Source organism: Lissotriton helveticus, chromosome 4_1 (assembly GCF_964261635.1).
Source record: "Lissotriton helveticus chromosome 4_1, aLisHel1.1, whole genome shotgun sequence".
Classification (NCBI taxonomy): Eukaryota; Metazoa; Chordata; class Amphibia; order Caudata; family Salamandridae; genus Lissotriton; species Lissotriton helveticus.
Window position 1 is genome coordinate 992,552,338 of NC_136063.1, and position 144,179 is coordinate 992,696,516.

Consider the following 144,179-nt stretch of genomic DNA (forward strand, 5'->3'; position numbering starts at 1 on the left):
TATTAAATCTGGTTTAAATCCAGGTTGCAGTTGAGCCAACACACATTTTGGTGAAGCACAGGGTTGTGGGCCACCTTCCTCAGGGCGCTTGACGATGGGCAAGGAAAATAGAAGTGACCAAACAGGTCAATAGGGGAAGTGGCATGTCCCAAAAAAGAGATATTGTCTAAAAAATATGAAAATAAAGAGTTATAAAAAGTGTTAGATGGAACAGCTTCCTAGGGAAAGGGGAGAGAAAAAGAGAGCATATCCCAACAGCAAATGCAGGGATGGAGTTCTTTGACAAAGTATCCCAAGGTGCATGGAAAAGTGGACGTAAAAGACATTCCCAATTCCACAATCACAGTTTCACCCATATATTATAAAAAAATACCATAATTATACATATCACCATCATTGGTGTAGACCTCATGCAAAGACTTTGTGCCAAAATAGAGAAATACCTTCATCCCAGTGAAAGTGTACATTGTCTAATAATATGGAGCCAACCTACTAATATGCATATGGGGCCTATGCCTCATCGCAGAACTTGGCCAAGTACGGGAGAAAAGTGCACTCCAGTCGGAGTGCACACAGTTATTCATAGATGTATTCAAATCTTCTAATGCATAGGAAGGAAATAACACAGTCAAAAATATATATTCCATAGAGAATAATGCATATGGTGCAAGAGATTTCAAGCTACAATGTTATTCACCAGGAAAGTAACCAGGAGTAGACAATGGAGAGGAAGTGGTGTTGGGAGTCTCCAAAAGGTTCAGATGGGGTGAGGGGCCCACCTCCTTCTACCCGTCCGGATGGCAGAAGCTACAAAAAGCGATAAAACATTAACAGAAAGCATACAAACCCAGTATCTGCTATGGGGATCTCAGGGAGTAGATCTGGAGAGGAATCACAATCATATAGACACAAGTGTAAGATTCCCGCTGAGACGCCTGTGATGTATTCCTATAGGTTCTGAATCGATCCCCCTATTCCTGACCCTATTCTGGTTAAACAAACCAACAAGTTAACTAGCAGTCAGCCCATGAGGCAGAAAACCCCCATGATACAGATACCGTTATCTGACGCAGTCACACTACGGCACAGGAACGTGTTATCTGATTAGGTCATAACGCTTGCGATCTAATTAGACAAGCGATATTCCTCCAGCCCCTGATAAGGCATACGGAGTTCTCATAACAAATCAAACCTATGACAACCTGGGCAAAACCCTGCGGCCATTGTTTTGATTTCACCGAGAACTTCAGCAAAAGAATGTGCTAACGAGCAAGTCGTATGACATCCTTATTGACGTATCTATGTCCATCCTTACGTCAATCTCGGCACCTTAAAGGTATAAATATTACCGATATTGCCCTATGCAAACACACGCGGTGGTGACGAGACGGAGCAGCCATACTTGCCGAAGCCCAGAGCAGAGCAGACCCCGCTGGCGCAGCCCCGCCTTCCTGACGCGCTGAGAACGAGACGCGCTGCTTTCTCCTGCCGAGAAATCCAGCACCGGCGCTTCCGGGTAGCCCTCGCAGGCAGCCTGGAATATCGAGACCAGAGAGAGAGATACCATCCCTCATTCATCCTTAATTCCAGGTACAGAACTGAATAACCCCTCGCAGAGAATTCTTTAGTTATTCACTTGGCAAAAACAAACTTAACTTAAACTGTAACTTTCTATTCCCGCCCACGTATTAGGCTTAGGTCAGGTACACGGGGTAGGCGTATTTAGAAACACCAGTTGAGTACGTTTAGTCAAATGTATATGTGTATATAATATATTTTATTCATTTTAAAACATCTTATGGCTTAGAAACCATATCAATGTTTTTACAGTATTATTTTATGCTTCTGCTTTTAATGTATGCACTTTACTTAACTATAAGTATTGCAATAATATCGATCCATTTCTCTTGTATGAGAAAAGAGGCTGATCAATAAAAAACACCTTTTTATTGAACACGCCCGTCTCTTCCTTTTCTCTACATTCTGATGAGACTAAGAATGCACGTACTGACTGAGTAAAATAAATTGCCTTTTGTTCACACGACTCTCGAGATACACTCTTGAGAGCAAAGTTGTCATGTTCTATGGTTGTCAGAAACTAAATCCCTTCTTGTCTAATCAGGGAAGTTAATTCCTTCCTGAACATTCGAGAAAGTTTCTAGTGAACTCTGAGCTAGCTGGCAAACCCAAAACTTTAAGTCTAATATCGTCAGTAGTAGACCTAGTTAACGTCTGGTCTAGGCCTTTATTATTGAAGGTATTATTCCAATGCGCAGAGCCTATTGGGATAATAGGAACTACACTACATGGCGCCCAACGCGTTTGGAAAGGGCGATAAAACTAACGTAAGACATTTAAAGTAACTCAGTCGTGCTTTCTCACTCAGACCCCTTTCTCCCATAATACTCCAAAGACGTCTGGAGTGGGTAAAAGGTTATATCCGCCAGACCTCGCAGGAGGGAACTCCTATGTATGGTTCTTGGTATAGTCAACGTTGAAGGATACACTGTTCCAAAATATTGTGCATCTAATCTTTGTTTCCATAAGAAACCTGATCTGCAAACAAACAAAATAACCATCCTGTCGGTAAAATGGTAGACAGTGATGAAGAAAGAGAGGCAGTTAGATTAGCAACTGAACTCGCAGCAGCTGATGCTACCATGCAGGAAGCAGACCAGGATATAATACTCATCCCGGTCATTAAAAGGAAATCTATAACCATAAAACGTATAGAAAATGGACTGACACCTAGAGGTGGTACAGTCATATTCGTAATAGAGGCACACGAATATCGGCAGACAGAGGTATACTATTCATGGATAAATTTTCCAGCAGCAAATCCTGTAACAAAGTTCTTCCACTATTACAAAATAGAGGAACCTCCTGAAACGTACACTCCTTTCGAGGAGGTGGAAGTACCACTCAAATTTCAAGAGCATTTGCTCTTATTTGATGGCGCCCTAAAACATAATAATCACATCACCAGGCTCGGTCCTTTAGGTAGACCAGGAGCAACGTGGCCGGTCCTAGCCGGATACACACCACATCCAGACATCGACGGGATGTCTGCAGCTAACCTGTTAACACAGCTAAAACAATTAATAAAAATACATAGACAATTAGTCCAGTATGTGATGCGGACTTCAACAATTCAGCCAGCGATTAAACTCCCACAGCTGACCCCTCACCAGGGGAACACAAATAAAATTACACCACAGAACATCCAATCCTGCCTAGGTAAAGTACCGGCTAAACGGGAACAAATACCATTCTGGCTAGCGCAGAAAATCACCCAAATAGAGGCGGTGTTTCCAGACACCACCCCGCTAGAAAAGCACAGGATTCTGACTATCTGTCTTCCAATGGGAATCGCACCACACATTGAGGACTGTGACACTTGGGGTACAGTCTTTGCTTCCATCTACACAAAAACGCACGGTGTTCCATCCATTTCGGTAATACCAGATGTGCTAAAACAAATTCAAGATGAATACGGTCCAGAACCCGCTTTAACTCTTGGTATGAAATTACTAAAAGACTTCAAGCAGGTCTCGGCTATATTATTAGCCAACATAAAGGGAGAAGCAGCAAACGTGGCGATCCGCCAGAGGTTAAAGGAAACAGATATAGCAGACCAACCAGCTGAAATTGCCAGAATCATAGAAAAATCCTATGAGGAACTAGGTAGAGATAGTTTAGGTGGAATACCAGTAAAACCACAACTAATTGAAAGTCCTGAAAAAATATTTTTTAATAATAATTCAACATCACAGAAAAAGAGCTGGGATGGAAACAAACAATCCAATCCCAAAGAAAAGAAATTCCAGTCCAGAGGAAGGTCTCCTAGGCGAAGAGAGAAATCTCCGAACCAAAGACACAGGTCACCCCAGAGTGACTCCTCTGGGAAAAGATATAACCTTAGAAATAGGGATAATATAAAGAAGCCTGATAGATATCAAGAAATTGATACACGTCCCTCTCAATCTTTTCAGACTTCCTCGCAGAAATCGGAAAGAAGAGGACGATCAGAACAAAGAGAAGAGCACGCCAAGTCCAAAGACAAGGAACCTGCTCAGCTAAAAAAGAAATTACAATTTCCAAAGAAGAAGGTAGCCAGCATTAAAATAGTTAACAATGCCGAGAATTCTGAGGACACAACTGAAAAACGGGGAATGGGCTCAGACAATGCTAGACAGCGCAGCAGAAGTGAGCATAGCTCGCAAAGTCCTTATGAATCATCTGGAGACAGTGGACACGAATGAATATCTTCAAGTGGAAACTGCAGACACCAGAGTTAGCAAACCTCACAAAATATACGAAATAACATTACGTATAGAGGGGAATAAGACTAGAAAAATAAGGGGACTATTTTGGGATAATCTCTCCAAGGGCTATGATATCCTTCTAGCTGAAAAAGACTGGCCACCAGAGTTTGTCAGGGATTGCCCTCATGGCGAAGAAGTAATTATGCCTGCCTTCTCAAATCATATCCCAATTCATAAAAAATACACACTTGCTAGAAAGTGGGCAGTGGCTCTAGCTCCTGCTTTATATAAAAATCACGTGGGATGGGATGAGGACTCTCCTCCTCACAAAATCCAGTTAAAATCACAACCTACTGCACAAAGGCAGTACCCAATTAAGCAAGAAGCTAAAAAACAGGTAAAAGAAATACTAGATCAGCTAGAATACCAGGGGGTGATTGAAACTTGCACCTCACAAATGAACAACCCTTTGTTTCCGGTCTCCAAACCAGACAATTCATATCGTCTAGTTTTGGATTACCGACACCTTAACACATGTTGCAAAACTTTTGCAGTGCAAAATTCGCATAGTGCTGCACTAATGAATAACATAGTGTGCAAAAAATACAAAACAACATTAGACATCTCTAATGGATTCTTTTGTCAAAACATAGCACCAGAGAGCAGATATTTGTCTGCGTTCTCAATAAATGGCACTCAAAAAAAATCTGTCGGTTAGCCCAGGGGTACAAGAACAGCCCGGGAGTATTCTCAGCGAGAGTAACAGAATTACTACAAATATATGATGATGAAGCATTATCTTATGTCGACGACATTTACTTAACAGATGATGACTTGGAGACTCACTTGAAGAGAGTGAACACCATAATACTTGGGTTCGCAGCAGAGGGTTACAAATTCAACTTTAAAAAATCCAGAATTGCCCATCTGACAGTCCTGTTCTTAGGATATGAATTATCAAGTGAAGGCAAAAGCCTGGCTGACAATTTCCTAGAGAAATGTGCCGTAATCCAAGCACCTAGAACACTAAAAAACCTACAGTCGATTCTAGGCTTCCTAAATTTCGGAAGAACATACATTGCAAATTACGCAGAAAGGGTCAAACCCCTTTATGATCTGATAAAACCAGATTTTAAAAGATCCAATTGGACTCAAATACACACAGAAATGTTGAGATCCTTACAAACAGACATGCTAATTAAAACAAAATTAGAAACACGTGATAACACACGCAATCTTGTGATTCGAGTCATCCCAGGGAGATGCGGATTCACATACCTGACCTCTAATGAGGGAGAAAAGGTACCAATTGCATTCAAATCACACTTGTACACTAAGGCTGAAATGAAATTTAGCCCTACGGAAAAAATTCTAACTGCAACACAGACAGCTATAGCAAAAGAACGAGCCCTGGCACAAGGTAAACGAATAATAATCGTGACATCGATACCAGCCCTAGAGGCGGTAACAAAGGCAAGCATTCCAAATGCTAAAGCGCTCCATCCGAGATGGATACAATGGGCTAATTCTCTTGCTGCAACGGACGTGGCATACGAATTTGATCCTAACTTAAAACACAAGAATTTCTCCAATATGAATTTGAATGTCCTCCGCCGACCGAAATTCTGCCTCTAGATCATTACGGCTGTATAATATATACAGACGGATCAGCACAACCCGCAGTCGGGGGTAAACAAGCTTATAGTGCTGCGTGCGCGATTGTTAAAGGTCGATGGCACGAAGGGAAATTTAAACCAACCCTAACTAAAACGCAATCTCTAGGAGATTGCACAGCTCAGCGAGCTGAACTACTGGCATTCAAGATGGCGCTTGAAAATACCGATCGAGAATTCCCCACGCTCATAGTGTGCGATTCGTATTATTGCGTTCAGTCTTATAATGAATACTTGCAGATCTGGCTTCAAAATGGTTTTAAGGATGCAAAAGGAGGCACAATCAAGCATAAAATGCTCTAGGAACAAATAGTTCTTTTACAAAAAGAACTACCAAAGACTCACGTGATACACACACTGAGTCATCAACGTGATGGCGTTCACGTTGCAGGGAATTCATTGGCTGATGAGGCCGCGAAGGCAGCTGTGCAAACGGCTTCCGTAGCTGCCATCACCCGGTCAAAAACAAAAATAGACAGCGAAATATTACAAGCTGTCAGCGCTTCAGAAAAGGATTCGATAGAAACACTCCCGAAAGGCTTTCCAGTAAAATACTCATACATAACTGATGCAAACAATGTTCCTTTTGCTCGAATCCCTGGAGTGGGGGATAGGGCAATTCCAAACATGGAACATAGGTTAGGACTAATAATAGCGGCACACGAAGGGCTTGCTTCTATCCATGCTGGCGTCTCAGGCACAGTATCATTATTAAAACAGAGATACTGGTGGCCACAAATGAGAAGACAAACAAGGAACTATGTTCTAGAATGTGAAATATGTCAAAAAATGAAAGTATCAACGGTGAGACGTCCAGCTCAGACGCCCCTTCTAATCTCGGATAAACCATTAGCCTGTGTTTATCTAGATCACTGCGGTCCCTTACAAAGGGACGGTAACTATAAATATATCTTGGTCGCAGTGGATTCATGCACGAGATTCATATGGATGTGGCCCCAGCGAACGGCTGACGCCAGAACTGTTATAAAAGATTTGCGAGTCTTTATCGGCACATACGCAATTGGCATGCTGCATTCGGACCACGGTCCTGCTTTTAGCTCTAGAGCTTATAAGGAGGCCATGGTCAGCATGGGCGTGGCATTGCGGTACTCTTGTCCATTTCACCCTGAGGGGAACGGAATTGTTGAAAGAAAAAACCATGACATAAAGCAATCTATAACGGCAAAGGTATTAGGTTCGGGAACTGGGTGGGTCAAACATCTAATAAGTGTCCAACGTAGTCTAAATAACTTGCCAAGAAATTCTCTGAAGGGATTCAGTGCGTACGAATTATTATTTGGAACTAGGATGTTGATCTCTGACATTGATAGTCAGACTTCAGTGGTGAAAGAAAAAAGCTTTGACATCAAAGACCGTTTGGCTATTTTGCAGGACTTAAACAAAACAAGAAAAGACCTGAGCAACATAAAGTTGAAACAACAGCCAACAACCACTGAAGAACCACCACCTGTCCCAGCAACACCTGTCTGGATTCCAAAAGTCGGGGATCTAGTCAGGGAAAAGATCGCGGTAAAGAAGGAATTTGGGCCTTCTTACAGAAAAGCAGTTCCTGTCTTGTCTATCAACGGGACAAGATCAGTTGTACTACCGCCACTTGCTGGTAAAAAGGAGAACCGAGTTGTATCCATCGACCTGGTAAAACCACAATCATGTGGCCGATAACAAACAGTAGGCCAAGTGGACTCCCAATAAGTAGCCGAACACCAAGGTTTGCTACCAGTACAGAGGTCCTAACGAAGAGGCTCATCACATTCGAAACGCCTACAGAAGAGCAACAAGGACTATGCAACAATGCAATAGAACTCAGACCTCTGAAAACCCAAATAAAAACTTTTAGCAGAGACACACCAATCTACAATGAAGTACCAAATGATAATGCAAGAAACATTAATCCTGAAGCGATTGGAACAATTGACAGAACTGCATCCGGCTACTTCATAAACTTCGATGATTCCTCTGAAGGCTTCAGTGAATCAAAGACACAGACATCATCAAAAACCTTTAAAGATAAAGCTAAAGAACTTTTGAAACAACTGAAAGAAACATATCTGATTTCTCCATGGATCGAATTTTGGGTGGGTTTTGGTGCATTTATCCTCATACTTTGGCTCATCATGGTACTTACTTTGGGACGCTTCATTGAGGGAAAATATGCTAAAATGGACACAGCAAGTCAGAAAATCAACTTGATCCTCAAACCACACACATCGTCACACGTCGAGAAAAGAGAACTTTCTTCAGTCAACTTCACAGCCAATCCGATACCGGGTGGGGTAGCCTGGGACAACACTGACTATGAAATTTATGGTCCGGTCGAAATTCTGAAATATCCACACCAAATTAAGATCTCATTGAGTGACTTTGCAAAACCAAGCTCATTTGCTGATGATTGGGACTTCGAAAGCATTAATAATATGATGTCTGACTTAGTAATGTCTGCTAAATTTACCAAACATGATTATTTGCAGGGTTCTACAAATTATGATAGTATGTACTGTTATAACCACTATGGTAACCATTTTTTACATAGATCTGCACAACCTAGAAATGTTTTAAATTATAATCAATGGGAACATTGTGCAACCCCTCCAAAAGGAAGCTCAAGAACCTTCTATGACAAATATTCATACTTTTCAGGTTTTAACACAAGTAATGCTGAAGCATTTTATTTCAAATTGTCAAACAAGACAGGAACTAAGACCATGATAACAAACACAAAATTGATATATTCAGACTCATTCTTTGAAAAAATGAATACTTTTGGTTTTGATTATTGGGACAAAAATGTTGAATTGAAAAGTGTTTGGGGTACAAAAGAATGGCAAGTACAGGGTATAGAATCTTTGTTTAGAGCCTGCATGATCCCAGAACAAATGATATTTTTAAATGACACTGTTCAACAAACTACCTGTCTTGGCCTAGCCAAAATTAAAGACTTAAATAAACCGTCTATTCCAAAACCAACAATGTACAGCAATAGCTCTATAGATGAAGAGATAGACGTAAATTATGTATTAAACCAAAACAGAACACATCCAGATTGGAAACAGTGGTTGATCTGGCCCACAGATACTAATAACTGTCAAGACAGATTCCTGAACAAAACACAGGGGTTCAAAATGACCAGGCCAGACCCTAGATATCCTCAAAGACATCACCCAGGGATAATAACCACCTACAGTGTGGGCAAATTATGCCTTCAATGGCTACAAACTTCCACACTGACAGAAATTAAGCAACACCTAACTTTACTTACTGATGGTGCTGACTTGCGTGATTTCATTATGGGACCGCGCAAACAGCGTCAAAAACGTTTCATAGCAGCCTCTGTATACGCAGCATACAATGAGGCCTGGAAGGTTACTCAAATTGAAACAGCAGAGAGAATACGCGAAATTGACCGTATTAATTTGGAAAAATCACTTTCTGTAGTGGACAATGGGTTAATGACTCTGTCCTCCAGAATTTTTTCTTTGAACAGCATTGTGTCTTCAGCAATCGACATATTATCGCAAGACTTACTGTTGCTACAACACGGTCAGTCTCAATTGCGTTCTATTGTACAGCTTGGCTGGACGTTACAAAATCTACGTTCAGGCTATGTGCCTTGGCGTTTAATCAACACAACGTCACTATTCCAAATCTTTAACCTTACTGATAGACAAATCAGTATGGCACAAAAGGGTGCTGATTATACAATCTTGAGCATTGAAAAACTCGAAAGATTACCAGTGACAATGTCAGAACGACCTGTCAGTGAATGGATAATACATGGGATAATAAATATTCCAATCTCAACCTTCAGGTTTCAATACTGCCAAAAATATATACAGGCTGGCATGTACGAGAAATTGGGAAAGGGGTACATCAAAACAACATGGAACCTGCCCTATTCACATGCATGTGTCAGTAATAAAGGACAGAAAGTGTTTCTTAGTGGCAATAATTGTGCGATGTCACTAAGCGGCACGCTTCTGTGTAACGGAATTAGTTTGCATGGAGCCTGTGAAGGGAATTCATACAACCTTTCATGTCACCAGCAAGGCGCACCTGCAACAGAGATAGAACCATTCTTTCAAAGACTCTATAATGGGAGTTACATTCTAATTGTAGATCGCAGATGTTGTAGTCTTATGCCCGGGACACCTTATCTCGTAACTACGACTGCGAAGGTCAAGTGCTGTGGACGCTCATTGTTCCCCAGCTCCTTTCCAGACAGGGAGGCAAGGACATGGCCCAATTTGAAAATTACTTCTATTCGAATAGATACTTTAAGCAGAATGAAAACAGTGCTTCTTCAGACGCCTACAAGGCTCACGTCATCAAAAGAAACGTATGATCTACAAGTCGCAAGGACGACTGCAGAGATACATTCATTGTTATCAACTAATTCCCCCATACATTTCGCAGAAATCCTGAATGAAATCTTAAATATTTCTGATACCAATGGGGTCTCAAAGGTATTTAAGACAGTATTTTCGATGGCATTAACACCATTCAAAGCCATACTGGGTATTTTTCCAGATTTCGTCCATTCGATTTTTGGCGGACTTCCCCTGATCTTGGGACTAATTGCAGGAATCCTATTCTTAGTCCTTATTTTTCGTTATGGCAACCCATGTCACAGACAAAACTCTTGCGACAAGGGAAGAAACAATCCTAGCCATTGGATACCGGGACCGGATATCAAAAATCCTGGGACTCTCCCGGCTTAGAGACCTGAACATGACTTGGTTTCTATCATTTCGACCAATGTGGCAAAGATGTGTTTTACCTGTATTAAGGTGTCTGCTATGCGGAGAAGAATGCGTGTTAGACACCTGTCTGACGCTACAATCGGATGCGCCAATGGATGCAGAAACATTGTTGAGCCCGATCAAGGTTCACGCTTTGTGCTGCCCTCAAAGGCTACCAATCCTGATGACGGCATTCGTGGAAGCTTCACCACTACGATTGAGGGGTAGTGAAGTTCAAGATGAAAGCAGCATCGAACAGGTACGACCTTCTGTCAGCAATGCGAATCAGAATGTCAATGGAGACAATCATGCGCACGAATGCATGGATACACCTTTTTCCGAGTTAGTGGAACTTTCCCAGGAAGCTGTTGACAGTTTTTTCGAAAGCCTAAATGATATGATGTTCTCAACAGAGCAGAAATAGAGACTTTTGAGCAAGCTCGCACACGGCGTTCCCTGAATTCGGCCTTCAACTTTAAAAATAAAGTCACATGAACAATTTTACCTCCAGTTCACGGACAGCAATTTTTCAGCAGCCCCAAAATATTTTTGCATATTTTTCGGGACACTATCTTCTGCTTAAAGTAAGAACTATTCTTAGAGAACTAAGGTTTCTAAATTTTAGATAGCTTATAGACATTAGCTGCCCGCTGATATGTTCATAAATATTTTATTGTGTGATGGAATGGTCTCGAACTTTTTTCTGTATTAAGAGCCATTTCATGTGTAAATTCTCATATACCAAATAGCAATAATGTATACAAATGCGTGATTACTTTGGCATTATTCTACAGCTTGAGTGCATACAATACATATGATTGCAATTCTTCCGTATATTTGAAAAATTTCAAAATGCATTTATGTATTTTGGGGTGGTAAGGTATACACTATACTCTATAGTATGTTTTACTATGCATAGATTAGTAAATATGTCCATAGTTAGCGTGGAGTGGGTGTGATGTATTCCTATAGGTTCTGAATCGATCCCCCTATTCCTGACCCTATTCTGGTTAAACAAACCAACAAGTTAACTAGCAGTCAGCCCATGAGGCAGAAAACACCCATGATACAGATACCGTTATCTGACGCAGTCACACTACGGCACAGGAACGTGTTATCTGATTAGGTCATAACGCTTGCGATCTAATTAGACAAGCGATATTCCTCCAGCCCCTGATAAGGCATACGGAGTTCTCATAACAAATCAAACCTATGACAACCTGGGCAAAACCCTGCGGCCATTGTTTTGATTTCACCGAGAACTTCAGCAAAAGAATGTGCTAACGAGCAAGTCGTATGACATCCTTATTGACGTATCTATGTCCATCCTTACGTCAATCTCGGCACCTTAAAGGTATAAATATTACCGATATTGCCCTATGCAAACACACGCGGTGGTGACGAGACGGAGCAGCCATACTTGCCGAAGCCCAGAGCAGAGCAGACCCCGCTGGCGCAGCCCCGCCTTCCTGACGCGCTGAGAACGAGACGCGCTGCTTTCTCCTGCCGAGAAATCCAGCACCGGCGCTTCCGGGTAGCCCTCGCAGGCAGCCTGGAATATCGAGACCAGAGAGAGAGATACCATCCCTCATTCATCCTTAATTCCAGGTACAGAACTGAATAACCCCTCGCAGAGAATTCTTTAGTTATTCACTTGGCAAAAACAAACTTAACTTAAACTGTAACTTTCTATTCCCGTCCACGTATTAGGTTTAGGTCAGGTACACGGGGTAGGCGTATTTAGAAACACCAGTTGAGTACGTTTAGTCAAATGTATATGTGTATATAATATATTTTATTCATTTTAAAACATCTTATGGCTTAGAAACCATATCAATGTTTTTACAGTATTATTTTATACTTCTGCTTTTAATGTATGCACTTTACTTAACTATAAGTATTGCAATAATATCGATCCATTTCTCTTGTATGAGAAAAGAGACTGATCAATAAATAACACCTTTTTATTGAACACGCCCGTCTCTTCCTTTTCTCTACATTCTGATGAGACTAAGAATGCACGTACTGACTGAGTAAAATAAATTGCCTTTTGTTCACACGACTCTCGAGATACACTCTTGATTAGGGGAGAGCAAAGTTGTCATGTTCTATGGTTGTCAGAAACTAAATCCCTTCTTGTCTAATCAGGGAAGTTAATTCCTTCCTGAACATTCGAGAAAGTTTCTAGTGAACTCTGAGCTAGCTGGCAAACCCAAAACTTTAAGTCTAATATCGTCAGTAGTAGACCTAGTTAACGTCTGGTCTAGGCCTTTATTATTGAAGGTATTATTCCAATGCGCAGAGCCTATTGGGATAATAGGAACTACACTACACGCCCAGAGGCTAGAAAACTAATGCAGACAAGAATGGCAGCAGCTAGGCATTGGGGTGTATCAATGGATGATCAAACAAAAGAGAACAAGTTATAAGTGGCTAGGAATCATGTGTCCCACTGAGTAAACACCAGGACCAATAATAGACTAAAGTGTATGGGGCCCAAGGGTGTAAAACCAATAAGGTGTGCAGGATATCTGACTGGAATAGCGCCAGATTAGGCTAAACTGTGGGCATTAAATCAGGAAACACATAAACACTCCTCTCACTGTCTCATCAGCCTGCCACAAGGGAGGTATTATACTGGAAAACTATTGGGGGCCTTTAGACACTGTTCTGAGACCCAGGGTGGAACGGCAATACAGGCACCATAGAACAAATATTCAAAAGGCGAGGTCTCACGTTGCCATAAATGGGGAAGTGGGGTGGAAAAAATGCCCACCATGGAAAGGACAAAGGGAGACCTAGGGTGTGCGAGGAAGATAAACAATTAAGGGAAAAACAGAGGCCTCAATTGATCCATTTCATGTATGGATGGAAGGTTTAAAATTGATCCTCTCATCAGGCACACTTACCTCTGAACTCTAAAGGGGTGCCGGACTGTTGTCCGTCCCGTAGCTTGGCCAGAAAAAGAAACACAGAAGAATTAATTAGCAGTCGCGTACAGGGGCTTAATAACCTAGGAGAGGCCTAATTGATTCCACATGTGAGCAACGTCTATACCGCTGACTCGGCAGGAACCATATTGGAGAGTGGTCCCTCAAGGTAATCTCCTGCCTCACATCTTGGAAAAGTCAAGACTGAGAAAACAAGGATCTGTAATTCAGGCACAAGGAAGTAGGTCAGCTAGTCAATAGCTAATCAATAAACCAGGTATGTAGGCAAAAATCAAGGAACAAGCCCTGTAAATAGGAGAGGGTCCATCAAAGAAATCTCTGGTGTCACAGTACCTTCTGGGAAGCGCCATCTTGGAAAGGATGAAGAAGAGACACAAAGATTTGTAATTCAGCTACAAGGCAGTAAATCCAACTAGAGACCAATGCCCAAACCAGGTCTCATGCAATAGATGTAAGAGGAAAGAAGCGTATAAGCCTGAAAAAAACAAAGATGAGCCCTGTATCCCCAGGGGGATACTAAAAGATGTATTATGAGCACTTTACAGGGAGCGCCATCTTGGACAGGAGTTAAAGTAAATGGAGCCCAGTCCAGACAGGCATTGCAGAAAACTCTTGGAATACTGAAGGTAGGGACCTACCGGGGTCTAGCGGAATCATGTCTTCCATTATAAGGACAATTCATCATGTGGCCTAAGAGAAGGACAAGGGGACTGGTGGAACAAACTCAGTCCCAACAAATTGGTGCAGAAAGAGGATCTCACACGGGGCAGAAAAACAAGGGAGATGAAGCTCGTAGCCAATTAAAATCACATGAGAATAATGTAATTGATGTCATTTCCCCATGGTATTATTTCATGTAAGCCCTGTTCTTGTGTTCCCAATGAAGATATCCAAAATACTTCTCTTTTTTGCGCTGTTGATTTACATCTGTCCCCTTCATAGTTTTTACTTTTTCCAAGATGATCCAAAAGACCTTCTGTCTCATGGCAAAGGAGCAGTTGACCTTAATATCACGTCACTTATATTGTAAACTAAAATTAACAGGCATTTGCAAGGAAAACTCCTACTACTCACATAACTCTCTGTTTCTCAGCAAAAATATATTTCCCATTTCAGAATACCTCATGTTTGTAATCTTGTGCTTAAATGTATAGCCTTCAAGCGCTGTTATGTGCTATAGGCATCCTAATTTATGAACTTTCTTGGATTTGGCTTTCAAGGATGTTTTTGTAAAACAAGTCCCTGTTTAGTCATTATTTATACACAATGTAACAAATAGCCTCTTCCTGTACCCATTTCTCGTAGCAATATTTAATTGCATTATGTTAATGTTATGTGTTCCTGCAGGTTACTTAATATTTCAACTTTTGCAGAACAAGGCCCAAGGTGCATTTTTCCTTAAATCTGAGGCTTTATCACCATCCATATTTAACAACCATATGGCTCACAGGTACAAATCCTCATGTGTTATGAAAATAGCATCTGTAGGTGTTCTGATGAAACCTAGCTGCAACAATAATCATAAGACGAGACTGGGTACTCATGAAATGGTTTTGGATATGTTCTCACCCATAAGGGAATTTAGATTTGTATATAGTTAATGCTATCATAGGGGTCAAAGTAATTTACAAATAAAATTCAGGAACTGTACAAACAGATGTCATATATTAAAGTACTAGCTATAGGTACAACAGCCAATTGGTCAAATAGATGATTAGTGTGAGTAGGCATGGTCTGGTGCTTAGTTTGGTGAAGAGGAATGGTCATAGAAGTCGTCTGATTGCTTTAAAGATGAAGGTCCTCACCCTGGGCCACATAATCTGGGTTATTGTAAAATTCATGTGGTCTTCTTTCATTAGCCTAGCCCCAGCCCTTAGCCCTCCAGTCGGCAACCTGGAACTTTCAAACCATTCAGTCATGCCCTTCATGCTCAAATGAACATGGCTTCATGAGCAGCTGCATATCACCTTTGAGGTATCTGCCCTGTCTTAAACGTCTAGGTTGAGTAGCTTTTAAATCGTTGCAATTTGTTATATTCTTACTTGAATGCTAGAAGTCATCTATACCAGACTCACCGCTTCAATACTAAACGTTTTGCTGCAGGCCCTCTTCGTCTTTTGCAAAAAGAGGTCTGGCCATTTTCTCCAGGCAATGATATCCCTCCAATGCCTAGTGGATAAATAGTACAAGGACTTTAACCTTGCTTGTGGTCCCCACAATATCCATGGTCTAATGATTGGCTGAGTCATCAGCATAGTCCCTCTTCTAGTCAGTAAGATATTTAAGATCTGCCAGTAGTATATATACTTTGGGTTAAATCCATTCATCATCAAGGCTCCACCCTATGGAATCCTGCACCATTGCACCCGTTCCTTGATCCAGTCCATGTGAATTTCTGAGTCAAGCTCAAGTTCCACTATTGCCGATCAGTATACTGATCATGTACTGCTTCTTTTCCCACGCTGCACTTGTGCTGTTGACTAATTTGGTATTATTTTATCCTCACATTTTCTAAAAATGTAACTGCAACGGTGACAAACAAACAGTGGACATGCATTTTTGTACTAATCAGATGTTTGTAACAAGCAAACGCAGTCTAACTTCATCTTGCCTATTGGCTGCAACATGAATATTACTATCCAGTGCTGAGACTTCTCAGATACTAGCCATGTATCTTGAGGATGCATGGCATATTATCTTTTCAAACCTAACCTCTTGATGGTGGAATAAAACTTCAAATTGCATGCCTAGTATCCGAGAAGCTGCATCACTTGTGTAATTTGAAGAAAGTAGCATTCATACTGCGGTTATTAGCATATTATATACAGGTAGAGTGGGTGCACCTATGTGGTGTGTGCTTTGCGTGTGCACACATTATTGCATGTGTGGTGTATGTGTCTGTTCACGTAGTTGGGTGAACATCTAAAATTCTTTAAATATAACACTAACACCAAGGGCCAGATTTACCACGTACTCACGCAGCACAGCAGCCACAAATGCTGCACCGTGGTGCATGAAAAGGAGAGAGGAGGAGAGCACCATATTTACAGAAATATGGCACTCTCCTTCCCTTTCCCTACCACTGGTGCTGAAATCAGCTGCCATGTAATAGCTTTTATAATGGAAGGGTAGTTTCCAGTACAACATACTATGTATAGACTGACTTGAACCCTTTTCTCTCTTTGTATTTGTGCTGTGAAGTGCAGCACACATACAAAGTCAGAAAAAGGAGAAATGAAAGTGTTTCTCCTTCGTTGTGCCTATTTGAAAAGGGTGCAGTTTTCTGAATTATTTAGTAACTAGGGTTTAGCATCAGAAAACTTGGGTGGTTGCGTGGGAACGCCCATGATCCACCCATGGTACGACCCCTTGGTGCTAAGTAATACAAAGCAGCGCATATGCACTGCTTTCTGTTACTTTCACGTTATTTGAGCTGGAAAGCAAATGGTAAAAAATGATTTTACGCCGATTTGCATCACTTTTGTAATGCAAGCACAGTGTAAAATCTTAGTAAATCTCTGCCTAAATGTGTAAAATTATCATAAAAAAATGTTAAGACTTCGAGAAGGAAGGAGCACCTACAGGATTTATCATAAGATGGTCAAACATTTGTTTTTTTCATAACTTTCTGCCTTTTCTTAAGAAGAAGAATAGAAATAAACATTTATGTGATTGGGCTCCTGGGAAACTAACTTGATATGTGCCATTTTGTGCATATGAAGAATAAAGTTTGGATACGTTTGCTCTAAGTAATTTGTAACAGAATCGTAAATGTAAAAGGTAGATTTAAAAAAAAAATCAGTACCACAGAATGGAGGGCTTCTGTTAACCGGAGGTCAGCGATTACCAGCTGACTCTAATTTGATTTGACTGAAGGAGATAGCTCACTAATATGAAGTCTCTGAACTGAAAGCCTCTGCCTTATATTTCTCACTGATGGGGCCCAGGGGAGGAAACTTTCTTAGCCTTGCTCATGCAATGTTAGCCCATCAGAGGAAAAGATGGCTAAACGGGTGCGTCATTTTGTAATAAAATATCACACAAATTGTTTTTCTGATCAATGGAGAGCGCAGTCTCAAGCTGCTCAGGGTTAACGTGTCCATTGCACTTAAATAGCGCGTATTGACTGCCAGGGACAGACCTGGGAATTTGCAGACACAGCTCAGGTTTCCAATTTCGAGAGCGATATATTGCAACTAAATAGCGGTATTCGGCAAGAGAAGGGAGCAGGCCAGGCCTCTTTAGTCTCCATGCTTCACAGTAAAACAAGGTATTTTGGCAATGATAGGATATTAGGACAAATAAGGGATTCATTTTTCAGAACTGATTCATAGTGAGAAGTGAAATGATCGCATATTTAATTTAACCTTTATTAAAAGCGCTCTTTCCTAGTGGTTAGGTTAACACGTTCCTGGAGTCAGATACTGCATTGTTTTGTTTTGTTGTGTACTGCCGACGTCAGACAGCAGTTCAATGCAAAATCATGGAGGCAGATTTACAATAACTGGCGCATCCCCAGGGATGCGCCAGTTATTGTGCGCCGCAGCTCCGCGGCGCACCATGGGTTAAAAACGGCACAGATGCGTGACGCATCTGTGCCGTAAAGGTGGCGTATTGCTGGAGTTGCGTCGCAAGCGTGAGCCAGCTCCAGCATGGCTCTGGGGGGCCCTATCTGTCCAATGCTGCGTCAAGCCTTACGCCAGCTTCAAGCAGGCGCAGGGTTTTGACGCAGCCTTTACCTATTGGTGCCTGCGTGAAATCTTGTAGATTTCACGCAGGCACTTTTGCGAGGCGCACCTGCCCCGGAATGCCCACCCTGCACCGGAATGCCCACATGTGGCGCTGGGCTTTACAACGTGACGCATCTGCCTAGATGCGTCACGTTGTAAATGGGTCACAGGGATGCGCCACGTTTACGCCGCTGTTGCGTGACGCAACGGCGGCGTAAACGTGGAGCAAGTCCGACATAAATCTTCCCCTTAGTTCCTTGTGGAGGGCTGATAAGCCTAGTCAATTCTGAGAGGAACTAGAATTATTCAGTGGCGTCCAATGCATAAAAACAGTGGTGAGCGGGTAGAGGGAGTGTGGGGGGGAGCGCAGGGGGAGAATAATAAAAAAACAAAAATAAAATGTACATGAAGCTGCCGGTCACCTACCGCTTGGCGCCCTGCTGTTCGTCTTCTTACTCATCTCAGCAGACACTGGGACAGCATCAAAGACTCCCTGTGCAATCCATGCGCTGCTCTCATGCTATAAGAACAACGTAATTGTAATTGTGACTGGAATTTCTAAAGTATCCCTCCGAAGGAGTATCTTGGCGCTGTGCAGAACTAGTTGAGGACAGGTACCAGGTTTTCAGAGTTGCCTTGAGAAGACTGATAGTGTTAAACGAGAGAAAAGCATAGAGAGTCAGAGGCATGGAAAATCCAAGTTTTAAGGATTTTTGAAGGAGGCTTCAGATTCGATGAGACAAAGGTGGCTGGGGATAGTATTCCATGCCTTTGCCCCTAGGATGATTACTGATCTACCTCCTCTAGTTTTAAGTTTGAAAAGTGCAGGTTTTAAGATATTGGCTGATGTAGATCTCAGGGTACGTGTAGTGATATAGGGCAAAAATCTAAATTTTAATTACGCGGGTCGGGTGGCCCTAAAAAGCTACAAAAGTGATGAAGAGTATTTTAAATAGCACCCTTTGTGAATGGGTAGCCTATGCAACACTTTTAAGGCGAGAGGAGCGACGTGGCAGTTTGAGTACGAGGCTGGCTGCTGAGTGCTCAATGGTCTGGAGTTTTGTTTGGGTTGTTTTGTTGGCACCTGCATAGAGGCTATTGCAGTAGTCAAGCCTAGAGGGTATTAGGGTTGCTGTGACAGTTTTCCTTGCAGTGGCTGGAAGAAGGTCAAAGAACTTTTTCAGAGATTTGATCAAATGAAAACACTTCCCGGCCACTGATAGTACTTGTGGGTAGAAAAAATAAGGTAGGATCAAATTTTACCCCCAATATTGTGCACTACCTCCACAGTATTTGGTGGTGGAGGGATATTCAGTGGCCACCAGCGACTGGGGGTTAAAGTGTTGGCTTTGCTTAGGAGCAGGATTTCAGTCTTTTCCGAGTTGCACTTCAAGTGATTCTGCTTCACCATTAGAAGACCTCCGTGAGACTGTATTGAAAGTTTTCTTCAGCATTGATGGATTGTTTATCTAATTTTAGAATCATGTGAGTATCGTCTGCATAGGATGTAGTTTCGATGTTAAACGATTATATCAATTCTAGAGGTGGGGCTATGGAGATGTTAAACAGTACTGGACTCAATCTAGATCCTTTTGGGACACCTATATGCAGCGGTTTCATGGCTGACTGGAAGGGTCCAAGCGTGGTTACTTGCTGACGACCTGTTAGGAATGATTTGAGCCAAGCTCGAGCAAGATGGGAGATGCCACATGTGTGGAGGCCATGTAGCAAGATCTCATGGGAGATGGCATTGTAAGCAGCTGACAGATCGAACCAAATCAGTACTGCATTTTTCCCTTCATCCAGAGTGGATTTAAGGCTCTCCGCAGTATGCAGGAATGCTGATTCTGTGCAGTGTAATGGCCAAAAATCTGATTCAGTCAGAGATAGGGTGTTAGTGGTTTTGAGAAAGGTCGTGAGTTGACTGTTGACTATTCTTTCAGTAATATTACTGTGACAGGGTAGTAAAGAAATAGGCCAGAGGTTGGAAAGGGTGGTAGGATCTGCCAACTGTTTTTTCTGGAGAGGCTTGACTGCTGCGATTCTCCAGTCTTCGTTTACCTCTGCTAGTGAAAGTGATGCATTGATTATACTATTTTATGAGTGGGTTTATAGTGTCAACAATGGCATGAAGGATTTCCAGGGGCCAGGGGTCAAAAGGGGATCCTGATTTGCAGGAGGGAATCATTTGGCAGGATTTTTCCATATCAATCATTTGGAAAGTATGTAGGTAGTGTGCTTTATTCTGGACTTTTGGGGCTGGTTTAATGGTGGGGGAGGGTATGTCCTTAAAAGTGGCATGAATATTTAGAATTTTCTGTTCAAAAAGAAATCTGCTATTTGATTACAGAGAGACTGTGAGGGAGGAATTTCTCATTCGAGTGCTCTAGGATGCGTGAAAGATTTCACTATCTTAAAAATAGCTTTTTGGTCAGAGTCAGCTGATTCAAGTACTTTCGAGTAGTATCCTTTCTTTTCTAGTGTGATTAAATGATGATAGGCCTATAAGGTTAGTTTGAAATGGGAAAGATCTTGTGGTTTATAGTTTCTTCACCATCAGCGCTCAAGCTGCCTACATTGGAGGTGTCTATCAATGAACCAAGTGGAGGAGGTTTTGATGATTGGGTTTTTCCTTTTTAGGTGGACTGGGGGTGCTAGAGTGTCAAGAGTAGGGACATCCAAGAGGTAAAATGTTGTGAGTGCTTTACTGTGTCTCCTGTTACACTGGGTCTGAGGTTTATAGCTATAGTGTTATGGTCCGGGTTGGTTAACATTTTGTTCCATTTTCGGACCATGTTGGGAGGGCCGCTAGTGTGGCTCTGTACAGTATTGGTGGGCTTATGATTTATCTCAAATGGGATAAACCAATGGTCCATCTAGGCCAATGGTAGTGGGGAGTTAATTTTGAGGGCATGGTAATTGGAGCATATTCCATCCAGGGTATGTCCAGCGTTTGAGTGGGGGAGCATGCCAGATGTTCTAGACCAAGGGTGTTCAATGTTTCTAAGAAATGTGTAACTCCTGGTTCATTTTTACATTCTAGGTGTAGGTTAAGGTCCCCAAGAAGTGTAAACTTGGAGTACCTGAGAATTAAGGGGCCAAGGGCGTCACCCTGCAAATCTAAAAATTGGGTGCTTGAACCTGGTGGGCAATAGACTAGGGCTCCAGGGAGGGAAGTAGAGCCATCGATCTGAAGGCAGAAACCTAACATTTCTGCCTGTTTAAGGTCAGTGATCTCAAAGGAGGGGCATTGGAACGTATTGCGGAAGAGAATTCTGAGCCCACCTTCACCTGAATCCAATCTGTCTTGTCTGAGTATGGAGTATCCTTGAGGAAGGGCCAGCACAATGTCTGGACCACACCACTCTCGGAGCCATATTTCTATAACTAACAGAATATCAAGGTTCTGATTCAAGATCAGATCATGAATATTCTGGGAGTGCTGGGGAAGAGATTGGGCATTAAGTAGTCCTCTTAGGAGTGATTTGGGGAGCCTTACTGCTTTATTGGGTTGTTCTGTTTGGGGGTTGAGTGCAAGCTTGCGTGACGATTGGCCTGAGTGGGCTGGTTTGATGCTCTGCTCAGGCACAAAGAGTCTGTGATGTTTCTCCAAACTGGCTGCTTTCTACATCTGGCTTGGAGAAACCTAACTGCGCATTTCTGTTTGGCCAGCCTAAGGCGGCTGGGAAAACTGACATTCGCCCTTAGAAGTGCACATATTACTCCTCCTTGTGACCCCAGCACAGCCCCACCCTACACACATTGGCTCAGACCCAGCAGCTGAAAAATAAAATGATAATGAAATATTGTTTTATTTTGCAGCTGCTGGCCGTGAGCCAGTTGGGGCGACGCTCCTCTGCCATTGCGGAGGAGCCGCCACTGGAATTAATAGCGTTAGTCCTAACATCCTTTTTAAGGTATTACCCTAAACATTTTGCCTTCACCTCTCATGTTTTGCTTAATTTGTTCTTGTTCGCTTTAGGATTCTGTGCAGATTACCACTGCTAATCAATGCTAAAGTTCTTGTGCTCTCCCTCAAACATGGTAAAATTGGTCTACACCTGATTGACACATGTAATTTACTTGTAATTCCCTAGCAAATGGTACTACAAGTACCTGGGCCTGTCAAATAAATGGTACTAGTGAGCCAGCAGCACTTATTGTCCCACCCACTAAATTAGCATTCTAAAACATGTCTCAGTACTTCCACTGCAGCCTGTAGTGCAGTTTTAAACTGTATTTTTGACCTGGCAAAATAAACATTTTGCCAGTACTAACCCCTCCTTTTAAATACTTGTAAGTCGTCACCCCTAAGGGGGGGGGGGCGTAAAGCTCAAAGGGCAGAGTGCATTGTATTTACAAAGTGGGACATATTATTATGTTTTTACATGTCCTGGCAGTGAAAAACTCCAGAAGTTGTTTTACGCCTATCTCTCTCCTCAACTAACACTGGTGTTACCATATTTTATTTAATAGGTGCTAACTGCATTGGGAGCAGATAGAAATATGCTGGTTACACTCAAATTAATTGTGATTTAAAATCCTCTTTAATGATAAAGTTGGATTTTGAGTTACAATTATGAAAATGATACTGTTAGAAAGTTGACATTGGTTATCCCAACAATTTGTGCTTTCTGCCAGTGTCCTGTGTCGCATGACTGTGATTGGCTCTACTGAGACTCAATCGCGGTTGGCCTGAACCTGTGACTGTCCCCCAGACTTGCACAACCAGATGACCTCAAGTGGCACTTTTTGCCTTCATTTTCACTAAAAACTTTAAAACAGAATACCTCCTGTTCTACTGATTGGATTTTTGTAATTCTTGTATGATTTTATTAAAATGTACTCTAGTATTCTAAATTGGTTTGGGATGTTTGGGTGTGTTTTTTTTCTTTATTACTGTTTGTGTGCTGTATAAATAATTTACACATTGCCTCTAAGTTAAGCCCGTCTGCTTTTGGGCCAAGCTACCAGTGTGTTAAGCACAGGTTAATTAACTGACTTTTTGGGTTCATCCTAACAAAGATTTTGGTTGTTACCTGAATGGGGCTTATAACCCCTCTCACCCAATAATACAATTTTGTTTAAATACTATGACCCATTCTCAACTAATAGAAATCCTGTAGTACTCAATTCTCCTTTTCAAAGGGGTCAAAAATAATCAAAGAATTTCAAGAAGAATTTACATTTTACAGTACTTGGTAACACTACAATTGTGGCGTAAAGCACCAAATAGAACACATAAAAATATTACTAATAATGATGATGATGATAATACTAATAATAATGATAATACTGATAATAAATAATAATGATAATTATAATTCTTAAAACAATTAACGTAAAATTCAACAAGAAATGTGTGCCTGGAAAGCAAAGAAAAAGAGGTTAGAGTTTGGAAAGTCAGTTTACCAGAGATGCTGACAAGGCAGTGTCACTGGGAGTCTCACAAGCCAATATTGGAGAAAGTCTCATAAAGTGGAAAGCAGCAAACCTCCTGCCTGTTAGACCTTGCTTGTTCTTATGCCTCAGAGCACACTCATAGGTGGGATCTGCTCACAAGGCAGCATCACAGGGAATCTGAAGAGCCAGTGTTGCAGAAAGTCTCACAAGCTGGAAAGGAACCTAGGGCCAGATGTAGGTAATAATTTCTTTACCACCTCTTAAATACCGTCTCACACCAACTCGGTATTACCGAGTAGGAAAATGAGATGTAGATAAAAAATCCGGGAACAATTACCGACTCGGAATCTGTCGGTAATCGTAACCGGTATTTACCGACTCGGAATATACCTACACGGTAAAATCCGAGACGGAAAAACCCAAACTTATCCACCGGTGCCATGGCCCATAGGAATGAATGGCAACTCCCGACCCGGAAAAATACCGAGTCGGTAAAAACCGACCCGGTATTTACCGTGTCGGTAATATCCGTCGAAGAATTTGAAACTGACAAACATGTGATCCTGTGAACCAATCAGGTACTCCAACCACACCCAAATCCAAAGCCACAGGGGAACTAACCAATCAGATCCAAGTACCACACCCCAGTACCTGGGACAGGCCACGCCCATGCAGGTGCAGAAACCAACAGTCAGGAGAGCAGGAGGACAGAGTGTGGAGCAGCCTTTCCTGAGTCAAACAACACTGCAAGATGGAGAGCCAGGAGGCACAGAGAGATGCTGCAGAGCGCAAAAGGAAGCAGAAGTTCAGCCAGGAAGAACTGCAGGTGCTAATTTCCGAGATTGTGAGACATTATGGCAAAATTTTCGGAAAGCAAACTCTGCATGTTGCAGAATCTATCAAACGCAGCACCTGGTTGGACATACAAGGCAAGGTAAATGCCATTGGTGTCACCCACCGTGACCTTGAAGACCTTAAAAAACGGTGGTATGACTTCCGCATTATCACCAAGAAAAAACTTGCTGCCCACTGCAAGGAAAGTGCTGCAACAGGGGGAGGAAGAAACAGAACCCCCAGACTCACCGACATCGAGGAGATGGTGGCATCCACCCTTGAGAAGGAATGCATTCACGGCATCGGAGACGCTGACAGCTCAGCAAGAGGAGCAAAGAAACCAGGTAAGATGCAAGTACATTATCATTTACCCATTTACCTATTCCCCTCACAGGACAAATCAGACTCCACAACAGGTTTAACTAATGTCCTGCAATGCATCCTGGGAAATGTAGTCATGTGTAGATACCTCAGAGCAGTCAGCGTGCATTGCAGCAAGGGGAGCAACAGACAACTAGCATAGGCAAATGAGAGACAGCCAAAAGTGCAATAGAAGTGTATTTAATCTCATGACACAGGTGAACAACTTCACTGACACAATGTCCATGTCTGTCCACAGAAGAGTCAATGCGCAGCACAGCAGAGGTCAGAGAGAAGAGGAGGGAAGGAGCCGGACCGAGCACATCACACGGAGGGAAGGACCAAGAGCAGGCAGCCCCGATACCTGAGGAGGCAACAGCAGGAAATCCACAATCCCCTCTCCTATTCGGTAGTCAGGACACAGGAGCGGCTGAACAATCACCCACCCCCACAACACCATCCCCAGTGCTGGGAAGAGTAAGGTGCCATGATGTGCCCCCCCGCAGACTACTGCAAACATCATCGGAGGAGGAGGTGGAGGGTGACACACAGGACAGAGGCAACACCGAGCAGCAGCCCAGTCCCAGAGTCACGCGGGCCAGTGTCCGAGGGCGATGGCCACGGGAGGTAGAGGATGTGCGTCAAGTTCAGGGTGTCTTCTGCGGACTGGAGGTCACCATGGTGAAAGTGCAGCGCCTGCAGGCAAAAGCGATGATGGGGGTTCAGAGGCAGGCACGCACAACAAATAAAAAACTGGAAGCAGTAGGCAAGGGCATAGGGGAAATGGCAGAAAGCATGCAATCTATGGCGTCAGGAATATCTGATATTACACAGTGCATGACTGTCCTGTGTGACAAATTGGACAGGGGCCATTTAGAGAGACGCAAGGCCCGTGTGGATGTGCGACAGCAAACCAAGGCCCTGAACAGGTTTGCCACTGCTACCACTGTGCTGTGCAGACGGTCAGTGACGATGCAGGATGCCATAGTGCAGTGCTGCAACAATTTAACAGAAGGTATGGCCAGGATGACCTCTGCTATGGAGCTCGTGCTCGCGCATCAGACTGGCACTGGAGGCGACACTTGTGCTGCCGAAAGCGAGGGGTCCACCAGCAGGAGTGGTGCAAGCACTCCTGTGCAAGACTTACGGAGGAGTGGCAGGCGTCGGGGAAGTGTGTCAGGCCACAGTGAGAACATTGATTCACAGCCACAGCAGCCCCGCCCTGTGGCCCGTGGCCACAAACAATGACTTTGCCCTCCACCCGAGGCTGTAGTCACGGTGGTGTTAACCGTGACAACACACTCATGGAGTGTTTGATATAGTGAGCCCAATGTGAGCTAGCAAAGCTGTGGCGTAGTGATTATTAAACTACTTACACAAAGTTACATTCATGCCTGTGTCTCTTTACTCACTCAGAAATATTGTTGTGTAACCTCTTCCCGTCTCAGTCTCCCATCTGTAGCTGCTGCTGCCACTGTAGCTTGGGGCTCTGCCTCCTCTGGGTCGTCATCGATGTCCTCATGATATGTGAGCTCCACCTCTGTGCCTTGCTTGGTGGCGAGATTGTGTAACATTGCACAGGTGGCTATTATTTTGCAGCAGATGATTGGGGTGTACTGCCGTGCACCTCCACTCTTGTGGAGGCAGCGAAACCTGCTCTTAAGGAGTCCAAATGTGCGCTCAACAACGTTTCGTGTAGATCTGTGAGCCACATTGTATCACCTTTCACTCCTGGTGGATGGGTTGAGGTAGACAGTGAGCACTAAGGACCGCAGGGCATATGCACTGTCGCCTAGGGGGAGAAAGATAGACATTAATTGCAAGTACATGAGACGTAGATCTGATGTGAGTGTCAGGGTGTGTCATTGTGATTTACCTAGCAGGTATCCATTTCCAAATTCTCCGGCAAGTAGGCGTGTGTATATTCCACTATTCTGGAATATATAGGAATCATGGGTACTTCCGGGGAACTTGGCTACGATGTCAGTGATGAGGTTCCCTGCATTACATATGACCTGGACGTTGATGGAGTGCGTCGATTTGCGATTCCTGTAAATGTGCTCTGTGGCTGCAGGTGGACAGAGTGGGACGTGGGTGCCATCGATGCAGCCTATCACGTGAGGGAAGTGTGCCAGTTGATAAAAGTCTGTCTTGGTTTTTGCTAATTCTGCCGGTGTTACAGGGAATGAAATATAATGCCCCATCCTCTGCATCATGGCGTCAAGAAACCTCCTGAAGAAGCGGGACAGGCAGCCCTGGGACACGCCACCCACTACAGCTATCACACTCTGGTAGCTCCCTGAGGCCAGCAGGTGTAAGCTACATAGCACCTGGACATGAGGTGGGATGGCATGGGCCCTGGGTGTTGGGTGGTCCAGGAGTGGGTGTAGGTCCCTGATCAATTGCTTGATGGTGTCTGGGTGTAGCCTGTACCTCTGCAGTATTTCAGGCTCTGTCAGTTGGAACAGTGTTATCCTCTGCCTGTACACTTGTTCCTCCCTTAGCCATTCTCTCTCTCCTGCTGCCTGTAGTCTCTGCCGTCTTGCTATGATGTAAAAAGCCGCCATCATGGGTCCTGAGGTGCATTTTGGGACTTTTTTTATAGACCTCCCTTGGTTACCACCTGCTTTCAATCCATGGTAAATACCGACTAAAAAATACAGTTTTTCTGCAGAATCGGTATTTTTGGGCTTACCTACATCTCCAAGGCCAATTTTTACCGTTTTTTATTTTCCGAGTCGGAAAATACGAACTCGGTATTTATGTATACGGTAGATTCCGACACGATAATTTTACCGGGTCATTATTACCGAGTCGGTATGTTTCCGACTCGGGTTTTCACGAATCGGAAATTAATGGCCTCCTACATCTCATTTCCTGGATTCCGGTCGGTAACGGCCGATTTTACCGGTTTTCGGCTGTTACCGGCCGGTAAACGCCTACCTACATCTGGCCCTTAATCTCTTGCCCATGTAACCTATCTGGTGCAGCTGTCTGAGCACATCCTTGGCGATGGAATAATGTATCTGTTTCACATGCTAGCCAATATTTCAACAATTGACACACTGCAAAACATCCACTTCTTGCATGAGGTAGAATGAAGGAGAAAAAAGCCATCACATCAGGGGTGTATCATTGCCCTTTGCTTTTGATTCCAATTGGCTCTCATTGGCTGTCATCTACCCAAGTAGATATTAGTTGAATCTGTTCTTTGGTTCACAGAAATGTTGTTGTTGCAGTTTGAGTATCAGTAATTGAGTTTGTAAAAGATTCATCTGCATATTGTCAAACAAGTAGATATTTTTGTTATTCTAGTGTGTTGCTACTGACTGTAAACTGTCTGGATCTGGATCAATTGGAGTCAATTATGATTTTAGTGGTCTTATCAATATGTTTCTGAGTGTTTGTACCAAAGTTGTTTCTCACAGGACTGAATTCCTCTCACTAACTGGGCCCTCTTTCTTCTTATGATGCTGTAGTTTATAGTGTGTGTCTACTCTTTGAATCTTGTACATTTTCTGTCATTTATCCCACACATGGTTGATCTTTATCACACATTTTCAATTTCAATTTGTTTTATAAGCGCTTCAGTCCCAATCTATCAAGTGTGGAATCTTGCTTTCATTGTCTCCATCATAACTATGTGGGCATATGCAAGCATTTCTTTCCACAATTGTCTGATCCACTGGATAAGGCGTTTCTCCATCTTACCTGTCTAGAAGCTATCAGCCTGATTCATGTACGGGCCGGTTTGCGTGGCCCTAATAGCGAATCATAGCGACTCGCTATTGAGGACACGCAAAACGGCATTCATGTAGGAATTGCTAAATCAATAGCGATTCCTACATGTTCTCTATTTGCGAGTAGCAATTTGCTACTCGCAAAAAAAGGAATAACTCCCCATTCATTCCTATGGGCCAAAAGGCCCATAGGAATGAATGGGGAGTATCCCTTATTTGCGAGTAGCAATTTGCTACTCGCAAATCAGATAGCGATTTTAAGGGTGCCAGGGGTGTCCAAAGGACACCCTGTAGCACCCCTAAAATGCACATTTGAACAGGTGTTGCGCACACACATGTCCAAAGGACATGTGTGTGTGCAACATGCAACTTAGAAAAATGCTTTTAAAAGCTTTTTTCTATGTTTTTGCTATTTACCGAGAGGTCTGACCTCTCGGTAAATAGCGGCCCAATTTTGCTAAATCGCAATTTTTGCAAGTGTCATGAATAGCATTTAAGGAATCTCTAATAGAGATTCCTTAAATGCTAATCCTCGCATATTTGCTAATTCCTCATTAGCGAATTTTGCATTTGGGATTGTGAATCCCAAATGCCAAAATTGCACTCGCAAAAGGCAAGATTCTGAGAATCTTGCCCTTTGCGAGTGCAATTTTGCTTCATGAATCAGGCTGTATGTTGGATGTCTATGATCATTGGACTGAAAAATAGGCCAAGAACATGTTTCTCCATTACCATAAGGAATCTAACTAATGTCCCAAGCTGAACAACTTGCTTCAAACTGAATAGTGCTGTCTTACGCCACACCAAAGATGACTTTGCACTCCCAGCCCTCTAGATTTGCTGTTCAGCTATGGAGCTTGATGTGAGCTTCTGGATGAGGTAGATGTTTTCAGAGTAACACACCCCTTTGCTGAGTTGGTTCATCTTTCAACCTTGAAAGGCCTGGCAATGAAAAGGGAGTCAGAAGAAACCCTGGCCTGAAGCAGAAAGGTCTGGCTTGGATCTTTAACATGCTAAGGTCAGCAGAAAATATTGTCCCTAACTCTTTCATATTGAGGGCAACCTTTATTTATTAGAGTTTCAAGGCTTGAGAGTTTAGTGATTGTGAATCTAGGAAATATGTGGTTTAAGGAAATAGGAAATGCGCATGGAAGGCTCTGACTGAGCTGCAGAGAAGACTTTGGGATGGTAAGCATACCAGCCCAGCAACAGCTTGTATCGGTTTTTAGCATGGACCCAGAATCTGTCTGGCCATCTCATGGCTTGAAAGGCAGGGACTTGGGTGGATAGGAGCAAAACGGTCCAGCCCCCCTGTTGTCCTGAGTGACCAATATTTAAGGGTCTGCTTTAGAATTTGGCGTATGGTAGGTCAGAGTGGCAAAGGACATTGCATCGGCCACCCTGACAGACTGACAGACTACCATCCCCAGAATCTAGATATCACCATTGGCCCAAACATGATTTCTTCTACTTTAGAGATTCTGCTGTCATATCGCTACCTCAGAAGATACAAGAAGTTTAGTGTACAGCTGCCATCAGTTTGACACCAATCCACCAAACATTTTTTTTTTCAAAAACAGATTCCCAAGGTGGGAGTTTGTTTTTGAAAAACAAATAGGCAGTAAGCCCCCACATGCAGGAAGTATTTCCCCTGGGTACTGGGGTCATTATTTAAATATTTCTATTTGTCACCATCACATTTTCACTCAGTGTAATGGGCAGAAAAAAAAGAGCATCAGACTTTCAGCCATAAATAAGGCTGGCAGACTGTGCGATGTCCTTCCTCTGATGGATGGCACTCCATCAAAGGGTCAGAGTTAGCTATCTGTAGATGGAGCCGACGGGGGAACCACATACAGCAACCTAATGGTTCACTGACTCTAAATAGGGTGGATGGACCGACACATAGGATAATCCCCCCCCCCCACGCCCTAAGCACCTTGGGACCCCTCACAGGTGAGTAGCCAAGCTCTATAAACCCTGATTGATTGTGTGACTGTGCTCTGTCATATCTTTTATGGCTTACCCTTTTTGCCAAACTCTGAATAGGCCATCATTTATCTCCATTTTCTTTTTAAAAAGCAAACTAGTTACACTATTGCTACTTGAGTCCACTGCAAGAGTCTTTTTATTAACTTACATATTTGTTTTCCTTCACATTGCTTGCTGTGTCCTTTGGCATTGTGTGTTGAAGAGATTTTTGTCACCACGGAAGAGCAATTTTATTTTGTGCCCAGCCAGAGTCATTGTTAACAGAAAAGGCCATGTAGCTTTGGGCTCCGCTGCAGTATCAATCAAATGTATGCAAACTCTCTCCTCATCATACACTTTGTGTTTTCATCGCTCCCTCATTGATCCAGATTGTATATACAAAAGAAAATGAATGAAAGGAGAATAATTTGCTTTACTCTTTATAGGAAGACAAGCACTACTTTGAATTCCCTCACTGGAAGATAGGCTGTTGCAAGCTCCTGAACTAATTGTTCCTCAAATGCCCTCCATTGAGACAGTTCCCAAAGGAACAACCAAAAAAAGATATTAGAATAAAAATGATTAAAACAAGGAACCTGCAGCCTCATTTTCTCTGATATGTTTCCAAAATCTGATTTGACAATGTCACTAGGGAGAATTTTCTCCCCTTACATCCCCAGCATCCCACCCTGACTCTAAGGCACAACTGCAGATAATAATGTCTCAATCTAATGCAAGACTGCACAACTCTTTCCATGCTAACATTCATTATCGCTCAAAAGCTTGGTGAGGTGCTTTTAGCTAATTGTATTGTCACCACACCTCTACTTCTGTGCACAAATTCACTGGGGCTGAACTGGGTTCAAATTCAGAGACAACTGCTAATCAGTTTATTCGCAACTGTTGTGATAAACATATTCAACAAAAAAGACTCTCCATGGGCGATCATACTCTTGAAGAGGTTATCAGAGTAGCAAGGAGTATTGAATAATCGACTATATCCATTAAAGAATTACATGCAGAACAGAAATGTGCTGTGTCAGCAATACAATTTAAAGATTAGATTACACTCCTAAAAAGAATTTAAGTCCACAGCTAAAAGTTTATTCAAGCAACGCAGTGTCTGTTTTAGCCAGGGCAACTCACCTCAAATGAAAGGGGGGGTATTAATGTTCTGCTAGAAATGCAATGTGTAGGATTTGTTCCAGGAGGGGCATATTGAAAAGGTTTGCCAAAGTCTTCAAAATAATTCAACAAAAGTGGGAAGTGTTAATGATAATTCAAATGATGTTATGTCAGAGGACCAGCTTGTACATGCATTCCAAGACATGGTGCTAGTGGTTCCAGACAAGGATACTGTCACAAGTGATCTAATTGAAAGTGTTGAACACTATGCTGATACTGCAGTCAATCGGTCAATTCAAGTGCACAAATCACTATGATTACCTCTGAACCTTTTCAATGAGATATGGAGTGATAGGAAATATTTTCCTCTAGATAGATCTCCTATGTCATATGAAGGAATAAGCATTGTTTTATCTGCAATATATGCTATTTTGCAGATATTGAGGATGTTGTGGAATTTAAGGGATGAAGAATTGAAGGAAAGATTATATTGCGGCCAAAGGTCTCAATATACTGGGTAGGTTTCATAAAGGACTGTTTGTGTGGTGCTCAAACCTGTTATCAAAGATCAACTAATGGTGGTTAATGAGCATGTATATTAAGAAAATGTGACTTTAGAATTTCCTTCTGTGTTTGCTAATATGCAGGCACTGCCCCTAAATATCTCCAAGCATTAGTGCGTCTACACGTACCTAACCGTCAATTAAGATCTGAAACTTTGGGAAATTTCAGCATACCTAGGGTTAAGCTTTCCAGGATGGGAGGGAGATCTTTTTCCTATCTAGGCCCTTCCATCTGGAATATGCTCCCTATCTCCATTCGTAAAGAAACCAATTACATATGCTTTCGGAAAAAACCTTAAAAACTGGTTGTTTGATCAATAACTTCTGCTGAAGGTCATGTTCCACTCATAATCTCCGTCCTGGCACCGGGAAACCATTTTTGGGTAGCTGAGCGCCTTGCAAACTTAAAAAAATAAATAGAATAAATATGTTGGGGAAAATGAAAGGGTTCAGACACAAAACCAGGGTGCAGGATGGAGCTATTCTCCTTAAACACAAAGTGCACAGTGTCACGGTTTGAGAGATGATCTAACAAAGGAATTAAAATAGCTGTTTGCAAAGGGGTAATTTAATTTGTTGAATCCTCTTTATGGATATCACCTCTAGAGGTTGCACAGAAAAAAGGAGATTTAAGAGTCAACGTGGACTTATGCAGCCTTAATGAAGAAATTTGTATTGACTTCCATCCCCTTCCTAATATACGCGAGATGTTGGGTAAATTGGGTGGGACTGAATGGTTTACTAAAATTTATTTGGCATTACCCTACGAATAAGTCAAATTAGACAGATTCTTTTATACATTCTACTGCATTTAATTCACCTTTGGGAACATTCCAGTATTGTAGTATGCATCTTAGTTCAGCATCTGTAGCATCTCTCTTCCAAAGGATCATGTTCAATGTGTTGGAAGAAATTGAAGGGGGGGGTAGATTTGCAAGATTATGTTTTGGTATATGCAAAAGGATTTGCAGGAGCATTATAGAGTTCTGCACAAAGTATTAAAGATTTTCACAGAGAGCGGCATTAAGGTCAAGAAACAGAAGTGTGAATTCTGGATGAAACAGTTTGAGTTTTGGGCCATGTGATTTTAAGCATTGGTATACCTGGGTCAGTGAAAGCTGTTGTGATTGTCCTGTTCCCAAATATAAAGATGTGGTGCCTTCATTTATTGGTCTGTGTGAGTTTTATTTGAAGTTTATTTCTGACTCTGCTTCTAAAATGAAGACTCTGACACACATGCTCAAGAAGAGTATTCTGTTTCATTGGGATTTCAAGTGTCAGAAAGATTTGAATGTGTGAAGAGGGCAATGACTAATGCCAAAGATCTTAAAACATATGATGCAAAGCTTCAGTGCATAAGTACTGTAGATGGTAGTAATTATGGCTTGGGTTGAGTATTTACTAAAAAAAAAGTAATTGATGCATTGACTGTGGTAGGTCTTTTTTCAATGTCTGTCACCACAACATTGTTATGCCTTTGTCTTAATGGATTACTATAGAAAATGGCCGCCTGGAATATGGTTTAGGTATTGATATTGTGGTAATTTTTCAATGTCTGTCACCACAACATAGTTATGCCTTTGTCTTAATGGATTAATACTAGAAAATGGCCTGAAATATGGTTTATCATTGATCCCAGGACTAAAAAGGCAGTTGAGTTTTTAAGGGATGTTTTTCTAGTGAGGGGTTCCTAGAATTTGTAGCCTCTGACAATGGGGGTCAATATGTGGAGTCAATCATGTCTAAATTTTTAACAGAATGCAATATTAAACATCTCAGAAGTTTCCTCTATCACCACCATAAAAATGGTCTTGTTGAGTGCATGAACCAGGTGTGGACTGATTGTATCATGTACAAATAAAAAATATGCCATGGTAGACTCTCTAAGATCTATGTTATGGGTCAGCCATACAACGCCTCATTCTCACCATTTGAGTTGTTGAGCGATCATAAGCCCAATGCTATACTTTTCCCTACAGTAATGGTTAAGTGGTTCAAGAAAGAAGTGATGTTAGATGGTATGGATGAAGTTGTTCCTAAGAGAGGAGTTGACACCCAAACAATCAGAAATCTGAATATGATGTCAGGAAGCATGTTATTTACCAAGTAGGGGACATCTCATGTGTCCAGATGCCAGCATTTGTAATAAAAGGAGACAAAAGGTATGGTTGTCCAGTGGTTATTAATATACAATTAGAATTCAAGGGGGTAGTAGTGGAATGTTGAAAAGTTTGTGAATGTTGGCCCCATTGAGACAAATCTGACAGTCATTGATAAAAATGTTACTATTAAAAATTAAAACAGGTTTCAGAATGTCAGTGGTGGGAAATCATTGCGACAATCTTTCCATACTATTCAGGTTTCATGGAGGTGTAGATGTTCATCTTTGACTGCAGACCATTACAGTGTATTTCTTGTAACTCTGTTTGCTTTATACAGTATTTATGGTTACAGTTTCTTTTGATGATGTTCTTGTATGCTATTTTGAAATGTTATGTTGTGTAGTTTTTATTTCTCAAATTTTTTATAGGTAATTTTCATCTGTACATATTTTGAATATTATTTTCAATTTTTTACCATGATGTTCTTTTTCTGGGGGGTCAACTATGGGCATGTGAAAGGCTAAATAAAGGCAAAGAGATAATGTTATAGGCTTGTGGGAATGTTTGTCCTCATTGAAAGTTGCGGGTTGTATGTATTCTAGAATGTTGTGAAGGTGCCTGCGGGTGGAATACTGTCAGTGGAGAGCAGCTGTTGGAGGTGGCACTGTAGAGCAGTGATCTCAGCCTTACAGAAAAATTAGAAATTAAACTGTTTTCAGATCTGCCATCTTAGCATAAGGACCATGGACCACAGCTCTGCACGGTAGTAAAAGGGGTTCCATCATGCAGCAAGAGTGCCACTCAGGGATGGAAATTGACTATTGAGAGAATTGTCTAAATAACTCCCCATTCCTTGCTCAGAGTCTCCCTGTGCACAATGTTGTTAGTGGTACTTCCCACTATATTCATTGCATAGTTTTCAATTGTATATACTATGAAAACTAATTCTGCTCAAATGCTTCTTACCAATTTATTTTATTATATTTTGTCATGCACACGTCTCCTGGTAATCCTTTTGTGGGTAGTACATTATATCGGTATGCTTATTACAAGTGCTGGTACTTAAATACCCCTTGCATTTTGAGAAGGGAAGGTCCTCGTTCAGGGGTTTGGGTTTCATATACTTTAATCTGAAAATAAATCCAAACAAACCATGTTGTAATCAGACTTTTTTCAAATTTGAGAAATAAATATCTAGGGTTGTAGAAATAAACTTTTACAAGTCCAATACTATTAATGTATAATTCTGTTGATATTGTGCAATTATTGCGAAAGGAGTATAGAACTCCTGTGACTCGATATGAATAAGAATGCAAATGGTTGTCTGCCTGCTTGTTTCTGCTTCTTTGAATATTGAGGAAAGTTGCTTATATTTCCACTGAAAACCACCACTGCACATCTCCCAGTATGCCCATTGAAAGGCATGGATAAGGAAATATGTACTAAACCTATGTACCAGTTTATCAGATGATGAATGTTTCATGGTGGTTGGGTTACCTTAGGTTCATCTAAAAATACTTGTGCTTCGGAAAGCCAAATAATTATGTGTCTTGGACAGCAACATACTGAGTAGAGTCCTAATTTTATTATTGCTAAGGAGATGAATATCTGGAACAGTGCACAGTAAGACACCATATTGAACTGGAGTAGCTGGATAAGTGTTGTAATCTTGTCAACATTTTCTGTATATTTAATGGCTCCTCTTTATCTACACAATGTCACGTGTAAAACAAATTCTGTCGAAAATGGTATACCGTGTGGTGCGGATACAGCGTTAAAGTGTGTGATATCCAGATGGAAAGAGTGTTTATGTACAGGCATTTTATCGCGAGGTAAAAAATATAGCATTCCTATTCAAACCAGCCATGAATCCAAATTTGGGTGAGATTCTGTAATAAAATTCAATACATAATATGCTGTACCATACTTTTAACATTGTTAATTGTGTAACATTGTATGCTATTTATACTATTGTGTCATACTTATAAGAGGACCTACCACTAACCTGTCATCCAGTGTTGAGATTCTGGAGAAGTGATGCTGGTCCTATGGCCTTCCTTCTACAGACCTTGCATACCAGTTCACAAACAACAGTCTCCAATGGAAGCAGAATGGTGGAGGGATTTTAACAATGGAGAAAGATATTTGTTCGCAACCTTGGCATTCTGTCATTCCTGCTATTCAGATTTCTTCTCTTGATAAGTAGGCAGTACCTTAAGATGGTCATCCCTATCTGATTCCCTCCGTGCGCAAATCGTAGTAGAAGAACTCCTAAATCCAGAGTAACCAAATAAGTAGTCTGTTTTTTTTTTAATGTATTTATGATTTGCACACTAAAACACAATGCTTTCAACTGTCTTTGGTAGTTTATATTCCTGGGTGCTTTTAATGTTGACTGGTGGTGAGTTCCATAGCTTTCGACTTGTACTGAGGAAGCAGTGCCTCTTTTGGATTTCTTATGGTGAGATAGTAGTATAATAAGTGAAGCACGTCTGGAGCTCAGTGCTATGCTTGGTTTATATAGCTTTATTTTAACTTATAGTTATGGCAGTCATTTTCCTTGTGAGGCTCTGGGGACAATGCAGAGTGCCTTGAACATTGCCCATCTAACTACAGGTGGGCAGGGGAGCGATTGAAGGACTGGAGTCATGTTTTCTTGGGTGAAGGTGGTGAAGAAGCCATGTAGTACCATTTTGGATGACTTGTATTTTGCATATGATGAATGCGGGTGCACCAATGTCTAGGCTGTTGCAATAGTCAAGCTTGGAGATTACGAATGTGAGGATGGCTTTCAGTTTATATCCATTTGCATGGTATGGGAAGATGTGATGTAGTGTTTGCATTGTGTCAAAGTCACTTTTGTGGCATTGGTATCATGTGTTATCAAGGATAGGTCTAAATACATGTTTAAACCTAGGTTTCTAAATTTTCTTGATGTTGTTTGAGGGGCTGCAAGTTCTTTAATCCAAAATTAGGATGAATGGTACTTTTACCATACCATAATCTCTGTCTTTGTGGTATTCATCTTTGGTAGTTGTGCTATTATTCTTTTAATGTTGATATGGTGGTGTTGATTTTGGTACTGTTGGTGGTAGGGCATTATTGGTGGTATTAGATGCACTGGTGATGATGGTATTAGTTGGGGTGTGGTATTGGTTGTAGTGTGGTATTGCTGGAGGTATGTTATTGATTGTTGCAGAATTGGTGGTGGTAGGGATTTGGTGGTGTTGTGATGTTCATCGTGGAGAGATATTGGTGGTATTGATGGTAGTGTGTTGGTGGTGATGTAGGTATTGATGTTGGTATTAGTGGTGATATTGCTGGTGCTCTTAGTTGCATTGATAGTGGTATAGTTGATATTGTCAATGGTTTTGATGGTATTAAGAGTGGTATTGGAGGTGGTGGCATTGGTGGAATTGGTGTTGGGCAGTGTTCTTGGTTGCAGTATAATAGCTGACGGTGGCATTGGTGGTGGTTTTGAATTGCTGGTATTGTTGGTATTAGTGGTGGTATTTTTAGTATTATTGGTGGTATTGGTTGTAGTGAGAGTGGGATATGAGGTGGTGGCATCGAAATTACTGTAGGTGGTGTGGTAGTGGTGGTGGCCCATGTGCTGGAAGATGTTTTGGTGGTGTGTGGTAGAATTAGTGGTGGAAATAGTTGATGCAGCATTAGTGGCAGTGGTAGTATTTGTGATGGTAGGTTTGTTGGTGTTAGTTTTAATTGTGGTGTTGGTAGTAGCATTTGCATTGGTACTGCTGGTTGTTATTTTTGCATTGGAAATGGTTGTTGTTTTAATGGCAGTGGTGCTGTTAGGATTGGTGGCATTGCTGGTTGTATGGGTGGCAGTAGTAGAATGAAGATGAGGAACAGAATGTGACATAAAGTATGATTTTTTTAGTGTAATATTTAAAGGTAAAATGTCCCCTCCTGCATTGTAATGCAAATACTCCATAGGAGGTGGAATGATACACCAAACAGTCAATAGCATGGGCAGAACTGAAGCACTCTGCAGTTATTACCTACTGGCGGTCACCAATTGGTAGTTATAGATAGGACCTTGTTTCTATTCAAAAAGTGTTTTATCTTTTGCCAATATCTTTAGCGCCCTTTGACGAATGTTCGCGAAATTAACAAAACTAATGGTTTACTCAGGTCAGCTCCAGTCTTGAAAGTTTCGGGGGGATTCGTAATGCGGGTGCTGAGAATTAAGGAGGGTCCCAAAACGCCTTTTCCCCATGTTAATTTCCATAGGGACTTTAGACAGGCTACAGCCCGAACTGCTGAAATTAATTACACCAAATTTGGCAAAATGGTAGCTCTTGGTTCAGAAAGCAACCCTTTTTTTAAATGGTGTAAATCCGTTCAGTAGTTCCTGAGAAATTCAAACAATACAAATATCAATATCTGAGGGCCGAGGAGGGTTTGCGGACCCTCCTGAGCATGAGCTTCATTCTTACTGGCTGCCAACTCTCTAAACCTGAGTGTGTTGGCAGCCATTTTGTGACTCAGTTGAACTGAGTCACAAGGAAAAGGGGAAAGAAATGTTATAAATGAAGGAGAGGGGGCAGTGTAGAAACACCCTGAACCCCTAGGCCGGGTCAGGGGGTCCCACAGGGTCTCCCAGGGCCAAAAAAGCTTTAAAAGAAAAACATTTTGGCAGAAGTCGCGCTGGGTGCGTGAATCCTGCAGAGAACATTTTTTTTAAATGAAGCGCAGTCTCCTGTGCTTCGTTTACATGCGCTCCCAGGTGGGCCATGTCCTGGGGTCATTCAGGGCATTAATATTATTTTTTTTTAAAGTGTGGGGGGCTCTTTCCACCATCTCCTAGGGCTTAAATTATATATACAGTGGTGGGGGGGCACGTGGCCCCCCCTGCAGCCCCGTGACTGCCACGTTTCCTGGGCTGTGTCAAAAATATAGTGTGGGGGGTTAAGCCCCCCTCACGCCCCCGGGACCACCACCTTCCCGGGGCACTAATTAACAGGGGGGTCTGATGTGGACCCCCAGCCCAGGACTACCACCTCCCCAGGGCTTTAAACTTGTTGGGAGGGGGGCTGCGCAGCCCCCCTCCTGGATCCCTGGATGGCCCGGCAGACCGCCACCCCCAGGGCCGGCTCCAGCAATGTCCTGGTGTGCCCACCCCAGGACATTGCAGTTTGCAATGACAGGGCGAGAGCTGCAAACATGGAAGCGAGAAGAAACCCTGTTCTTGCTTCCATAAAGTGAAGCAATTTGCTTTTGGACAAGGGGAGCTGCATGTTAGAAGCTCCACTTGTCCAAAAGCAACGCCAGCTCCTGCAGGAGGCGGGGAGCCGGCAGGGACCATAGGGGCATTGGTGCTCCCCCTGCAGTCCCCAACATGAGGCCAGGCCCTAGGGAAAAGGGTCCCCGGGGCCAATGGTGGCCCAGGGAAGGGGGGCCACATTGTCCTCCTCCTGTATTTTTGTAATAAAAAACTGAGGCAAAGACCCGGGTGATTGGGTCCCTAGGGCCAAAAATGGCCTTAGGAGGGGGGCCATGCGGTCTCCCGCTTTATAATTTTTATATCAATTTATTTAAAAATAGATGGCCATGCCCCGGGGGATTGGGGTTCCCGGGGCTGAAAGCGACCAAGGGAAGGGGGGCCAATCTGCCCTTTTTCCATAATATATATATATTTTTTTTTAACAAGGTAATGCCCCGGGGGATGGGATCTCTGGGGTGAATATCAAATAATGGAAGTGGGTGTTTTTTTTTCTTTCAAGGTTGGACCCCAAAGCGGCTTGCAACACGGCCCCCCATGTAAAGTTGCATCAAATTCGCAGATCTTCCTGAAATAAATAATTGTGTTGTATATAATTTAGATGGTAGTGTTGCATTTATGAAGTTTTTTAAAAAGGGAGTGTGATTGAAGTTAATTATGAGATTAAAATTGATAGTTAGTAAAAATATATATAGTTAGGAATTAATAGTTAAAATCGTAAAGTGTATTGTGTTGTAGTACATTGAATTCATGCTTTTTCAAATTCGCAACAGGTCCGCAAATCCACCAAAAATTCAAAAAGAGTATGTATGTGTTAAAAAATATAGATTCACTATTGTGTTATAGGATGACTCTAAAAAGAGTCCTTGTTTTTATTATGAGTTTTTTGTAGCTGCATGTAAATGCATATGCACAGCTTTAGGTTGTCGAGAAAGACTTTTTCCTTGATCTGGGAACTGTACTTCATCACTTCTGTAGATGTGATACATATCAGAACGTATATTGTTGTTATAGATGGAGCTCATCCTATGGTCTCTGAGGTAAGCAGAAACTGCTTTATTGACATTCTTCCTAGCTTTCTCAATCTGTGGACAGAATTGATTTGACCACTTCCATTTCTGTCTTTGGCATATATTAGATTATACAAAGTCAGTTTGAGGCAAAAGCAACATCAATTGTGCAAAGGTGTCCTTCATTAACATTCACAGACCTATTACAGTCAATGTTCTTAGGTCATTACCACCACAGTGCACAATCATGAGGTCAGGGGGTTGGAGATAGCAAAAGGTTTTAACCAAAGGCATCAATTGGTGCCACTTTAATCCTCTCTGTGCAATCCATTCAATATCCACATGTTGTTAAGCTAGGTCTTTGTCACTACATCTGTGTTCAGCATACCTTTTGAACCAGAAATAAGTAGCTGTGGCCAACATTCCATACTTGTAAGCCTCCTGAAGGGATGTCTGGAAGTAATAAAAAGATGTCTGTACTAGCTGAGGTAGTCAGTTGGTAGAATGAGGTATTTAAAATGGTGGACAAGATGCTGTTTTTTTAAACGTAGATTGTCCATTGGCTGTTTCTGAACATTGTACACTCAAAAATAGGGTGCATGTTACTTTCTTTAAAAAGCATGTTTCTCTTTGGTTATTTAAAGCTATTTGAAAAGTACAGTAGATAGGATAAGGTAACATTTTGCAAAAGTCAACCCACCGGCTGTTTGCATTTGTAACCTTGTGCGCTGAACTTGAAAATATGGTGAACTAGTGACCTGCCTTTTCAGTTGAATGTTGCAAAAACTGTTACTGTGGAAACTGAGATTAAGCAGTATGGGGAAAGGGTTGAATATTAACTGTGGTTTTAAAATATGGAATTGTAATATATATATATATATAAGTAATATGTTATTAAATTAAGATTTCCCAAGTCAGAATTGTGGTTAGACGTGATGTGTTCTTAAAAAATAGTGCTATTATTATTAGTAATATATAATTGAACTCCCGTGTGGCTCCATTGCGATGGTAAACGGTGGAGTCGCGACTCTGGAAAATTCCAGAATTTGTTTGGGCACCTTTAGGGTGGGGTGGTTTAAATTCTAGAAAAAAAAGCTTCTTAACCAATAAAATGCTTTCTTTTGAAGTCACATGGGGTTTGCGCACCTGGCGCGCAACCAGCGCACACCCGGCGTGATTCCCGAAAAATATATTTAAAAATAATACATCTTTATTCCAGTTACAAATATTTGATATTTTCAATTATGTTAAATAATCTCTTGGTGTAATATATATAATAAAGTTATATACATATTCTTTTAAAACAAAAAGATTTACGGTGGTTTCGCACACCTGGCACAACCCCCGGAAATACGTATGTGACGTTGCGTGGGCTGAGAACCGCGCACCCTACGCATACCGAATGCGCATCGTACACAACTTAATGAATATGGTGGCAAAATTCTTGGATTTGTGCGGCCACCGTGGCTGGTACACGATCAGCATGCGAATCCACTTTAAAAAAAAAATTTAAATGCATACTTGAGAAAGGAGAAAACATCACATCATTTTTATAAAAGTTTAAACATTTTGAAAAAGCATTTTTTGGACATTATAATGAGAAATTAGCATTTAAAAAACCTTTGAAATTGACTGAAGGAATGCAGGTTTCAGAGATATTATAGTTAGAAACTAGTATTTAAAACCCTTTGAAATTCACTGAAAAAAACATAGGTTTCAGGGACGTTATAATTAGAAATTAGCATTTAAAAAAACCTTTGAGATTCACTGAAACAACTATAGGTTTCCGGGACGTTATAGCTATAAATTAGCATTTAAAAAACCTTTGAAATTCACTGAACAAACCACAGGTTTCAGGATGTTCTAGTTAGTTGGACATTTCACTCGTACAAAACCAGAGAAATTTGGCAGTTATAGTTAGTTGAGTTAACTATACCTGGAGCCCCCTCAATGCACTGCTCTGCTAATGACATCACATATTACATCACTCATGACATGGTCGGGTGACATCACTGATGACATCTCAAATGACATCTCAAATGACATCTCAACTGACATCACTGATGACCTCATCCACGTGATAATCTGATGCAACTCCTGACACCCTGATAAAACCTTTGATACACCCACTCTAAATTACAGACTGCCATTCTCAAACCCATAGACCCACCAACACTAATAACTACATACCCATTCACTGTTTCCTTACACACATATCTACTCACTCATCTGTAGAGTCACTCATACTTATGGTCACTCAGTACAGGACTATCATATGCACTCATACACCTATATAGACACTCAAACATCGCCACTCATCCATAGAGGTACTCACACACCTAGTCAGTCATGCAAATAATTTTAAATTTTTTTATTATTTATTTATCATTTTGTCAAGGAAAGAACAAAACCATCGTACAGCCTGAAGGTGTGCATACATTCCATTCACAGTTTATACAAAAGTCAAATTGTGCATCGCAGGTACAGAGACAGGCAGGAAAAGCATCAGTGTTACAAAACCAGCAATTGAGGGTCGAATCAACAGCACTATAGCATCTAACATACATAGCACAATAGCATCATCAAGTAAAGAGGGCGTTCACATTATGAGCAAGAGAGCCCACATATATTGCTACATCCGTCATCATTCAATTAGTCAGCTTCCGTCCTCGTCAACATATATGCAGTATAAGGTCCCCAAATGTCTCGTGGCCTAGACGCTGCCGGCAGCCCCTCAGAGTAACAGGCAAGTTGGTCACGACAGTATGCCAGGTCCTGCAGCCAGTGCTTCAAGTCAGGCACCCGCCGCCCTCCCCAGCATATGGCAACCCTGCGTTTAGCCAACTGCAACGAGAGCACTACCAATTTACGCACTCCTGCCGGTATTGCAGACACTAGTCCCAACAGACACACCTTGGGATCGCTTTCAATCTGAACGCCCGTCATGTCAGTCAGCACCTCGGTCACTCCCGTCCAAAATGCAAATATTCTAGTACAACCACATGCCAGGTGCACAAAGTCAGCTCCTTACGTTCCACAACGCACACAATAATCAGAGTCTCTCAATCCATATTTATATAGTTGTGCAGGGGTAAGTACATCTGATGGAGATATTTATAATGTATAAGTTTGAAATTGCCATTGACAGCAAAGCTCCTGGTCATTGTACATCTTTCTTCCCATTCTTCGTCCGTTAGTGGTTGCGGAAGTCTGTCATCCCACTTACTTTTAGAGTGTGACACTGCAGCTCCTTCATCCCGCTGCGGCATGTGATATAATCGGGAGACCAGTTTCGTCCTGTCCATGGCCGTGTAGAGAAGCTGTAACGCCTCCAAAGCAACCGGTTCCTTAGGAAATGACGGATATAGACTACGTAGCGCAGCACTGAGCCTAGCATAAATGAAAGTGGACATGACTGCATTTCCCCCTTTCGCCAAAAAGTCTTGTAGTGTGATAAACGTTCCACCAATAAAGACATCTCCGATAACCTGCACCCCAGCAGCTTGTAGAACTTGAAGGGCCCCCGTTTCGCTCGTCACTGATATATCTGCATGATGCATGCACAGCCGCCCTACTCGCTTCCCTAGCTCAGTCCACGCTCTGGCTGTGCATTGCACTGTGTCTACCTCGCCCTTATCATACACTGAATGGGGATTCACTATCATGGCCTTGAGAGGCAGCGGTTGAACTGCCCCAGCTTCAATCGCCACATGCGGTGTGAAGGGCGGTGCCGACTGCCAGTACGAAGCAAAGTGCGCTTGCGCACATAGATAATATAAGTGCATGTCCGGGATCGAGAACCCGCCAAGCTCGTACGGTTTTGTCAGCATGTCCCGTCCTATGCGAGGTTTCTTACCCCTCCACGCCAAAGTGATTAACAAAGTGCGAAGCGTGGTGAAAAAATGTCCCGTAAGAGGTAGGCGGACATTCACAAATAGGTATAAAAACTTCGGCAGCACCGCCATCTTAATCAGTGCAACCTGATCCGCAAAGGACAAGGGTAAACGTGTCCACCGTGACACCTGATCTTCAAGCTTGGACACAGCCACCCCGTAGTTAGCCCTGATAACCTCCTGCGGGTCCCGATGCACCCAGATGCCGAAATAACGGACAGGGTCTGTTGCCCACTTTAAGGGAAAGTTAAGCTCAAACGTTGCAGTACTACTTGTGAGCGGCAATATTATTGATTTTGTCCAATTGATGGCTAAGCGTGAGAGCCATTCAAAATGGACATATTCCCGAATTACCCCCTCCAAATATTGTTCCGGTTCCGTTACGTACAGGACCATGTCGTCGGCATACATGGAAAATGCCAGCGGTCGTTGAAGAAATCGAAGCGCCGAGTTGGCATGCCTCTGCGCAGGACACACGCCAGTGGCTCTAGTACCAGAGCAAATACGTGGACACCCTTGTCTGGTGCCACGCTGAATAGGAAAGACTTCGGAGACATGGCAGTTAATCCGCACCCGTGCTACCGGGTCCGTGTAAAGTAGCTTTATCCAGTCAGTGAAAAATAAAGGCACCCCCATCCGGTGTAACACTGCAAACATATATTTCCATGCAATTGAATCGAACGGTTTGGCAGCATCCAATAGGACTGCCGTCGCTTGCAGATCTGGCTTGAGCAAGTGTAGTACAGCGAACAGAGCTCTTAGATTATGAGCCATGTAGCGCGACAGAATGAATCCTGATTGGTCTGGCAGGACCATAACATTGAGGAGCAGGCGCAACCGCGTCGCCATTACCTTAGCTAGGATTTTTACATCAGTATTCATAAGTGATAACTGTCGATACGACTTGCACTGATTTGGCAGCTTGCCAGGCTTTGGCAATGCAACTATTAGTGCCTCTCTAAGCGTAGCAGGTAGGCTCCGCTGCTCAAACGCGTCCTCATACATGGCCGTGAGGTGAGGCAACAACTGGTCAGCATATTCTTTGTAAAATTCAGAGGGAAGACCGTCAGTGTCCGCATCCTTCCCATTCGGCAGTGCGGCGATTGCGTCTTTAATCTCGTCCGCCGTCAGGTGATGCATTAAAAAGTCCTGCTGCCCCTTTGATAGCCAGACCAAGGCCACGTCGTCGAGGTATTGGGCTATCTCGTCCTCACTTGCCTTTTTCCTATACCCATACATATCTTTGTAGAAGTGGACAAATTGCTCCAAGATGCCAGCAGTGTCCGTCACTGACCTATCACCATCCGTGAGCTCTTGCACACCGCAGTACTTGGCCCAGGGCTCCGTGACTCGTTCAGCCAATCCACGCCCCGGACGGCCCCCTTCACCCTAGGGCTCTGCGTCGTTTCGCTAAATGCCGCACCTCCTGCTCAGCTAACTCGTATTCATCCACATTCAACCGTAAAGCAGCCAGGAGAGACTCCGTCGGAACTTCTTCATACTGACGTTCCAGTCCCGCTAGCTCACGCTCCAGCTTACCCATAGAATCTCGTAATGATTTAAGCACCCCTGCCTGCAAACCTATGCATGCCCCCCTTATGGTCACTTTGAACGCCTCTCAGACGGTGCTCATGTCCTCTACCGACCCGACATTTACTGTAAAGTAATTCTCTATAGCTTCACGTATGCCTTCGCGAAACACTAAATCTAATAGAGCCGTAGGTTGCAGTTTCCATGTGAATGGGGCAGGAGCATATGCCGGTAGAAGCGTGTCTATCAGGACAGGTAAATGGTCTGACAGAGTGCGGGGCAGAAGCATAACTTTCGCTACCCAAGCATTAACATCCCGGGTCACCAGCCAGTAGTCCAAGCGGGACCATGTGTCATGTGCATATGTGTAACAGGTTCCCTCCCTCACACCAGGATGTCGCAAGCGCCACACATCCACCAATCCTAAGTCAATCATTCCATCACGCACTGCCTGCGCCGCTTTCTTGTGATGTGCAGGGTTGCATGTCTTCCTATCTATCCCATGATCCAATACCACATTAAGATCTCCCCCACATATAATGGCCAATACTGGTAATGCATAGACCTTATTCCATAGTGCTGTATAAAACTCCGGATCATCTACATTTGGCCCATACACATTTATCATTGTGATCAAGGTTCCGCACAGTTTCCCTTGTAGTATGATGTATCTACCCTCCATATCGATTTCCTCATACATGCTTTCAAATGGGATATTTTTCTTTATCAATATCATGACCCCCCTAGCATAGGACGAATAAGGGGAGGCGAGGCGAACCCCAGCACATTGTTTGGCCACAGATGTTGCAGTATGCCCCGTAAGATGCGTCTCCTGCAGGAAAGCAACTTGGACATTATGGCGATTCAAATATGCTAGGACTTGCCTGGTCTTCTTTGGGCTGTTCAAGCCCCGTACATTCCACGTAAGGCAAGTGACTTTACCCACTCTATCCATTAAAAATCACAGAGCAGTAACCTGCGACAGATATTCAAATAGCACTCCTTCAGATTACATTGACGAGATTCAGAAGTACTCAGTCCATAGCTGCACACACAGAACATCCCCCCCCCGCAAACTGGAAGGTAACAAACAGGCCCTCTTCCCAATACACAACCCCACCAGCCCACCACCCACTTTAGCACCCCAAACCTGCCAAAGCCATCCCAAATCCTCACCAAACCGCCCTCCCAACCAACATCATCCAAGAGTTGGGGTACACTCATATGAAGGGACGCAGATGCGTTATCCTCCGGAATAACAGGAGGTGACCAAGCATCAATAGTAGATCATCCAATTTCAACAAAAGGAAAAACATGTTCCTACTGGCAGCGTAAAGCAGCCCATTCAGGCCACGTACAGCAGTGTAGTAGACCTCAGCCACCACCCTAGAAAATTGCTGTATATAAAGGAGAACATATCAAGTTGTAACCAAGCAGTCGCAGCAATGAAAAGCACCAGAAGAGCAACATATGTGATTCAGTTTACAATCCTGAAACCTTAGACGAATAGTGTCATTCTGCCCCTCCCCAAACAATAGTGCCAAAATGTAGGTGCAACCGATATCCGGTCAATATAAGCAACAAGTCAGCAGGTAATGTTCGCAAACTGCCTAAGCAAACCACCTAGCTCTCCTCCTCCCCCGGCTCATCATCCTCAGGTGCCCCGGCTGAATCTCGCTTCCTGCGTTTCAGTTTCTTAGCGAAATCCATTGCTGCTTTTGGGGAGGTGAATATCTTATTGTCTGCAGGCGCACTGATGCGAAGCCGGGCCGGGTACAGCATAGCGTAGGGGACCTCCTCCTTACGTAGAAATTGTTTCACAGTGCCAAATTCCCTCCGCGCCGCCTGAACTGTAACTATAAAGTCCGGAAAAAACGCAAGCTTGTTCCCTTGATGCTCAATCGTTCTTATCTCTCTCGCCATGCGTAGAATTGCGTCCCGAACTCTATAGTTCAGGATACGCGCTATGATAGGGCGCGGAGGTGCCCCAGGCACCGGACGGGCAGCCAGAGAGCGATGAGCGCTTTCCACAATGAACATGTTAGATAGTTGCTCAGCTCCGAAAATGTCCATGATAAGACGCTCCATATACACTTCCATATTTCCCACATTCGTGGATTCTGGCAGCCCTGTAACGCGGATGTTATTGCGTTGCGAATGCGCCTCCAAATCCTCATTCTTTGCTTGAATAATGAAGAGGACCCATTCCATATTCAGTGCCTTATCAGATACCGTCGTTAGACCATCCTCTGTAGCGGATACCCTCTGCTCCATCTCCACCATTCGCACACTCTGCTTCTCAAGTTGAGTAGACATATGGTCAAGTCTGTGATGGACAGCTGACATGGCCCCCTTAATGGACTGTAGTGACTTCTGCATGGCCACCAACGTGGCATCCAGTTTAGGCGGGCCCCCCGCCGCCGTTTCAGTCTCCGAGTCCGAAGCAGTCCTTTGCGAGGATTTGGGCGGTTGTCGCGACTCAAAGGTTATCTTTTGTTGACCCTTGTCAAGTCGGCCCATGATGAGGTTTTAAGCGCAGACCTAGAATAGATGAGAAGGAGGTAGCAGGGTGCCCAGATTCAGAAGTAAACCAGGGTTACTACTATCCGCCATGCACAAGTGTGATCTCACTCGGCAACCTCACAACCCCAGCCTCCTCGCTCAAGAATGTAGGGAAGGCCTCCAATGTCTGCGCTGCTCCCCTTGCCACCAAAACCCTCTACTGATATAGCACCTCTCTGCCAATATATTTAAAACAGCATCTCGCAGTTGATTCCGATACGGCCAGCAGGGTCCACACTAGCCAGTCTAAAATCACCACGTCGTCTCCAGAAGAGGGCCACAGACAGCCTACAAGCCAGCTTCCGCAGCCGCGATCATTGGGAGAAGCAGGCAGCCCACAGTACCCGACGACCATCTGCAATTAATTGAGGCCGGGGATCCACGGCCTAGCCCCGAAGCTCGCACATGAATCTCGCCGCCAGAGCCATCAGCTGGATTTGCACCGTCGCATGAGCAGCCCCCTCACTCTGCTCATGACTGCCAGTCAGTGTCACCGTCACCCGCACCCCCCAGTGCCAACCGCAGCTCGCAGGGGGTAGCCCAGTGCTAGGCCCGACACCGCCTCTGCGACCCCGGCCACCACCAGGCCCCAGCCCCACTCACCACCATCAGCACCGGAGAGGTCTCAGGGGCACAGCGACGAACCCCAGCAGCTGTGCAGGGGCAAACAGCAATCTCCGGCGATCGGGCCGCTGTCCCGCCGGCACTCCATCCACCGCACCGCTCCGGCCCAGTCTCCTCGGCAAATGTCCCAGAGTGTAACGTGCAGCCCTCTCTTAAACCCCGGGGGGTTCGCTCTTTACCGCACACCTTCAGTAGTCCCACCGGCTCCGTTTGCAAGGGTGCGATGGAAGCAGACCAGGGTTTACGCCAGCTAGGATGTATTGTGCGGTCAGGCTCTCAGCCCCGGACGGGCCGCCATGTTGAAGGAGCCTCGTGGGCAAGACGGGACTTTCGCCGAAAGTCGGCTCACAGGGTCGATGGACGCCGCAGACAGCCTGGAACTTCGCCGCAAGGCTCAGGAAAACTATCCGCACCAGTAGCCAGTCGAAAAGCTCATGGATGTAGCAAATGTTTGGCGGATAGTGGCTTGGTCAGGCAGAGCCTCAGAGAGGTGCGGCCATTTTGCCGTGCGCCCTCTAGCACCCCCCAGTCATTTTTTTTTGTCTTCACATGCCAAAAGATATTCTCGAAGATCTTTCCCTTGTTACCAACCACTGATACCGAATGTAACCAGGAATGCTCATAACCTCCGAAGATCTTATTGGAAGCACTTTTTGGAGATACCCATCCGAGATGAATCAATTCAGTTCCTCTAACTGACCACCATAGAACTGATCTTAGGGTAATTTAAACTACAAAAAGGCATATTCATTGAACCTTATTCGTAAAGCTTGTCCAACCAAGAGATACATGGAGTCCAAAAATGTTTTTTTCTCTTCCATTTAATGCTATCTAATTTCAGTGTGTACTTAATTGCATTAATCCAACCTAAATAAATTGGTGCAGTATCTTTTACCCCCAGTCCTGCAAGGATGATGTCATCAGTGATGTCATCAGTGATGTCATTTGAGATGTCATCAGTGATGTCATGAGTGATATCACTGACCATGTCATGAGTGATGTAAAATGTGACGTCATCAGCAGTGCATTGCGGGCGCGCGAATTATAGTTAGCTGAACTATCTATAACGGGGGAATTTCAAAGGTTTTCTATGAGTGAAATGTCCAGCTAACTATAACATGTGTGAAACCTATGGTTTTTTTCAATGAATTTGCAAGGTTTTTAAATGCCAATTCCTAACTATAACGTGTGTGAAACCTATGTTTTTTTCAGTGAATTTCAAAGGTTTTGTAAATGATAATTATTAAATGTATTATTTATTATATTTTTCTTTTTATACTAAATTCTTACATTTTTTAATATACATATTTATATATATATTTTATTATATTTCATATTCTTAATGTAAAAAAATAACAAAACTAAATTGAAAAATATGTTTTTATTAATTATTTTTTCCCCAAAATATTACAATTGAATTCTATATAATTCCTTTTCCATTGTTTTTTTTTGTAATCGTACCATACGCGTACGGCAACGGAATTACACCAAAAAGAGGCAGAGTTCAGTTCGCAAATTGTGCTTTTTGTTAAATGGTGTAAATCCGTTCAGTAGTTCCTGAGAAAACCCCTATAGACTATGCATGTAGTGTTCTATGCACCGGGAAACTTGTCTTTTATACCTTCAATTCCCCAATCTGTATCCTTACACTTCCAGTAAACACTATCACACTTCTGTTTCAGTATTGTAGTGACCATACAGCACTATGGGCCAGATGTAGGTAATTTTATTTTACCACCTCTTAAATACCGAATCATACCGATTCGGTATTTAAGAAGTGGTAAAATAGAAGTACTGAGATGTAGGTAAATCCAGATGTGCATTTACCGAATCGGTAATATTCGGTAATTACCGATTCGGTAAATACCGAATCGGTAATGCCCATTCATTCCTATGGGCTTTGAAGCCCATAGGAATGAATGGGCATTACCGATTCGGTATTTACCGAATCGGTATTTACCGAATCGGTAATTACCGAATTTCACAAGGGTGCAGGGGGTGTCACTTTGACACCCTCTAGCACCCCCAAAACAGGTCCGGGTGCCATGTGGCAGGCATACATGCCCTAAGGGCAGGTCTGCCTGTCATATGGCACAGGTGTGCATGCACACATGTGCATGCACACTGGAATCGGTATTTTACAATCAAATTGAATTTGATGGTAAAATACCGATTCGGTAAGGCTTATGGGACTCCCACCTACATATCAAATTTACCAAATCGGTAAAAATACCGATTCGGTATTTTACAGAATCGGTAAATTTACCGATCGGTAAATTTACCGATTCTGTAAAAATATGCCCCCTACATCTCAAATTCCATTTACCGGTTGGTAACGTCCGAATTCGGCCGTTACCGACCGGTAAAAGCCTACCTACATCTGGCCCTATGTGCTTATCTATACACTGTTCAAAATAATCCATTCACTACATCAAAACACTAATCAGCAGATGTACAATAAGTTATACATCCCCTAAGATATGCCAGTTATTGTGTACTGTGATATCACCTCCTTCTGGCGCAGGGCTTTATAATGTGATGCACCTTCCAGATGTGTCACATTGTAAATACTACACACCATGGCACATCTTTAGCACACCAGTGCATCACAAAAGTGACGCAACGGCTGTGTTAAAAGAGGCACAATGGGGTTGTAAATCCACCCGTAACACACACAAATTCATCCAAGCAGTTTCACCACCAGTGCAAATTGAAGCATAGACTTGTAACATATTTATGTGCATATGTTACATTCAAGTACTTCGGCCAAAGGCAGTAAGAAATGTGCGCACTTGCTGCCTTTCTTGGCTGGAGTTATCAATTACTCTTCAATTTCATATTCTGATTCAAAGTCAAGGCCCTTTATCGAGCCTTTTTCATGTAGATACTACCCCGGGAGAAGGCAGTGGAAAATGTGCGCACGTGCTGCCTTTCTTCGCAGGGGTTATCAATTATTGTTCAATTTCATATTCTAATTCAAAGTCATGGCCCTTTATCAAGCCTTTTTGTTGTAGCTACTACCCGGCCAAAGGCAGTGGGTAATTTGCACACTTGCAACCTTTCTTATTTTTTACATTATTCATCTTCCACTCAATCAACACATCATCTACACATACACACACCTACTTGCTGCCTTTCTTGGCTATGGTTATCAACTATTCTTCTATTTCATATCCGTATTCAAAGTTTAGGCCCTTTATCAAGCCTTTTTGTTGTAACAACTGCCCGGCCAAAGGCAGTGAGAAATTTGCACACTTGCTGCCTTTCTTGGCTGGGGTTATCAATTATTCTTGAATTTCATATTCTGGTTCAAAGTCAAGACCCTTTATCGAGCCTTTTTGTTATAGCTACAACCTCAGCCAAACACAACACGACATGGCAGGACTATGAAAAACATCTAAATCTACAGCACTACATGCCAAAATGAAATGCTTACTGTGTAAGTGACATTTTCCATCTGTAAGATATAAGATCTGTCAATAGAAAAGAAACATGTTCTCAGTGAAGTGAAATTAGTTTTTGTGATATATTGAAACTATTTTCACAACTTCTTTACTGTTGTTTGTTGTTACAGTGTTTTTTTGCTCCTCACGTTCAATATTTTAAGCTACACTGCAACTATTTTCACAACTGTATTACTGTAATATCGAGGTTTGTGCTGCTCACATAAAATATTTTGTGATACCTTAAAACTATTTTTAAAACTTGTTTACTATAATATCAGTGTTCCAACTGCTTTCATAAAACATTTTTGGATACATTGCAACTATTCTAAAAAATTATTTACTGTAATATCAGTGTTTGAGGTGATAACAGAAAATGCATGTGATACATTGTGCTGTGTGGCTCACTACAATATTAAAACAGAAGTGTGATAGTTTTTGCTGGAAGTGTAAAGATACAGACTGGGGTATTGAAGGTATAAAACACAAATGTGATGGTGCCTGGAAGAGTGCATACATAGTCTAGAGGGGTTTGAAGCAGTCCATGCCCTAAGGCCCACTTTGCATCATGAGTGCTTCAGTACTAGTTGAATGATTACAATTCTGCAAGAGTGTCTCAAACCATTATTATTATATAATGATAAAAATATTCTTGTAACATCTCACAATTTAATAGAGCTTCTAAAATAATTTCATCATGTATTTCATTTCCCTGATTATCAATTTCAAAAGTCATATGATCATACTCGGTAATCTAATGCTTCCACAAAATCAGCATCTAAGATTTCGTCTAGGAAATCACAACTGATATCTGCAGCCTTCATATCTTTCTCTTCATTCCCGCTATTTGTAAAAAGTATGTTCAGCTCTTCTATGACACTGTTACTAATTTCGAAACCATCTTTAAATTGTTTTGTTGATTTTCCATACTGAATTTCTTATGTTGTAGGTCCTTGTACAAAAACATAAAGACTTCATTTTATCCTTACTGTAATTAAGGATATGTGGTGATTCTCATAAAATAAATTAAATATTTATCTTGGTAATGAAGCAACAATATTTTGTACTTGAGTGTATATTATTTTGAAAACATTCGAAAAATAAATACAATAAATACAGTGTCACTATGCATTGTGTCAAGTGCTTTATTTAGGATATACAGGAATATGTTACCTTTGATTGTAATGACATACAAACCAAAACAAGAGAGAACACTGCAACTAAAGCACATTACATAATGGTACAAAGCATGTCATTGGAATGTTGGGTATTAGGATAACATACACAACTTACATATAAAATGATTTCAGAAACTTGGTACTTTTTCGATTATAAGGATTAGTAATGTCTTTCCAAGAAGATTTGAATATTTAAAAGGGTAAAGAAGGAGGCGAAGAACAGAGGTAAGAGGTTACATCTCAGGATGCAAGAATGGATGAAAAGGGTGGTCCAAGGTCTGCATGTACAATGGCCAGTGGATACGTTTTGAGGGCAGGTACACTCAAGGTATTCTATAATGTGCAATAAGTGCTGACGATACCACCACACAGAATGGGCAAGAACAGATAAAATGATGGATTGTATGTGTTTGGACTATGATGAGAATACACTGTAGGAGGACCACGGTCAAGTGCAAAGATTAAATACTTAAGACATAGCAAACGAGGTGACAACAAGGGCCAGGAGGGTCCAAGAGTGGTGGAGGCTGGGCTTCTTAACCTGTGTCCTACCTACTGTGTTGCAAACTTAAAACAGTGACGACAGGAGTGCCTTACTTTGACTCTCCCCATTACGTTGTCAATTAGGATGGAGGGAGGGAAAGGAAAGGAAAGGAGTAAACTACATGTCTACAGATGCACTGCCATATTCAGGACACTGGATCAAGCACTGAATAAACAAAGTCAGATACAAAACAAGATGCACAAAAGATACACAAAGGAAAGCTACACCAATAAGATGGCGAATCTTGAACACAAACTGGTAAGTCAGCAAAAGAACAAAAAGGCTAAGAACACTGCAACAGACGCTACGCTGTGGAACTCATTGTGATGCGAGGTAGAAAGATACTGTAAATAAAGCGGAATTAAAATAAAGAAAAAGTAAAAAAGATACATGGATGACAAAGTCACTGGGGTAATACTCTGTTCCCCAACACAAAAAAGATTTTGCAAAAACTATATGTACGAATGTTTAAGGAGCTGCAAAGGGACGTCATCCCCCGGGACTCCAAAAATAACATTGGGGACCGTGGAGGGAACCCTAATACCCCCACGGTCCCAGAGGGCTCCCCGCGTCCTTCGAGAGCCGGCATTGCTTTGTCAGAGAGAGCAGCTTATATGCTGCTCTCTCTAACGAACAGCAATCTGCTTTCCTACTTGAAAGAGAGAGCAGATTAACTTGCTCTCTCTTTCAAATAGGAAAGCGGTTTGCTGTGGTAAAGTGGGAACGGCGACGTTCCTGCCCTACCATATTAAACAGCAGTGTCCCGGGGGTAGGCAACCCCGGGACACTGTAGGAGCCGTCCCTGGGAGATGGTGGTCTCCAGGGCCTTCAAGGGCTCCAGGAGGGAGGCCGCCCGACCCCCTCCCAACATTAAAAAGTCCAGAGAGGTGGTGGTCCCCGGGACTGGGGGGTCCATGCCATCACGGACCCCCCTATTTTAAATATTTCTGCCCCAGGAAGGTGGCGGTCCCCGGGGCATGTGGGGGGGGGGCTGAAAACATACTTTAAAATTTATTTTTTTAAAGCCCTGAGGGGGTGGCGGACCCCGGGGCTATGAGGGGGGCCGTGAGCCCCCCCCCCCGCATACACATAGTTAAAGCCCGAGGGATAGCAATCCCGAGAGCAGGGGGACCCCTCTGGGCCCCCCATTATTAAAAAAAATTGCCCCCGATATTTGACCCCTCCGGGGGCTAATTAACAATAAAGCGTTCTTCATTTTTTCCCAAAACGCGTACCATACGAGTACCATGCGATTTTTTATTTAAAAAAAATTGGGCCCTAACGATCCTTGTGGGACCCCCTGAGCAGGTAGAGAGGGTCAGGATTTTTCTACCCTGTCCCCTTTCCTTATTTTTCAACTTTGTTTTACTCTTTTCATGTGACTCGGTTCTACCGAGGCACAAGATGGCTGCAAACACTTCCTGGTTTGGAGTGTTGACAGACAGTTGACATCCAATCAATATGCAGCTCGTGCTCGTAATTGTACGGTTTTCGGTACACTTACTGTACACATAGGGGGGGCGGCTGAAAACATACTTTTTAAAAAATAATAATTTTTTAAAGCCCTGAGAGGGTGGCGGTGCCCGGAGCTGCGGGAGGGGGGGCAGTAAGCCCCCCGCATACTTCAAAATAAAACCGGGGGGGCGTTCCCTGGGGCTCGGGAGACCTTACAAGCCCCCCATTATGGAAAAAAATTACCCCTGGGATTTGCCCCCCCCCCCCCGGAGCTAATTAAGAACAAAACGGACTTCTAGTTTTTTTTCCTTTTGCACCGCATACGAGTACCATACGCATACCCCGGGATTTTTTTTATTTTTTAAAAGGGGGGCCTAAAGATCCATGTGAGACCCCCTGAGCAGGCCTAGAAGGTCAGGAAGTTTCTACCCTGCCCCCTTTCCTTATTTTTCAACTTCGTTTTACTGTTTTCTTTTGACTCGGTTTTACCGAGGCACAAGATGGCTGCCAACACTTCCTGGTTTGGAGTGTTGACAGACAGTTTACATCCTATCAACATGCAGCTCGTGCTCGTAATTGTACGGATTTCCGTACGCGTACAGTACTTTGCCTCTAGATATCACTATGATTTTACTTTTGATTTTCTCAGGAACTACTGAACGGATTTACACCATTTAACAAAAAGCACAATCTGCGAACCGAACTCTACCTCTCTGCCAAATTTGGTGTAATTCCGTTCAGCCATTCGGCTGTAGCCCTGGCTAAAGTTCCCTATGGAAAATTGCATGGGGAAAAAACGTTTTGGGACCCCCCTTTTTTCTCAGCCCCCACTTGACGAGTCACCCCCAACCTTTCAGAGAAGGAGCGGAGCGGAGCAGGCCATTTTCTTGGAGAAATTCAATAAGATTCGTCCACCAGCGCCAAAGTTATTCCAAACAGAATGTTGTGGTTTGGCTGTCAAAGCAGAAATGAAAATGACTGGAGGTAGGCATGATAGCAAAAGAATGCAGGCCTTCTTCACAAGAACAGTGTAGACAATAACAAGATTGGTTGACAAAACAGTGCAATACAACTTTTTTATTTGTTTGGGGACCATTATTATCAATGTCACTTTGTGTTTGAAGATCATCAGCTAAGTGACCTGATAGCTAGGCTTCACCATCTTATGTATTAAAATGTGAATTCTGATTGCCAAACTTTAGGTATACAACATACCATATTCATGGTTGCACACCTTTTGAGGTGTATATAAAAGCTTGCCTCCTGAAGCAAATCTGGGCCTTGAGGCTCAAGGCATATACACAAAAGAATTTTACATTTTGGAAACATTTTCTATTTGCGCACAAATTCATGAACCGATTTCCTTACGAGCAAAATGTACTACATTATTTTTGCCTACAGGCCTCTAGCCTCAAGCAACATTTGCTTTGGATGTATGCAGGTTGCATGGCAAGCAGAGATTCGAGTACTTCACTCATTCACAGAGGGATGCACTGGTACACTTTCACTTGCCCCTTAGGAGACTGCCACGGGTTCACGTCTCCCACAATGTGACAGAAATATCCTGCATCTGCATTACAATCCCTGTACTCCAATGCTACTGGCATGCACGAAGAGTGAATTACAGATTTAATTTCTCACCCCTAACCTGCGAGTGTAAATGTAAGCCTAGTCAAGACTTTAAGGTAAGTATGCTCTTGTGAATAATATGGCCATGTGGGCAGGGGCCTCCAAACACTATGTGGCCCTTGTCACTATGGCCACATAACTCATCGGACTTATGTATCACAGAGCACTTTTCACTTACCAGACCATTACTTGAACAGGTGCACTGACAGAGTGAGCACTGTACCTGCACTCAAGACTGGTCACTCTCTCTGACTGGAAACAGGGTTTAGGATCACACCAAGTGCAGCCAGAAATGTGTGAAGTGCACTTTTCCTACTGAAAATCTTCCAACTTTATTTTTGTGAATCTGGCCCCAGGTTTCAGGTGAACCAGTCTGATGACTCACAAAGAAAAGCAGTACATTTGCACCCATATTAGTACATGTACGAAAAGATGCAGATGTATTACATTAAGTTATTCACAGTCGTTCCCAGGACTGTGTCAGGAAACCTGCACCTTGTGCAGATTTCTAATTTTAGTACCTGGAAGGTAATGAGACATTTTCCCTAGGCCTCCAGTTTCCCCAATATGTAAATGCATATATGCACTGGGTAATGCAGCTCGATGTGCAAATGTGCCTTTTATTTTATTTTATTTCTCTAAAAGGAAAGCATGTATCTCACGGACAAGCCATACCCTGTCGAAGGTTGGAGTTTATTTGTCTGGCATCCCACCCTGGAAGCAAAGCTACTCCCGCGCTTTGCTGAATGAAACATTTCCAGAGCGTGAAACTGTCAGATTGGAGTTTTTGACTAGCCACAAACTCACAAGTTTGTACGTGCTGACAAACGTACACAAGGCAAACAACGCGCCGTAATTCTGTGTAATTCTACGCACTCATACCAGAGAATTATACAGCGGAAAAAACACTTACACCTGTCACGAATCCTTATTTGAATTCCCGACAGACATAAACGAAACCATTTCTTGTCCATAAACCTATATTAACAGACGAAAATGGTTGGTCAATCAGGCCCACTTTGTTTACAGTGAGGCTGTCCTTTACAAACTTGTGAGGAAAGCGATAGTTAAGAGACACGTGGAACTCACATGAGATTGCTTAGCAGAAATTCTTCTGAAAGAGGCAAACCATGATTTGAACTTTCAAAGTGAGGGAAAAGAAAAAAAAACACTGGCGAAAAGGCACTTTTAAACCTTAATTAAAAATAAATTAAAACGTTGCAGACAAAATGAGAAATAAATTATCGCGAGGACGTTAAAAGCGGCCTCGTTTCCTTGTACGTGCGTATGGATTCCGCATGCGGCATGTCCTCCGTCTCACAGTGCAGCCATTGATCCACAGCTTTTATAATGAACTCTAATAACAACTCTATTACTGCCGGCCTCCTGATTGGCGGAGGCGCCTAGCAAAATTAGCTACAAAGGAGCCGGCTTGTCAATATTAATTCTGCCTCAGAGATTACTTGTTACGGGAGAACAAAGGTGTTCTGGCTCGAGCTGAACAACTTAACTCCTTGTCTCATAAAATTTAAGCCGCTATTGATCGCCTTCTTGTATTGTGCAGGCGGATTAAGGAATTGGTTCTCGGTCGCTGTCTTTCTGTCTTAGTCTTTCTCTCTCTCTTTCCTTGGCACATGCACACAGACAAGCAAGCTCACGCATGCGTGGAGAAGGCAGCTCTCAGCATCACTCTAGTGCCTTCTGGACCCCCCCCTCCGCCCCTTCCTCTACTGAGAGTCATTCAGCAACATGAAGCAAATTAAATCATTGCATTCATCCTAACAGATGGGTGCTTTAACAGTCAGTTAGCCTTTAGATAATTGAGGCGTTGACTTTGGAATCATAAAATAGATGGCTCGTTTGTACATTTTACTGAAATAGATCATTGAGGTTAAATAAATGAAATCCCATTTGTCAGGCGGTAATAAATGGCCTCCCCTTCTGCAAACAGCTCTGTTTGGCCTAATAAATACCGGGATGTTACAGTGCCCCTCCCTTGATGGGGTTATGGCTTAATGAAATGGTCTTTCCTCTGCTTGTTTTCGCCTCCTTCTGCGCCGTGTGATAAGTAGCAAACCAACGAAGCTTGTAATTACAATCTTACAGAGAACCGGGCCAATCTGTGTATAAATCTCGCCATCCAATTACAAGATGTAATAATTTTGCAGTCAAGCTGGTAATGAGGTCTAATACTCATGCATGTGATAATCCCCCCTGGATGCTGACTCTATCAGATGTTAGCTTTGTAATTATACTGGCAGAAAATCATTATTTCATGTTCAGCAGAAAAATGAGGTTGGTGGGAAGTTAATTTTCTCTATGCTCTGTGAAGCATAGACAAAATTTTAATGATTTAATCATAATGGTTATCCCTTTTGCAATTGACCCACGTTACTTGTGTAGAAACACGGGCGCGTTTGAAAGTCTCTGTTAGCCGACATCGCTTGCCAGGTATGCAGTTTTTTTTACTGTAGTAATAAGCGTGTACAATTAAACTATTAACCTGCTTCAGAGGCGAAAGAAATCTATAGTTTTTTATGTCTTCATTATTTAGACCTAGGTTTTCGAGGTATTGCCTGTGTGTAGGGCAGACACCGACACATACCTAATTTAATAAAGAAATCCGGAAGTACGATTTAATTATGATGTACACCTCCAATCCATGACAGCAAAAAACAACATTAACCTTGCGATATTGGATTATAATCTTTTATCTTTCATTCATCCCTCGTGGAAAACAAAGTCTACCTGACTGAATGCATTTTCTGTGCACGGGCAATGCATACTTAAATACAAACAAACTACAAATGGGTTTGAAGGCAAAAGTAAACACATATAAAGAATGATTTATCCCATATAACAAAGGCGTCGTGTCCAGTGTACGGTTGAGGTACTTGACCATAGATATTTTTTTCTCTGTGCTTTCTGATACTTGTAGTCCTGCATCTATAAAAAAAAAAATGCAAGTACCAGAATGCAAAGTTCAAACTCGGACTTGGACTTCTCACACGAGGGAAAACGGTAGTGTTTAATAGGTTATTTAAGATGATGTAATAAATTGTAAATGTAATTGCATTTATATAGTGCTTATTACCCCAGACGAGGCGTAAAGAAATTTTTTTGGTGAGTAGCAGGGAAATATGAATTTAATTTGAGCGGTGGACATGTTAGTCTGTTGTTTGGATTGTAAATGATAGTGGAGGGATAGAAGTGGGAAGGGTTTTCATTTATATAGCGTTTGCTACCCCTCATGAGGTGTTGAAGAGCTTTTTGCGGGTAGCAAGCTGCTCCGGAACCCAAACAGGATTAGTAAGGAATTAGAATCGGGGAATATGAAATTAATTTGAGAGGTGGACATGTGAGTTTGTTATTTGTATTGAAAAGGAATAGTGGAGGGATAGAAGCAGGAAGAGTTTGCTTTTATATAGCGCTTGATACCCCTGATGAGGTGTTGAAGCACTTTCGGCGGGTAACACGCTGCTCCGGAACCCTAACAAGATTAGTTGGGAATTAGTACAGGGAAATATGAAATTATTTTGAGCGGTGGACATGTTAGTTTGTTATTTGGATTGAGAGGCTAGTGGAGGGATAGAAGAGGGAAGGGTCTAGAATGTGTTTTATTTTGGACTCATAGCAGTAGGACGAGGTTTGGGATGAATAAAGGGGAGCTGGAGGGAGTAAGAGTCAGAGGGAAGGATTTATAAAGGCTTGTTTGGGAGATCTGAATTGTGAAAGAGGTATGAGATGACGCAAGAAAGGGTAGATGAGTGAAGACTCTAGAAAGGTTATTTTCAGGATCATATTACTAGAGTGGGGTTTGGGATGAATGGGAGAGTGGAGGTAGGGGATATATTGAAAGAGGTATATGGTGAGTAGTGGGGTACTGCATTGGAAAAATTAGTAGAATGAGGTTTGAGATGAGGCAGAGAGTGGAGGTAGGGGATAAATTGAGATAAGATAGTGGGAGAAATACGGTTGTGCATTGGAGAGAGTAGTAGAATGAGGTTTGAGATGAGTCAGTGTGGAGGTAGAGGATATGTTGAGAGAGGTATAGGGTGAGATATAGAGTAGTGCACACATGTGTACTGTATCATGAATTAGTTATTATGAGAAACTAACATTCTTAGCTTACTAAATTTGTCATTGCTAGAATCTCTGGATCATTTTTTTTTGTTCTCATTTGCCTCATAAACGCCATTCCACTTGCACCTTGACCGAGGTGTGTCCGGGCCTTTTTCTGAGAAAGAACCAGAAGATAGGGGGGGTTTCACACAATGCAACCCTCGGATTTTAACGTCTCTTTCTTTAATCACACTTTCTCTATAAGCAGACCAGCTTCTTTAGAATAAAGTGCAAGCCGAGGCGGAGTAGGCTTAATAATTGAACCCCTGATCCAATTCTCTATCATGTTGCTCACACCAACACAGCTAGGGTGACCAGAACTCATGCCTTAAATGTCCCGACATGTCCAAGCTGGCTATATACTTTATAGAACGTAGCCAATCCTTATATCGAGGAGGAGCATGGGCCACCCACTGCTTGCAGATCTCTCTGTGTGTCAATAATATGGCACAGAAAACCAACTTTGCATGGTTCTTGGTAATTCTAAGCTGTGGGTCCAAACATCCAAAAATAATCAGCAAAACGATTACCTTGATTCCGATCTTCAGGATGCTAGACAAGGCCTTACTCACGTCATTCTAGAACATTTGGATCTCTGGGTAGGGCAAAAACCTATGCACGTCATCTTCTCTCATGCTACCACATTTCGAACAGGCCACCTCACCTTCTTTTCCGAATTTCAAAAGTCTCTGCGGGGTCCAGTAGGCCCTGTGGATGATGAAAAGATGATTTTTCCTCAGGTACGTTGGTTTAACTATTTTTGTACATCATGGATACAGATACTTGCCATTGGTACTCCAGCAGAATCTCAGGCAAGCATATTCCCCACAACTCCACTGGCAAGGTGAAAACTCCGTCCTCCAGTTCGATCATCAGCCAGTACAACATAGTTATTTCCTTCTTCGCAACAATCCCTTGTGTAAGTCGATCTTCAAGCTCATTTTGATCTCCTATTATTTTGCCGGGAGCATGATACCAGCTCTGTATCTGGAGGAACTTGAATCTTGAGACCTTCTGGTCTGTCCTTTGTTTACACATTTCCCATGTAATCAAGCGTCCTTCATGTATTATATGCTCCCATTGTGTAATACCAGCCTCATGTAATGCAGTTGCCATCACATCTTTTGTCCATTCTGGAGAGCCCGGAGAATCCCAAATGGCGACAAGTAGGCTCAAGTACGGAAGTTTTGAGACCTTTTTGATCTTGTACAAAGTCTCAGCCAGACACCCTAACATTTTTTGGCTGACCTTTTTTAAAGGACTTGGTATCTGCATATTTATGCATAAAGCCACATTCCCCCCTTTCCTCCTACTTCGACATCACCGCAAATAGTCTCCCAATCTCTGAGTCTGTGGGTCTATTTAACAGCATTTTCCCATTCTTTAGTAAGAATACCCTAGAATAAAACTACTAATCTGACTTTGCATCGTCACACACCATTCCTTCTTAAAGGGTAGGGGAATTGCTTCAAAGAGAAAGGTGAACTTGAGGAAGACTATCCTCTTCACCAAGTTGACTCATCCGATTAAGGTAAGCGTAAGATGAGACCAGTTCTTCAATAAGACTCCCACTTCTTTCCTAACTTTTTCAAAGTTTACTTTGGTTATTTTAGTGATATCTTGGGGGATCTTCACTCCCAGGTATCTAATTTTCCCTCTGCTGGCATCGTCCCCTACCTCCATATTTCAGGCCATGATCTCCATCTTATCTTTGCTGATATCATAGCCTGAGATCTTCCCAAAGTCTGCCATTATAGTCATGACACGGCTCAAAGTATTTTGTAAGTAGGTTGTATAAATAATAATAATAATAATAATACTGGATTTTATACAGCGCGAACAGCTACCTCACAAGGAGGTGTCCCGGCGCTAGTCGAACACAAATGACCTGGGCTAAAGAATAGGGAAGCTAGCGTGGCTGGGTGAATAGCCAGGACTTAAGTAATTTCTTAAAACAGGGTTCAGATGGGGCCTGTTGGATTGCTTGAGGCAGTGAGTTCCACAGAGCGGGGACGTTTGCTGAAAAGGTCCGACCGCCTCGTCGGGCCTTTTTTGCGCGCAGGACGGCCAGCTGGACACGGTCGTTGGACCGTAGTGCGCGACTTTGACGGTATCTTGGGAGGCGATTTTTCAGGTATTGTGGGCAGTTTAGTATATCATCTGCATATACACCTTATTTCTTACTCCAACCATGATATTGAAAAGGTAAGATATCTGGGTCTCTCCTAATGTTCCTGGCTAGGGGTTCTATATACAGATTAAACAAGAGTGGTGACAGGGGGCAACCTTGCCTCGTGCCCCTAGAAATCCATACAGGGTTTATCAGGGAGCAGTTAACCAGCACCCTAGCTTCTGGTACTGCATAAAAACCTGGCAGGGCTCTGCAAAAGTTTGTCCAGAGGTTTAAGAACTTTGCAAAGCTTGTAAATAAACCCAGTTAACCCGGTCAAAGGCCTTGGTGGCGTCTAGTGCCACTACCGCAAGTGGGAGCTCATAGTCAGTGGCCAGATCTATAGAGCCAATCAGTGGGTAAGTCAGCTCCTTCAGCAATCTTCCTCAAATGAACCCTTTTTGATCTTCAAGTACAAGCTCAGCCATTACCACATTGAGTCTATCAGCCATAATTTTCGCTAAGATCTTATAATTGCAGTTTAAAAGCAATAATGGCCTGTAGGAGTCACAATTTTTGGATCATTTGCCTAGTTTCAGAATTAGCGTGATGATGGCATCTTTCCATGATACAGGCATTTCAACTCCTGTCAAAAACAGTTCATTGAAGATTTCAATTAGAATAGGTATTGGTGTATTTGCCAGGGCTTTGTATACTTCTTGAGGCAGGCCATCCGGTCCAGGTACTTTCTCCTTCTTGCCTTGTCCTATAGCCTTTTCTACTTCCCTCATATTGATCTCTCCATTTAGCTGTCTACTCTTACCAGGTGTAAGGGGTTCAGCCCAGTCCTGCCTTAGCCAAGTCATCACCTCTTCTTCTGTAATTTCAAGCTCTTCCTGATAAACTTTGCTAAAGTAACCATAGAAGGCTTGCTCAATCCCTTTATTATCTCCAAGTAGGGCCCTGTCTGTTCACATTTGACATGTTTTAGCCTATTCCTCACCTGCTCATTTTTAGATTTCCATGCCAGCAGGTTGCTGCATCCCTCGCCCTTTTGAAAATGGGCCCACCGACTAACCTCCCATTCTTTTTGACCCTATCTTGTAAAACTGCAGTTAGTTTGGATTTTACTTCTGCTATTCCCCGTAGCAATCCTCCCCGAACTCCCTCATCTACTCCATGGTTGATCAATTCCCTTTGCATTGATCGGACCTGCTCTTCTAATGTTGAGACTTCTTTGTAAAACAACCGCCTTTTTGCCGCTGCTAATGCACCCAGTCTGCTTCTTAAAAAGGCTTTATATGCATCCCAGATCATACCAGTTGATGGGGAACCCCTGTTGATTTCAAAGAACTCTTTTGTCTCTCTATTTAATGCCTCTATAACTTCCTCCTCTAGTAAGATCGTAAGATCCATGGTCCATCTAGTTTGGCCAGCCCCCTTGCCTAAATTCAAGCGGAGCATCACTGCTGAGTGGTCTGACAAATGGACCCCCACATGGTTAATTTCTTGTACCCAATCCTTCATGCTGCTATCTATTAGAAAGTAATCAATCCTTAACTGGTGTCTATACTTTTTGCTGTAAAATGTGTACCCTTTCTGCGACGCTGCCCTCTTATGCCAGATGACGCACAGGCCCAACTACTCCATCATTTGTTTGATAAGCCCTGACATTTTGTGATTTACCATGGCCCTGCTGTACGTGGATCTGTCTAGAGTATAATCCAAGACAGCATTAAAATCCCTGCCATGATAATCGGGTTGAAAACATTGGGTAGTTCAGTGAATAATTCCTCAAAGGGGGTAGTGTCATCCTGATTCGGACAGTAATATCCCACCATGGTGAAGCCATGACCCAGGATCTTCAGTTTTGCCACAAGCCATCTTCCCACTTTATCTGAGACGCAGACTTCTATTCAGATGTTTGCCCCTTGCTTCACCAGGACCGCCACCCTCTTTGTTATGGCTGATTGCCCTGTACATACTGTTTGGCTGATCCATTTTTTGGCCTTAAAATACTCCAGATCCCCATTCTCTGTCAAATGTGTTTCCTGCACAATGATAATCTGAGCAGGGCAATCTTTTAAATATTGCAGTATCCTCTCTTGTCTTCCCCGTACCCTAAGGCCATTCACATTCCACGATAGAATTCTTATTGCATTTTCGCGCTTCTCATCCATCCCCTCTAAAGTCTAAAACTAGGTGCCAGTTCAGTGTTAATGAAGCGTCTGAGGATATTCTTTTTCTTTTTACTCCCACATGCTCCCCACCCTGTGCTCCCCAGGCCTCCCCCTCCCATTTTAAACCCAACCCTGACTCTTCATGGCTTTGAGCCCTATGGATGTCCCACAAGAGTTTCAATATTTTTAGATATTTTATTTTTTAAATTACATTACACATTTTTAATATAAATTGAAAACAAATGTTTTTAAAAATATTTAAATTGTAATATACTTTTTTTTATTTAATATTTTTTCATTTATTATATATTTTATATAGCATGCAATGATATCCTATGGAAGGAAATTCAAGTTACTGGTAAGTACAGTTAAATTTACTTTTCAGGAATAGTAGTGAGCTAGATTGGGGAATTAATTCCTCTTCAATCCTGAGGTCCCCTGTGAGCCAACTAGCCCACCAGGTACCTCCAGTATGCACCAGGCAGCAGTGTTGCAGAGAGTCGTTCAAAGGGCACGCCCCCTTTTAACAACACTCTGCAACACAGCTCCGTGGCGCTTACTGGAGATACCTGTTGGACTAGTTGCCCCCTAGGGGACCTCTGGATTGAACATGAATTAATTCCCCAACCTAAAACGTGCCCCAGGGCATGATTTGCGCTCACATCACCTCAAGCCCCGCCCCCTACCTTCACCACTGTGCTAACGCGCCCTGTAGAGTGTTCTAAGTTGGGGGATTAAGTCCCCTTGCATACTGGGGGTCCCTGGGGCCAACTAGCCCACCGGGAACCTCCAGTATGCGCCAGGAGGCTGCGTTGCAGAGACGTGTAATGAGGCCACGCCCCTTTTTACACCTCTCTGCAACGCAGCCCCCAGGCGCGTTTGCAGAGGGGGAACTAATTCCCCTTGCATACTGGGGGTCCATGGGGGCCAACTAGCCCACCAGGAACTTCCAGTATGCGCCAGGGGGCTGCATTGCAGAGAGGTGTAATGAGGCCACCCTCCTTTTTACACCTCTCTGCAACGCAGCCCCCTGGCGCGTTTGCAGAGGGGGAACCAATTCCCCTTGCATACTGTGGGTCCATGGGGGCCAACTAGCCCATCTGGAACCTACAGTATGCGCCAGGGGGCTGTGTTGCTTTGCCCGGGGCGGTGGTCCCCGGAGCAGTGTGGGGGGGATTAGGGCCCCCCACACTTCTTTTTCACTATGCCCCCGGGATTTGGTCCCCCTGGGGGGTAATTTGAAAAAAAGCAGACCAGGTTTTTAAAAAAAACATGTGGGGCCTTGGGGGTCCTTGTGGGACCACCTGAGCAGGCCTAGGGGGTCAAGCTGTTTCCATCCTGCCCCCTTTTTGTGTTCTACATGTTTGTTTTTCTGCTTTCTTGTGCCTCGGTCTACCGAGCACAAGATGTCTGCCAACACTTACTGGTTTGGAGTGTTCACAGCCAATGAGCATGCAGCTCGTACTCGGAAAGGTACGTGTAAGGTACTCGTATGGTACTCGTACCCCGTGATTTTTGTCAAAAAAAATAAATTGGGGGGCCTTGGGGGTCCTTGTGGGACCCCCTGAGCAGGCCTAAGGGGTCAAGCTGTTTCTATCCTGCTCCCTTTTTGCGTTCTACACGTTTGTTTTTCTGCTTTCTTGTGCCTCGGTCTACCGAGCACAAGATGTCAGCCAACACTTACTGGTTTGGAGTGTTCACAGCCAGTGAGCATGCAGCTCGTACTCGGAAAGGTACACATACGGTACTCGTATGGTACTCGTACCCCGTAATTTTTGTCAAAAAAAATAAATTGGGGGGCCTTGGGGGTCCTTGTGGGACCCCCTGAGCAGGCCTGGGGGTCAGGGTGTTTCTACCCTGCCCCCTTTTTGCGTTCTACACTTTTGTTTTTCTGCTTTCTTGTGCCTCGGTCTACCGAGCACAAGATGGCTGCCAACCCTCTCTGGTTTGGAGTGTTGACAGACAGTTGATAGCCAATTAGCATTCAACTCGTGCTCGGGAAGGTACAGAGTACAATAAGCTTACAGTAAGCTTACCGTACTTGTATCCTGCAATTTCTGTCAAAATAAAATTTAGGGGGGCCTTGGGGGTCCTTGTGGGACCCCCTGAGTAGGCCTAGGGGGTCAGGGTGTTTCTACCCTGCCCCCTTTTTGCGTTCTACACATTTGTTGTTATGCTTTCTTGTGCCTCGGTCTACCGATGCACAAGATGGCTGCCAACACTTTCTGGTTTAGAGTGTTGACAGACAGTTGACAGCCAATTAGCATTCAGCTCGTGCTCGGGAAGGTACAGAATACAGTAAGCTTACAGTAAACTTACCGTATGCACCTCTAGATATACTTATGATTTTACATTTGATTTTCTCAGGAACTACAGAACGGATTTACACCATTTAACAAAAAGGCCCATCTGCGAACAGAACTCTACCTTTTTGCCAAGTTTGGTGTGATTCCTTTCAGCCGTTCGGGCTGTAGCCCCGGCTAAAGGTCCTATGGGAAATTGCATGGGGAAAATATGTTTTGGGACCCCCCTTTTTTCCCGGCCCCCGCTTCACAAATCACCACCAAACTTTCAGGGAAGGAGCGGAGCAGACGAGGCCATCTACTTGGAGAAATTGGCAAAGATTCGTCCACCGGCGCCAAAGTTATTCCAAATAGAATGTTGCAGATTTCCTATGGAAACTAGGTTTTAACTATAACTACCTACTGGCGACCGCCAGTAGGTAATATATATATATATATATACTTTTTTTACCTACCTACTGGCAGTGAGGACCTGGCTTCCATAGGTAAATCGTTTTTTGATTTGAGAATAACTTTGATAATAACGTTGATCCGCCCTTACAAGGCCTCCATAAGCCTACACTCGGATGAGATGTACCTCGCAGTGGTACCAAGGATAAGGAAGGCCAGAAGTGGAGGCCGTCGCTTTTCATACAATGCCTCCAAGCTGTGGAACAGCCTTCCATTGCAGCTGCAAAGACAACCCAATCACGTAGCTTTTCGGAAACAGCTCAAAACCTGGCTCTTTCCTTAGAAGACAGTCCCTACTCTAGTGACCATACAGTGCTGGGATGCCTCCGGGTAGCCATCAGCTGTATAAAAATCCCTTCTATTCTATTCTACTCTACTCTATTCTATTCTATTCTATTCTATTCTATTCTATTCTACAATAATATTATTAGTTGCCTCACAAGACCACTGCACACTATGAGCTATCTATATGATAGAGGCAGAATGAGGTCATCTGGATCAAGGACCTGGCTCCGGATTTGCGGTCATTTGACCGTCCTGATTTCCTCGGAGGCGGTCGCTCCTCACGCTGCTCCCTGCCCTGCGAGACTGAGTGGTATCGTAGCGCCCACAGCCAGACTGCTGCCTGCATTGTTTAATTATTGCATACCCTTGTTGTGCTAGATCGCCACATAACGCTATTATTACCTGATCTATTGTGCTGCGCTGCCTTGCCGAATTCACTAGGCGCTAATTTGCATAATATCGTGGCGCTAGTCTGCCAAAGCGCGCTGCAACGCTCTGCTTAATTGTGCTACCTGTATCTTGTTTTTTTTTGCCTGATTGTGCCTTGTGCCGGTTCCACTGCCATTCACATCGCGTTTTTCTCTTCATAGTGTGCCCCAACCCGGTTTCGCTTTTGGGCTGACTGCCATTTTGTGTTTTGTTGTTGTTTGTGCCTCCCTGCCCGGCTCTCCACCCTGCTCACGCCCCCCAGCTGCTCCTCCCTCGCCCCTCCCTCTCCACTATCCACTTATGACAGATGCTTTTGCGCGCAGCGTTAACGCACAGCGGTCGCGCCCTATGCTCGCCGAAGGTGTGCCAAAGGTAAGCCCGTCTACGCCCGTCCACGCCTGGACCGCGCCCAGCGCCAGACTCCCTGGTCCACGCAAACACCACTCCACCCGCATAACGTACGACGCCGATACCCTCTCTGCCCTTAATCCCGGACGCACACCACAATGCTGCAAAGCTGCCCCAGGATACACCCATGGACCCTTCGCCTGTCACTCCTGCAAGTTCACCTGCATCAAGACCTACACCAAATCCACTAATTCCAAACACAGTTCCGACTCTAACAACCTGAAGTGCATTCTGCTGAACACCCGCTCGGTCCACAGACACGCCACTGAACTTTGGGACCTACTCGACACGGCATCTCCGGACGTCGCCTTCCTTACAGAAACCTGGATGAACACCTCATCAGCGCCCGACATCGCCATAGCCATCCCGGACGCTTACAAGATCATCCGAAAAGACCGCACCAACCAAACAGGAGGAGGCATCGCCATCGTCCATAAGAACACCATCCGAATCACGACCAGCTCCGACGATAACCTCGCTACCGCCGAACACCTCCACTTCCAAATACACACCGACCCCAGGACCACACTCAGAGGCACCCTCATCTATAGACCACCAGGAACCCGCTCTCAATTCAACGAAGACATCACTGACTTCATCAGCCCACATGCCCTCAACTCCAAAAACTACATCCTACTGGGTGACCTCAACTTCCACCTGGAAAAGAAAAACGACAGCAACACCACCACCCTTCTGGACAACCTGGCCAACCTCGGACTCAAACAACTTGTTGACACCCCCACCCACCTGGCCGGACACACACTCGACCCCATCTTCACCTCCAGCAAGCACATCTCCTTCGACCACACCACAACTCTCCATTGGACGGACCACAGCTGCGTTCACTTCAGCTACAAAAAGACCTTGACCCTCAACCCCCCACAACCTGTTCCTCGAAGAAACTGGAACTGAATCACCGCCGAACAACTCTTCACATCGCTTAACCAAAACCCTCCTGCCATATCATCGAATCCAAACCAAGCGGCCTCCAAATTCACACAATGGATCACCCACAGCGCTGACGAACTAGCACCCTTGAAAAAACACCAAATCAAACTAGGTAGCAAAAAGGCCCCCTGGTTCAACGATGACCTTAAGAAATCCAAGAAGTTATGTCGTACTCTCGAGAAAACCTGGAGAAAAAACCCAACCACTAACAACCTGACCACCCTCAAGGCCGCCACCCGCAAACACCACCAACTGATCCGATCCACCAAGAAATCAGCATTCAAGGACCGACTCGACAAAAACTCCCCCAACAGCAAGGAACTATTCAATATCGTCAAAGAATTTACCAACCCCACCGCCGGCACGAATGACATCACTCCCTCCCAAGACCTCTGCTACTCCTTATCCTCTTTCTTCCACAACAAAATCGCCGACATACATAACAGCTTTGAAAACCAGTCCGAGGAACAGTCCTCTCCACCCACCCCCGAACCAAAACAGAACTCACACAACCTTCGCACCTGGAACCCAATCACTACTGAAGACACCATCTGCCTGATGAACTCCATCCACTCAGGATCGCCAACCGACCCATGCCCCCACTACATTTTCAACAAAGCAGACTCCATCATCGCACCCCATCTCCGCGATGTCATCAACTGCTCCTTCAACTCCGCTACCTTCCCAGAAAGCTGGAAACATGCCGAACTATGCGCCCTACTGAAGAAACCAACAGTAGACCCCTCTGAACTTAAGAACTACCGCCCCATCTCACTCCTCCCATTCCCTGCCAAAGTCATTGAGAAAGCCGTCAACAGTCAGCTCGCCGCCTTCCTGGAATCCAACAATTCCCTCGACACCTCACAGTCTGGCTTCAGAGCCAAACACAGCACTGAAACCGCACTCATCGCAGCTACAGACGACATCCGAACGCTACTGGACAACGGAGAAACAGTTGCCCTCATCCTTCTTGACCGCTCCGCCACATTCGACACAGTCTGTCACAGCACTCTCATTCAACGCCTCAGCAACACCGGAATACATGGTAAAGCATTGGACTGGATCATCTCGTTCCTCGACGGGAGAACCCAGAGAGTCCGCCTCCCCCATTCAAATCAGAGGCCACCGAAGTCATCTGCGGAGTACCACAAGGATCATCACTCAGTCCCACCCTCTTCAAAGTTTACATGAGTCCCCTCGCATCCATCGCGCGACAACACAATCTCAACATCATCTCCTACGCAGACGACACCCAGCTGATCCTCTCCCTCACCAAAGACCGAAACACCGCCAAAACCAATCTACACGAAGGAATGAAAGAAGTAGCCGAATGGATGAAGAACAGCCGCTTAAAACTAAACTCGGACAAAACGGAAGTCCTCATCTTAGGATCATCCCCCTCTGCCTGGGACGACTCGTGGTGGCCACTGGCCCTAGGTACAGCACCCATACCTACAGACCATGCACGTAACCTGGGATTCATCCTAGATTCCTCCCTCTCGATGACCAAACAAGTCAATGCCGTCTCATCCTCATGCTTCAACGTACTTCGCATGCTCAAAAAAATCTTCCGTTGGATCCCCACCGAAACAAGAAAGACAGTCACCCACGCTCTGGTCACTAGTCGACCGACTGGACTACGGAAATACCCTCTACGCCGGAACCACAGCCAAACTACAGAAAAAACTCCAACGCATCCAAAACGCCTCAGCCAGACTCATACTAGACATCCCTCGTCAAGCTCACATTTCCGGCCACCTGAAAGACCTCCACTGGCTCCCCGTCAACAAGAGAATAACGTTCTGTCTCCTCACCCACGCACACAAGGCCATCTACGACCTAGGACCCGAATGCCTCAACACACGTCTGTCCTTCTACACACCCACCCGCCAACTACGATCATCCAATCAAGCCCTCGCCACAATTCCGCGCATCCACAGATCCACCATGGGAGGAAGATCCTTCTCCTATTTAGTGGCCAAAACCTGGAATTCTCTCCCCACACACCTCCGCCTTACACAGAACCACCTTTCCTTCAGAAAACAGCTTAAATCCTGGCTATTCGATCAGTAATGCACAACCCTCCCCCAAGCGCCTTGAGACCCTCTGGGTGAGTAGTGCGCTATACAAATACTTGAACTTGAACTTGAACTTGGATCATCTGCAAATTTATAGTGGCCAAGAGAGGCCCAGAGCATAATTCTACCTTAAACATAAAGCCTAATCATATCTTCATCTTGGTGTATCTTTATAAAAGAGAATGTCATTCCAAAATACAACTATGCTAATTTGCATACCTGCTACAGTTAGTTCTGTGGACATCCCACTTTGCAGACAACCCACAGGCAGGATTCAGTAAAGAGGGAAAGAATGTGCATGGAAATTCATGAGCTGCATAACATACCTAGTAGAAGGGCCTCTTGGTGCTAAATAACAGATGATTATTCTTATCCAACTCAATGGTACTCCTTTTATTGAATTGAATGATGAAAGGCCGAGTGGAACACACGAATTTGAACCTGTGACCAGGAGGTCAAACACAGGCTCCTGCACATGATTCTTGTTGGCACAAAGATATTGTTCTATTGTCTTTGAGTTACTGTAATCTGATGGCATAGTTTAAACACATAAGGATAATAATAAAGAACAGGTAAAAAATGGAAAAAAAGACACATTGGCAAAGTAAAGTATTGGCCCATCAGCTCTGGCAGTGAAGTGCACTTCTTTTTAAGTATATGTGCACATATGGGCAGAATAAATGCCATTGCTCATAGAGCTAGGGAGCTAATGGCTGAAATGAACTAAGCCATTGCCTTATGACGAATATCGTAGTGGCTGTAAACAAAATGTAAATGATAGTTTCACAGGCCAGTTGATGAAGAGGTCAGACCCGAGGCTGTCATCTGTATATATTGTAGCATACATTTTATGTAGTCTGTTTTGTACTGTGTCTGCGAGCATTGTTGAAAGCGGTGTTCTTTGCCACTGAGGATGGGTCTTTTGATGGGGTTGATGCAGGCAGTGCTTTTTCAGCAATTAAGGCCCGGATTTCCACATCACTTTCATCCAACCAGTCTTTATGCCTGCGTGTGAAGGGCCCAGACACCTTTGATGCAGCACTGTGGACAGTGTGGTGGAATCGCTCCCAGTCTTTCTCAGTGTCATCCTTAAGACGAAAATCAACGAGCTCATTCCCTAGGTTTTTTCCTAGATTTTCGGTGATGCGATTGTTCTTCTGCTTTGACACATTGATCCTTTTAAAAGCCTTACAGCCTTGTGGTCATCTCTTTGGCATGATACAGAGCTTCATTTTGGTTACTGTGAGCCTGTGATCCTTCCAACAGTCAGGGCCGCACATAGTCTTAGGCAGCCTGGCATCTTGTCTGTACCTTCTCCTGATTACAACATAGTCCATCAGATGCCAGTGCTTGGAGGGCAGATGCATCCAGGAAGGCCTGTTGCAAGTAGGGAGACAGATGATTGTGTGGTGATCAAAAGGTTATGTGCTGCACATTTTTTCAGGAGTAGCAGGCCATTGCTTTTAACCTTTCTCACCCCATTTCTCCCGTTGACTCTTTCCCAGGCAGCATCACATCCGAGTCTTGTGTTAAACTCACCAAGTAGAATCAGCTTCTCTGTGGTGTGCACTGATGCTAGCAGGGCTTCTATTTTTTTTGCAGAATTTCTCCTTCACATCCTCAGGGTTGGTCCTTGTGAGAGCACATGCACTGATCATAGCTTGTCATCCATTTTAAAGAAGGAGATGCATTGTCATGAGTCAGTCAGTCCCTTGGGGAGGCTGACAAGTATCTAAACAAGATGATTTTGATGGCACAGTCAAAACCAGATTTGAGTCACTTGTTGCTTGCTCAGACTTATGAATAGCCACTGCCTGATTCCGACAGTTGTCCTTAATTAGTAAGGCAAGTTTAGCTGAAGGCTGCAATGTCAATTTTATAGCATGCAAGGTCTCTGTTGACAAGCGCTGATCTTCTCTCCGATCTGTCTGCCATGATGTTGTCCAGTAGCGTGCACCCATTCAATGTGCCAATGGTAATCGGTGCCACCCTAAGTTTTGGTTTTGTTCGACTACCTATGTGGGACCCCTACCAGCAACAGTATGATGGGCAAACTAAGGTAAAGCGGGTAATATTTGGGGCACCTATTCTAGTCCCCTCCTCATTCTACGGAGGTGAAAAGTAAGTGTGGGCTGAAAATCCGTTCCACTCGCGGATTTTGCGAATTTTTGGCAATTTCACTGTCCGCCGATTGCATGAAATTGTCAAAAAATTTGCAACTCGCAAGCTGGTCACGCTTCAAAAATACAATCTCGCGCGCGGCGTTGACTTACCGTAATTCTGAGTTCGCAGAGTTGTTTTTCCTTCCGGTTTGCGTGCGCTGCGCCATTTTGGATCTAGCTGCGTGATCGCGTGAGACTTTTTGACTGCGAGTACGTCATAGCGGCCCGCCATCTCGCACTGCGAGAGTTTGAGAACACGACTACGCCATAAGGGCCCACGATCACACATCGCGGGAGTAAACAATTGCAAACACTTAGATGCGACGCGCAGCTGACTTCCGGCGGGAGATTTGAACAGCTCGCTTTTTCCGAACTTGCAAAAATTGCAAATCTGCTCAAGAAATCTACCGCAGGCAGAATAAACCTTCTGAAAATGATGATTTGGATCAGAATAACTCCTCAGATTGACATTTGGCTGCACTTATTTGTGCAAGGAGTCCATTTTTTGGGGGGGTGGGAGAAAGGAAGTGCCCCAGAGTCTCCAACTTCCTGTTCCTGTCCAGCAGGCTCCCCCCAGTGCTTTGTCCATGTCCTGGTCACTTTTCATTTGGATCTGGACCTGGAAGGATTACTTTTTGTGGCTGCTGCTGGATATTTGTGTTTGAGGACTTTTTGTTTGGATTACTTTTGGATTTGAGATTCTACAAGTAAGTTGGTGTTGTTTCTTTGGGGCATTGCAGTTGCTGCAACTACAATTTTTAAAAATGTTCACAACTTAAAAAAATATATATTGTGGGTAGCCACAGTATCCAGTAGGCCCAGGGTTAGTCATGGGTGCATGATACAACTGTTTCTGTGAGTTTTGTTGAACTTAAATATCATGTATGTCATGGAATTGAATAGCTCACTGTTATATGTGGATTATTTTTTTGTAATTTTGGGGCGCGTGTAAAGCCACACTAGCCAGTAGGCCCAGGGATAGTCAGTGGTGCATGGATCAAGTCTTTCTGTCGGGTGTCTTGAATTTAAACATAATTTAGGGCATGGATGGCATTAGATTGTGGTGATTTTTGATTTTTTGGAGTGATGTTGGTGGCTGGCCATGTGGGTGGGGGCCATTTTGAGGCCTGGTCCAGGCAGGGCCTGGCCATTTGGCTGGGGTTCAAGGGGCCATTTTGAAGCAAGTCAGTGTGCTTTGTGCCATAGGCCTGCACCCAGTCTGCCTTTCTTTCATCCATTATGCCCAGGGGTAGTCAGTGGTGCATGGACCAAGGCTTTCTGTGGGGTGTCTTGAATTTAAACATCATTTAGGGCATGGATGGCATTGGATTGTGGTGATTTTTGTGTGTTTTTCGCTTTTTTGGGGTGTTGTTGGGGCCTGGCCATGTGGGTGGGGGCCATTTTGAGGCCTGGTCCAGGCAGGGCCTGGCCATGTGGGTGGGGGTCAAGGGGCCATTTTGAAGCCAGGCAGTGTGCTTTGTACCATAGGCCTGAACCCAGTCTACCTTGCATTCAACCATTATGCCCAGGGGTACTCAGTGGTGCATGGACCAAGTCTTTCTGTGGGGTGTCTTGAATTTAAACATAATTTAGGGCATGGATGGCATTGGATTATGGTGAATTTTGTGTGTTTTTTGCTTTTTTGGGGTGTTGTTGGGGCCTAGCCATGTGGGTGGGGGCCATATTTAGGCCTGGTCCAGGCAGGGCCTGGCCATGTGGCTGGGGGTCAAGGGGCCATTGTGAAGCTAGACAGTGTGCTTTGTGCCATAGGCCTGCACCCAGTGTGCCTTGCTTTCATCTATTATGCCAAGGGGTACTCAGTGGTGAATGGACCAAGGCTTTCTGTGGGGTGTCTTGAATTTAAACATCATTTAGGGCATGGGTGGCATTAGATTGTGGTGATTTTTGTGTGTTTTTTGATTTTTTGGAGTGATGTTGGTGCCTGGCCATGTGGGTGGGGGCCATTTTGAGGCCTGGTCCAGGCAGGGCCTGGCCATTTGGCTGGGGTTTAAGGGGCCATCTTGAAGCAAGGCAGTGTGCTTTGTGCCATAGGCCTGCACCCAGTCTGCCTTTCTTTCATCCATTAAGCCCAGGGGTAGTCAGTGGTGCATGGACCAAGGCTTTCTGTGGGGTGTCTTGAATTAAACATCATTTAGGGCATGGATGGCATTGGATTGTGGTGATTTTTGTGTGTTTTTCGCTTTTTTTGGGGTGTTGTTGGGGCCTGGCCATGTGGGTGGGGGCCATTTTGAGGCCTGGTCCAGGCAGGACCTGGCCATGTGGGTGGGGGTCAAGGGGCCATTTTGAAGCCAGGCAGTGTGCTTTGTGCCATAGGCCTGCACCCAGTCTGCCTCCTTTCATCCATATGCCCAGCGGTACTCAGTGGTGCATGAAACAACTCTCTCTGTGTGGTCTCTCTTCTATTAATGTAAACATCAATTTTTGATTAGAAATAATTAAAAAATTTATTTTTGGTCTTTCCATTTTTGGGTGTGTTGTAATAATAATAAATGCCTAGTTGCAAATATTAATTGAAGCACGACATATGCAACATTTATTTAACTGATGTTGCTCTGGCTTCCTTTGCTTTTAGGTGCACAAAGAGAACCACGAATCATCCTCATCATTCATCATCAGTGCTAGGAAGAAGTCCTGCTGCTGTGTGTGCACAACGTCACGTGACGTCACGTGTGGCCACAGACAACTCTGCAGCGCGTACAACTGTGGCCTGCTGTTCTGACATCTGAAGAAGATGGGCCCAAAGAAAGGTGGCAGTAGCTCCTCTACCAAGAAAGTTGCCAGTGCCACTGCCAGTAAGAAGGAGCAGAAGGAGCAAGTGGCGCCACTTACCAAGGAGACTGGTGTGCCCACAGACACTTTTTTGGGAAAAAAAAGTATGCCTGCAGCAGCGGTGTCCGCCGGTAACCAAGCTGGGAGCAGCACCTCAACTTCATTGGTCTCAGAGCCACCACGCCAAGTTAGGCCCAAGGCCATGAGTGCTGCAGAGGCAGCCACTTTAATTGCTCAATCACCATCGACCAGTGATGTTGGCATTGACTCATCGCAAGAAAGTAGCATCCAATCAACGCAGGGTGTAACTCATCTGACGAGTGTTCAACCACAGCCGCAACGACAACCACAGGTGCAACAAGGAAAGGCGCAAGGAGAGGCGCAAGGAGTGGCGCAAGGAGAGGCGCAAGGAGTGGCACAAGGAGTGGCGCTGGTGCAAGGAGTGGTGCAAGTAGAGGCGCAAGGAGTGGAGCAAGGAGTGCGCAAGTAGAGGCGCAAGTAGAGGCGTATGGAGAGGCACATGGAGAGGCGCATGGCGAGGCACAACTGCCCACAATGCTTGTTCCTCCAGAAGTAGGGGCACATCAGGAAATCGAGATTCAAGCGGAGGTATCATCCGAGCAAGCCACTCCTCCTGATGATCCATTGTCTTCCAGATCCCCAGCAATAAAAAGGACAAGGAGGGCTAGTACAAGTTCTTCTTCAAGCCCCCTTCCTTCTGATGATCTAGATCTTGATTGGAACCCACCAATGCAGTCTGAGAGGGAGGCAGGCCATGAGCCGACAAAGGTAGCTAAGCCTAAAAGGAAGGTTCCAGCAAGGCTTTCACTTATGGGTGATGACAATAAACAAGAAGTAGAATTGGTGTATTCTGCTGCTGATGAACAGTCTGACTCCTGCCCTAGCGGGCATGCAGCAGACAGACATTTGTACCCTATCCCGAATTGCTGTTGAGCGGGGTGTGGGCGGTGTGGCACTGGTACCACCACCCACACAGGTAACTACTACACCAACACGACCTACAGCTGCCATATTTTCTCTTCAGAAGGGCCGGCAGGGACCTCCATCCAGATCGACCTCCGTTATCTCAAGAGTCAAATTCGGCCACGCCCATCCTCTACTTCATCTGGCATTGAAAGTAGCACCTCCACCACCACCAGAAATCTCAACTCCCCAGTTTGGGACTTCTTTAGTATTAGCAAAAAGGTAGAAAACCTAGTTATTTGTTCGATTTGTAAAACTGTAGTAAGTCGGGGTAAGCTTGGTACCAACTATGGTACTGGAGGTCAGAGAGGTCATCTCCAAAGACACCACACTATCCAGTGGGAGGCGCACCTAACAAAGATCCGGGCAGCCAAAAGTACAACAAATCCAAATGTATCCATTGATAATGCATCTGAAGATGATGAGGGGCTGATCGTGCAGAGGGGGAGGTGAAGAAGCGACAGACATTTTTCTGGTACACACAGTACCCCTGGCAGCAGCACTGCAGTGGTAGCGCCCACACCCTCTACCCCAGCAACATCTATGAGGCACACTAAGAGTCTGGGAGAGACACCAATGCGAAAAAAGTACATAAATGAGCCTAACTGGGTTGAAGAGGTCTGGATCCTCCTCATAACATATAAAAACGGTCCAGACCACCATTAAAAGCATGTTTTGGTCGGAGGCGCCATTTGAACGCAACCACCCAACGGCACGTCTTTATAATGCAATGCTGGCTAAAATGTTAGCGCTGGACCTTCTCCCTTTTTCTTTCGTGGAAGGGGTGGGTTTTCGAGAATTTGTGGCAACAGTCTGCCCTAAATGGAAGGTTCCTAGCTGGTCCTATTTTGCCAGAGTTGCGGTTCCATCACTACATCAAGACGTGCTGGATTTGATTGGGGCAGCTTTGCAGAAGAGTGCTGTTCACACTATCTACCTGACAACAGACATGTGTACCAGTTGCCAAATCCTTGACTACATGTGCATCACTGCACACTGGGTCTCTTTTGCAGGGGTTAGAGACAAGATGTCTGCAGGTGTTGACACTGCCACAGTTTTTCAAGCTAGTCGGAAACATGCAACAGTAGCCATGTTTGCCGTGGAGAAATCTTATGCTGCAGTAAACATTTTGGAGGAATTTAACAGTAAGGTCTTTAAATTGCTGCATCCAAGAAAGTGCATGATTGTTTATGTTTCCACGGATAATGGCAGTAATGTTTCAAAGTACAAACATTGGCTAGCTCTGTCAGCCACTCGGTTCGAAAAAGAGTGGCAGGAAATTGAAGGAACCGGCAGAAGTACTACGGAATCAGCAGGCCATCCGGTGTCAAGGTCCACTTCTGTGGCCGTTGGCAGTCACTTTCCCTCAGAGCCATTACCGACAGCAGCAACCGTATCATCATCATCCTTACCTGCACCAGACCCAGCCATAATATTGTCAGAAGCGGATTGGATAACTCATCAAGGGTTTGCTTGTTCCAGTGCTGATGCAAAGGCCACAGATAGTACGCAAAGTGGAGCAGCCCTGGATGACCTTGAGTGGATGGTGCAGGCCTATCTGGATGACCCAACAGAGGTCTACATTGATCACAACCCATTGATTTAATTGGTATGAGAAAAGGGGTCAATGGCCACTGATCACCAAGCTGGTTCTAAATTATTTGTCTTGCCCACTCGCAAGCGTGTCTTCTGAACGTGTTTTCAGTGCTGTTGGTGCCATTGTAACTTCAAAAAGGACCCGCCTCTCACCCAAAAATGTGGAGAGGTTAACAATGATCAAGGTGAATCAGCACTTCATACCACCAGATTACAAAATACGTGAATCCACACAGGAAGAAGAGGAGGACACCGACTTAGGTGATGGAAGTTCTTCTCTGTTACCTGACCTACTCCCATTGCAAGTCACAGAGTTTGAGGACGAGCTCTATTTCCCTGACACCGACATAGGTCTAAAATACTGACTTACTTTTTTCCCGTCCTTATTTACTTTTATTCCTGTGTGTCTTTCTTTGTTTTGCAACTTTTACCACAAGAAAACTCTAATCACAACAACTCCATCACCTGCACTGTCTTCGTCTTATTTCCTTATTGAAGGTGCCACTGTCTGCATTTCTGAAGTTCACAATTTCACAACTCAGTCATGTTCCTCTATCCTCCTCCTCCAGACTCCCCTATCCATTTCCCTCAAGGCAGATGGCTGGATTACGCAGAATCAAGAAACTGTTGCTTCGTAGACGAGTCCCCTCAAAAGAAGTGGGACTGGAATTACTGACTATATGCTGATTGCTGATGCTGACTGTTACTTCAGAAATTGACAGGAGAGGCTGCCCTGTGGGCCTTAACTTTAAGAACAAGATGCAGACAAAAAGTGGAACAGGTAATGAATAATGAGATGGCATGCAGTGGACAACACTGGCTGTCTGGCTCTGTTGAAAGCAATTGTTGTTTGTTTGTGGTGCATGAAATGAATCATATGTGTTCTGTTATTATTTCATCTTTTACACACTAAATCTAACTCAAGTCTACTCTGTTTTTACCTTGTTTAATTCCAATTGTACTTCTACTGCAGGGGCCACTACGTTGCATTCTTTAATATGGAAAATGTCATTGGACTCACTGTGTGTAGACTGTGACTGCATGAACAACATTGAGTTTGCCAATATACCATGATGATGATGAGTCTTGATGATCAAAGTTACCTAATATCTTTATTCTTTACAGTCACTCACTGGGATGGATGCTGGATCATCGTTGTCGGTTTACGGAAGAACTATGGCCATTTCGTGAGTGGCAAACAGGTAAACAAGTCAACAACAACCACAGCAGAACTACATGTCTGTCTAGTTGTGGTATGGAGTGGTCGAGCCAGTGTAGTGTTGTTATGCAGCAGTGTTTATACAGCAGTTCATGTAAAATTGCGGCTATGTGGGTTGCTGCATACAATTAGATATGCTTTGTCTGTCAGTGTCAAAGAGGTATGCTACATCAGGTTGGTTCACTCAGTGGTGCCTGCCTTGAACGTCTGCATGTACAAAAGGGGGTGGTGATGGACGGAGCATCTGAATCAATCAAACACTCACACCCAGTCAAAAGATCTGGGTTTAATCCATCACCGTTCTTTAGCCCACTCTGCCACCCCAGTTCAGACATGGCTATATGCAAATCAGTCTGACCCTGTGCCTCATGGGAACAGTCCAGCCCGAACTGCCAAGCCATGTCTTCTCTGGACCGGAAACAAGCTTCCGAGGACCGGTGTCTGGCATTTCAGCCGTCTTCAGCCCGGCTTGCTTGAATCCAGTGGCAAAGTGAGCAAGGGACTCACGTCTGAGCATACCCTGCCACACGTATGGCGGCCAAAAGCGGTACAAAAGGGGGTGGTGATGGACAGAGCATCTGAATCAATCAAACACTCACACCCAGTTAAAAGACCAGGGTTTAATCCATCACCGTTCTTTAGCCCACTCTGCCACCCCAGTTCAGACATGGCTATATGCAAATCAGTCTGACCCTGTGCCTCATGGGAACAGTCCAGCCCGAACTGCCAAGCCATGTCTTCTCTGGACCGGAAACAAGCTTCCGAGGACCGGTTTCTGGCATTCCAGCAACTTCAGCCCGGCTTGCTTGAATCCAGTGGCAAAGTGAGCAAGGGACTCACGTCTGAGCATACCCTGCCACACTTATGGTGGCCAAAAGCAGTACAAAAGGGGGTGGTGATGGACGGAGCATCTGAATCAATCAAACACTCAAACCCTGTCAAAAGATCTGGGTTTAATCCATCACCGTTCTTTAGCCCACTCTGCCACCCCAGTTCAGATATGGCTATATGCAAATCAGTCTGACCCTGTGCCTCATGGGAACAGTCCAGCCCGAACTGCCAAGCCATGTCTTCTCTGGACCGGAAACAAGCTTCCAAGGACCGGTTTCTGGCATTCCAGCCGTCTTCAGCCCGGCTTGCTTGAATCCAGTGGCAAAGTGAGCAAGGGACTCACGTCTGAGCATACCCTGCCACACTTATGGCGGCCAAAAGCGGTACAAAAGGGGGTGGTGATGGACGGAGCATCTGAATCAATCAAACACTCACACCCAGTTAAAAGACCAGGGTTTAATCCATCACCGTTCTTTAGCCCACTCTGCCACCCCAGTTCAGACATGGCTATATGCAAATCAGTCTGACCCTGTGCCTCATGGGAACAGTCCAGCCCGAACTGCCAAGCCATGTCTTCTCTGGACCGGAAACAAGCTTCCGAGGACCGGTTTCTGGCATTCCAGCCGTCTTCAGCCCGGCTTGCTTGAATCCAGTGGCAAAGTGAGCAAGGGACTCACGTCTGAGCATACCCTGCCACACGTATGGCGGCCAAAAGCGGTACAAAAGGGGGTGGTGATGGACGGAGCATCTGAATCAATCAAACACTCACACCCAGTCAAAAGATCTGGGTTTAATCCATCACCGTACTTTAGCCCACTCTGCCACCCCAGTTCAGACATGGCTATATGCAAATCAGTCTGACCCTGTGCCTCATGGGAACAGTCCAGCCCGAACTGCCAAGCCATGTCTTCTCTGGACCGGAAACAAGCTTCCGAGGACCGGTTTCTGGCATTCCAGCCGTCTTCAGCCCGGCTTGCTTGAATCCAGTGGCAAAGTGAGCAAGGGACTCACGTCTGAGCATACCCTGCCACACTTATGGCAGCCAAAAGCGGTACAAAAGGGGGTGGTGATGGACGGAGCATCTGAATCAATCAAACACTCACACCCAGTCAAAAGATCTGGGTTTAATCCATCACCGTTCTTTAGCCCACTCTGCCACCCCAGTTCAGATATGGCTATAATCAAAAAACCTTCGATTATCTGGGCATCAGGTTGGTGGATTCCATGAAATGGGACCAGCATCTGCTTAAAATGTTGTTAAACCTAAAAAGAATAACCGGGACCCTGCTAAAAGAGCAGAGAGCAGCCTCAACTAAACCCATAGCTGCAGTATTGGACATCTACGCGGCCAGAGGAGTAAGTGCTGCCTTGTATGGGGCGGAATTATGGGGAATGTCGAACTTGAAAGACCTTACTCGAGCTGAGAATTCCTTCTTGAGAAGCCTGATGTCCCTCGGCCCGTCTGTCCCCATCTTGCCTCTGCAATTGGACATGGGCTGTCGGGCCATAGAAGACCTAGCGAAGTTACGCCCTTTGCTTCTGTGGGCTCGCATCTGGAGAGTTCCTGAACTCTCAAGTTATGCGGATGGTCTACGGGAGATACTAAGATCGACAGGGTGGGCGAAAATAAAGTGGCTAACGGACATTAAAGCCTTACTTACCAATTTGGGGCTGGAAGAAGCATGGCATCAACAGTCAGCCCCTCCCAAATCCACAATTAAACAACTTTATTGGAATTGGGTAACAAACAGAAGGAATTTCTCCACCTCGATATGCAAGTCGACTAGAAACTTCATGGAGTCCAAAGATACCCCCTATAGAGAACTGTATCTGGACACCATCTCAGCCCCTTGGGAAAGGTCCTTGTATTTTAAATTTAGAACTGGTCTTCTCCCTGTAATGGAATTTACTTGTCATTGGAAAATCCCATACCAGACTGCTCCGTGGTGTCCCTTCTGCCCACAGCGCAGAGAATCTGTCCCTCACTTTTTATTTGAGTGTCCTGCATACATAGTTCCACGGTCAAAATGGCTTAAGCCTATGTGTCGTACTCTGGGCACTAGGCATTGCAACGTGGCCTTAAGGATTCTCTATTCGGACACCCGCACTTTTTACGCATGTGCCACCTCGAAGTACCTTGGGTGGGCATGGCGAATCCGGTCAAAAAGACTTAGGCAAATTGTTTAATTACACTTTTTACCATGGTCTGTTTTAAACTAAATGCTTATTTTAAAACCTACAGAACCATTTTCTGATAGCAGAAAGTTACGGTTTATTTTAATTGTACTGAAAAGTATTTTTTCTTACTGTATGTATGCTTTTTAAGATATTGTTATATGTCGAAATAAAGCCTTTTTGACTTTGACTTTGACTTTGATATGGCTATATGCAAATCAGTCTGACCCTGTGCCTCATGGGAACAGTCCAGCCCGAACTGCCAAGCCATGTCTTCTCTGGACCGGAAACAAGCTTCCAAGGACCGGTTTCTGGCATTCCAGCCGTCTTCAGCCCGGCTTGCTTGAATCCAGTGGCAAAGTGAGCAAGGGACTCACGTCTGAGCATACCCTGCCACACTTATGGTGGCCAAAAGCGGTACAAAAGGGGGTGGTGATGGACGGAGCATCTGAATCAATCAAACACTCACACCCAGTCAAAAGATCTGGAGTAGTGTGGCTCACTAGTTAGAGGCGGCAGGCCCGAGAGCAGAAGTCAGCCTGGAACCAGGGTTCAATTCCCGACGCGGCAGGGTCGTGGAACTTGGTCAGCGGACTCGATAATTCTCGCTTCGGTGCTTACTCTAATCAGGGGTTCCACTCGGCAACTCGGGGCATTAGCTTGCCTAATCTCCACAACGGCCCCACCAATTCCGGGGATGCCTGGCTCCACCTTGGGGACTCCCAGCAAGGGACCATCCCACAGGGAAAGCCAGGACGGGTTCCCCAGACTTATACAGCACCGGGACGCCCCGTTGCTGGGGCAGCTGTGCGCTTTACAAGTATACTACATTTACATTTACATTTACATTTACATTTAATCCATCACTGTTCTTTAGCCCACTCTGCCACCCCAGTTCAGACATGGCATTATGCAAATCAGTCTGACCCTGTGCCTCATGGGAACAGTCCAGCCCGAACTGCCAAGCCATGTCTTCTCTGGACCGGAAACAAGCTTCCGAGGACCGGTTTCTGGCATTCCAGCCGTCTTCAGCCCGGCTTGCTTGAATCCAGTGGCAAAGTGAGCAAGGGACTCACGTCTGAGCATACCCTGCCACACTTATGGCGGCCAAAAGCGGTACAAAAGGGGGGTGGTGATGGACGGAGCATCTGAATCAATCAAACACTCACACCCAGTCAAAAGATCTGGGTTTAATCCATCACCGTTCTTTAGCCCACTCTGCCACCTCAGTTCAGACATGGCTATATGCAAATCAGTCTGACCCTGTGCCTCATGGGAACAGTCCAGCCCGAACTGCCAAGCCATGTCTTCTCTGGACCGGAAACAAGCTTCCGAGGACCGGTTTCTGGCATTCCAGCCGTCTTCAGCCCAGCTTGCTTGAATCCAGTGGCAAAGTGAGCAAGGGCGGCTGAGTGAGTGAACTAAAGAAAGGTGATGGATTAAACCCAGATCAGTTGACTGGGGGTGAGTGTTTGATTTGTTCAAACGCTCCGTCCATCATCCCCTTTTGTATCGCTTTGAACGTCTGCATGGCCCTGGCCTGCTGTGTGTTAATTACTATCCTTGAAAAGTTGACTCAGAGTACGCACTTTGTTGTATGTAATACTGTTGCCTCTGAAACTGAAAGTGTTATTTTTGCACTACACACCGTACCTTATATTTTTTCTCTGTGGTGTTTTAACATCACTTCCTGTTTTTCCCTCAACAATTACAGGCCGGCTTTTACCCTGTTGCGATGGTAAAAACATTAACTCAGGCTTACCATTAGCAATCCGCAATTCCGCATCCACCAGGCAGGCAGTGGACAGTGTTTCTGATCACCAAGATTGATCAACGGAGCATCAGATGGAATGGAGGAGTAACGCGAATAAGAGGAATGACTGGATGCATGCAACTTCCCAAATTGAACAGGACAACTACAACATACAGTTACAGTATCCTCTTCACTTCTCCTTATCTTTTAAAGAATGTTATTGTTGTGAACTTCTATGAGTGTGACTCTGTGCGTTTGCTCTCTGCTCCAAATTCATCCCTACAGCTATTTGATACGTTTCTTTGCTATTTTTAAAACTAATTTAATGTACTAATAAGTGTTTATTCTCTCTGAGGGTAGATAGGCAAGTGAAATTGCGTAATTAGTGCAGCCCTGTACTGTCAAATTGTTTATTCATAGTTAGTAAGTTGTAGTAAGTACTACTTTTCAGTAACCTAACCATCCATTTAGCAAACAACTTCATCATGCATGCAGTGCACTTTCTTTATGTCCCTTGAAAGATTTAATGGATATCTTCGTATCCAAACATTTGTTTTTCTTCATTTGTTGTTTGTCCATGCTGTGTTTTTTTCCTCTCTCCACAAAACTTTCCCAAAAACCCCCATCCCCATCCAATTTTCAAACCCTAACTCTCTCCCCGGGGGCTCTGTGGTTTTCATTGGCGTGTGACTAAATGACAACAATAATTCCACACACTTGCTCGGGAGGATAAGGTCAAAGCAACAGAAAATCAATTTCAAGGCTGGTGAAGGAATCCGAGGATATATTCTTATACTTATTCTGCTTGACACACACCCATGAGTATTTGCAAATCAAATCAGAATTTCATGTGCGCCATCAAGTAGATTGATCATCAACAACATCCTCCTCCTAGATGTCACGAATGCTTATGCTGCTGTGTCCTTCACCTTCAGGACTATCTCTTGTAGTACCCATACTCCACGCAACATGTAGTTATATTTTGAATACTTTAGCATTGCTTAGGCTACAATTTATGGCACTGTTCTTGTGTACTGTACTATCTATCGTACTCTTGTAATGATCTGCTCAGGTCACTCAATGTTTCTTTTCCTTTTTTTCGTATGCTGCTACTGCCAGTGTGTACCACTACTACTACCACCACAACGATGACATTTCATCCGTTCAGGATTCCATAGCCAACCTTAATCGCCATTTGCCATGCAGCCAGCCCTGTGCCTAGCCCTATTCTCAAACACGAATCACAGGTAAGATAAGCATTGTGGGGGAGGAAGAATAATGGAGTAGGAGGAGAGGAGAGACTGACGGTAGTACTACTAAAGTAGTAGGCCAATTGAATTCACTAACTCTGTCAGTGGCATTTTTGTACAAATTTGGGCGATTAGACAATTTGAACCAACCAGCCAGTTAAGTTTCAGTAACACAAATGTACAGTTAACCCCCCTGCCTCCCCCACAATCCAGTAAAAAAACCATGTATGCAATGTTTAAGTAGAAATAAATAATTATCGGAGCCCTAACAAAATTAAACTATCCCACAAGAAGACCGACCCACCCCCTCCCTAACCTCAACGAATGTCGATGAAATCAAAGTCCCCAAAGTCCAAAAACCCCAACGCCCAATTCCCACCCCCCCAAAAGTCTTTAAAAAAGGGGCAAGGGACAGTCTCTCCTCTACTTCTGCCGGCGGTATCCTGTAACCAGGTAGTCACGCATCTCTCTCCGGAGGTCCTTGAGCAGGGCTTTCTGCCTCGCCACCTCCTGCTCAAGGTTGGACACTTTGAGGGTCAAGCGGTGCACACAAGGCTTGCACCTGCATGTACTGTGGGGGGCAGCTGATTTTTTGCTGCTCGGCGGTGGTGGGTGGCTGCCGGACCACGGCTCCGAACCCGATAAAGGCTTGCGCTGACCCTATGACCCAGGGGCAGCGGAGGAGGATGCAGCTGTCGTGGATGTTGTTGACTGCGACTGCATGTCCTCCTCCTCCTGGGCCACCAGCCGCCGATATTCTGTGACAATTGCCTCCAGCTTCCGTTGCCGAGCCCGTCTAGCCAACTACTTCCTTGTTAGTTTGGAAGAAGCATCTATATGAAGAAAGAAAAACATACTGTAACCAATGCTCTTTAAGATTAAAACAAAATAATTCAGCAGAAAGTTGGTTCACAGTAGCACTAGCAACTTGCAAGCACAGCACATAACATTTGTGGCATGTATCTATTTAACCTCCCACTACGTCGGCCTCTGCTCTAACATTAGTGGGAGTTTCAGGAATTCTACTAGCACTATATGGACTCACTACATTAGACTCAGACAGTACACCAGTCTTCTTCTTCTCTCTTGTTTATCGAAATTGGTACGTAAACTTGTGGAAGCCGGCATAATGCCAGCGCAATCAACTTGCACCCGAGAAACACAGATGCATGCCATGATGACACAGACTTGCGTTACTGTTACCATTCCAGTACATGCAGGTGGTGAAGCTCTTACTTTTCTATTACATGTTGCACTGGCCATACTCTGTTACAAGGGCTACTGCTCAATTAATTTAACTTTCACCCTGGCCTGCCCCTGACTACTGCAAAAGGAAAATGAAGAAGATAATATGATCATCTATCCCTTCACAGGATATTTGCTTACATATGGGATGACTTTAGGTGCTTTGTTTTTGATTGACTGAACACTGATAAGCCTCACATCAATGTCAATGACAGAGTTGTAAAACAATTATTAAGAGAGGTAGTGAGTGGTCCCCGACTCCCCGTAATCGCCGGATATATGATGTGCTTGAAAACTACTGTTACTAGTCATGATAGTATTCTGAAAAATTACAACTTCTTTCCTCGGCTTTGCTACTCTGGCACAGAGGTGCGGTGTTACATGCTCTTCAAAGTAACACTCTTCATCCAGTGGCCGTCTACTCTGTCTACATACACCTAAGCTATCTATGAGGAAGATACCATCCTGGCATCCATCCATTCAAAGTAAATGTCAATCACTCTTCATAATGTCTCAACTGGACAAACCTTACTTTTTCTCACCGAAAAACAACCTTTTTATTTTAATTTGTAAACCACCAGCCATGCATCCTTGCTTGACTTGCATTTGAATTTGAACCAAAGGATATATTGCGCACACATACAGTTTCTGTTTCACCCACCCAGGCAGTCCTCTTTTCTTTCTCCTTCCACCCATCCTTGCTTCAGCCTTCAACCGTCCATGCATCAGATTCCCAGCCACCTCGGGCAGCATTCAAAAACACGTATCATTCTTTGCCAGTCATTAATTTTAACTCGCTCGTTCTCCCTTACACCCTTCTTTCCCTTTTCGTTCATCCCATCCATCAAGGTCATGTGTGATCTGACTTGGCTTCACGATAAAACTTTCACAGCTGAGTTGAAGTCAAATTTAGAGGAGGCCATTGGTTACTGGTCAACTGCCGCCGCTAATGCTATTGCTAATAAGAAGTCAAGGGTGACTGTCATATACCTGGTTGACAAAAACTTAGTTCTAAATTTGTAAGTCTTCTTAACAGTAAAGTGTACTTGTACTGTACAACATATACACCCCTGCAGAGAGCCCACTCTGCAATCTCAATAAGTAAGGAATATAATAGCTTACCACTGCCCGCCACAACCGTGGCATCCCCCACAGCAGTTCCTGCTGGCTGTGGCACCGCGTCCGCCCCTGGAGTGCCCACCTCCGCGCTGGCCCCGGCACTGGTGGATGGCTCTGCCGATGGTGTTACGCCTAGAAAATACATTTAATATTTTTAGATGCCATATACACCACTCCCTATTTTGTCTAGGAATAAAAAATGTTTACTAGTACTACATAAACAAATTTAATAACTTGTGACTCTCTAGTCTAAACTAAAAATGTCCCTTTCTTCAGGGAAGGGTGTTTTAAGTTATGCTTAGCCATAACATGTGATGCAACACTTTTTGACACAACTGATGAATGCTTGCTTTGGAAACACGCACCATTTTTCTCATAACAGACAGAAGCTTTCCTTCTACGAACAAGAGCAAGATCATCATCATATGTTAGGCGGAGTCGTCAACGATTCATCCCCACCAAGACTTTAAGTTCCAACCTGGTGAGGGCTCTCCCACAATTAATGTGTGAAATCAGCCACTTTTCAGTCGTTCACCGTTTGTTATATGACATTGATTTTAATAGATGTTTTTATATAATGCACAATTTTAATTTTTACAGAGTTCACTCAGAGCTAGTTGTTTTACTTTTAATAAAGCTTTAAAACATACATAGACTCTGTGGTTTTTGGTCATGAGCGAATGAGCGAAAGGGTTTGAAATTTGCAAGCATGAGTCCGTGACTCTGAGAAGTCGGGACTCTGACTCCATAGTCTTATGTTCTGGGTTGTATAATCATTGGGGATCATCGCTGCATTCAGGAGCTAAATAATGACTCTGACACACTAGCTAGTCAGTAAGGACATTGGGGGTTCAACTTCTGTTATGACTGAGGCATGTGGAAAGTCTAACTGCGCCTATTATCACCAATGCCCTATTTCTTGTCCATAGTTCTGTATGTGCAGATTAGTCCCTGCAACAGTAGTAGTATGTCCTCCTATCCAATCAAAAAGTACACTAGTATCTTATTCTTGGTGGCCAATGACATTTTATTGTTGGGAATTGTCAAAGCATAAACATTTAGAAGACTTCAATAGACATTATGGACAACCCAGACGACTGCACTCAGTGCCTAGAGCTATTGCTGAATAGGAGTTTTGTTTAACAGTACACCTTTTGCCAACTGTGCAAGCTTAGCTAGCGACACAGACAGACTAATAGTAATCTAGTAGTAGCACAGAGAGTCATACTAGAGGCAGGATAAGAATTTAGAAACAGTCTACAAGAAGATCAAAGACGATTTAGGAAAAAATAGAATTATGAGGAACGTTTGGAATAAATAGGTGCTGTAAAAGATAGGGAAGTATAATTAATATTATTAACAGGAAAACTTACTGGGGCCAGCAGAGAAGACTTCGGCGGACCTATCCTGGCCTTCCTGTTGTTCCTGCTCCAACGGCGCCGCTACCTCCTCCTCTGTCCTCTTGCCCCTGGGGGAGCTGATGTACAACATGAAAGAAAGACACAAACATGGATGATTTTTGTCAACCAAATCAAACATTTCAAAAAAACAATAACAAAATATTTGGGGAAATGGTATAGACCTCAATTGCACTAAATTTATTGACCTATCTGATGTGGTCTACTAGTATATTGGCATTGCTGGATTCACAGACCGTCTACTTGGAAAGATATGTAACTCACTAAACCAACTACAAAAAGGTTCTTCTAGGACTGGCAGGCAGCACTCCGCAGCACGTGAAGTGACAGACACAGTCCTTCATGAATGATTGCAGACCACTAAAAAGTTTCCTACTATATACCCAGTCATAATATACTCAAACTATCAATCCACCACCACTATCTCTTCTTAGTGGCAGGAGTACAAAGGAAGGACTGGACTTGAGTCTCTAGTGTCTAGCATTATGCAGTTCTGTAGAGAACACTCATACATAATCACCAAGGCCAAATGAGCACAAAATTGAAAACAAGTTAGCATAGTAGCACCGCCAGTGAGCAGGCGAGCACCTGCAATCACAGAAGCTTTTGAAACATAATTTACCTGCAATGTAATCGGCAGCATTCTTGCTCTTCGGAAAAAACAAATATTTGCAATATCATAGTAACACAGAGCAGGAGAAAACAAAGTAGTCATTAAATAGCTACTACTACTCACCAAGCCCAGGGATCTCCATGCCAAGCAGGTCAAGCAGGTCTTGCTCCCGGTCCAGGAAGTCGGACCACCGGTGCGTCGCCTGGTTGTAGGTGCGCCGGACCCCAGACTCCCGATACATGGCCCGGCACACCTTCCCCCATAGCTGGCGACGCTCCCGGAGCCCGTACCCAGTACCGGGCCTGCCGCCTGCCACGACGGTCTTGGGGAGGTGGCGCTGGACAAAGAAAACCAGTGCGGCCACCTCCACCTCGCTAAAGATCTCCCGGGCAGTTACTTCCTCCACCTTAAGCGCCCGCAAGGGAGCCGGCTGCGGGGTGCGGGACCTTTCCCCTTAGACTTGCCGTAGTAAATAAAAGAAAAGAGAGAGCTAAACAAAAAAAGTAGTTATTAAAGTAACAAAAAGTTGAAAAAAACACAAAATATAGATGTAGAAAAATAGAGGGATAGATAATGAGTAAAAAAGATCCAAAAAAAGTTCAAACAAACAAAGGATTGCAAAGATTAAAGCAGGATAGAAAAAGCATGCCCAGAACCATAGCAATGAATGAAAAACAAGATGGCCGCACCCATTGCGACCACTAGGGTAAGTTCGCGCAATATTTTCTCCGTGAGCACGCAAAAACAGACGCGATCACGTAATTGGCAAATTTCGCCCATACTTAGTGAAACGTGCAATCCTGGAGAGAGCTGCTGAATCATTCTGGAAGACACTGAGCTCCACTGCTGTATCGGTCAGTGAGAAACAACCATTAAGCCTGAGCTGCCTGTGTGCAGGTCCATGGCTACAGCTTTCAGTATATCCACACCTGCTGTTTTGCTGCTCACCCATCACTCAGGACTTGATAAGGTGCTGATACTTGCGCGCGAATTGGATTAAAGTGAGGGAGAAATGCGCTATGTCAGACTCACTCTCTCTTCCCTGTTCCCATCTGTATCAAGTGGCATGACAGAAGTAGAGATGGCTGGAGATAGGCCAGGGCGAGTGGATGACCAGAATGCCTTATATGTCTTGTTATGCTCATTCCACAACTCTTGCTGTCATGACCTCTCTGACTGTTGCATCAATGAGGTTTCCTCCACTCAGTCATCCGTATCCAGTCTCTGCATGCCTGGGTAGACAGGTCCTAACTCTCCGAGGGTCTGAGATCCATCGGCTACCCTCTCCTGGTTTAGCCCGCCAGTCGAGGTGGTTCTAGGGTGTGGCTACAGGTGCATGCTAACAGCTGCGTGGAGTCACAGATTAGAGTTGAATTTCAGGTGGAGGCCAACGCAGATAAGCTACTCCATGGAGTGTGACTGCTCCCTTGTCAGAGGTACTTCCCCTGTCTGACAGCCCATCCACCCCTATATCTCTGAGGTGAGGCGCATTGCTGAGGCTCCAAGAATGGGTGAGATGCGCTATTCCAGAGTTGCCTGCACCTTACCGACAGTGTCATCACATGTCTGCCAGATGTGAGACAGGAACTTCCACCCCCCAATCGGACTAATCAGTCATTTTTTAATGCACAGAGCCCTGTCAACAAATCAAAGAGATGTTGAGGTATTCATCAACAACGATGGACGAACATGATCAAGTATACATGTATATTTTTTTTATTTTAGATTTTTTTTTATTACATGGGCCTGGCAAGACAGCTAAAACTATGCTTTAGCAAGACCTAAAATAATTTTTTTTGATAATGTGTCTGACTACCCAGTCAAAAGATAGAAGACATTTTTACTTAAAATTGTTTCCCCTTCAGCCCAATCTGCCATCACAGTATCTTGCTGTGCTATCAGATATTGGTACTTTATGTCATGAAGAGTGTCCTTTATTATATAAAAAAGATACAGGTCACAATATCATTGGAACAATATAAGTTAATTCATTAAAAGCATGTTTCTGATTTAGAGTATACAGCTTTATTTCTTCACTTACAATTAAGGGCCTGATTATGAGTTTGGCGGCCCATGGGAATGTCAAACTTGTGGTGAAGGTGTTGGGGTAGTCAGGAACAGCCATAGTACAAGGACAGTGGTCGGACCTCCAGAGAACTGTTGCAACCACCAGAGATCCGCATACCCTGGCAGCGGTGCGCTGGTCTGCTGCCACTATATGCTTAGTGGTGCCGCTGAGTGACAAAGCTCAATGACCAGTAATAAGCCCAGGGGTGGTCCACCATCAGAACCAACATTAACATAAAACCCAGTATTGTGGTGTTAAATTCTTGAGCTTAATAACAGTTTTCATGACATCTGATTTATCAGATAAATAGATAATCCCATCATGCAAAGTGTTTGTAGGGAAGCATAAACCACACTTTTTGTCCAGCTGACACTTGTGCACAAAGCAATGCTGGGCTTCATACCCGACCCTCTACATCTATGAGCTCAGTTTATGTTAAACAATTGCAAGCCATCCTGATCATAAACAACTTTCCTAATACGAAAGGATTTATTAATGTATTCTCTTAGTAAAGTGGTAGGTGATATTCCTTGTTGATGAAAGAATCAAGAATACAAGCCACAGCCTTTTTATTTCATAGAAATGAATTGTTTCTATTTATGAATTGTTCAGAAATCATTCTGTGAAATATTTGTGCAGCATGTCATGCTTTTTAAAAAATATATATTTTTGAAAGAATAAAAAATAAGCATGCAAGTTAAAACCATTCAAATTCATACAGTATATAAAAGGGGAAAAGCAGTTGTATCATTCCATCCATTGTTAATTGCATAAGAAGGTAAGTGCAGGTGCAATAAACAGAATAACAGACTTATGGTTGCCCTAGCTGTCTTTGCCTGCTGATCCCTTACTACCATTCCCTGAAGATTCTATAAAGACTACATGTACCAACTTCGGTGCGGTCAACTAATATTGATTTACCCATAGTGCAATAGGGGCCCAGATTCTCTGCCCCAACTCTCTTTTCCTTTGTCCGCTTGACTTATTTATTTATTTATTTATTTATCAAAGATTCTATATTGTAAATAGCCAGCATCCTCTCCCGTCAGCTGGAAAAAGTTGGGGGGGTCACTGCTTATCCATTGGGAGGTGATACGCCAGCGGGCACCGGCCATTGCATTGAATAAAAACCCTATCTCTGATCTTGTCCTCTTATTTGTCTCTGTGTTATTCAATAATCCCAGGATTAAAAGAGCTGGTGTAATTGATACAGAGACCCCTAAAACTGTAAATAGGAAGTCCTTGATATCCTTCAAGAAGACATCCATTCTATGGCAAGAAAAAACATATGTATAGTATTGGCCGCCTGTAGGCCACATCTGTTGCATTTCCCTCCCCTCGTTCCCCCATTACGCTATCTTTGCTGTGGTGTAGTAAAGGTCAAAAACAGACATAAATGTTGGCTTCTTATACTCCCAGTTAGCAGCATCTGATTCACCAATTCCAGTGAATCCTCAATATTAATTGCTGCTTCTACAAGCCTATTCTCCCATTTTGCGTTCTGAGCATTAATATCATCTGAGGAAGCTTCAAGCAGATTATGATGAATCTTCCCAATCGAGGACTTCCTCCGAATTATCTCCACCAAGGAATTTTTTCTAACTTCAGAGCTGGCCTGTTAACATTTGCTCCTAAGGAGCTCCTTATCAACAAATACTTAAAACAATTCTCTTACCCGCCCCAAAGTCCTTCTGCAGATTTGTGAATGATAAAAATTGACCATCCCTATATAAATCACCCAGAAGATTAATTCCATTTCCCCCCCATCTGAAGGTGATTTGATCCTGGAAGATCAGAGGGAGAGCGCCTGGAGCATAGAGTGGTTTATACACATTCAGATTTGGAATCTTCAGTTTCCGCTGCACCTGTCTCCAAACCTTATAAGCAGCTTTTATTATTTTAAATGTCGTCTTTTTTATAATAACTGGATTCCAGTATCCTGACCAGACATCCCTTAACTTAATTCCCCAACCCTAGTTCATATATGGTTGGTCTGGCCTCCACCTGAATTTCAGCCTTATCCCCCACCAACAGAATACCAATATGTTGTGAAATAGATGCCCAGTACTAAAGGAGAAAGCTGGGCATAGCCCATCTCCCCTCTGTCTTGAGAGGGTCACTCATTTAGCTGCTCTTTTTGGTTTGTGATACTCCCATAGAAATCTACAACATATCCTCTCTATCCTTGCTAAACAGGATGAGGCAAATTCTAAAGGGATAGTTCTAGAAATATATAAAAATTTAGGAAGGACCGACATTTTGATCACATTGCTTCATCCATATAGAGAGAGGTACAGATGGTCTAGCCTCTCCAAATTTATATGAACATTTTCTATTATTGGGACAATATTAAACTCAGGAATTTTGTGTACCACAGCTGTGATTTTAACCCCCAAATACAGTCCTACGGGGTGAATATTCCCTGAACAGAGACTCTTAGTTTTCTCCATATTAAGTTTATAACCTGAAAGGGTGCTGAACTGCTCAGCTAAATCCTTCACCTCTAAAAGTGCAGAAGCAACGCCAGAAGTGAGTATTGCGATGTCATCCGTGTATACCAATGCTCTGAAATCGACATAATTGACCCTCACTGGCTTGGTGTTGACATTCAGCTCTAGTTTTTTAAGAAAAGGGCCAATATAAAGAGAAAAGAGTACCCCTGCCTAGTGCCCCTGCTGATATCAAATGGATTTGAGTCCAGCTCTGAAATGCGGATTACACCCTCCCGTGATAGGTACAATACCTTGACAGCCTGAATAAATTCCCCACATATCCCCTTCCGTTGTAAGACAGACCACAGAAACTGCCAGGAGACCCTGTTGAAAGCTGTCTTGGTGTCTAACAGGCCAACCCCCAGTGGTGAGTATGTGGCCTGAGCCCAGTCAAGAAAGGCTATGACACGGTGTGCATGATCTGTCGTATCCCTTCCGGGGAAAAACCGTGTTGGCGGATTGAGACTAAAGGAGTGATAACCTTACCCAGCCTGGTTGCAAGTGCTTTTGAGCATATTTTATTATCACAATTTATAAGTGATAGAGGCCTATATGACTCTGAGATTAGCTCTGGTTTCCCCATCTTTTTGTAATATAATTATAGTTGTCAACTGCCATGAATTGGGGATCTATCCCTTTGGGCTAGCTGAAATAATTGCATCATATCTTGCTGCAAAGGCTGCAAGAATGCCCTATTAAACTCCAGGGGAACGCCATCAGGACCCATGGCTTTGCCCAGGGCTAGAGAGATTACGGTGGTTTCCAATTCTTCCCATGTTATTGGGGCTGCAAGAATTTCATTTTGGTACTTTGTGACTTCAACTTTCTCTAATTCTTCAAAAAACTCTTCCGAAGTTTGTACCATTAGCGGGGCCCCTCCCTCGATGTAAAGCTGTTTATAGTAGTCTTTAAATACCTTTAGTACTCTTACCAGGGTATACTGAACCTGATCTAAATTGTCTTTAATTTGATAAATTCAATTGGTCACTTCCCGCTGTTCCAGCCATTTTGCCAAGACCCATCCAGCATTTTCTCTAAGTTCGTATAGCTGAGATCTATGCTGCAAATATTTGGCTGCCACCTTCGCTCCAAAATATTGATGGATTCTAGATTTGGTGATTGCAATTAACTATTGGCAGTCCTCTATATTCTGCCCCCCCTCTCTTTTCTCATAAGCTCAAACTCGGATACCCTTAACTGCTCAACCCATTTGTGTATTTCCTCCTGTAACGCTTTCTGTCGGGATAAAGAAAAGCTCACGGTCTTGCCTCGGACTCCTGCTTTGAAAGCATCCCAGACAGTAACTTCAGAGGCTGTGTTTCTATTGATATCGAAGAATTCCACAATCCACTTGGCCATAAACTCACAATATGATTGATCGTGCAAAAGCCTTCTTTCAAAGATCTAGGGTCTTCGAGCTCTGGTCAATGGGGTTTCAGTTACTAGAGGATCGTGATCTGAGATAATCCTCGGGAAGTTCTCAATTTTGACTATTTCAGCCAATTGGCTAGAGAGAAAAAGAAAATAGTCCAGTCAAACTAAATTGTTATGAGGGGCCACATAAAAGGTAAATCCTGAATCAACTGCTCTGTGCTTACTCCAGATATCATCCAGCCCTACTTCCCTCACCAATCATTGAAGAGCCTTAAAAACTCTGACTTTCCTTCCCTGGTATAGCAGATCAGCATTCAGATTGAAATTACTATTTAAGTGAATAATAAAATCCCCACAAAGTATCGGAGGATGTGGCCATAAGGCCAATTCTACACTTAGGTAATTTAATCTATCAGTCTCATCTAAATTAGATCCATAAACAGAACAGATTGAAATAGGGGCATTATGTATTACTAAGTTACATTCTGCAATGACACAGCAGTCCAGATTATCTTCTTTGACTTGTTTACAGGTAACCAAGCCATGTTTTGCTATAATAACCACCCCTCTAGTTGTTGTCCCTTGCCCAGCACAAGATATCACATCAAAGCCCAAATCCCTCATCCACCATTGTTTACTCCAGGGTATGTGGAAAGGGATAGTGACCCAAATATTCTGCCGCCCATACAGAAAAGCATTGTAAAGTAGTTGATCTGTGAACCACACATTTGGGCTCAACACTACTTATTTGGTTTTAACCTCGTAATGGTACTGCTGTATAATAGCAAAAATAAGACTATGTACATTGTAGAAGTGACACTATTTGGCACATATTTTTGAAGTGAAAAATCTACGTGACATATTAAATGCTCAATTATTTACTTCCCAGAACACCAACTATATTCTTATTAAGAAATATGTCCAATGATGTTGAACAAATATAACCACAAGATAGCGACTAGCAACTGTGTAGAAATGGAAGTACTGTCTCTAGCAGTTTATGGGCTCTGCTCAGTTCATGTGGTGTTTTAGGGAAGTCTCACCATATATTGAATGGGGGCATGACATTTTGCTTCATTCTATCTCTCCTAGATTCCCAATTGTATACGATGCCTATTTGAAAACACTATGACGTATATAGATGTTAACATATTACCAGATTTGTGCAATTCTAAACTTAAATATGATCTTATTATGATAGCCCCCAACTTCCCAGATACATCTCTCATCGTCTTACCCACCACCTTCCATCCTGCGATATCTGTCCTAAACCTTCCAGGGTAGGATTTATCACTTAAGCATATTTAAAATGATTACGGAAATGAAGGCACACATGAAAACATAGATAAGTGCCCAAATTCTCTGTACCATTCATGTATCATGGATACATAGGAATCCTAATGTGGCTTCAAGTTTAAGTTTGCAAGAAAAGTGCTTTATTTTAAATTTAAAAACTGTTAAAAAGTTGTCATTTGAATATATTAGAGAGAGACAGCAGGCGAGAAAAGGTAAAATAAGGGATGCGTTACTTTGTCAAAAATAATGTATATTCAAAAATACTCCTGTTGGACAGAAAGCTTTTTGAAGTACTGGCACAGAAAAAGTTATCCACTCATAAAAACACATCTGTCAATCGTGAGGCCCCTGAAATGTATCAAACATCTTTCATCTTTCTTCAAGTGACATCTTTCATCTTTCTTCCAATGACATCTAAAGTTCTTGAAGCTTTTGTAGCTCCTCGGTTTCACAACTACCAAGGATTACTTCTATTGTTCACGGTGAAGTATCAGTTCTCTTGGACATGGTGGATCACTTGAAACTGATTTTTGATGCCGTTGGAATCAGTGTTTTATGCTGATTGGACTGGTCAATCATGTTTGACACTATCCACCACACCATATTGTAGGATTGTCTTCGTGAGACTGAATTGGGGGGGGATTTATTTGACCCTTTACTAAGTGATAGGAGAAAGTTGCGATGTTCCCTTTAAATCTCCAATCAAGCAAAACCCTGTAGGTTACTTCAAGGTTGGTCACCATCACCCAGGCTTTTTATTACATATCTGGATAGGTTCATATCATTTTGTCTCAAAGATTCAACTTTTACATGTAGTTTGATGATGCCCAGGTCTTATCTATGAGAGGGCTGGGTGTCAACTGTGTCTACACTCTGCAATTTATGTCAGGTTCTTTTGGGGGGAATTGAGTAGTTTGATAAATGTAGCAGGAACATTTTACACCATTGAGAGTGCCCTTCTAAATGCATATAATTAAAAATTAATTTAAACAAGGGCTACAACTGATATTACTGCCCAGATCTCAATTTAGTAGAAACTTCAGAGTGCTTAAGCAAGTAGAGAGAAAAGTGTGTTTAGACGAAATAATGAAGGTAAGGGAGACGTAGTGTGGGTTTTAGTATGGAAAAAAGAGCCTCATTTTGGCACCAATGGACTGATGGTGTGGAGAAGAGTTGTAAATATCCTCTCTATAAACCAAACAAAAACCATAGTTCAATGATCATGGAAGCCTGAAAGTTTGGATCTAAAGCTGCAGCAAGGCTTGAGACACTCCCCAAAATAGCTTGCCAGTTTCCTACCCCCATTTTAGATTTTATATTTGCTATTTATGAGGATTAAATAGCCATTGAAATTACTCCAAACATTCCTAAATGTTTTATGGCAACCAAATCTCAAATGCATATTTCTTCCCACGAGCAATGCCCATTTTCACTCCCATTCACCTGCTAGAAATGCGCAGTACATTCTGTGGCATCCTTTTGTAAATCGAGCTTATAACTAATGGTAATTATGAACAATTATAGGAATTTCCTGCCTAAATCTCCCAAATTAGAAGAAAAGCCTAGGACAATCAGCCCTTTCTTTTTTAGCGTTCTTTCGATTGTTGGAAATTTGGCATGTAATCTACGATTGAACTACTATTGGCCTTTGTCACTTGGCTTGTTGGCTTCAGTTTTTAATAGGTGGCATGAGAATAATTCTTAAATACCAGTACCAACATCTTAAAAAGTGCATTATGCCCCTTGGTAGTTTCCCTTTGGCAACATATATGGTGCAAGCTGAATGAAATTCTCAACTCAAATCATACCTTTGATATTGTTCATATTTTTCTAGGTGGTTCCTCTCCTATTTGGGGTGTTTCACGGAATGTTTGCAATTTTATAGATTTGTTTATAGCTATTTCTTTACAGATTATCACATCTAACTGGTAAGACACATCAAAGATCTCTTCTACTGCCTGGTGGAATTTATTATGTCATCATCATAGACTTAATCGTGCATATGCTACAACCACCTCCCTTTTAATCAAAAGAGATCTGTTATGGTTACCCTTAACTAACTTTCTTTCCAGACGCCTACCCTAATATGCCTCTTCTCCTTTTTCTACTTTTCCTCCCTTCCTTCTATCCTCCCACTTCCTTTCCCCTTTTTCTTCTTGCCTTTCTTTCACCCCTTTTTTCCTTTTCTCTCTTTTTCCCCCTTCTCTTTCCTCTTCTATCTCCATAAAATTTTAAAATTTAAAAAAATGCTTTTTCCCTTAGTATATTGTTTTCTTTCCCCCTTTGGGGTTTTTGATCCTTTTATATTTCACTTTCTTATTATATAATGCCCTTTTCTACATTGATTGTGATTCTGTAATGATGTTTTACTTGGTTTATCTTGCTCAATAAAGCTTTCTAAACTTTAAAAAAAAAAGTACATTGGCGGAAATTCATATTAAACCTATAATCGACTCTCCCTAATGTTCACCATTCGATTTAGTCATACCTCAATACACATAGATATTGTGCGATTTGACCCACTAAAATAGTTGTATTTTATTTGTATAAACATTGGTAACACACGCACTCCGTCAAGGTAGGCCGGAGAGGCAAGCGTGCCACTCGCTGCTCTTTTAGCAGATTAGTTCTACATTTTTTCAACATATAGCACCAAAGCAAAACAAGTCTGCATGAGAATTCCAAAAAGGCTGGATAGTCTTTTTTTCGAAAGTAGCAATATTTAGTGGATACATGCTTACTCTGATAAACTAGATTACAGCATTCTAGATGAATGCCGTTGCTTTCTTCTGTTTGACCATTTCATTCATATAATTTTTTTTTGGTTCAAATGATTTTCATACCATCGCACTGATTTTGTCAATAAAAATTCGATTTTACACTGGTTAGTGAAAATCCAATTTTGCACGAATCCATGAGTGAAGTTTTCAGCGCCGCAAAAGGGCACTAGAACAGTCTCATGTAATCTCTCACCCCACCCCGGTGCATTTTAGATCATCTATTAAAAATTCTGAAATGCAATATAAGCACTGCAAAGTATTAACAGTGAGGAGAGGGAATGGGGTGCCCAAACAGCTGCGAGGAGGAATTGCAGTAATCTGTGCACCAAACGTGTCACATATCTGCATAATAATAGGAAAACACCCAATAAAATTCTCGGTACACAAAGAAAAAAAAGGCAGGCACTCAGATCGACATAGGAAGCGAGCGTGAAAAAACGCATTTTGAATTGTACAAGTTCCCATTAACCGTCATTTAAATGTTGTCAATCAAAGCTGTTTGCATCTGGCACTGATGCCATGTGAAATTTATTTATTGAAACTTCAAGTCACACATGGAAAGTTTTGCAGATGGTGCCGCTTCTTAATTTATGTATTTTATATTTCGATCCGGTTTTTTTCCCTACCGCATCACTTAATATTATTATTTTTTTGGCCCTCAATTCACCCCAATTCGGAGTGCTATTTTTAAAAGCAGATCCAATCAGCTGCTTGTTAAACACGGGGTGATCTTTTATATGCTCGGTGTTAGGACAAGCAGAGCGCCGCTGTAGATCACCAGAGTAAACAACTCGGGCTGATTCAATTACACTGGACTGGCCAGGCTCGTGTCTGCAGGTGACATCATTTCAATCAAAATGTAAAATAATACAATCCAAGAGATGCGCGAGGGAAAGATAGGACACAGCCTGCTGCACTTAGTCATTTAATCAAAAAAAGTAAAAGAGGCGCTTCCTGTGACAGCCTGCTAGCACTCCCATTTCCAAAACTCTATTACCTCGTGTAATAGTATTCAAAAGAATTGAATGCAGGAAATTGTCTATTACTTTTTATTAGAAGACCCTCTTATGTTGGATATAGTCTGGTGCATCTCTGCTTTGTTCGTTTAATTAACAAAGGCATGAAATTCTTCTACTGGCAAACACCCCAGGCTTCTGCTGTGGATATCCTTTGCTTTTCACGATGGGAAAGGCACCTGGAAGTGTTCATGTATTTCGTCTTCCTCAAATACCCTTTTTAGCATTGATAAAGAGAGTGGTGCAATACAATGCCAGCAATAATTCACCAAGCAAGGCAATGGAAGGTGAGGCAGCGATAATTGAATGAGCTATTTTTATCATTGGAATTTTTCACTGTACTAATCAATTGGTTTTGCATGAACATCAGAGAAAGTACAAAAAAAAGAAACTTTATAATTGAATTTGGTGCCCCAGTTGTCTGTTTATGGACTTTGTCAGAACATAATCAAGAGATTGTTGCTTAATCCGAAGGGCAGGGAAATGGCTATACGCCTAATGACCGGAATATCTAAAGACCTGAGCCCCCATAGAGCAGTTTTGAAAACTGCATATACCGAGAAGTAACCGGGTCATCAGAAGAACAAATGGGGTCGAGGCCTTCGCGATTACATCACTGCAGTGGCATGAGGACGTGAACAGTGGCAGCTCCACTAAGGCAGAGGAGCGTCCCCCCACTGAGCAGGTCAAAGAGGAAGAAAGAAATTGATAATAACTCATTGTTATTATCATTTTATGTTTCCCCTTGCTCAGTTGGGTTGGGGCAGGGCTGCTCTGCTCACAGAGCAGGGCAGGGAGGATTGGTTTGCCCACTCCAAGCAGGGCCGCACTGGCCATAGCGGGCACCGGGCAATCCCCCGATGCGCCGCACCGGTGGGGGCCGGTTTTGGGCCCCTGGGGGCCGTTTTTGTTACAGGGCCGTTTTTGCAGCTAAACTACAAAATCTTTCCAGTAACAAAATCGTCCGAAAACCGGCCCTGGCAAAGAGCTCGGCGACACCCCCCCCCCCGAGTGGGGAGGGGGGCCGGCAGAGTACTTTGCCAGGGCCGGTTGTGGTTCCCAGTCCGGCTCTGACTCCAAGTGTGCAGGACCCTTTGGCCAGCCCTTTCTGGCCGGTCAAACCGTCATGCACACTTTGCATGTTCTCCATGCAGGCTGCATTACAGCCTGCTTGCAGAACATGCCCAGCCTCCCGTTCTCTGGCTGAGTGCCGATCCATGACGTTCAGACCAATCACAACACTGCATTGCAGCATTGTGATTGGCTATTGGGAGGCTGGGAGCCAGGCTCTTCCTGCTTTCTACCCTGGAAGCTTGCGTAGAGGGAGAGAAGGTGGCAGACACCTGACAGGTAAGTACTTTTTTTCTTCATTTCCTGCCCCAAACCCTCCCCGTGACCCACCCCCCTACCGCCAATAAATACCAGCCACCACTGGTCATGAACTCCTCCGGGATATTTTACTTGTACATTTCAATTGGGTCTTTTTTTCAATAGTTTTAATGAGGGCTCATATAAGTCGAAGGTAGGATGTAAAAGTTCTGAAAACCTTCTGAGCACCCTCATGGATCTTTTCATCAGGACTTGACTTAATGGGTAGCCTGAGTACAGTGCTTCATTTGTAATAACAAAAAAATGCTGCAGGGGCCTCAGGTTTTACTTAGGAATCTGATGACAGTGCTGTTAAAGGCTGGGTTTGCTGAATATCTATGCTATCTACACCTGATTCCAACATATTCCTCTTTCTTCCACCACCCTACGCTTCCCATCTCTACCTCACTACTGCAGGTTCTATCTCAACCTTGCCATGTGTTCTCCCTCATTTTAATGTTTTGCCATTTTTTCTCTTCCTTTCTTTTTTTTGCCTTTTTCTCTTTGGTTCTGGGTCAAAGTTTGGTGATAAAAAGTAAGTTTTGGGCCCTAAAAATTAAACCTGGTGCCCTCCACCGGCAGTCACCTGCACAAAATAAGCACTAGCTGTGCAGCTACAAGAGCAATCAAGGTTATTATCATATTATGTTTTCCTTCTGAATTAGGTTTGCAGGTGGGACATGGATGCTCGATGACAGAGGAGCAGGGGGAGGAATGGTTTGCCCACTCCAAGTGCTCATGAATGTTTGCGTCACTCATGTTACCTCAGCATCACCACTGAATGCTACCAACTTCATTGTGTTTTAACTTACCCCATAACTGGAGTCGTCTATGAATGCTACATTAGTAAACAGTAATGAAAAATATGTCACTTTCTAATCACCCCACAACATTTCTAATGAGAAATTTCGAAATTAAATTAATAAGTAACAAAATACATTTCTCATTTCTTCTTGCATGATCGTTTCAAACAAAAAAGGTGAACAGCAAGATGTAAAGCAATGCCAGAAGTTTGGTCTGCATGGACTATAATATCCTAGAAGAGTGATGCAACTACCTAAAATCTATTGGCAATGGGGCAGGGAAGTATGTCTGTAGGAGGGGCACCCAGTTTTACACGCTTCATCAATCCTGTGTACATGTTTAATAAACATTAGCATGTAATTAGCATTCAATTCAAGTATCAGAAAGCTTTCTTTTAAGTTCAAATAGTTTTTATTAGGGTAAACAGAATGATCACTACAAAAAGTAATAGGCAATAGAGCATTGGCGATAAGAACAATAAGCTAGGATAACATTATTAAATTACATCAAAATAAAACGTAAAGGGGAAAAAGAGGAAAAGGGTAATCAAAAAATAGTGAATGAGGCTTGGGGTGAAAATTGTACATTTGGTGAGGCTTTATACTTCAGGAGACAGTGCAAATACAAGCAAAAAGATAAGTATTAAAGAAAAAGAGGGAACAAAAGGCAATTCATGGGGGTTTCGAGACCTCTTGCTGCGATGGGGGAAGGTGAGATGAGCGTTTGGCGCAAACATCCAAGTAAAGGGTAACAGGAAGCCACAGCGCATGTCTTTTCGGGGCCAGGGTGATTGGATAAATAAATGCAGTATCTAATCTATGATTAAAACATACATTGAACCACCAAGCTTTAAACGTGATACCCTCAGAGTTCTTCCAGTTAACAGTAATCTGTTGAAATGCAACAGCTAACAGCAAATCAATAATATGAACATTCATTTCAACTTTAGTCCAGGAAGAGGACAGTGAACCGAGGAATATGTCAGTGATAGAGAAGGGGATAGAGGTGTGAAAGATAGAATTGATTTGATCCCATACTTTGATCCAGAATGCTTTCGTGTGAGGGCAGAGGAAAAGCATGTGAAAAAGCGTGGCATTGGGGGTGGAGCAAGACCAGCAAAGGTCTGGGGTGGTAGAGAACCTTTTGTGAAGAAGAGAAGGCGTGTAAAGGAGTCGATTGTAAAGAAAGAAAAGTGTTTGTGTAAGAGAAGCAGCTCTGGAGGACTTGCGAAGTTTAATCCAAAGTTTATCCCATAAAGTGGTAGGCCAAGAGACTTCGAGGTCAGATTCCCATTGCGCCTCCACTGTAGTTTTGGGCCGGGGTGATGGAGGGTTGTGGAAGGAATGATAAATGGAAGACGCTGAGGGGTTGGAGCGCAATTGAGAATGTAAAGAGGAAGTCGGTGAAGTAGAAGCCGTAATTGGAGGAGAATGAGAAAGGGAATCGTATGCGGACGTGACCGCAGTCTTGAGTAATGTATATTTGTGGGCAAAAGAAGAGGGGAGAGAGAAATTTTGACTTAGAATAGGAAACGGAGTGAAGACAGAACCAGTAAAAAGTTGGGAAACCCATATTAAACCACGTTGCCTCCAGGATTTCCAGTAGAAGGGCTTGAATTTGATAAGGATACTGCTATTATACCAAATCGTAGATGTGAGAAGGTCAGCTATAGAAGAGGGAGGAGGTGGGGTGATGGCTAAAAGTAGTTTCGCGGTGTGTTTGTGGATTGGAGTGGATACAAATTGGGGTTTGCGAGAAAAAGAGAGATACTCGGCAAAGGAGAAGGGAGAGAGAGAAAGGAGCTCAAGGTTAGTCCAAAGGGGAAGGGGTTCGATAGGATCTTTAAGCCAGAAAGCGGCCTGTTTCAGAAGGAAGGCTTTATGATAAGCAGGAAAATTTGGGAAATTAACTCCGCCTTCCACTTTGGGGAGGCGCAATCGTGATAAGGACATGCGCGGTTTTTTCCCAGACCATAAAAAGGAGGATAAGGTGGTGTTGATTTTGGCAAAAAATTTTGCAGGGATGGAAACGGGAATATTCGAGATGGTGTAAAGGACAATTGGGGAGAGCATCATCTTAATAGTGTCCAGTCGGCCCCACCAGGAAAGGTATAAGGGATGCCACCTGGAGGTGAGTTCGGATAACTTCTCAACGCATTTAGTAAGACATAAGGAGATAGTATCCGAGACAGAAGGGGCAATATGTAAACCGAGGTACTTTATATGGGATGGGCTCCATTTGAAATTAGAAGCCACAAAATCAGGTTTAAAGGTGAATTTGGTGAGGGGTAGAATTTCGCATTTGTCGTTGTTCAATTTATAACCGGAAAGGTGAGAATATACATTAACTTCGGCAAGAAAAGCTGGGATGGAAACCGATGGGTTTGAAATGAAAAGTAAAATGTCATCAGCATAGGCAGCTAACTTGATTTGCGAGTGGGATAGAGGGAAGCCGTGAATGTCTGGATTTTGACGCAATTTAGATAGGAAAGGTTCAAGAGCAAGGTTGAAAAGAAAGGGGGATAAGGGACATCCCTGTCGTACTCCTCTGCCAAGGTTGAAAAAGGAGGAGATTAAACCATTAGCACAGACCGCTGCTCTAGGGTTCGCATAAAGAAAAGAGATGAGGGAAATAAAATTAGGGCCAAACCCAAACCATTTTAATGCGGAGAATAGGAATGACCACTCTACCCTATCAAACGCCTTCTCGGCGTCAAGAGCAATTGCGGCTAGGGAATTACTGAAGCGCGATGATTTAGATAATACGTTAAAGAGGAGTCTAGTGTTGTCTGATATGAAGCGTCCTTTAACAAATCCGGATTGCTCAGGGCCTAGGAGTTCTGGGAGGAAGGAGTCTAATCTGATGGCTAAAGATTTGGCATATATCTTGTAGTCAATGTTAACCAATGATATCGGTCTGTAATTCTTACAGTGTTGAGTGTCTTTCCCCTCCTTCGGTATAATACAAATATAAGCGTCAGAAAAAGTGCCTGAAGAAGCTCCGTTAGTTTTAAAAGACTCCAGAAGGTGAAATAATTTGGGTAACAGAAGGGTAGCAAAATGCTGATAAAATTCGACAGTGAAACCATCAGGTCCTGGGGCTTTGTCTTTCTTAAGAGATTGGAGCGCTGTGTGCAATTCACGAACGGTGAGGGGAGTTTCAAGGGAGGTGAGGTCAACGGGAAAGTTAGAGGGAGGGTGAATGCTTGTGAAGAAAGTGGAAAGAGAGTGCTCAGAAGGTTGCGTGCCAGAAGAGTAAAGTGTGGAGTAAAATCGGGAGAATTCCTCTAAAATATCCGCATCTTTGTGTTGCAGAACTAAATTAGCATCAAAAACAGATTCAATATCCAGCTTATTTTGTTTAACCTTCAAATAGTTAGCGAGAACTTTCCCCGCCTTATTCTTCCCACCATAAAATTTCGAGCTGGATTTCAGTAAGTACAATGATGCATCATCAGTGGATTGTTTGTTGTAATTCATTTTCGCATTAACAAGAGCTGTCAAACTTTCCTGGGTGTGAGAAGTGTAAAAGGCATGTTCCAGAGTTTTGATCTGAGATAAAAGATCTCTGGTACGTTGACGGGCAAGGCTACGCTTTGTGGCAACATGTCTGAGGATAAAGTCTCTAGCTGCAGCTTTATAAGCGTCCCATATAGTGTGGGTAGCCAAGGTAGGGGTGTCATTGATAGCAAAAAATTCGGTGGTGAACTCAGTAAAGGAGGTCGTAAATTTGGGATCAAGAAGGAGGGTATTATTGAAACGCCACCTTTTGGGACCAGTGGATCTGGGCAAGATGTCAATGTTAATCAGAACCGGGGCATGATCCGAAAACACAATGGGGCCTATGTCAGCTTGGGTAAGGGATTGGGACAAATGGTGAGAGAGAAAAATATAATCAATACGTGACTGGGATTGGTGAACAGGGGAGTAGAATGTAAATTCTTTGCTGGTTGGGTTGCATAGTCGCCAGGCGTCCACTAGTTTGTGCTGAGAAATGACATGTGTAAAGAGCTTATGGGATTTATTAGGGACAAAAAAAACTTTGGAGTTTCTGTCTAAGAAGGGGTCCAACGGCAGGTTACAATCACCTGCTAGAATAAAGTTGTCTTCAATGGATTGAGTAATACGAGAGGCAAACGCATTCCAAAAAGTAGGGTTTCCACCTGTGGGGGCATAAACATTAAGCAAGGATAAAGGGACACCCTTAGAGGAAAGTTTGACATGTAACCATCTGCCATCGGGATCAGATTCAGACAGCAATACAGAGTGAGAAAAGGACTTTCGAACCAGCAAAACAACACCATTTCTTTTGCCATCCCCGGGAGCTGAAAAAACCTTTCCCACCCAACCTCTTTGAAGCTTAGCAGCGTCAGTATCAGATAAATGGGTTTCTTGAAGAAAGGCTATATCTACATTCAGTTTAGCTAAATGGGAGAGGATCTTTTGTCTCTTGATAGGTGAGTTTAAACCTTTAACGTTCCAAGAAACAATGCGTACTGACATTAAGAATAATTAGAAAGAGGGAGTGCAAATACGTAATGGAAAAAAGCCTCAGATATATCGAGAGAGGAGAAGTGTGAGAAAAAAGAAAAAGAAAGCCTGAAAAAGAGAAGGACAGATAGAAGAGAGTGAAAGAGGACAATGGAGAAGAGGGGCGCTGGGATATGAAAAGAAAATCGTGATAAGAGGATAAGAGTCAGCTGAGCAGAAAAGAATATAAGGCAAGAGGAAAAGGAGGTCATAAATGTCGGAAAAAGAAGATAATTTGGAAAGATCCATAGAATGTTACACAAGAGTAAAGAGGGTGTAGCATAGGGCTGTAAGATAAAACTAGAAAAAGGGAGGGGATGTAGAATAACAGTAAGAGAGTGGAATATTAGGATGAAAAATAAGAAGAAGAGTAGTTTGTAAGAGATTAATGTGAAAGGATGAAACAATCGCCATGCAAAAATGAAGACAAGAACATATAAAACAATAGGGAGCATGTCAACAATGGAAAAGGGAGAAAAAATAGGTCGATACTTACAAGGGATCTTGGGAAGTGGATACGTTCAGATGTCTGAACACAAGGGGAAAGACGGAGATGAGAGGAGGGGGGGGAAGACCAACCAACGGTAGGTAGGTAGACGGGGCCACAAGACGTCCAACCGGAGAGACGGGACGGAATATAGGGAGGTGTTCTGCAAAAGGAAAACAATAATATTAGAACCAGGCGAACAACGTATATCCAGGTGTATAAGGAAAAGGGATCAAGGAAAAAACAAGATTAAACATTGAAGTAACGGAAACAAACCAACACAGGCAATGAACATGAAAGGTACGCGGTAGCTTAGGAACCTGTGGAAAAAAAGAACATCATAATATATTAAGAACTAGGAACCATTAGATGTAAGGTAATCCAAAAATATCAACAACGAGAGTCAAGGTGGAAATGAAGAGGAAGGGCCAGAAAACTCCATGTCAGCTGTACCACAGGAATTCAGGAAACTTCGAAGTCGGAGAGGATCCTCAAAAGTCATAGTCTTGTTGTTATGTGTGACTTTGAAGAGGCAGGGATGGAAAAGTCCATATCTGGCTCCAATAGAACGCAGTTCTGGTCTCATGTCGAGGAATGCTTTGCGGCGTGAAGCAGTAGCCTTGGCATAATCTTGGGCGAAGAATAAAGTGGAGTCCGACCATTTGATGTGAGGAATAGCTTTAGCCGCTAGTAGAACCTTCAGCAAATCTGTGTATTCAAGAAAATACATAATAACACCTCTAGGCTTTGTCGTAGGAGAGATGGTGGAAGGCGCTCGACCTAGCCTATGTGCTCGTTGAATGTTAAGAGAAGTGTCTTCAGGAAGGTGAAGAAGTTTGGGCAGGAAGGATGTAAAGAAGGCAATGGCGTCATTCCCCTCGCAACCTTCCTTCAGGCCGTAAAGGCGTATGTTATTGCGCCTATTCCTGTTTTCAAGGTCCTCCACCTGCTTCTGGAGTGAAGAGACTTGCGTTTCCATGTGGACAACTTTGGTAGCAGCTTCCTGGAAGGATGAGACTGATTTTTCCACCTTAGAGACCCTAGTATCCATTAGAGACCAATTGTCCGTCAAGGTTTGCAATTTGGAATTTGTCTCCTCCATGAATGGGCGCAGTGCTCTAATTTCTTCGAGGAGTAATTCTATAGAAATAGCTGATGTAGGCTTTGGGGGAGAGGGCGGATGTTGTTTCAGTCTCTTGACGGCATTTTTCGACCCTGGTTGCGTGGGTGTATCCATGGTAAGAGACGGTTCACCAGTGGAGGACTCTCCAGAAGCGTCCAAATTAGCCAAAGCAGTGAAAAGCTTTGAATTCTTGACGAAATTCCGTTTAGGGTTTTTACCAGGGCCCTCCGCCATGAGAGAACTTAAAATAAAGTTTCAGCAATAAAGTGCGGGCTGGTGAGCACTGCAGTCGTTAGGAATACACAACAGTCAATAATAGGAGGAGCAAGCGCCAAATGCAACAAATATTCGAAGGAGCCAATGAATTGTGACTGTAAAGCTGAGGAGGGTCAAGTTGATATATAGGCGGCTCACAGCTGAGGGAGCAGGGAGCCTAAAATGGCTGCCAAGCCAATGCTAGTGAGAAGACAAGACTTCAAGAAAAAATAGACGAGAAAAAAAAAAACGGTTCCAAGAAAAAAGAATTGAATCACCTGTGAGGGTTTTGATGTTTTGCCCTTATTTCCCGTTGAAATGCGGCATTTTCGGTGAAGCGCTGATGTCAGGAGGCTGTCACCGTCGCAGACTCGCTCCTCAGACGAGCGCCGTCGGAAATAACAAAATGGCGGCCGCGGCTGAAAGAAAGCCGCGACCGAAGGAAAACGGGAGCTGCTGTGCGAGGCTGAGGGAGCCTGGAAGCGGCAGACAGGTTAGTGGATAGACGGGGCGTTCCGACGTCGTTCAATGGTCGTCATTTCCTTCTGGAATGAGTAGAACCGCCACAAAACTCCGGTGTAGACGGAGCTCTACCCCGGCACCTCCATCCGTATCGGGCGCTAAGCCACGCCCCCATCAGAAAGCTTTCTTAATAATGCAGAAATGCCTCCTCAGATATAAATATTGCATTCTTTTATCAGTTGTAACAGCATCCTTTATGAGTAAACATTTGTGCCCAGGGAGAGTGATTTATACATTTCATATGACCTTTTGAAACTTTTCCTAAAAGAAAGGCTGACAAAGTAAATATTCGTTTTCACTTACAATTAGAGTTTTGTGGCTAGGGCTGCTTACCAAATCATATATGATTGTCATTTGCCTTTTTATAATACACTCTTCCCTGACTGAGGGAATGTGTGCAGGATTTGATTACACTGAAGGCCATTTGTTCACTAGGACTTACATGGATCCATAATTACTTCTCTAAATCATTTAAAGCAGCCAGTGAGAGGAGGGAATCATAGGGCCTGATTCACAAACTGTAATTTTGGGTAAGTTTACACTTTTAAGTATGTTTTCTACTTTTTGGTATTCACAAACTGCACTTTTGTAGTGAATTGCACTTCTGTAGTAAATTGTAACCCTGAGTGGTGAACTAAGCTCCATTTGCGGAGTTTGCAGAGTTTTCGGCACTCCGCGTTACGCAGAGATCGCAGAGTTACAAAAAACTCTGCTTCGCATTGCGGAGCGTTCGTCAACATCAAATTGGTGAGCGCGAGCGTGGAAAATCAACATCCTGGTGAGATTTCGTTGAGACAATGAGACAATGAGACATTGCGTGTGGTCACGTATGCTCACGTTGAGAAAGCTGCTGCTTGAGTAAAAATCTACTCGAGTGGCAGAAAAGGAAAGCTGGGACTGCTCGCACTGTGCATGGTGCCATTCGCAATGATTGCACAGTGCGGACAAGCATCCGGCACTGTACAATCACTGGGAACTGCATTTTTTTATTGTACTCCACCGCTTACGGGGCTACGCGAAGTGCGGCAGAGTTTTATTTTACTTTGCGGAGTTCTGCGGAGTAAAACTCCACGAACTCCGCCAGGGTTAGTAAATTGCACTTTTTTAGTAATTCCAGCACTACACAAAGTCAACCATTGGTACTGCAACACCCTCCCGTAGAAAATAGTGAGGTAGGCACTAAAAATAAAAGCTTATAAGAACAAATGTTAGATTGAAAGTTGGCCGGTTTAAGATACATTGATTTAAAACAGGATAGGTGGTTTACAAATACAGGCTTGATTGAGTATGTTATGAGTTGGAAAACATCCTTGTATGAAACAAGCAAGGACATTCAGAATTGTAGGTGCACTACAAACTATTGCATACCACACACATGATGGGGCATAGTACAGTTTTCTCACCTATACAAGCTGTCTCTGCCTATTAATATAATTGCTTTGTTTGGTGGTGCTATTGTCATTATTTTTTACCTATGAGTAACAAGAGGTGTTATTTTAGTGGTGCTTTGAATTTCTGTAGTGAGGTGCTGAACTAAATAGACATTAAAACTGAGCTTCAGTGGAGGAGGTAAAGTAGATACAAAGGCTGGATCTTGAAGAATTACAGGGAGGTGTGGGTTAAGTAAGAAGCAGATCTTAGATTTTGGGTGGGAGTGTAGCTGGCTAGGATAGCAGAGCACAGCTAAGCACAGCATCAACCCTTGGCTCAACCCAACTAGTCCTCACTCCACAGAAGAGTGCAATCCCATCAAATTCTTCTTCAAGGAAAACATACAGAAGGCCTGACAATACATCAACTATACCAAGCCTGCTTCACCTCTCATGCATGTAATTTACCATGGAATCCCAAAATTGTCAGCCTTCAAAGCCTTAGCTTCATCCGATCTGACTGACGTACTCAACTCCCTGAAAGTCACTTCTTATTAAGATGGCGTCTTACTATCGTCCTTCATAAAAGCTTTCTCTTGGTATGCTCTTTTACCCCTTCTTACCATTGGCTACGCCTCCGTCACACAAGGCATCTTTCCAGGAGCTCTGTATCCTAACCCGATCCTCCAACTCAAAGAGAAATCTACACTACACCCTGATGACTTTGCCAGTTACCGGTCTATCATTCACCTACCATTCACCGGGAATATCATTGAAAAAGCTATCTACGTTTAGCTCCAACATCACACCATTGCTACCCATCTTTTGCATGACTACCATTCTGGCTTCAGACGAAGCTGCAGCTTGGAGACTGCTACCTTATACATCATAGACAATGCGATCTTGGCCACAGATGAAGATGGCCCCTTCCTCCTGATATTGCTGAAGTGCCCTGCTGCCTTCAACACACTCGACCATAGCACCCTCATATGCAGCCTCACATCACAAATGGGATTCAGCAAACATGTCCTTCACTGATTCTCCTCCTACTTTTGTAACCACTGCTAATTTGTTCACTGTGGCACCCCAGATCAAAAAAGATCTGTATCACATGTTGATTCCCCGGGGTTCCATATTGTCTCCTATCATCTTCAACTTTTTTTTATGGAGTCACTGGGTGCTCTACTTACCAATAACAGCATCAAGATTCACCAATATGGAAATGATATACAATACTACTTGAAAGTCTTCTCTCCTTCAAACATCCAATGCCCTAATCCCCTCTTTGACATCATCAAAACCTGGAGGTCAAGCACCCACCTGAAGCTGAACTCAACCAAGGCAAAATTCCTATTATTTGCCAAGAACAACAAATAAGACAGTACAGACTTGGCTCACCTTCATGACGTTTGATGACTTTGAACCTTAGCTCTGATGCCAGCCTCTCTCTCAAGGAACACATTGAAAAAAAGCAAAGACAGCCTGGTACCAGCTCTCTCTTCTAAATAAAGTAATTCATGAATCCCTCTTACAGGGTAAGATACCTGATTGCCTCAAGGTGGAGCAAGTTACTCCCATTCCTAAGAAGCCCAACGGGGATCTCTCAGATCCTAACAACTTCCGACCTATCACCAGCATCATGACACTAGCTAAATTGCTTGAAAAATTAGTCCACTCACAGCTATGCAATAACATAGAGAAATATCAACTCCTTGACTCCTATCAGTCAGGTTTCAGCACAGGGCACAGTACTGAAACGGCACTAACTCACATTGTAGATGACGGCTTGAGATCCCTTGACCAAAATGTCCCTTGTCTCCTGATCCTTCTGGACCTGTCCTCAGCCTTTGATACCATCAAACACGAAAACCTGATTGCTCTTCTTCAGCACAGGATGGGTCTCTCAGGCCCGGTCCCAAACTGGTTTGCCTCTTTCCTACTTACCCACACACAAAGAATCTAAATTTACTATTCCCTTTCATCCAGTTCCCTGTCATGCCTCAAGGATCTGCGCTCTCGCCAACTCTTTTCAACCTTTTTATGGAACCACTTACTGTCATTCTGAACCTTGCTAACATTTAGTACCACATGTATGCTGATGACACGCAACTGTACTTGAAGATCTCCTCTCAAGAGGACATAAAAATGCTAAACGCTGCACTTGCACAAACCCAAAAAGGGTTACCTCAGAACCTTCTTCAGTTAAATAGTCATTTCTGATGATTGCCTCCCCAATCACTCGGCACCTACCCTGGACTGGCTTAAACAACTCACTGCTCTTAACTTCTCCCCTCATGTGGTAGACTCTGCCAAATCATTAGGCATCACCTTGGACAAACACCTGAACATGCAAGCACACATCAGTGCAGCTACTAGGGGAGCCAACTTTCATCTTAATACCCATAAGAAAATCAAGCCTCCCCCCCAAAAAAAAACATCAGGCCAGTGGTTGAATCCCTGGTGATCTCTAGACTGGAATATGGTCTGGTGACCCTTGCTGGACATCCCAAAGCTAGTTATGCCCCATTAGAGACATCCTGAACGTATCAGCCAGACTCATCACGGGTTCTAGAAAGCATGGCCACATCTCCCCTGACCTTCCGCAACTAAATTCGCTACCTATCGAAGCCAGGTTCTGCTTCAAGATAGCCTGCTTGGCCCGTAAAAGCCATACATTACAGCACCCCGATCTACCTGGCAAATAAGCTTAAACCTTCAGGCTCAGGCCGGAGCCTAAGAAATACGTCCACCCTACTCTTGAAACCACCCTGATTAAAAAAGAAAAGATCTCACAATCGTGCTTTTACTAGTCTTGCTCCAAGAATGTGGCATGCCCTGTCTCCTGAGATCAGATCTAATCCTTCCACTGCATCTTTCAAGAAACTTGTGAAACGGCTTTTCTTGAATGAACTTTAACAGCATTTGTAACAGCATTGACTTGTTCTCATGCTCTTGCTCTGTCAAAATGTTGACTCTTTTTGTACTACATTGGTGTGATTTATTATATGCTTGTCTGTTTAATTGTTATCGTGCACTTCTGTTACTGTTCTGGTTTAACCAAACCCCCCAACCCTCGACCGGATCTGATTCCCCATTTGTTTTTAACCTCTCCCTCTGTCCCATTGTGATTTGGTTACCCATGTCTTCGCCATGTCTTTATAGCACTCTGATACCCGTTAGGATCTTGTTCGCGCTTTCTAAAACTTTTCAAATAAATTAATAAATAAAATTAAGTGAAACCATTTCTTCCAGAAAGTCACTTCAGATCAACTGTTCGAACCCTTTTACCCTCACATATATCCCCTATATGGGGATAGTTGCAAAGTATTTCTGATGAGTAGTGGAGATGTTCCTACTTAGGAGAGCTCTATTTTTGTGTAGTAAAATATCCAGATACTTGATTGGGGGAGTTTGAGCAAATTGTTAAAGTTAGATATTGTGTAAGCCAGTTGAAAACAAAGCATTGAAAAGTTTTCCATGAAGGTATTAACTATGTTTAAGTGAGTGGCTCATCTGACTCTTGACCTGTTATCCTTCTTAGTTCTTTTCTTCCTCCTGATGTAAAAGGGAGTTTGGTTCTTTGACGATTCTCACCAGTGCAATCTACATCACCAATCAACTTCTACACAAATTACTAAAGAAGGCTCTTTCTCTTGAGGATTTTTCTTCCATGTTGTGTCCCACTAAAGCAGTAACTTGTCACCTTAAACGTATATTATTTTCTGCAGGGTGGTACTGTGGCTACTTGAAGTCTCCCTTATTTAGCTCAATCTCGAAGCGCACACAAGAGCCCTACATTGCATCCAATCCTTAACAACATAAATGATCAGAGGCCATATTATCAAGAAAAGGCGATACATTGTCCCGCTTTTATCAGCAGGAAACTGCCGCTAAAGCGGTGCTAATGGGCTTGATAATATGCCCTTGTGAATTCCCATAGAAGCCCTGGTTCTGGTGTTATTCTGGGCTTCTATGGGAATTCACAAGGGCATATTATCAAGCCCATTACCGCCGCTTTAGCGGCAGATTCCTGCCGAAAAAAGCGGCGATAATGTATCGCCCTTTCTTGATAATATGGCCCCTGGAGTAGTACTCTATTTCTATTATTGCCTACCTCAACCTAGAGTGGCGGGAGGTGTTGGCAATGCACCTTAAACAAATCAACAGTTTATTGTTGTGTAGGAATCTAGGACCCTAGTGTAATTTTCCCGATTCATGCCCATATATAGGTATAAATTACCCGATCCTTATATAGAAATCATTACCATATTTAGCCTGAGCCTATGCAGCCCAAATACGGCATGGCTACTTCCACTAAGTTCCGAGAATCAACAAAGATTTCCTAGAAAAACCCGCCTTCAGCAGCTAGGGACTTCCCCTTGCCTGCATACTAATTTATCTGGGAAATCATGGAGATTTCAAAGAACTGAGTCTTTAATGACGTAATTATGTCCAATCATACGTCAAACTCGGCACCTTCGAGGTATAAATATGCCTACATTTGCCCAGACGAACACACGGTGGTTTGGAGCAGATCGACTAACTACTTGCCCGACGCGCCCTGCAGCAGCAAGTGCCGAAGGAAGCCGACCCTCCAGCTGACGCACTGAGAGACGCTGTCTTATCTCCTGCCGAGAAATCCAGCTCCAGTGTTTCCAGGCTACCCTTGCGGGTTGCTGGGAAATTGAGTCCTGAGAGGGAGGTACAAGACGTCCTTCATTCTAAAACCAAGGTACGGAGCTGATTAGACCCTTAAGAGAGTTCTTGGAATAGATTCTTGGCAAAGAATACAAAACTTAAGCTACACCTCACTTACTTCTTCCCTTGTACTAGACTTAGGTTAGGTACACCGGGGTTGGCGTATTTTAGGAGCACCAGTTGAGTACTTTTAGTCACTTTATCACTGTATGTATTATATGTTTTTTTATATGGCTTAGAAACCATACCATGCTTTTACAGTACTACTTTATAATACTTATCGTATTAAATGCCTTATACTTTATAACCAGTATTACTATTGTAGCAGTACATTTCTTATGCCTGGGAAAGAAGACTGTTAAATAAATAAATTTTATTGAAAACGCCCGTCTATTTTCTCAGCACCGCTGGTGAAACGAAGCATGCACGATTGACTGAGTAAAATAGCTATCTATTGTTTCCTCGACTCTAGAGATTGATTTCTTATTCTTGGGAAACAAATTTGTCATGTTTATGCAGTTGTCAGAAACGAATCCCTTCTTGTGAATTCGAGAAAGTTTCTAGTGACCTCTGAGCAAGCTGGCACTCACAATTAAGTTTAATATATTCGGTAGAGACCTAGTTGAACTCAGTCCTACGTCTAAACTACAGGATATATTATTCCAATGCGCAGAGCCTATTGGGAATATAGGAACTACACTTCAATATTTTCTTGTCACTTGTTTGTAATGATTTTAATTCTTAGATTAATCTTTCTACTGTGGCAAAATCTAGAAATAGCCATCTACTTTCTGCATTTTCACATCAAAGGTCACCTAAGCAAGGAGAGCAAGCACAGAGGCTGTATAAACCAGCATCCCCGCCCCCAACAAGATCTTTGTTCCCCAGCCAGGTGCATACATATTTACCCTCACATTAACGCTAACTTAATTTAGATGATTATTGTGTCAAAACCTAACTCAATCTAGATGTGTAAATTATGGAACCAATACACACTACATTAAAGCAGAAATAGCACACTAGAAGCAAAAAGTATTATGATGCCTAGACTTTAATTTTTGAATAAATATGCACCACAACTTGATGTCGCAATATATAAAGTCTAAAAAAAGAAGCTATAGGGCATTTCAAATTGCATTTTAATAATTAGAGAAACCATCACCTTGGTGAATGACTGTACTCAGTAGATGGAATTAAGGAATGGGTCAAAAATCGTGTTTTCCAGCTATAAATATCTTAAAAACATGTACTTTCTCAAAGATTGTCGGACAATATTCACATCTGAGGATTTAAGACAGAAAGAATACACACAAATAATAGAGTTTTACTCTGTGAACCCTCTGCCAAGTATGTCTTCTGTATTATACACAGTTTCTATGCAGGCCTTTCTGTAATGGAAACCCTGTCAGAAAGTGTATCTGGGGGCCTCTAGGAAGGCACCCTTCTGTATTCAGCTTCCGGTGGGGGTTGCGAGGGGGCACCTATGGCAGCCCACTGTTGATTCCTGCACCTTGTGGCAGGCACCAGACTCCAGTTTCTCATTGGGGGCTTGTAATTATGTGGTTGGGACTGATGTTTATAGTAGTTTTATTTTGATTGTCATATTTATTTGGGATCTGGGTGTGTATTGTTTTTGTAAAAATATTTTGTATTAATTAATGCAAACATTATTGTTATTTATATCTTTCATGTGTATAATTATATGTATATTGTGTAGGTTTGGTGTTTTGGTTTGATATTTTTTATTTGAAATATATATAGATCCATATTTAGATTAAATAAAATTTAAATTGGAGAACTGATCCTCAGCGGTGTCGGTACCTCTATGCAAGGCGAGCAGGAGTTACACAGCGTCACCAGAAACTGGGACACGGTGTGTAACACTAATAGCTCAGATTTCCTCATGTCGGCTGACGTGATGAGAGCACGGGAGGCAGCGGCCATGGAGATGTTCTCCGACACCCTCCCAGTAAACAGTGGAGCCAAAGAGTCACTTAAAGAAACCCCACAGATAAATAATTCAATCAAAGACTTATTTAAAAAACTTGAGAAAAAATGAGATAAGAGCAAAATAAATGGTGGGCGTCTCGATTGTTACAGTGCTACATAGACGTAGAAAGAATCCCCAGAGGATTAAGAATCTTAACAGCTCCAAGTTATGTCAACCCCAATCCAGAGTTGATGAGAGAATGGGCTGAGTGTAACCTGGAACCATCAAAAAGGTTAACACTCATCCTTATAAAATATGCTGACATAGATAGGGCAAAACTACTAAAGGAAATAGACGATATTAATGAAGAACTGGAGACATTAAATCAAAAGGAAGAACAAACTAGCTTGCGGAATGACATGAAGGTTCGACTCAAAAAAGAAGAAGACAAAATAAAAGCACAAAAAGCGTTTAAGTTTCAAAGAGACAAGAATGACTATGAATTTGGACAGGTTTGTACTTTTGCTAATCGTTATGATGCTATTAGAAAATCAAAATTCCATCCAGTGGAGGGACCAACATCAACACACATTGCATCAACAAGCCAATCTGGTCACATTTCCAACACCTCCCAGTCAGACGTCAGTTCAGGTGGAGGTAGTGAGTCGGAATCAAAGATGCAAAGTGTAGCTACAAGGGACAAAAACCCAAACCATCACCAGGATGAGAGCTTCATTTTTTATGCTACCTGAGACGCCAAACATTACGCGCAAGTCCCTCAAGGAATCCAGAAGCACAAATTACCAGCGGCAAACACTAGGCGAATCAAATAAAATCAGGAAAAGTGGACGTGGATATTGAAAGGACAAATAGGAAATAAAAACAAAACCAATACAATTGTCAATTTAGCAAACATCAGCTTAACTAAACAGGAGGAATACAGGAGGAATACAGGAGGAACATATTAAACCTTGGATTATCATATGCCCCAGACTGATTTTGACTATGCATCCATCCATCCATCCGGTGGCAGAGGACAGACTCGCCGGCGGCACGCGATATTTTAACTATTTACCTACCTTGCTCTTCTAGGCTGACTGCGAGCCTCCGGACACCGATTCCCGCTGAGTTAGAGCGGTGATACTACTCTTCCTGTTTATTTTAAATTACCCCGCCCTTCCCGCCCTGCTGACCCCGCCCATTCGGGTCACGGGTCTATTTATACGGTACTAATGTGTCAGCGCAGCGGACGAGCGCAGCGGGCGCGACGGAGGCGCGCCGGAGTGGCGCCTGAGTTAAGCCCGTCTGCGCCCGTCCGCGGCCGGCCGGGGCTAGGGGCACGTCACTCTGCCCCCATTACTACCTATTCCCCGACTAGCTTGAAATTCCTACAAGGTGACTGGCCCCTTGCATCTGTCATTAGTAGTAACATCTCATCTCTTGGCCTTACCCCTTCTACCCCGACACTCCGCCCCTCCCCGCCCTCCCCTCCCTCTGTTTTGTCTTTTATTTTGTTAAACACTAGGTCGGCGGTGAAACATCACCAGGACCTATTTATCTTGCTCGACACCCAGAAGCCAGATATATTATGCTAAACAGAGACGTGGTTTGGTGACTCGTCACTCCCCGCTCTCTTAGCGACTCTTCCCCTCACCTATGTGGCTCTTCGAGTAGACCGCCCTGCTGGGAAAAAGGGAGGCGGTGTGGCGCTCATCGCCAAAACCGAGTACAACTTCCAGTTACTCCCGTCTGCCTTTATTGACTCTGTTGAGTATCTGGTAGCTCGTTCTGATATTTTCTCTCATCCTTTGATTTGTTTACTTGCCTATCGCCCTCCTCAGAATACCCCTCACTTCATTACAACCTTCCAGGACCTATTAGCCACGCTGACGGTTAATCATGCCTCCCTCCTTATATTGGGGGATTTTAACTACTGGCCTAATGATCCGTCCGAATGTCAGGCCTCGAAACAATTCTCTGACCTGCTTCAGTCTTTAAACTTTATCTCCCGTGTACAGGTTCCCACACATACGGGCGGACATGTACTTGACCAGGTTTGGTCTCTAAACTATCTTATCTCATCTGTAGCAGTGTCTCCCTGTCCTTGGTCCGACCACGCCATCATTTCTTTTACCCTCCATCTTAGCTTACCAGCCAGGATTCCGCGGGAAAAGAACTTCTGGGCCAGGAACTGGAACCGGGTTGACTTAACCTCGTTATCATCTTCCCTCCTAGCCACAGTGCCTAACCTAGATGGCTTATCTCTGTCAACACAAGCCACTGGGATTGATACCTGGCTTACGGAAGGCTGCGACTCTGCAGCCCCCCTACGCCGGATCTCAATTAAAAGACCTAAGGAGGCTAACAGATGGTTCGATATCCACCTCAAAGATAAGAAATCGTCCCTTCGGCGCGCTGAAAGACTTTGGAGAAGGGAATACTGCCCCCTTCTGAAAATTCGCTACTTAACTCTACGGCAGGACTATAAGAAAGCTATCATTGAAACTAAATCCACCTATTTCTCATTAAAAATCTTAGCAGCTGAGAATCAACCTCGAGAAATTTTCTCGATAGTTAAGGAGTTAGCTTTCTCAGACAGGAGTACATCCAAACCCCTTCCTACACAAAACCTCTGTGACTCATTAAATTCTTACTTTTTGGATAAGGTGCTTAACATCAAAAATAACATTCCCCCTCCCTCTGCTTTTTATGCCAACCCCTGCCCACCAGCCCTGCCGCTTAGTCTAATATCAATTCCTCCCATCACGGAAACTAGGTTCCAGGAAATTTTGCTAAAAGTTAAGTCGGGATCTCCTACTGACATCTGCCCGGCTCGTATTCTGCAGCAAATCTTCTCGGTCTGCACACAGCCCCCGATTATCTTCTTAAACAGTTCCCTGTCACAGGGAATTGTGACCCCGGCCCTTAAAGTAGCTTCTATTGTGCCCATCTTAAAAAAACCAGGGGCCGACTCAGCTATTTCTTCCAACTACCGGCCCATCTCTTTGCTGCCGTACCTGGGCAAGGTGCTTGACGGCATGTTGCCGCGGTGCTTAGCTCCCATGTTGAGACTACGGGAGGCCTGGCATCCTGCCAGGCTGGTTTCCGCCCTAAACACTCTACCGAGTCTGTGGTGGTGTCGGTCCTAAACACCCTCAGGGAGGGTCGGGACCAAAATAAACATCAAGCCCTGGTGCTCCTCGACCTCTCCGCCGCTTTCGATACGGTGGACCATTCCATCTTGCTTTCACGTATCGGAGCGGCGGGAATCGGAGGGTCAGCACTAGTGTGGCTCTCGTCCTTCCTGCGGGATCGCACACAGGCGGTCCGGTTGGGAAAGTTCACGGCAGACCCTGTTAAGATCACTTGTGGTGTTCCCCAAGGTTCCTCTCTTTCCCCTTTATTGTTTAATCTTTACATCTATCCTCTGATCTTTGCACTCCAACAGCGGGAGGTCGCGGTGTATAACTATGCGGACGACCTCCAGCTGGTCTTTGACCTTTCTTCTTCCCCTCACGCTATCTCTAATTTTCAGTCTATTATGATTTTTATCAGGGACTGGATGAGCCACAATCATCTGAAGCTCAATCCGGATAAAACCGAGCTGGTGCTTACTGGTGGCTCCCCCAGTCCCTGGAACTCTTCTTTTTGGCCCCTCACTCTCTGTACCTCCCCCCTTCCTTCTTCTACGGTAAAAACATTGGGCATAAAAATTAACCACCAGCTCACTCTTCACTCGCAGGTTGGTGCTGTTGTCTCTTCTTGTTTTCTTATGCTTCGAACTATCCGCACTGTTTCCCGTTTCTTTTCCCCTCTGGCACTTAAACTCATTATGTCTGCCTTGGTCATCTCCCGGCTAGACTATGCCAATGCCCTCTACAACGGCATTCCGGCATACAGCCTCCGTAAACTCCAGCTTGTGCAGAACCAAGCAGCTCGGCTGGTGTATGGCCTTCCCCGGTTCCATCATGCTACACCTCTGTTGAAGGAACTGCACTGGCTGCCAGTCCGGCAGCGTTCGCTTTTTAAGATGGGGTGCATGGTCTTTCAGGCACGACTAGGAATGGCCCCGGCCTTCATTTCCTCTCTTCTAACCAACTACGTTCCTGTCAGACACCTTCGTTCGTCGGATCAGGCCCTACTGCAAGTCCCCCGTTTTACCAGGAAAAAATGGGGAGGTTCCAACTTCTCCTATCTGGCTCCGGTATTCTGGAACTCCCTGCCGGATCACCTCCGAAATTTAAAACAATATTCCCTTTTTCGTAAGGGACTGAAAACTTTTCTGTTTACTCAGGCCTTCCCACTCTAATTGTTCCCATCCCTGTTTTATTGCATGCCGCTAAAGCGCCAAGAAACCGTAATGGTGTACGTTGCGCTATACAAGCCTTTTAAATTCAAATTCAAATTCATCCACTAGATGGGATTTTTATAAAGGAGTGCAGAAGTTGAAATTGAAAAAAACATTTTTTGATCAATAAAGCACCAGTTCAACAAGTTCAAAGTCATATTACAACAGTGGGGCGATTTCTGATATAAATCTATCGCAATCGGATGAGCCTCTGTTACAAGTGATGCAAGACCTGAGTGATGAAAATGATGGTCAGGTTAGCCAAGATAACATAACATCCGGTATTATTTATTCTGATGATTTGCAATATTTAAGAGAACCAACTCCGTTGAAACCAAAGTCCTCATTTAATCCTATCGCAGTGTGGGATGCAAGTGACATTTTTCATGAAACAGTAATTTCTCAAATAAAAACACTGAATAAAACTGTACAAAAGAAAGAAGGAAGAAACGTCTACAAAACAAATCAGCAATACAGAAATTTGGGTACTAAACTTCTAAAGAATAAAGACATTTTCATCTGCAAAAGTGACAAGGGGGGAACATATCGTGATTTGGCCGTTAGCAGATTATAAGAAGGATGCCTTCAGCCAGTTAAATGATCGATCTTACTACAACCGCACAAACATAACCAATATAAAACTTCGTATAAAGAGTTCTACAAGAAATTGTCCGGATGGAAGAGTGCAAATCTATTGAGTATTGATCAGTATACATTTAAAAAAAATGCCAATCCCACTATGAAATGAAATGAAATAAAACTTATACCGCGCGACTTTGCCCGAAGGCGTCAAAGCACCTACAAAAGAATCATAAAGGCAAAACCAAAAAACTAGGGGTAAGCTTTGACAAAGAGCCATGTCTTCAGGGCCTTTCTGAAAGTTTGTATTGAAGGCAGAATCCTGATTTCTAGGGGGACAGTATTCCACCATCTAGGAGCAAGATTGGAAAAGGCTCTGCCTCCCCACTTGGCTCTTCGAACTCGGGGAACTGATAGGAGAAGCTTCATTGAGGAGCGGAGGTTCCTGGCGGGGACATAGGGAATCAAGAGATCTTTTACTCCTCCAGTCTCTTTTCTGTTCAGGGCTCGGAACACCAAACAAAGCACTTTGAAGGAAATCCTGGCATCAATTGGAAGCCAGTGCAAGGATTTCCTGGCGAGAGTTGCTGACGACCTCCTAGGTAGGTCAAGTACGAACTTCGCTGCTGCACTTTGCACCGATTGAAGTCTTTGCAACAGGCATTTATTAACTCCTGCATATAGGGCATTACAATAATCAAGCCGAGATGTTATCAGTGCTACCACGGATTGTTTCCGGGCTTGCACAGACAGGTAATGCTTAATTTTCCACAAGATTCTAATAATGCCCCAACAAGTGGAGATGGTCCTCTTGACTTGATGACCCATGTCAAGGGCCGGGTCGATCATGACCCCCATATTTCGTGCTACAAGGGTTGGAACCGGGCAAGTCCCCAGAGATAAAGGCCACCATTCCGTCGAACAGATGTCTTCCTTCTCGCCGAACACAAGGATCTCCGTCTTTTTGCCGTTTAGCCTCAATGAATTGTCAATCATCCATCGCGCGACTGCCTCCATACAGTGTCTAAACTTGGAGGCAGAAGAGCTGACAGGCTGGGCGAGAGACAGCAAGATCTGAGTGTCATCGGCGTAGGAAACTACCTCCATCCCGAAAGATCTAATAAGCCTGGCCAGGGGGGTCACATAGATGTTGAACAGGGTCGGACTTAACGCCGACCCCTGTGGGACCCCCCACTTCACCGGCAGGGATGGAGATAGGAACTCCCCCAGCTTCACTCTCTGTTCCCTCTGGTCCAAGAAGGAGGCCAACAAACTAAGAGCAGGCCCCTCCACCCCTATCTCCCTCAGTCGAGATGTTAGGATGAAGGGAGACAGGGTGTCAAACGCAGCTGTGAGATCTAACAGGATCAGCAAAGTACTCACACCCTTATCGACTGTGGTGCGGAAGTTATCGAGCACCACCGTCAGGGCCGATTCCGTGCTGTGACCCTTTCGAAATCCATGCTGCGAATGATCCAAAAGACCAGAGGATTCCAGAAAGGATGAGAGATGCTGGTTAAGATGGATTTCCAGCATCTTTGCTGGGGCTGGAAGCAAAGAAATGGGGCAAAAGTTTTTAAGCACCTCCGGGTCCAGGGACGGCTTCTTCAAGAGCGGCTTCACCACCGCTTTCTTCCATTGGGAAGGAAAAATGCCATCCCTAATAGCCCTGTTCATGATCTGAAGTAGAGGGGGCAAGAGAATGTCCTTACACTGTTTAAGGAGATAGAGAGGGCAGGGGTCAAGAGGTGAACCGGACCTGGTCTTGGCCAAAACGACATCCAATTCCTGTAAGGAAAGCTAGACAGCAAGATCGAATTAGCAAGTCTAACAGACCCTGGGAGGGGAGGGACCTGAGAAGTGGGAAAAGATGTTGGAGCCCTTTGAAGCTCTAGGGCCGAAACAATATCAGCAATTTTGACATGAAAATATTTGGCGATATTGTCGCACAGCTGTTGCGTGCAGGTAACAGGGTCAGGGGTCGTCAAGGTGGTCAATGAATCCACGATGTTAAAAAGCTCTTTCGGCGAGGTAAGAGCCATGGTGAGGTTTGAGAAGTATTCCTGCTTAGCTCTTATGACCTCAGCCCTATATTCCCTCAGAAGGGTTTTATGGATTTCCCTATCCTGTGAGTTCCCACTAGTCCTCCAGAGTCGTTCCTGCTTTCTACAGCCTTGTCTTAATAATCTTAACGACTCCGAGTACCAGGGGGCCGACGGCCTTTTTCTGGCTGTGTAGCGTAGGGAGGCAGGTGCAAGCTCATCCACGGCAGCAGAGGTGGCGTTTTTAAACCTCCGTACCGCGGACTCCACGTCCTCATCTATAGAAATTGCCAAGGTGGGAATTAGGGGAGCTAATAGCTCATTAGTTATCCTCCCCAGGCCTGAGTTCCATTTTGCTGGGGCCCTTTGGGATATTATTAATAGGAGTGGTATCCAATTTCAACGGGACAGCAAAATGGTCTGACCAGGTGAGCGGGATGGGGGCATCGGTGGTCAGGCACCTATCATTCGAGAAGACGCCATCCAACGTATGGCCCGCCTGGTGAGTGGCACCTTTAACTAATTGCTGCAGACCACAGGCCGATAGGGTGTCTAGGAGAGAGAGAGTTTCTTTTTCCTCTAGATTATCTAGATGGAAATTCATATCTCCCAAGACTGTCACATACTCACGGCCAAAATAAGGTTATAAAATGCTAAGCAAATGCTGACCAAAATCTACTCTAGGCCCCGGAGGTCTATATATAAGAAAGACCATAAACGGGACAGTATAAGATGAATTATTAGAAAAGTGTAGGGCCTGAATGGCTTCGTGGGGGGCTGATAGCGGGATGATACGACACGAGTGGGAATCCCTAAACAAAATACCAAGCCCTCCACCTGAACGTCCCACTCTATCCTGTCTAACTAGGGTATAACCGTCTGGCACTGCTTCCACCAGATCCGGCCCGGAAGAATCTTTGGCCCACGTTTCGGTAATGAAGATCACTACACCGATTATGTACTTTATCCCAAAAGTTCATAAGGATGCAACAAACCCCTCCGGCGAACTATCATCTCTGCCAGGGAGGGATTATTGGAACATACTACAAAATATATTGATTATTTTTTGCAGAGTTTTGTTCAAGATCTTAAATCATATGTTAAAGATACTAGTGACTATTTAAGAAAAATTTCTAAATTTGTTTGGCAGGAAAACTTGTATCTGATAGCGTTAGATGTAACCACATTGTACACAAGAATTGAACACACTGATGGGATTGCAGCAATAGAATTTTATCTGTCACGTAGGTCTATACAATACAAGGACCACAGTAATATGTTGATAGAAATGAATAGATTTTGCTTATTTAACAATGTCTTCATGTTTAATAGTCAATTGTATCAGCAAACCAGGGGTGTGCCATAGGGGCCAGCTTCTCACCCAGTTATGCCTGCCTGCACATTGGCATGTGGGAGGAGCTGGTAATTCCTACAGTATTAAGAATAATGTTAAAATGTGCTTGCGCTACATAGATGACTTGTTTGTGGTATGGCAGGGAACCTTAGAACAAGCCAACAATTTTGTAGACAGTATCAATGCCAACTGTATCAATCTGCACTTCCCTGCAATGATTAACCAAACTAGTGTTGAATTTTTAGAAACTCAGATATATATCAACTACTTTAAAATTGAAACCTGTCTATTTAGGAAGAAAACAGCAGACAATTATACTCTCCATGCGAGTCCTTCGCACCCCCAACATCTCATCAATAGCATCCCCTATGGCATATGCAGCAATAATGATGATTTAAGGGTAGCACAGCAGGAGAGTAGGAATCGATTTGAACACAGAGGCTTCTCAGCAGAGACAATAGAGAAGGCCATAACAAAATCCATGTTGTTAACAAGAGATGAAGCACTGCAAGAAAAAGCAGAGTTTTCAAATATTGGTATTAACATGAATGACAATCTAGGAGATAATGGCAGTGAAGAGTTCAGGTTGATCATGAAGTACAGCAAACAGCAGAAGTCACCAAATAAGATTATCCAACAGAACTGGCCTCTGGTAATAAATGACCCAGTGATTGGACCCCTGCTACCGCAGAGGGTGTCCATCACCTATAGCTAAGCGCCGTCGCAAGAAGGAATTTGCTGTTTATGTGCTGCAGTGCCCATGTGGCCTGCAGTACATAGGCAGCACCAAATTACCAGCTCACAAGCGAGTGTTGCAACATTTAAGAGCCATAACAACCCAGGACAACACCTATCACTTCAGGGAAAAGCATGAATCCAACATCCTGTACCTGAAATACTTTGTAATTGACGTAGTCCCCCACAGCAGGAGAGGGGGTGATAGAAAGAATAGCTGCAAACTAGATATATATTACAGCTAGATTCCAAACATCCGGGGGGACTTAATGCCACGGAGGATATGCACACTTGCTTAATATGAGGCAGCTAGTTACAGGTCTAATCAATATAAGGAAATAGTAATTCTTGAGTTTTTTAGCATTTTGATATAGAGTTTTTAGGAACCTATTTATTTATTGGTAATTTGTAGATGGTCTTAATATGAGGGTATTTAAAATAGGTAAATATATATTTATATATTGGCATTTAGGTATTCATTACATTGATTAACAGATATGAAATGGTTTTAAGAGCTAGTTTTATCTGTTTCTAAATATTATGTATTTATACACATTAATAATATAAAGTTGCGTAATTTTGCACATTTTTGCAGAATTTGCAATTTTTATTATCCCTTAATATAACGTTGCGTAATCTTGCAAATTTTTGCTGAATTTGCACAATTTTCCTATCCCTTAAAATAAGACATCTAGTATGGCAAGATGCTAGTTATTTAGGCTATATCATTAAGAAAATGAGTCAATAACCTACTCTATTTAGCACAGAATTCTTATCTAATATTTAATCAATATTTAATTCATTTCATTCCAACTCTGCAAAAAGAATGTTTCCATTAGATGAAACAAGACTAAAATATTCCAGACCACCATTTAAGTAGGTGATTACATATACAAAATCCATACTCTTTTCCCTTCTTCTTTTCTTTTTCTTTTTTTCTCCTCTCTTGTTTTCAAATTTCTCAAGGCACATACAACTAAGGCACTGTAATGCACAATAGCACTTTAGCAATTCGCAGTTATGTACCACATATATGTATTAACAAGTAAATAATATGAATTTATGCTTAGAAAAGCATAGGTTGATGATTGATCCTGGAATTTCATTGTCATGTTGAATATAAAGTATGCTTGAAAGTCGGATGAAACAAAGGTATTTTACTGATATTCAGGAAAATATATATTTTTTATATTGAGATTGATTAAAACATCCAACATTGATGAATTTAATATCAAAATAATATGATTGGTAACATTTATGGCATTTAATCAAACATGTAGTATCGACAAGGATGAAATTACATGTGTGTATATATATGTTTTCTATGTCAATGACAACAATGTCACGTGATATCAAGTTAGTAGAGCACTGTCACTTTAAATTTTGCACATTTTCAATTTGCCACCATCATGTGAACAAGGCTCTGACAAGCTGAAACGGGTAATAGCAACAAAAGAGGAACAATAAATATCTTGCACTGAACCTGGGTCCGTGTCCGTTTGTGGATGTATATTTTTGTTTTTAAAACACCACGTTGCAGAGCACTCCTTCTTGAAAAGATTGTAGACTTCAAAAAATTTCCATAGTGAGTTTACTTCATGGCCAAACTACCCCAACACGTTTTGGCAACTATAGACTTTGATCACAGGTAAGAGGCAACAGTTGTTGGCCAGATTTAAGTGCGTGCGTAGATGTAAACATAAAAAGAGGACTCTCAATAGCTTTTTTGAACCACAACAGCAGCCATCTCAGAATGTACAAAATTCATCGCCCAGTTCTTAATGCAGTTCATGAAATACTACATAACATTATAATGAAAATACCTATAAATCAGGAACATATTTAACTTATTGAGATGCTGACATAACTTTCTGTGTCCCACTAACAATATAAATTGTATAAATGAATAATATATACATGGCAGGCATTTTGTAATGTACAATATAGCATACCCTCTTGTTAATAATCAATTACGCAATACATCTCATAGGGACGTTACAAAGATACACTTATTATACATGGTTTCTCTACTTTACAGTCAAATGTTATATAAAGTGACACATGCATAAGAGACTGTTAACCCTTACTATTTATAAGTGGCTGCAAAGATGAAGACAGAAATCTATCTTTCCTTATCTCTTCAAGATGAAAAACCAACCTAAAAAATATTTCAACAATGTTCACACAAACAAAATCTCATGAGAGATGCATCCTCCTACGTGATTGTATGGATAAAATGCACCTTCTCTCCAGTTTGTGATAACCCAGAATCCCTAAATCCTGGATACATTCCAAGATATTCTTGTCAACTGGTATGTGTCATGGTTCGACCTGTATGAATATAAAAAGCACAGAGAGAAAAAGAAATATCTACAATTAAAATCCAAGTGTATTGTGCCTAAAGAAAAGTGGATTTAAAAATAATATCAGAAGCAACACAGCTAATAATACATTTGTTATACATATAACAAAGAACTATAGAATTTATACCAACTTTTATAATTGTTTATTCTCCTAGAAAGCAAGCTACCTCTTCATTAGAGTTCAAACCATTTGGTATTCTTGTGTCAAGATCAAAAATTCTACGTGCATTCCAACTGCCGCAAATTGTGTATTCAGTCTCCCCCTCTCACTATTTGGTGAATGCAGTCAATTACATAAAAACAAAGGATATGTCTGTTGCTTTTATGCAGCTCTTCAAAGTGCTGTGCCCCTGGATATTGTTTATCCATATTCTGGATTGCAAGCATAAGCTCCAGAATACACTTTTTAGCTGGAGACATAGTGCTTCCAACATTGGATTGTTGGCAGGGGCAAGTCATTATGTACACACAATAATCTGTGAGACAGGTTTAATATATGCCAATCAATCTAGTGGATTAAGCAACAGGAAAGAAAACTTTCTTAACATTGGTACTGTACTTACAGGCTTTACATGCCATACATGTGTAAAAACCCTGTATTGTGTTACTTTTAGGTGTAGTAAAAGTTATTTAATTCCGACATAACTTATTACTAAAGGAGTTACATTTCCTATATGTTACATTAGGATAATGACCCAGAGCTGCAGTCAAACTCTGTTCCGTCTGTAACACATCCCAATGCTTGGTGAGGCTTCTTTTGATGTTCTGTGACCCAGAATTGTATGAGGTAATGAACCTAATACAGGTGTCCTCAGTCATTTCACTTGACTCCTTAAATCTGGCCAAGAACTGGTGTCTCTTACCCATGATCAAGGCATGTAGTCGCTAAAACGCGTTGCTGTGCGGTGCTCTGCGAAGTGGTGTATTTTTAATTAACTGGGGTTTCCTCTAACCCTGGCACGCACCGGACTGTCGGTTGCCGGTGTTCTGAGGAGGGTGGAATTTGATATATATATATAAATATATATTACCTACTGGCGGTCGCCAGTAGCTAGTTATAGTTAGGACTAGGACCGTACCATAGGAAAATCGCAACATTCTATTCCCAATAACGATTGACGAGCGTTTGTGAAATTTTCAAAACTTATGGCCCCCTTCCATCCGCTCCTATCTTGAAAGTTTCCAGGTGCTTCGGCAAGCGGGGGTCGAGAAAAAAGGGGGGTCTCAAAACGTGTTTTCTCCATGCAATTTTCCATTGGAAACTTCATACACGGCTACAGCCCGAACTGCTGAACGGAATTACACCAAATTTGGCAAAAAGGTAGCCCTTGGTTCAGAAAGAACCCTTTTTTTGTTAAATGGTGTAAATCCGTTCATTAGTTTTTAAAATATTAATGGAAAAAGAAATATATATATATCTGGGCAGGGCCTAACCATACATCTCATCTTGAGATCTGATTGGCTGTCAGCATTGTAGTTAATAGAAGGTTTTAAGACTTTAGTTACATTATAAATCATTTGTTGATGGTACCATACTAATTTTAGGTATTGTGGTGTGTTCTAAGGAGATTTTACCATGTGAAAAAGCCTTCTGCGGGGATATCATGAATCATGTTTGAGAGAAAACTATTTTCTCATGCTTTTCCCACAGAGGTTTGGAAGGTGATCTATGAGCTAAACTGAGAGCATATTTTCTGTAAATTCACGTTATCTTTCTCAGACATGTGAGAATGAAGTATGACATTCTCATTAAAACATGTACATCCAACAAGGGCAGAGACTGTCAGTTGATCTCTTTGTGTTCTACTGCAGCTTCCCAGAGTGTTCTAAAGAAAAACTAGAGCGCTAACAGTCCTACTTATGACAATCGTATTGCACACCTGAAGCCATCATGATTGGAATAAAATGGTAACACTTAAAACATTTCATTTAAAAGGGAACACAATGTGAAATTATGATTAATGCTGAAGAAAGAAAAAATAGGGCACATTTTGAGTGACTTCTCAAATTCTCTTTTATTTCATTAAAAAATTCTGACATGCAGACTTAAACATGCACTTTTAATACCAGCAGCACACTTCCGTGGTGAGCAGTTGCTTTACTACAGTGATCTAATGAGAAACTAGAGTGCTAAGATTCAGAATTTATGGCACATGTGTGACATATCTGAATACCTTCTTGATGGAATCAAAGTAAAAAACTGATAGCATTTACTACTGAGGACATTGCAGTAAATGAGGAAATTAGGAAACGTCATAACAAATAAATCTCCAAAGATGGCCACCAGATACAAAAGAGCCCAAACATAGCACAAATATCACCCAGATGTACCCCACAGGTAGCCCAATGACAGAAGTGTGCAAAATACTTTTTATTTTTTGTTTTTTTGCAGTTTTATATAGTGCAGACTTGTCAGGTATTGGAGTGTTTTACATGAGCATTGGTTACATCACACAAGAACAAATTCATTTTGGTTTTAGACATGGGGAGATTATGTGATTTGTCCAGAATCATAGAATGTCGAGCTGAAGCCGAAACTCCAACCTGGTTCCCCAGTTGCAAAGTCTGCAGCTCTGGAAGTAACACCACATCCTCTCCCCTAAGTGCAACATTTAATCAAGTGGTCAACTGGATAAAAAAACATAACAATAACAAATCATTTAAAAGTTCTTTGTCGCTATTTGAAAATATGTATTCATTTTTGTTTTTTAGAACACTAACCAACATTTTGATGCTCTCATAGATGTAATTTCTAAAGGAAATGCTCTAGGTATTACAGTTTAGAATACATCAAGATGACGTCAGGGGTTCCACACTTTTGTAATAAATATAGAATGTTAGCAATCTAGTTGTTCATTAGGATACTGTTGAGAGGCAGAGACCAGGGGCACAGACTGAAAATTAAAGGCAGGTAGGAAGGTGCAGAGGCAAAATTTGACCACACTAGGCAGGCAGGAAGGGCAGTGGTAGCACAACAGACTATGAAGGGCAGTGGCAAGGAGGACAGGGGAAAAAAACAACAATAGAGGACTGGCAAGAGTGGCTGTGGCAATATAATTGACCATTGTGGGCAGAAGGAAGAGGCAGTGGTAGTACAACCATACATGCCAACAGCGCCGATTCAGCCTGGAAACTTCCAATGTTTTTAAACCCGAATGGGCTTTATTTGATCTGTCACCTGTCTACAATCTCCTCTTTTTCAATGTAATTCAAAGGGGAAAATCAATACCCCAGATTGTTTTCAAAATCTCCCTCTTACCAAGTTCAAAATGTTAGTAAGTGTGGTACATTGAATCATGGAAGGCATGAGGAATTGGGGTAAGGACATGGACTCGGATAACAGAGGACAAGAGGGACATTGAGAGGTGCACCAAACTGACCATACAGGGCAGGCATCAGGGTTTGTAGCAGCACAATACACCACACAGGGCATGCAGGACGGGAGAGCAGCACAACAATCCATAGAAAGCAGTAGGGAGGGGACAGGACCATTCACATGGACAACAGAGAACAGAGGGGAAAGAGGCAATGGTAGCTAGCTGACCATAATGGACAGACAGGAGAGAAAGCTGCAGCATAACGGACGATAAAGGGCAGGAGGGCCGGATCAGGGGCATTACAATGGAACAGACAAGCCAGGAGGGAGGGAATAGGGGTCTGCACATGGAAACAGAGGGGTGGGGGCAGGGCAGGAACAGCAAGATGACCATGGAGGTCAGGCAGGATGGGCACTAGAAGCAAGACACACCATGGAGAGCAACAGTGAGACTATAATGGCATACACACAGACCATGGAGGGAAGGTGGGAGGGGGTCAGGGGCAGCTAGCTGACCCCACAGGGAAGGTAGGAGGGGCCGTGACAGCACAGAAGACCATGCATGGCAAGCGGGAGAGTCAGTGGCAGCACAATGGCTATGATGGGCAAGAAGGAGGGTGCAGGGGCATGCACAAAGGACCATGGAGGACAGAAGGGGGGGTCGGGACCTGGGGACAGACAAGAGAGTTCAGGGGAAGGAGCCTTACAACAGACCACGTGGGGCAGGCAGGAGGAGCAGTTACAGCACAACAGACCAGGGAGAGCAGAAGGGTGTGGCAGTAAAATGGAGCATGGAGGACAGGAGGGAGGGGATAGGGGCATGGAATATGGACAGACAGGGTGGAGGTGGCAGTGACAGGTTACAGTCATCTGACAATGCTAGGCAGGTGGGAGGGGAGTGGCAGCTCTACAGAACACTCAGAATAGATAGGGAGTGGCAGGGCCATGGAACATGGTGGGCAAAAAGGATAGAGCAGGGGCATGCACACACACATCGGAGGGCAGGGGGAAGGAGAATAGGGGCAGCAAGCTAAGCACAGAAGCTATGCAGGAGGTCAATGATGGGGCATAGAATTGGGCAATGGAGGGCAGGAGGAGTGGACTGAAACATCTTGCTAAATGGAGGGCAGTGGAAGCACATCAGACCATGCATGGCAGGAGGTAGGAGACTAGTGCATTGATTCAGACAACAGAGGATAGGGAAGAGGTGGATGGGGCAGCAAGCTTACTGTTCAGAGAAGGTAGGAGGGCCAGTGGCAGAACAACGGCCACACAGGGCTCTAACAAAGGAGCGGGACATGGACTTGGACAATGGATGGCTAGGAGGAGGGAAGGCAGGAGCAGGAAGCTTGGGTGGGGGCAGCACAATGCCAAGCCCTGCTTTCAACCCCCACCATTTATTGTGATATGCATCTTACTTAACGGTAAAAAAAACCTAGAAATTTGCTGAAAAAAATAAAAATTACAGGGACGGTATAGTTAGACTCAGATTTCACTCATACACAGCCAGTGGAATTCAGCAGTTATTGTTACCTGAGCTAACTATAACTCACCCCCCCGCAATGTACTGCTAATGACCTCAGACATTACATCATTCATGACATGAGTAATGGTGTGATAATCATATCACAAAAGGGCGCGCTCCTTTAACATGAAACAAAAAGTTTCTTAAGCTTATTTCAACATGTATTGACTGATTCCAATCAGACCATTGTTGTTGATGACATTCACTTTATTCGAATGTTGAGTATTCATCAAGTTCATATGTTTTCAAAACAATTTTCATACATCCATTTTAATCATGGGTTGTCTAATACGTTTCATTATACCCAATGCATTTCGGGTTATCAAGCTAACCCTTCATCAGGGGTCTGTAAAGAAGAGACATACAGGACCTTAATATTCAGCACATGACATAAACATTCATAAGCATTTATATTCAATATCTGTATCTTCTCTATGGTTCCTATATATCGTACATGAAGTCATTTAATGCTAAATAATATCCACAAATCATTTTAAAGTAACAACCAAAAAACTTATACAATGCAAGTTCGGGAATGAAATGCTGAATGTATTCTACTGTTGGACGACGCTCATGTGGAGCAATATAAACAAATGAGGTCATTTCTACATTTACCAAATCATCACAAAAGGTCGTAGAATGCTATCGCGTACGTTTTAGATTACTACACAGCGTGGCGGGATTTAACAGAACGGTTTAGTGTTCGCCGCGGCAAACATGCTACGGTACTCTATGTCGGACACGAGCTACCCATCGTGATATCGGCAAATTAGTCTCGGAGTGAACAAGTTTACTAAATGTTGGTTAAAGACCAACTGTTAGGACATGAGTAAACTTACTTCTGGAAACGCGTGGGCTGTGGAGTCAGTATCGGCTGGTTCTAACAGGAGCCTATCGCTGTGTTTGTTTTTTAAAAAGGTGTGGCTTGTCACGTGACTCAATATCGTAAATAAGATGTGTGTCAGAAAAAATATTGTAAATGTGTCTCGACGACTCAATTGGAGAACCTCATTGGGAACAAAAATACAACTTGCGCAATTGTATTCATTTGAAATACGCGGAATGCAATGTTATGCTTCAGATTGATAGGCTCCTGTTAGAACCAGTCTATACTGACTCCACAACCCACGCGTTTCCAGAAGTAAGTTTACTCATGTCCTAACAGTTGGTCTTTAACCAACATTTAGTAAACTTGTTCACTCCGAGACTAATTTGCCGATATCACGATGGGTAGCTCGTGTCCGACATAGAGTACAGTAGCATGTTTGCCGCGGCGAACACTAAACCGTTCTGTTAAATCCCGCCACGCTGTGAAGTAATCTAATACGTACGCGATAGCATTCTACGACCTTTTGTGATTATTTGGTAAATGTAGAAATGACCTCATTTGTTTATATTGCTCCGCATGAGCGTCGTCCAACAGTAGAATACATTCAGCATGTAATTCCCGAACTTGCATTGTATACGTTTTTTGGTTGTTACTTTAAAATGATTTGTGGATATTATTTAGCATTAAATGACTACATGTACGATATATAGGAACCATAGAGAAGATACAGATATTGAATAAAAATGCTTATGAATGTTTATGTCATGTGCTGAATACTAAGGTCCTGTATGTCTCTTCTTTACAGACCCCTGATGAAGGGTTAGCTTGATAACCCGAAATGCATTGGGTATAATGAAACGTATTAGACAACCCATGATTAAAATGGATGTATGAAAATTGTTTTGAAAACATATGAACTTGATGAATACTGAACATTCGAATAAAGTGAATGTCATCAACAACAATGGTCTGATTGGAATCAGTCAATACATGTTGAAATAAGCTTAAGAAACTTTTTGTTTCATGTTAAAGGAGCGCGCCCTTTTGTGATATGATTATCACACCATTACTCACTTTAAGAAGGCACTGAGTGACACAGTGCGACAAGGACAGCGCCACAACGAATTGACAAATCACAATTAAAAAAGTGTGCACGGAGATCCTACCTAAACATCATTCATGACATGGTCAGTTACATCACTCATGACATCACTCTTGACATCTCAAATGAGCTGTGAATGGAATGGATCTATAATCGCTAGAACTTTATTTAGGGATAGTGTGTGTATATTAACACCTCTTTTTTTTCTTTTCTTTAGTGTAAGAACCATTATAATATGCAACGTGCCCAGATTAATATCGTTGATAGCCTTTCACTTTAAAGTAATGTGTAGACCATTGTTTATGTTGATGTTTGCAATCCTAAGTCTGTTTATTATGAATAAGTCACGTTGAAAATACAGGTATGGCGGTCAAGGGGCAAGATATGCTGAAATGACATTGTGTGCATATTAACACTTATTTTCTTTTCTTTATTGTATTAGTTCCTGAATTTTCACATTGTGACCAGGCCAATATGGCTGCCAGCTTTCTGAATTAAAGTAATATGTAGTCCTTTGTTAATGTTGGCAATTTTGCCATTAAAACATTTAAATAAGGATGCTACAATGACGTCTTGTATCGTTATCAAGGTTCAGACAAGCTGAAATGCGTGGATCATGTCCTTTGCAGATTAAATGCTTCCAAACTACAGCCTGAGTGCTGATTCCTTCCCTGTAAGAGTGAGAGGAGATTAAGTACATATATAAAGAATTCAATGAAAAACCATCAAGTTTCAGGGACATTATAGTTAGAAATTAGCATTTAAAAAACCTCAGAAATTCGCTGAAAAAACCACAGGTTTCATGGACGTCATAGTGAGTTAGACATTTCACTCGTACAAAACAAGGGAAATTCTGCTGTTATAGTTAGAGGTGCTAACTATAACTCGCGCCCCCGCAATGCACTGCTGATGATGTCACATATTACATCACTCATGATATTGTCAGTGACATTACAGAGGACATCACTGATGACATCTCAAATGACATCACTGATGACCTCATCCACGTGATCATCTGCTGCACCTCTTCACACCCTTAAATATAGACTACCATTCTCGAAACCATAGACACACCAATACTAGTACAGCTACAATATTCTGTGCACTATGCATGGAGACCTCTAACCAGCTACATACTATTGATACGCTCTTCTAAATACCCAGTTAGTACCTATGCAGTCTAGGAATCATTCTGTCTGTTCCATGCACTTCTCCATTCACCCATCCAGCACTATCTACATATCCTATCACTCCACCAATACCTAAGCACTTATAATTTCAGCACACACTTTCTTTGCAACACTGAAATTACTCCAGTTATTAGTTGTATACTTAAGGAATGACGTAGTCACTAACACAAGTGCAGGTACAATATTTTGTACACTATGCATGCACACCTCTAACCAGCTACAAACTATTGATACGCTCTTCTAAATACCCAGTTAGTACCTATGCAGAGTCGGAATCCTCCTGTCTGTCCCATGCATTTCTCCAATCACCCATTTAGCACTATCTACTTATTCTATTACTCCACCAATACCTAAGCACTTATAAATTCACTATACACTCTGTTTGTAATACTGTAATTATTCTAGTTACTAGTCCTGAACTTATGGAATGGCCAAGCTACTAACACAAGTACAGCTATAATAGTTTGTGCACTATCCAAGCAGACCTCTAACTAGCTACATACTATTGATACACTCTTCTAAATACCCAGTTAGTACTCATGCAGTGTAGGAATTGTCCAATCTGTCCCATCACTTCTTTATCATTTATCTACCACCATCTACTTACCCTATCACTCCACCAATACCTAAGCACTTATAAATTAACTGTTCACTCTGTTTGCAGCACTGTCATCATTCCAGTTACTAGTAGTATTCTTATAACATGGCCTAGGCACCAACACAAGTACACATAACATATTCTGTGTATATTCCCTACAAATCTCTAAGCAGATAGATACTATTGGTCGACTCCATTAAATACTAAAGTAGTACCCATGCAGCATAGGATACATCCTGTCAGTCTCATGCAATACTTCAATCACCCATCCAGCACTATGTTCTTATTGTATCAGTCTGCCAATACCTAAGCATTTATGGGGCAGATTTACAAGCACCCTGCATCACCAGTACGCCACTTTTTGTAATGTAGTGATCGCGCCAGGCACTCCTTCATATTTACAAGGAGAGGAAAAGCCACCCTGCATGGTTTTTCCTCTCCTTGTAAATACAACCCCTTCATACACAGAACTTTACACTGAAGTGGCATTCTATAGGTGTTGCTGTGGGCGTTCCCACACAACACCCTTAGAACAAGACACAGCTCCAGATTTATGAGAAATCGTAAATCTGGAGATGTGTGTGAGTGCTGTGCCATCATAGAGTTGGTGTAGCAAGGCGCAACGAGGAGAATTGTTTTCATTTCTCCTAATTTTTTCCTCTTTCAATGCATGCTGCATTCCACTGCATACATTGAAAGAGGAAAATGCCTTTACTGATTGTTTTTGTGCAGGAAGGAGTCCCTTCCTGAACAAAAACAATCTCAACACAACACAGACATCCTTGCACCATGGTGCAAGGGTGCCTGTGTCACCGCATGGCTACAGTTTGTACAGCAGTCCAGAGGGAAGCACAGAGTTGCAACAAATTCATTTACATATGTCACATCCCTGTGCTTCGGAATTGCCACAGTGCAGGACAGCTAAAGAGCTTGCAGTGTCAGGCTGCAGTACTTCCTCATAAATCTTCACCCATAAATTCACCATACACTACTAATGCATTCTTTCAGTCAATCATGCTGTATACATATATTCAACCAAACTTTCACATATTATCTTGACATTATAGTTCTTTCTTTAACCAGATAAGGTAGTTCTGATAAGAACTTTTTTTTCCTTCTCTATTCTTTTGTATTTAAAAAAACAATTTTTTATTTTTTTGGATGTTTTTTCAAAAAATGAACGAAAAAAAGAACGAATAAAACAGGAAACTTTTGGAATTACTTATAATTCCAAAAACAACAACAACAAAAAATTAACAACGATGGTTGCGTTGCGCAGCACAAACTGCATCCACCGACTGCTCACCGAAGCATATAAGTTTCTTACATTTCATGCAGTGTTGCTTGAGAAAGGCGAATTCTGGCCTAATGTCCAATGCAGGTGTTCCTGAGGATGCTCCAGACGTGCTTGCCGCAGCAGGTGAGGGGTTCAAAGCGTGGACTCCTACGCGCTGATGACCTAAAGTGTGAATTACAAACACGAGTGGTGACTGCTCTTTAAGCTCAGCCACTCGGACCCAGATCATTTTATGTTTTATTGTGCTACCCTTGGAATCACGAAAATCATTTTGAATCCATTCAATATCTTTTATTCGGTTTCCATATTTCGAAGAAAACCATAAAAAATTCCTAAAGTACAAAGATACAATTTTGAATATGAAACAGCGCGGTACAATATAAAATTATTAAAAACGTTATATAATACAAATTTAAAAGTTATACAGTTATCTTGGGGTTAAGCTTAATTCATTTACAAAATAAAAAGCAAAATTGTCTTTAGCCAAGATTTGCTCTGTGCCTAAAACAGAATTTAAGGAAGCAGGCAATATTTTTTGCGGATGACTCATCGTCCAAGAACTGGAGAGCTAAAAAAGCTGGACGACAAGTACGTAGACCCATCTTTTTTAGCATTGGTATTATCCAAGTTTTTCTCGGCTCAATATAAAATTTGCAGAATAGGACAATGTGTATCACAGACTGGGAGGAAACATCGTCGCACGGACAAAGCGGGAGGGTGTTTGACCAGTTGTTAACATGCGGAAATGACACCAGTCGGTGAAAAATATTGAGCATAAAACGGGTCAGTAACATTTTCTCGAAATTGCTCATCTTGTATGTTAAGTATGGCTGTATGCGGAAGGAGGTCTGGATAGTTAAAATGTGCTGCACTGAGCTTTCCCAACCTCTATATTTAATCTTAACTCTTACAGATGAGACATACAAGCCTTTTTTAGAGAGCTTCTTGATACTTCGGAGATGGTTAATGGGAACAGATAATATTTCTCCAGACCCAGGTCCTAAAGGAAGTTTTTTACGTAAACGAGCCAACTAATTTTTTGCCTGTTTTCTAAAAGCAGGCAATCGCGGAGAAGATTTCGAGTTAATTAGCTTTTTGGTGATGTCCACACCCGGTGCCATAAAAGAATTGGTTGGAGTTAATAGTGTCCGAAATGTATGCCATACCCAATTCTAAATGGCAGCAGTAAGACGAAGAACTCTGCGGGAGTGCTAGCAAATATCTCAGGAAGCTGTTCTCGATTTTCTGGAGAATATCCACCTTCCTGTGCCCCCAAACCCCTGCTCCTTAACATGCTACACCTATACATTTGGCTTGGAATATTTTGATCATTTCGCGGGCTGGCCTTTTGCCCAGTCTATGCGCGAAGGCGATCAAAGCAGTCGTCGCCCTGAGAAACAGCAATTTCCTTGCCTCAATCGCCTGTTTCTATGAGGCCTTATTATCAATTAAAATCCCCAAGTATGGATAGGTGGGCATTCTTTCCAACTTTGTCTTGTCAATAAATATGTCTATTATTTTCTTAGAACCCATGCCTGAATGCATTACAAAGGTTTTTTAAATGTCGATTTTAAGATCCAAACCAATCATGAATTTCCGGTATCTCTCCATGCTACGTTGAAGCTCTAGGGGCGTTCTAGCAAGGATAACGGCATCATCGGCGTAGACAAGTGCCGGAATTGGATGATGTGCGATGCACGGGAGGTCCCAGCCCCCCTCCAACCCATTTGTGTAAAGGGTAAAAAGGAAGGATCCAGGACGCAGCCCTGCCTGACCCCCCTCTTTACTCCAAATGATGCCGTAAGTTCTCCATTGAGCCCGAACCTCACTCTAGCCGTTGCCTCGGAGTAAACCTCCTGAAGGAAATTGACCAGCGGCAGTTCGACTCCAATTTCCAAAAGGATCGCCCAAAGTTTACGATGGCTCAAGCAGTCGAATGCGGCTGTTAAGTCAACGTACGCCCTATGTAGTTGTCCTCCTTTTGCGTTAACATATTTCCCCATTATGAGGGAAACGTTAAGTGCTTGTTCCAGTGTTCCTAGACCCTCTCTAAATCCATACTGTAGGTCTGAGACTATGTTGCCATTTTCTGCCCAAGTTTGAAGTCTTTCCAGAAGGATTCTGCCCACCACCTTTCCAGTGGAGTCAAGGAGTGAGATGGGGCGATAACAAGAAGGACAATGGCGATCACCTTTTTTGAAAATGGGGACGAGGATTGAGGCAGACCATGAGTCAATTAGGCCTACAACGGAGGCTGCCTCAAATACTCTGGTTAAGATTGGGGACCATAATTCCAGATTGTATTTGAAGAGGTCGACTGGAACCCCGTCCGGCCCTGGTGCTTTCCCACCCTTGCTCGCTGTTAAAGCTTCTTCGACTTCCTGTAATGTGAACGTAAGTGGAATTGGGATGGGTGCCTGCATTGGAGAATATGCCCGCCCTTCCAGTTCAAATGAGTCAATGCCATCACTAGGATCTAGTCCAAAGATCTCAGTATAGTGCTTGTTCCATGCGGCGACGTCGACAGCTACATCAACCTTGGGATGATCATATGCACCCAACAGAAAAGGAGTTTTTACAACTTTCCAAAAGTTGGCTGTATCATTTGTGATACACCTTTTGTGCAGTTGATCCCAAAGATCATTTTTTAGTTCCGCTTTTGGGACTTTAATGCCTTTTTATATATCTTTCTAGACTTGTTAATTTCCTCCTTGTCCCTGGGGGAATTATGAAG